This window comes from Pelophylax lessonae, assembly GCF_965119305.1.
Source record: "Pelophylax lessonae genome assembly, chromosome: 3".
NCBI classification, from domain to species: Eukaryota; Metazoa; Chordata; class Amphibia; order Anura; family Ranidae; genus Pelophylax; species Pelophylax lessonae.
The window spans coordinates 366,553,612-366,697,790 of NC_138770.1; the positions used below are offsets into that span (position 1 = coordinate 366,553,612).

Consider the following 144,179-nt stretch of genomic DNA (forward strand, 5'->3'; position numbering starts at 1 on the left):
TGACGCCGCTGCGGCGCTGCCTCGAACTTATAAAGACTTGGTCACATGCTTCAGACGGCCAATCACAGCTACTGATACATTTGCAGGCATGGCTGGGATGGCTTAGGCACACCAGTTAAACGCTTGTTGATTGGCTGTTGAAAGCCCGCCATGAAAAGCGCGCCAAAGCATGCAAAACCCGGAAATAAAACGAACGAACACGGATTTTTACCCGAATATACAGTAAAGTGTTCGTGTCCGTGTTCGGGTAACAAAAATCCAATTATTCGGTACGAACACGAATAATACAGTCCGTGTTCGCTCAACCCTACCCCCACACAATCAAATCAATGTAGATCGCTGTCTGATTAAAGAAGATTCTTCCTATGCTTTCCCTCAAAGCAATCTCCAGCCTGACCCTATAGTAATCTCCTATCTCTCCCTCCGGGCAAAAAGATTGTGCACTGCACCCCCACACAATCAAATCAATGTAGATCGCTGTCTGATTAAAGAAGATTCTTCCTATGCTTTCCCTCAAAGCAATCTCCAGCCTGACCCTACAGTAATCTCCTATCTCTCCCTCAGCAGCATCAGGAACCTCTCCCTAGTATAGTTATAGCAGAGTGACGCGTGGCGCTATGTGACTCCAGCTTATATAGACTCTGGGTCACATGCTGCACTAGCCAATCACAGCCAATCCATTAGTAGGCATGGCTGTGATGGCTTCTAGGGCACACTAGTTAAACTCTTGCTGATTGGCTGCCTTGCACCTGTTGAAACTGCGCCATTAAAACTGCGCCAAAGCACCAAATAACGTTACCGAACAAAGGACAGTACCCAAACATACAGTGAAATGTTCTGGTTCGGGTACCGAATACCCAAAAGTCCGGTATGAACCCAAACAATAGTCCAGGTTCGCTCAACCCTATATATGACTGGTGTTTTAGAAGTGTCTGGTATCAGGTATTTGCTCTCCTTCTTGTTTAATATGCCAATATCTTTCCCCTTCTTAACATAGGATTTTAAATTCTTCCTGTATTGTTTTGTAGGATTGCCTCTTAATTTACAATAAGTGTCTTCAGTTTGCAATAAATTTGCCATTTCTTGCTGATAATCAGATTTTTTTTAAATAACAAGTACTCCTCCTTTATCCACAGGGCGGTTCACTATATCTTTTTGTTTTTCCAATTTCCTAATTGTTTTCCAAACATTATTGTTGTTTATTGGTTGTATCTCTAGTTTTCTCAGATCTGTTTCAACCATTTCCTTAAATGCTCCTATACACTCACTTCCTGGAACTTTTGGGTTAAAAAGGGGAGTGATTTTTTAAATCTGTATTCGCTTTCTTCCTCCCTCCTCTCTTCCCTCTGGTGCGTTTCCTCCTTCCCAAGTGTTGCGTCTGTTGTAGTCTTCCTGTTGGTAATTCCTCCATGGTCCTAGAAATCCTCCTCCTCTGTACTGTGTGTGTTTTGTCTTGTGGGTGTTCTGGGAATACAATGAGTTTCTTTCTTTCCTATTTATGTATGTATATATATATATATATATATATATATATATATATATATATATATATATATATATTTTTTTATATGCATACATTTATATATATTCAATTTTTTATATATTTTCTATATACTATTTTTGTAATATGCCTAAGTGTAAAATATCCTTCTAACAATATCTTTAGAATTCAGTTTCCTCCTTTAATAACAAATCCATTCCTCCTTAAATACACTTTTTTTTATATAAAAGTATTTTTTATATAAAAGTATCTTTTATATACAAATATATTATTCCAATATAATTATTTAAACATTCGCTTTGATCTTGTTACCTATACTACACATGCCTAAATTTTAAACAGAATTTTTAACCAATACCAGCAGTTGTTCCTCCTTTAATAACAATCCATTCCTCTTAAAATATATTTTTTATATATAAATTAATATTATACAAAAGTAAATTTTACATATATATTTCTATATAATTAATTTCTTATTAATATGTTTAATTTAATTGATTTTAATGATATAATAAATTTGCGTTTTAATTGTTTTTTTTTATATACAGTGGGTACGGAAAGTATTCAGACCCCCTTAAATTTTTCACTCTTTGTTATATTGCAGCCATTTGCTAAAATCATTCTTCCTCATGAATGTACACAAATTTAATTTAAGGGGGTCTGAATACTTTCCGTACCCACTGTATACTGTTACTAGCTATGTATTATGTATTAAGAGTGTTTTTTTAATATTTCATATTTATGCACGCTGCGGCGAATCTTACTCTAATATTATACACTTGGGATTGAAATATATCTAAATTTATAATTGGCCACGATTGAACTATACCACACATCTGTGAATGCAAATGCAGTTCTGAGGATCAATGACTTCCGTATTCCATGGCTTTGTTGATCAGTTGCCAATTAACCACAGCGTACATATATCAGAAGATTGGGAAGTGTCGTAATTGCCACTGAAGACGTCGATGACGAAACGCGTATGGCATGATTACGTCACTTCCTATTCCGGATACTCCGTGGAACGCAGAGCGCTCCGGCACCTACGAGAGCCGCTGGCTTACTAGACGTTCCCTTTTACATGCTGTATACTGCCTAACTATATGTGAGTACCCTATGTTATCTACAAAATAAAGTTTACATAAACAGAATTATGCTATGTGTCCCCCTCTTGTTTATTCCCTGTATACCGTGGCTGGAGTTACACCTATCATACAACACTAAGGCAAGGATATACATTCACCTCCTTCCCTGGTTACCATTCATAAGAATACAGGGATTCAGGATCACTTGGGACCTCCTGGAGAACCATCCCATACTGTGGTTACAGTTATTTAACCCATGCCTAACACCCCTGTGTGGGGTTAGGCACTCTGGTGAGTGCACTCTTAATTAGAGCCACTTTGAGCACCCACCGTTTTTTGGCACGCCTATTGCACGCAATTAAGCTGGAGCACCATTTGAAGATTTCTCCACTTTTAAATACAGACTATTATTTCTGATACACATAATACCTGGGATTACATTGTGCAATATATTTATCAATACCTTTGTCATATGAAATCACTAATGGTCATTTGCACTGGTCACCTTTAATTTTTTACAGTTACTGTATACAAGTTTTTACACTCTTTAACCCCCACCTAGCACTGGTCACTTTATAATTATCTAGGTTTTCAACTTCCAACTGCACAGAGCACCAGCCACTATTCTATTATATATCACATTGATTTTTGGATTTATCCTTTATCAGCACAATTTATATTTATTTATATATATGTTATGTGATCAATATTTATTCGATTGCATTATTTATCACTCAGTCACCTTACTAGGCCAGCCACTGGGCCTAGATCACATCACTCAATCACTTTATCTATACATGTATGGAATGCTTAGAGTACATGTTTATATTTATTGTTTATATTTATTGATTTATATTGGTCAATTTTATATGTATGAATCAGAGTTTATGGTTTATAATTTTATTGATTTGTATTACATGTCTATTGATTTATACCATTAATAGAGTCGCACTATCAGTCAACACATATCTATTATATTTTCCCCCCTTTTTCCAGGCAGCGCCATTTCCCTTCCCCTTTAGTTTTTATTCTCTAGATATTGCATTAAATATTTTTTGGAAGACAATAGCCAAATTGCCAAAAGTGTTTGTCACAAAAAAGTAATATGTTTTTTTATTTTAATATTATAATACCAAATAAACAGGCCCACAGCAGAAATGTAAAACATGCTGCAACCCATGTAAGTTATACAGATATGAGAGCTGAAATTGTTAAAGAGCAATCTGCAAAATGGGTATATATCACAATTACAACATTTTTATTACTGTAACAAACGCCCTTCAATGCAACTACTCCACACCCCCAGGACCGTGGAAATCTCTGTGCTTCTCCACTTTGACTCTGCATTGACCCTTCTGGGCGAATTTCTGCACGCCTGCGGGCTTTTGCAAGCCCTGCCTTGGCACGAGCGGTGATGGTGATCCTGAGGGTCTGGAATGGCATCTAATCGCCCATTTTAACATTGTAATGGCTGTACAGTATACTGCTTATTTGAAGTCATAAATTGGTACACATACCTCTGTACACTTCCCCCTAATGAACTTTTGGAAACGCGTTCTGCTTCCCCACTGTATTTCATACAGCAAAATATGACTATCATAGTGGGACCAGGAGGATTGTGATGCAAACATTGCTATACACCATTGAACATTGTTTGTTGAACATGTGTACAAATACAGCCTTTTTGTAAATTTTATGTATATTTAACTATGTTGTAAATAAACTATTGTTATTTTAACATGCGCAGTTCACTTTTTAAGTTGCTTTTAAAGTCCCATCTACCTGGGGGTATTTTTGTTTCTACAACTATATGGGCAACTTTCATGATCTTTGCCTCTAGCCATCTATATACTTACTGTAACAGTAAGTGCTGGCTTAAATACTAACCAATTGGTGAGATACTACATTTAAATGTAATTGAATTTTTAAATAAAATTAGAGGCAATACTTAAATGTTCTGTGCAATGATATTACACAGAATGGTCCCTTTCCTCCTCTTCTGGCAGTCTCCAGCTGATGTTGTCAGCTTCTCCCTCCTTTGGGTGCTCTCTATAACAAGTTGGGTGCAAAGAAGGCCCCCCCATGTGTGTGCACTCCTGAGCTGGGCTATGGATGCACATAGCATTGATAAGTCATGCTCCCCTCTTTTATTCATTGCTGAAATTTCATTTGGAATGCTATAACTAGTTTTCAGGTATTTTGTTTTTTAATACCATTTATCATTATATAAGACATTTTTCACACATATCTTAATAAGGTTCACACTGCATAATTAAATATCCCTGTTATCACACTATCATTATTTAATGGCTTATTCAACTCAGCTAATAATCTATCTATATTATTTTTTTAATTTTGATTTAAACTCAACTTTTCAAACTCAAATGTAACTTCATGTACAAAGCATGCCAAATTTGAGTTAGTGTAGAAGGGTGGAAACATATTGATTTTTGGATAAACATTAAACATATATTGCTTTTCTAGTCCTATGTCTGCCTTTGAAGATGTGTCTGATTCTACTAGGATTCAAAAATTCTGTCTTGTAAAGTTATTGTAATCCTCAGATGCAGACAACTGTAATTGTGCATGTTGTTTTCTTTCATGAATACATTATAAATTAAGTTTCTTCACAAATAAATGGAAGTTTTTAAAAAGCTCAAACAATTAACATTTTGTTGAAGATAATAATTCAGCCCTGAATTGATCAGATTATGAACAACTGCATAAGATGAGAGAATGACAATGCCCAAAGAATCCTTTAATTTTCTTGACCACATATTGTTCTATCCCCCTTAACACTTTCTTTTTGTGTCTCTGTGATGTACATTTGTTTTGTATCTTTGTGTATTAAAAAGCAAGTGATTTTTTTGCGAACGGCACCCAATTAAGGGAGGGGAAACTCAGTATGATTTGTGCTGAGAGTGTGCATTTCTCAAATGCTTTTAGCATGGTTTCCCTATCTTCTATGTGCTCTCTGGTGATAGTACTTGCCTTTTAGTGGCTGTAGGGAAATGTGAACACACAGTCCCTTTACCTGACCTTGTGTTCTAAATTAATTTTTTGATCCCATGTGCAAACTTGTCAGTGACATAACCTAATATTTTGTGAATAAAGTGTTGCGTCCTCACTTCCCATTTATATGCTTCTTGTTTGAAAGGAAGTCCTGTTTGGTTTTTTTCTCTTTCTTAGTAACACTATTTTCATTGTATTTGACTATATATTCTTTGAGTTACATTTAGTAGAGCTCACTCTATATTGGACAATGGTAGCACAAGATAAGGCTTGCTAGCCAGGAGTAGAGGTCAAGGGTTCTGTTTTTAAGGGGTGCACTGGTTCTCCCCAGTGCTGATTATACATTGAGACAGAGGCGTAACTAGAACCTTCAGGGCCCCGATGCAAGAAACCATGAAGGGCCCCCCAGACCCCTGGCCGGGGCCCTTCCCTTCAAGCCCGGGGCTCTTCCCACTAATCCTGGGGCTCTTTAATCTCATTGCATGGCCTTTTATTATGGTCCCGCATCAGGATCCTTTCACAAGTTCTGCAGTGGGCCCCTTCCTGCAATCTTGGGGCCTCCCCACAGTGGTGAAATGCCAGGGCCAGGTCGCAAGTGTGACCTTTGAGATCCTAGAAGTTCACCCACTGGTTTGCTACCGGGCCCCCTGGAGCATGGGGCCCGGTAGCGATTGCAACCCCTGCAACCCCTGTAGTTACGCCCCTGCATTGAGAGGTTTGTAGGGAATCAGTGGTGGATTTTGCTAGTGGTAAATATTCTATCCCATTCTACATCCTTTTTATGTGAAACTTAGCCTGGGGGACACGTTCCATAACAGGGAATAAGAAATTTTCTTCTTGATGTTTTTAATGAAATTTGCAGGCCCTATGTTGTAATTTAACTAAACAAGTGATATGAAGTGAGATATGAACAACATATAGTTGTTGTGAACATTTTGCATACCCTTGGAGAATTGTGAATATACAGTATGTACCATTTTTAAAGAAAACATGAGCAGGCAAAACACATTTATTTTATTTCCTATGGAATTCATATTTAACTGTAGGTCATAAAAGAATCACATAATCATGAAAAAAAAACAAGGCAGCAATTAAGTAAATGAAATGACCCCTGTTCAAAAGTTTGCATACCCTCAGTTCTTGATACTGTATATTGCCCCCTTTAGCATCAATGACAGCGTGCAGTCTTTTGTAATAGTTGTCTATGAGGTCCCCGAATTCTTGCAGGTGGTATACCTTTCCATTCGTCTTGCCAAAATGCCTCCAGGTCATGCAAAGTCTTTGGTCTTCTTACATTAACTGCACATTTGATATCTCCCTAGAATCTCTCCTCAGTGATATTAAGGTAACTGTACTGCTGTAACCACTGGAGGGTCAACATGCCCTTGTACTTAGGGTAATTTTTATGCTAGAAAGTCCAAGAGCAAAGCTTTAATGCAGAATAATGCAAATTGTATGCCAGTATTTTCTGATACCATGCTACATTCATCGTACCATCAATTTTCACAAGATTCCCAGTGCTTTTAGAGCCCACACCCCCAAAACGTCAGTGAGCCACCACCATACTTCGCAGTGAGGATGGTATTTTTGTTGCTATAGGCCTTGTTGACAAACAGCAGCTGAACCTAATCCCATATGAGTCAGTTTAGCTGGGGTATAGTGTAAGTGATGGATAAACTTAAACTGAATAAATAGATCTTTAGTGCTATATTACATCTTGAAAGCAAACCTCAGTAGCTTTTTCCCAACCCTCCTCAGAAAGTTCAGGCAGTAACAGTAGCCATTTGCGATGAGAATTCTGGAAAGGGTCAGCCCAGCAAATTGAAGACGCTTAAAAAAAGTTGTTACCAGTTTGGTAAGTTCTGCATAAGATAGTAAGTCTTCTATTGGACACTCACAGAGCTCTAGGGTCAAGGTTCCAAACTGCGTCCGAATGGCGAGCCAAAGCAGAAGATATTTAGGTGCAGGGAGGACTTAGCAATACCTGGTTGAGTACCATTCCATAGGAAAGAAGCCAGGGTGGATTCAATAGTTAAAAAAAAGCTTTTTGGGGGAAAAAAAATGAAAGCTATTTTAAAACAATTTAAGAATTTTGGCAAAAAATAATCTTTAAAAATATTAATTCAATCTCAATTAGGTTCAAAGGCAATGCAGACAAAGTATGAAGTTTGTCCAGCATCTGCTTAACTATAAAAGTAATGTTTAGATTTTCGTATTTGGAAAGTTCACTATGAATTTGAATACCCAAATACCTAAAAGATTGGGTTGTTTGTATGTTAGATCACTGCAAATAGTCATCAGGCAAAGGGAGGCCAATAGGGAAGGCCTGAGATTTTTCCCAACCGAGCCGCAGACCCAAACTCTTCCACCACCTGCATTAGATTATTAAAGGAACTCTTCTTACCATTGATGTAAACAAGGGCATTGTCCACGTAGAGAGAGATCTTTTCCTTCAGTGGACTGTAACAGAGGCCCCCAATCTCAGACGTCTGATGCACTGCCAGAGCTAAGGGCTCGATAGCTAGTGCCAATAGAAGTAGAGAGAGGGGGCATCCCTGCCTTGTGCCTCTCTGTAAGGAAAATGGCAAGAGACATCCTCGTTGGTGCATAATCTGGCCCTTGGATCGGCGTATAGTAGACGAACCCATTGGACATAGTGCGGACCAAAGTCTATCTGCGACATATTTTTCCATAGGAAGGACCAACGAACAGTATCAAATGCTTTAAACACATCCAGTGAAAGTACTAGTCCTCTATGTTTCATAACAGATGCATTATGGATATGTAGAAATAACCTGCAAATATTGTCAAAAGTGCTCCTTCCAGGCATAGAACCTGATTGGTCAGATTGTACAAGTGATGGGATAACTTTCTGCAATCTGAGAGCAAGATTTTTTGCCAAAATGTTTGCATCCCCCTGGGGGAGAACTGTTATGGAATTTTAGCCGATTGGAAAGATCCTAGGCTCTCCTTTCATCTATGGTCTGGATCCCCCTATTCTATTGATCCTGTACCGATGCCCCTTGGAGCCAAATCGAGTATTACCATCTGATTGTGTTCTGGAATGATGTTTAAACCAGATGACCTGAAACACTGATCGTAGGGCTCTCTGCCTAAACAGGATTACACCCCAGGGGGGTACAACACCTTCCACCCCTGTAGGGGTACAGTGTTGTGGTGAGTGCAGTCTTTACTGAGAGGGGAGCAGATCCTGCACATCTGGAGAGGATCACCCCAAGATCTGCTCAATTCTTGAACCAACACCGATTATCACCCAATGGACTTTTAGCCATTATTGTATTCACCACCATAGTCACTCACTAATCCAGTTTTAACTATAGTGAAGTGCACTTGGTCCCTATAGCACTAGCCACTTTATTGGATTTTCAGCTAAATTGATATTGCACCTATTATTACCTGTGGAGATCACTTTGCACCCTTGATATAAATTCATATTACCAGTGGAAATCATGTTACACTTTGGATATAATTTTTATATATTTATTGATCTAATATTATTTATTTATTATTCCAATACCTCATTGCACATTGCACTTAAGTGCCCTCTGTCACTTTTTTATTCAGCTTTTATTGTACCTGTTTCACTTATCTATATTGGTACACTGCCCCCCCCCCCCCCCATATTCCATTATCTTTACATTATATCACTAATTTGCCCTATTTTGGCACTTTCACGTATTTATTTATTGAATATTTACCCTATGTTATGAATTAGTGTGATATTTGTATTTTTTTGCCTAAGTGCTTTGCTACACCTGACTTTGCTCAGATATACCACTGTTATTTATAAATTTTAGGCAGCGCCATCTACCTCATCCCCCTCCCTTTTTATTTTTCGTATACCTTTTTTAGGTATACTTTGGAGGTAGGCAGCAGCCTGTTAATTCTATCCTTAGCGCGGATTTACCCCCCCCCTTTTCTATACATAGTAGCAGATCAACCCAATTGTCCTGATGGTCAGAGAAATTGCTCCAGAGCTTGATGGAACTCTCAGCGGCACCATTGGACTGTGGATGGTAGGCTGAGGGGAAGAAGAATGCAATGCCCAACTGGGAGCAAAAGGTACACCAGAACCTGGAGACAAACTGGCTCCCACGGGCCGAGACAATCTCCTTAGACAACCCGTGTAAACAGAAGACCTCCCTGGCAAACACAGAGGCAAGCTCCTGAGTGGTAGGCAGTCGCTTAAACAGAACACAGTAGCACATTTTGGACAACCATAAGGATAACCATGTAGATGAGGGAAGTTCCACAATAAAATCCATGGCCAGGAGAGACCAGGAATTCTCCCCACCCATTGGGAATGGGATGCAGTAGGCTCAAGGGAAGGTGCCAAGGAGATTTGTTCTGGGCACAGACTAAACAAGCAGCCAAATATGCAGCAACGTCAGTGTGGAGAGATGGCCACCAGAACTGATGGGAAATAGCCCAGGACATCTGGTTCTTACCAGGATGACTGGCAGTCTTGGAATTGTGGTACGTGCACAACAGTCTGATGAAGAGGATAAAGAGGAGAGGTTAAGTTGGTGCGGATGGCAGCCAAGATATGATCTGAATGTATGACCAGTGTCGGCACGGAGTCCTCCCTGGACAACGCAGAATACTGACTAGACAAGGTATCAGCCCTTAAATTCTTGGAGCTGGGCAAATAGGAGACCACATAGTTAAAACGAGACAAGAATAAGGCCCATCTGGCCTGATGGGGTGTGAGCCTCTTGGCCTCTGAGAGATACGTCAGGTTCCTATGATTGGTGAGAATGAGAACTGGAACCAAAGGATAATGGCCAAGAGCTCTCTGTCTCAAATCTTGTAATTGCATTCAGCTGGAGACAGCTTTTTGGAGAAGAACACACAAGGAAGTAAGGGTCCATCAGGTGTCTGATGCTGACACAGGAGGACGCCTACTCCCGTCTCAGACGCATCCACCTCTAGGACAAAGGGCAAACCAGGATTGGGATGAGAAAGAATAGTAGCCGAAGCGAAAGCAGACTTGAGGGCCTCGAAAGCTTGGATGGCAGCAGGCGTCCAATTGTGGGAATCATTGACCTTCTTGGTCAGATCTGAGATAGGTTTGGCCAAAGAGGAAGAGTTCCTGATAAATTTCCAATAGTAGTTGGCAAACCCAAGCAAACGCTGAATGTAACAGAGACCACAAGGGCGAGGCCATTGTAGAACAGCCGGAACCTCCTGAGGGCCCATGGAGAAATCATGTAGCCCAAGAAGGTAGGTGAGACAAAAACAGAAACATTCCCAGCTTAATTCACCAACCAATTTGCTGACCAACAGAATTAACCTGTCTAACAGTATACACTAAAAACAGGGGTTTAGTTAGCACACATTTTCAAAATGCATGTGTAAGCTGCAGGGCCACTTCAGGGCACTCTGTATTACCTGCAGTCCTAACTCCTGTAAATTTAAATTTACAGGAGTAAGGACTGCAGGTAATACAGGGTGCCCTGAAGTGGCCCTGCAGCTTACACATGCGTTTGCAAACATGTGCTAACTAAACCCCTGTTTTTAATGCATACTGTTAGACAGGTTAATTTGGTTGGTCAGCAAACTGGTTGGTGAATTGAGCTGGGAATTTTCTGTTTTTGTTTCACATGCGTTGCCCTTCCATGTACTCTTTGCTATGTTGGCCAGTTATAGGTGGTGGCAGGGGCCATTTTTTTTGTAGCCCAGGAAGGTAACCTGAGACAGGTGGAATTCACATTTCTCAAGCATACAGAAAAGCCCATTCTCATGTAACCATTGCAGCACCCGTCTGACATCCAGGTAGTGTGATTCAATGGAGTCCGAGTAAGTCAAGATGTCGTCCAAATAGACTACCACGCATTGCTGCAACATATCACGAAAGACATGATTGATTAACTCCTGGAAGACAGCGGGCACATTGCATAAGCCAAAGTGCATCACCAGAGATTCATAATGACCAGTTCTGGTATTAAATGCCTTAAATTAAATGTCTTCCACTCGTCGCCCTTTTTGATCCTTACGAGGTTATACAGGGCCCTTAGGTCAAGCTTGGTAAAGACCGTTGCTCCCTTGAGGCGGTCCAACAATTCAGTAATCAACGGAATCGGGTATGCATTCCTGTCCGTGATGCGATTGAAGCCCCTATAATCAATGCAAGGTCTAGACTCACCCCCCTTTTTCTTTACGAAAAAAAACCCGGCACCCGCTGGAGAAGTGGAATTGTGAATGTGCCCCCAGGCAAGTGCATTCGCAACGTAATCCTCCATGGCCTTATTCTCCGCAACCGAGAGGAGATAAACCCTGTCACGAGGGGAAATGGCACAGGATTGCAAATCTATGGCACAATCGTACAGATGATGAGGAGGAAGAGTGCCAGCACGCACCTTGTCAAATACATCTTGATAATCATGATATTCAGTAGGCAACACTGAATCGGAGGAGGTACAAAGTACCTTAACAGGCCCACGGAAAAAAACAGTGCCACACTGTGGAGACCAAGAGAGGATCTCGACCGACTGCCAATCAAAGGTCGAATTGTGTTTCTGAAGCCAAGGGTACCCCAAAACAAAGGAGAAGTGCGGGGACGAAATAACTTGGAAACAGGTCGACTCCCTGTGAACAGCTCCTATCAACATATCAACCGCAATAGTGGGTAACCTGTGCCGGTTGCAGGGGTCTGCCATGAATCGCCTCGATAATTAGTCGAGAAATACGAGGCTGCAAGGGGGTGGAATTTTGCAGTAGCAAACGTACTGTCAATAAAAAAACCGCCAGCACCAGAGTCTACCAACATCTACCACTGAACCGCTGCCTAGGAGAGGACAACTGTGATTAGCAGTTTATCTTTACGGGAAACTGGGGACGAGGAAATTCCACCTAAGATCTTCCCCTGACAGGACCTTAGGTGTGAGTGTTTCCTGGACAGGTTGGACAAGATGTCAGGAAATGCCCACCAAGATCGCAGTACAGGCACCAGCCCTCCCTCCTCCTAAAGGTCTGCTCAGCCTTTGAAAGGTGAGTGAACACCAGCTGCATGGGTTCACAGCCAGACGCACCATCTTCAGGAGGATAGGAAACTGAGGAAGAAAGGAGTGGGAAAGAAAACGCACGGATTGGACAAGATTACAGGAAATGCCCACCAAGACCGCAGTACAGGCACCAGCCCTCCCTCCTCCTAAAGGTCTGCTCAGCTTTTGAAAGGCGAGTGAACACCAGCTGCATGGGTTCACAGCCAGATGCACCATCTTCAGGAGGAGTGGGAGGTGAGGGAGAAATGGGTGGGAAAGAAAACGTAGGAGCCAATCTGGTAGGAGGGCTCTCCAGACGCTCCTTAAACTATGGTTTCTCCCTGAGCCTGGCATCGATCAAAATCAGGAAGGAAATGAGAGCCTCGAGCTCGTCAGGAAGTTCCTTGGCCGCAATCTCGTCCTTCAATGCATCTGAGAGATCATGAGAGAAGACAGCCACCAGAGCATCATTATTCCAGCCCACCTCTGCTACCCGGGTACGGAATTTGATGGCATACTCGGCAATGGTTTGTATACCCTGCTGAATGGACAGGAGCAGCTTAGCAACAGAGGCAGGGTGAGCAGGCACATCGAATACCCTATAAAAAGGAGGCAACAGACCTAGTGGCAGCAGGCGGGGCTCCGAAATGGCTGCTTAGACTGGGAGCTCTGCACTGATTCGGCTGCATCCTGCCCCATCCAGCAGCATCCGCAGCCATCCTGCTCCGCAAAGTGGACCGGCACCTCGTCCTCATCCCCGGACAACTCCCGGACCCCGCAGGCATCAGTATTTCCGCCCGGATCGGCCCGGAAAGCTCTTTCAGTTTTGAGGCCTACCCGCCCTGATCCGACAGCATCGTGTTTAGCACACCATCCAGCGGGATCAGCAGCCATCCTGAGCAGCAACGTATCCCTGCACCTCTCTCTCATCCCCGGACACCTCCCGGACCCCGCAGGTACCATTATTACAGCCCGGATCGGCCCGGACAGTACTTTCTAGTTTGAGGCCTACCTGCCCAAGATGGCGGCCGCTCCACAGCCCCCTCGGCCATCCGATTCTCAGCAGGGCTCCCCCCCACATATCTTGGACCCACAGCTGTTCCCTACTGCCCAGGGACCCCCAGGGGACACTTTCTCCTCACCCCATCCGTCCCCAGCATCCACGGAATCCCTAATAGGGCACACACTGGATGATCTCCTGCTATCCCCTATGGAGGCCTGCAATCCCCATGGCTCCCTCAGGGATCTTGTCACCTCAGCTCAACTTGACATAGCCACTCTATTTGTAAAATTCTCTGAGCTGCTGGATAGGGGGCTTTCTGTCACTGCTGCAAAAATTACAGGAGAGATAAAGGCTGATTTACATAATCTAGGATCCAGGATTGAAGCAATTGAATCCAAACTTGATCAAACGGTCGCCAGGACCACCCAAAATACTGATCTTATTCAAACTCTGCATGATCAGCTGGACTCTGCAATGTCAAAGATTGATGACCTGGAGAACAGAACACGTCGCTATAACTTTCGGATAAGGGGGATCCCTGAAAAATTCACTGATACCACAGAGATAGTGCATTCTCTCATCAAAAACCTGATTCCAGAATTACCTCAGCATAAGCTGGAACTGGATAGAGCTCACAGGGCCCTAGGTCCCCCCAGATCTGACGGACTTCCCAGAGACATAGTGGTCAAACCTCATTATTTTTCTGTGAAAGAGGAAGTAATGAAACGTGCCAGAGCCTCATCCAATCTTACATTCCAGGAACAACCAATCCAAATATTTGCAGACCTCTCATCATATACGATTCAGAAACGCAGAGCTTTAAACCCCCTTCTCTCTGTTCTGACCCAGAAAGAAATCAAATACTGGTGGCTGTTTCCATTTAAACTGAAATTCGCCTTCAAGAATAAGACTTATGCCTTTGCTACCCTCCCAGAGGGGGAACGATTGCTTCTATACTTGGGACTCATATCCAGGACCCCCTCCTCACGACCACCAGAATCACCCAATACGACAGCGAAACGCCAGATGCCGACCAGCCCGCTGACACCCCTCTGGCAGAAGCCAAAGACCAAGCGATCCAAAGATTCCAACCATCCCAGTTGAAAGACTCTCCTGGCCCATGTGATGGTTTCTCACATCCTTTAGACTTTTGGTTTTTGCTGAATCCCAAAGTTGCCAAGATTTCAACTTTTATTGATTGGAGGTCCTCCTCCAGACTCTGCCCTGAACTTTGATTTGCAAACTGTTTTTTTTTTTTTCTTGTGGGCTTTGATTCCATGATTGCCCACCATGCTAATCCCCTCCCCAGGGTTGTAAACCCCCTTCCCGCCCTCCTGACCCCCCCCCCCCAATTTTGCCGTTTTTCTTATGATATTGATGGCGGTTGTAATTTTTCAGATTACACATCTGAAATGTTGTTTATAATGATTATTGTTATGGGGCGCTTCAGCCGGAGCTGATGCCTTTTCCTACCTCGGAGTCTAGGTTTGTTCCGTCTCCCTGGGTGGAACCCCTCCCCTTGCTGGGAGGATTTTTTTTGGGTACATTCTTCCCTAGGGTGGCAATGGAATCATCCCCCTTGCCCCCCTGGAGGCGTAATTTTTTTTGTTTTTTTCTCTATCTATCTTTCTTCGCTCTTCTTTTCTCTCATGTCTCTCTTTTTTTCAGTTTTCCTGACAGGTCACAACCACGAGATGCTGCAATAAGCCCCGACTCTCCTGTGGAACTTCGCGGGATGCCTGACATTCAATTGTTTCAAGTAGGTGACTTATGGTCGCGTGGGTTCCTCACCCCTCTGCTCCATGGCTGACTCCCTTACACTACCCCCTATCTTAAAGATAGGGACACATAATGTTCAGGGCCTTAACTCTCCTGTAAAGCGCAGAAAAGCGTTTCAATATTATCATAACCAAAAACTTGATGTAATTCTCCTCCAAGAAACTCACTTTCCTAGCTCGTACAACCCCAAATTTATCCACTCTAAATTTCCCTTGTTTTTTCTGGCCAATGCAGAAGGCAAGACTAAGGGAGTGGCTATCGCCTTCTCCCATAGGTGCAAATTTTCCCCCATAATGGAACACAGAGACCCAGAGGGACGGTTTATTCTAGTAAAGGGTGCCATTGATGATCACGTCTTCACCTTGATATCATACTATGCTCCTAACAAAGCACAGGGCTTGTTTTTCTCGCAGCTTTTCCACACATTGCAACCTATGCTTGAGGGCTCTGTGATTTGGGGGGGGCGACTCCAATGTCGCTTTTGACACTGGAGTAGATAAAAAGAGGCCACTGGGATCCCAAGCGGTTCGTCCCACTAAATGTAGTACTCTGGTGGCCAAGCTCATACATGACCAAGGCTTGATCGATATTTGGTGAGAACTAAACCCCACCCACAAAGACTACACTTTTTATTCAACACCACATCATTCCTTTTCCAGAATTGATCATATTTTACTCCCTGCACACCTCACGCCTTTGGCTTTGAAATCCTTCATTAGGGACTCCGTTTGGTCTGACCACGCATTGGTCACATTACTTCTGCAGAGCCCTCATACCCATCCATTACATAATAATTGGAAGCTAAACGAATCCCTCCTTAAAGACCCAACCAGTAAATCACAAATTGAAAAAGAGATCAGGGAATACTTCTCCATTAATGACATGGGGGACACATCTCCGGGCATTCTATGGGCGGCCCACAAGGCCACCATTAGGGGAGCCATTATCCGCATTTCCTCTCAGATACACAAGGAGAGACGCCTCGACCTGACACGTCTAGAATTAGAATTCCTGGCACTTAAACGGCGTCATAAAAGCAATCCTACCTCAGTTCCCATAGCGGAGCTGGACTCGGTTAGAACTCAACTTAATTTGGCGTTGACGGGCAAAGCTGATAAACACCTCCGTTGGTCGGGAGCGCGTTTCTATTTCCAAAGAGATAAAATTGGTTCACGTTTGGCTTCCACCCTCTCGCCCAAACCGCGGCTGCAAGCTCCCCCTCTAGTGAAACTCCCGAATGGTACTGGTACTCGCAATCCCCAGAATATAACGAAGGCCTTTAAAGACTTTTACACTGATCTTTACAGCAAGGCTCCTGACCCACCCCACTCTCAACTCCACTCGTTTCTAGCCTCTATTCCTCTCCCTAAACTAACTGATGGCCATCGTGCACTATTGGATGATCCTATATCGGCAGAAGAAATAGAACTAGTCATTAAAGACCTTAAGAGTAGCTCCGCACCTGGCCCAGATGGCTTTTCGATCCCGTACTATAAATCCTTCGGTTCGATCCTGGCCCCCTACCTAGCAAGGCTATTCAATGATCTTCGCACAAACCCACAACTAGATTCCTCCCTCAATGCGGCATTTATTACGGTAATACCCAAGCCTGGCAAAGATTCTAGCGAGGTTAGTAATTATAGACCGATTTCGCTTATAAATAATGACCTCAAAATACTGACAAAGATACTGGCTAACAGACTTTCCTCCTTCATTACCCAATATATCCATAAAGACCAGGTAGGATTTATCCCGGGCAGGCAAGGACCCGATCAAATTCGACGCGCTATTGATGTTATCTCATTGTTGCAATCAGGATGGGACGGGGGTCTGCCCCAGGAGGGTATTCTCCTTTCTATTGATCTGCAGAAAGCCTTTGACTCCATTTCTTGGTCGTACTTGTTCTCTATCTTGGACACTTGGGGTTTTGGAACACATTTTGTTAATATTTTGAAAGCGCTATACTCCAACCCCAACGCTAAAGTCAAATTCCAAGGCTGTTATTCAGACTCTTTCCAGATATCAAGAGGTACCCGCCAGGGCTGTCCCCTCTCCCCCCTCCTCTTTGCAATTGCAATTTAAACACTAGCCGTAGCTATCAGAAATGACACTAACATTCATGGAGTTCACTGCGCCCAGGGCACTCACAAATGCGCTTTGTTCGCAGATGATTTACTCTTATTTATCACGTCCCCGCTGATTTCCCTCCCCAATGTTGGTAGGCTTTTAACATTGTTCGGAACTATTTCCGGACTACAAGTGAATATGGCCAAATCGATGGCTCTGAACATAAACATGCCCCCCTCGGTGATAGCTAACCTGAAAGATCATTTTCCATTCACATGGAGCGAACAGTCTATACCTTACTTGGGAATCACCCTAACAAAGAAAACAGACCAACTATATAAGGCCAACTATCCCCCACTCTACTCTAAACTAGAATCAGACCTCCGCACCTGGTCACACTTACCTATCTCTTGGATAGGTAGGGTGCATGCGGTCAAGATGACTCTTTTACCCCGTATCCTGTATTACTTTAGATCACTCCCTGTTCCCGTCAATGGCACTCATCTTCGTAAGTTCCAGTCTCAAATTCTCAGGTTAGTTTGGGGCTCAAAAAGCTACAGATTTTCTAAGGATATCTTATTCAGAACTAGAACACAGGGAGGACTAGGACTTCCTAATCTGAGGTGGTACTACCAAGCAGCACAGTTGACGCAGTTATCAGTTATATATTCTCGTGGGGTAAAACCTGACTGGGTCAATATGGAAGGCCAAGCGGTCCCTCTCCATACGCTAGACTACCTGATGTGGTGTCAAGCAAAGTATCGTCCAGCAATTCTAGCACCTACTCTCTCACATTCGTTCTCTCTCTGGGATAGGCTCCGGGGTAAACCTGAAATCACCTCCCCCATACGACCCCTGGCTCTCTTGTTCCAAAACCACAATTTCCCTCCAGGCCAGAATATTACCGCATTTAAATGGTGGCTGGATAAGGGGTTGTACAGAATAGGACACTTCTTTACAGGATCGGGCCCGATCTCCCTTTCGTACTGCAAATCTAAACTCAAAATGCCAGATACTGAACTCTTCCGCTTTCAACAAATTTCCCATTTCCTTTCTTACATCTGGAAATCCAACGTCATTCCTCCTAGGGTAACACCATATGAGGCATGGTGTGGTAATGTCATGGAGCAGAGGGGTGGCATCTCTGCGATCTATGGGTCCCTTGCCGATAACAACCAAAAACCTAGTTACGCCAGAGCATGGGAGGGTGACCTCTCGCAGGAATGGGGGGAACAGTCGTGGTATTCTGCCATGTCTGCGGCTTATAAAGGTGTACTGAATGTCTCCCTTATTGAGGCAAGTGTCAAAGTCCTCACCAGATTGTATATGGTTCCTGAGAGGATTCATAAATTCTACCCAGCTTCTTCCCCGCTCTGCTTCAGGGGTTGCTCCCTCCTGGGCTCTGTCGTTCATATATGGTGGGACTGCCCCAAAATAAGGGGCTTCTGGAATAAAGTATTCAGCATCATCAGGAAAGTCACAGGTTTATCAATTGTGCAATCACCACAGATTGCTCTGCTTAACATGCCTACCCCGGGCGCATCCAAACATTAAAAACGTCTCATTCACTTCATCCTTCTGGGAGCCAAAATGACCATAGCCGGCGCTTGGAAGCGACCTTCTGTTTCCATATTGCGCGCTAAAAGAAAAATTTCCTGGATCATGTCGCAAGAATTGTTAGCTAGCAAACTCCTGGATACTCACCATCTCTTCGAGGTGGTGTGGGAACCATGGGCTGAGTTTACTAAAACCCCATTACATGCTTTACTGCACTAGTTTGCACTTTCTTGCTCTTAGGGACCTGTCAGGAACACTTCTTCCTCTCACTTTCTCTCTCTAAGATCTCATTCCTCAGTGCTAGTATCACACCCTCTTTATCATGAACTGATCTTTCCCCTGTGCTTTCTTTTAATATTCTCTTTAACTCTCCTTTCGATTCCTTTCCCACCTTGTGTCTCTTCTTTCTCTTCTCCACACCATTTTCTTTTCAGCATGCCATGCTTGATGCAAAGATTTTGAGACGCTAGTTGCTCCCTACCTTCACGGTTTTGGCAGCCTTCTGGGCTCTTAGGGCTGCATATTACTCAATAGCTTTTGAGCTAAAATTATAACTTTACTGCACTCTTTTATGAGGGTGATTCATTCTTACCTCAGAGCTGAGTTATGGGGGAGCCGGGGATGCCCTATCCACCCTGAGGGGACAGTCTTAGCCCCTAGTAGGGGTCTCCTTGGGATTGGGCGGGTCTCTCCGGATCTCTATTTCAAGGCGTATAACTTTTCCTCTGCGCCCTTGGCATTGTGTAACATGTGCAGATCGCCTGTTTACTTAATCGTTGAAGTTTTCGAGAGTTGTATGTATACTGTTCAGTATGGCTCAATATGTCAAATATTTGCTTTTTGTGCATGGTTCATAATGCTTGTAATGTATCTGTTCCTTTATGTTACAAATAAAAATCTTTTGAAAGTAAAAAGGAGGCAACAAAACTCGGGTAATCGAGTATCACAGGATACTCTCCCATAAGGGATTTGCCCAGGCCAAGGCCCTGCTTGAGAGCAACGAGATTAGGAAGCCTACCTTGGACCTGTCAGAAGGAAACGCCTGGGGAACCATTTCAAAATAAATGCCCACTTGGTTTAGGAAGCCACAACACTGACTCGGTTCACCCCCATAGTGCTGCAGGAAGGGGGCTGAACCAGTCATCCCCCTGGTAACAGCGATTTCAGCTGCAACTGCAGGAGCAGCAACAGGAGCAGCAGCAGGTGCAACAACAGGAACCACCGGCTCAGCAGCACCAGGATCGAGGTGTGCTGTGCGTGCAAGCAACATCTGCAATGCCTTGGAGAACTGACCCAAAAGGTGATCTTGTTGATCGAGCCTGGTAACCAGGATTGAGAAATTAGGAGCACCTGCATCGTCAGGATTCATGCTCCTTGTGTACTGTCAGGGTGCCAGGAAACCAAACTACATGATGATGCAGGTAAAATAAAGCAGTTTATTGGAGCAAACAAGAAAAAAACGCACAGCTAGAGTGAGGAAGTGGGAGCAGGAACAAGCCAGGGTCAAGTCCAGAAGCAGGTAGTCACCCAAGCCGAGTAATTTGTAATAATTTGTCCTTACCAGGTTTGGGCAGAACAATTATGAGGGTTTCATTCATAGAGTCTGGGAGTGTTCCTTGCTCTAGAGATGCACAGAAAATCTTAAGGAGTCTAGAGGCTAATTCCTCTGTATAGGCCTGACACCAATCAAAGGGGAGGCTGTCCAAGCCTGGAGTTTTGTTTGATGGTAAGGAGCGAATGGCAGTCTCCACCTCCTCCACCTTTAGAGGCTTATATTAGAGGGGTCGCTGGGAATTACTAAGTGTGGGGAAGTTTATTGAGGTGAAAAACCCTGTAAAGTTGGTTTCCAAAGGATCTACCTTGTCTTCATAAAGCTGAACATAGAAGGATGGAAATGCCTGGCTGATAATCAGTGTGGATCTAACGTGACTGACCCATCTGGGAGTTGGATTTCTGAAATCGAACTATCCTTAAAGTCTGTGTGAGCAAGGAACACAAAAAGCCTTCCATCCCCCCACCCCCACCCCTGCTCATGTATACGAGCAGATAGGCTTAGTTGTTGTTTTTTAGTTAGATCAATCATATGAAGTTGCAGCGCTCTATAAACCAGCAGCATTCCTAAACCAGCAGCATTCCTAAACCAGTCAGCATTCCTCAGGATTCAGAGGATAGATTTGCCGTGTGGCGAGGGCGAGCGTCTACTAAAATTTTTTCAAGTCCTTCTTCCGTGGCTCGCCCAGTATATATATAATGTTTGATATGGGATAAGTAGGAGCCCCGTACTACTGCCTTAAAGGGATCCCATACTTTTTCAGTAGCTGCAGAGTCAGAGTTGGAGGACCAATAAATAGTCATGTCAGTCAGGATGGAGTCATGAATTTCTTGCAAGAAGATTCAGAGAGAACTGAGTCTCCAAACCAGAAACGAGGGCCTATGACCTAAAGTCAGAGTTACCTGTACTATGAAGTGGTCAGACACTGTTTGGGATAGATAGGCTTTTGATTGAATAAATGGTAGAAGATCTTTTGTGGCCAACGCATAGTCCAACCTAGAGACAGCACCATAAGATTTTGATTGTCAAGAAAAGGTTTTCACGGTAGGAAATTCCATCGCCAGAGATCTACATATCCACGTATTTTACACTATGTATGAAACAATTTAGATTCCAATAGTAAAGGATTCAGCCTATCCAGAGATGGTTGCAACAATCATCAACAATCATAGGGCATGTTGGCAGAGAGAAGAGATTTGTACCTAATTCAGTACAGCATGTAAAATAATATATTGACCCTTAGGGTCAGAGATTACCTGTAGACAGGAAAAGGGTAGTCCCTTACAAATCAAGACCGACACCCCATGGGCTTAATTTTAATACGTAGGAATGGTAGCTATGAGAGACCCAATGCTTTTTTATCACTAGAATTTTGGAACCCATTAAATGGGTTTCTTGAAGGCACAAGGAATGTGGCTTATGGTGTTTGATCAGGTCAAAGACTGAAGCCCTTTTAAACTTTGAGTTCAGCTCGTGTACATTTCATGAGCAAATAGTTATCGCAGACATAATGTATGTATTACGACCCATAGGGCAGGAGAAAAAAGGGCCATCAAAGGTCCATAGAGGCAACCTCAGAACCGGACATGTCTACAGTGTTATAATGGGGACATATACAGTAGGCGCACAATCAACCAGCCATACACACTTCACACATACAACAGCAAAACTATATACAAAAAAAACATAAGCCACCCAAAAAGGGTAGCAACACCCCTGTCCAACTCCTGAAAAATAGAGCAGGCTTAGACCCTAAACATAAACCATGCATGGGGCACATGGCCCTTTTCTACAAAGTGAAAAAAGAACTGTCAATGTTCAACAAGTAGGGGATTAACATTTTACCCTATGGCAGCTCAGGCCAACTCAGTCTTGTACTCACTTGTACTTTTTCTTTGTGGGCCGACACCCATCAGGCAGGTGCCCGGGGAGGTTGTGGCAGTGATTCCCACCAGGACCTGGCATTTTGAGGAGACTGGAAGAAGTGAACCTGCCCATAATAAGTAACATGGAGGATGACAGGGAAAAGCATGGAGTATTGGATGGAATGCTCCCGCAACTTCTGCTTGACATGCTGTTATTTGGCTCTCAGGTTGCGAACAGTAGTGGAGTAATCAGAAAAAAGTGACATCACTGCATTGTTTCTCTGGAGACTTCCCTTCAGACGGGCAGAACAGAGAATGGAGTCCCGATCACTGTAGTTCAGGAGGTGAATTACCATTGTGCGGGAAGGATGCCCCTCTGGGAGAGGTCGACCAGGGACTCAATGTGCCCTCTTGATCACAAAGCATGGGGATAGTTGATTGTGGCCAAATTCTTGCTCAAGCCAGCTTTCCAGGAAGGTCAGACCCTACACCCGTTCAGGGAGGCCTAACAGCGACAAGTTATTTCTGCAAAGGCAATTCTCCAGGTCATCCACTTTATCCTTTAAGGGCTGTAATAGTCCCACCACAAGTGTTGATTTTAGGCAGTAGTTGGTTAATAGTGTCCTCAATGTCACTGATGCGCCAGTCAGTTTCAGTGACCCGGCTACATATCTTTTGCATGTCCTGCCTCATGATAGCAAGATCGATTTTAAGTTCATCCACCTTTCTGATTAGATCTGAATTGTTTACCCTATTGGTATCCAGTACATTGACAGCGTGGGCTCTGTCCCGTCGTCTGCACCATCTGCACTCAGGGATGTTTGGGAAATTAAAGGTGGAGGGTGCAGGACACCCAAAGAAGATGGCAGAGAGGCGTCTGGGACTTCCCCAAAAAGATCAGCGGTAGCGGGGGAAGAGGCAGGGCCCAGTGTTGTTGCAGCGGCCATCTTGGCAGGTGCGGGTGGCAATGCTCATCTTGGACGGAGGCTGTTTCCTCCGCCTGCCCATCCACCAAAATGACTTACAATAGCTCGGGAGCCTTCTCCGATGAGGTAGGTAGTGAAAAATATTTGTTTTAGTCGTGGTTGACCCAGGATGGAGCAGAATTGTATAAGGAGAGACCGGAGCTGCCCAGGGACATGTCTGATCACATGCCATGCTATTAGTAAACAAACAGCATCATGAAGGCCAAAGAGCACACCATACAGGTCAGGGATAAAGTTGTGGAGAATTTTAAAGCAGGGTTAGGTTGTAAAATAATATCCTCAGCTTTGAACGTCTCATGGAGTACTGTTCAATCCATCATTCAAAAATGGAAAGTATATGGCACAACTGCAAACCTACCAAGACATGGCCGTCCACCTAAACTGACAGGCCAGGCAAGGAGAGCATTAATAAGAGAAGCAGCCAAGAGGCCAGGTAACTCTGAATGAGCTTCAGAGATCCGCAGCTAAGGTGGGAGAATCTGTCCACAGGACAACTATTAGTCGTGCACTCCACAAATCTGGCCTTTATGGAAGAGTGGCAAAAAGAAAGTCATTGTTGGAAGAAGCCATACAAATTCCCATTTGCAGCTTGCGAGAAGCAATGTGGGTGACACAGCAAACATGTAGAAGAAGGTGCTCTGGTCAGATGAGACCAAAATTGAACTTTTTGGCCTAAAAGCTAAATGATATGTGTGTTGGAAAACTGCACATCACCCTGAACACACCATCCCCACTGTGAAACATGGTGGTGGCAGCATCAGGTTGTGATGATGCTTTTCTTCAACAGGGACAGGAAAGCTGGTCAGAGTTGATAGGAAGAGGGATGGAGCCAAATACAGGCCAATCTTAGAAGAAAACCTGTTAGAGTCTGCAAAAGACTTAAGACTGGGGTGGAAATTAACCTTCCAGCAGAACAATGACCCTAAATATACAACTAGAGCTACAATGGAATGGTTTAGATCAAAGCATAAATATGTTTTAGAATGACCCAGTCAAAATCCAGACCTAAATCCAATTGAGAATCTGTGGCAAGACTTGATAATTGCTGTTCACAGATGCTCTCAATCCAATCTGACAGAGCTTGAGGTATTTTGCAAAGAAGAATGGGCAAAAATGTCACTCTCTAGATGTGGAAATCCGGTAGAGACATACCAAAAAAAGACTTGCAGCGGTAATTGCAGCGAAAGGTGGATCTACATAGTTAGTCAGGTTGAAAAAATACACAAGTCCATCCGATTCAACCAAAAAAAAACAAAAAATAGTATTAAAAACCCAACCATACAATCCCATATACACAATCCTATACCTGCTGTTGATCCAGAGGAAGGCGAAAATAAACCCCAGCAAAGCATGATCCAATTTGCTACAGCAGGGGAAAAAAATTCCTTCCTGATCCCCCGAGAGGCAATCGGATATTCCCTGGATCAACTTTACCTAAATACATTTTTAATACCCAATTATATTACGTACACCTAGGAAAGAATCCAGACCTTTTTTAAAGCAATCTAGTGAGCTAGCCAGAACAACCTCTGGAGGGAGTCTATTTCACATTTTCATAGCTCTTACGGTGAAGAAACCTTTTCGTATTTGGAGACGATATCTTTTTTCCTCTAGACGTAAAGAGTGCCCCCTTGTCCTCTGTGTTGACCTTAAAGTGAACAACTCAACACCAAGTTCACTATATGGACCCCTTATGTATTTATACATGTTGATCATATCCCCCCTTAATATCCTCTTCTCAAGAGAGAATAAATTCAGTTCCTCTAATCTTTGCTCATAGCTGAGGTCCTCCATGCCTCTTATCAGTTTGGTTGCCCTTCTCTGCACTTTCTCCAGTTCCCCGATATCCTTTTTAAGAACTGGTGCCCAAAACTGAACTGCATATTCCAGATGAGGTCTTACTAATGATTTGTACAGGGGCAAAATTATATCTCCCTCTCTGGAGTCCATGCCTCTGTTAATACAAGAAAGGACTTTGCTTGCTGTGGAAACAGCAGCTTGGCATTGCATGCTATTATTAAGCTTATGATCTACCAGAACACCCAGATCCTTCTCCGCTATGGATTTCCCCAGTTCTACTCCACCTAGTATGTATGATGCATGCATATTCTTAGCCCCCAAGTGCATAACTTTACATTTATCAACATTAAACCTCATTTGCAACATAGTTGCCCAATGAAACAGTGCATTGAGGTCAGCTTGTAAGTTGGAGACATCCTGTAAAGAAGTTATTCCATTGCAACGCTTGGTGTCTTCTGCAAATACTGAAATGGTAATTTTAATCCCAGACCCTATATCATTTATAAAGATATTAAAAAGTAAGGGTCCCAACACTTAAACTTGGGGTACACCACTGATAACTTTAGACCATTCAGAATAACAATCATTAACCACTACTCTCTGAATTCTATCCTTTAGCCAATTTTCTATCCAATTACAAACTGATCTTTCCAAGCCAGTAGACTTTACCTTACACATTAGCCGTGTGTGGGGAACTGTGTCAAACGCCTTTGCAAAATCCAAGTATACTACGTCCACAGCCACCCCTCTGTCCAAGGTTTTATTTACCTCCTCATAAAAAGAAATCAGGTTTGTTTGCCAACTTCTGTCTCTCATGAATCCATGCTGCCTGTTGCTTAAAATATTTTTTTCCAGCAAGAACTCATCTATGTGGTCTTTTATTAAACTCTCCAATATCTTCCTGACTATAGAAGTTAAACTAACAAGTCTATAGTTACTTTGCAAAGACTTTGATCCCTTTTTAAATATAGGCACCACATTGGCTCTACGCCAATCCAGTGGTACTATACCAGTCCTTAACGAGTCCCTAAGAATTAGAAACAAAGGCTTAGAAATTACAGCGCTCAGTTCTTTTAGGATGCGTGGGTGGATGCCATCTGGTCCAGGTGCTTTATCCACCCTTATTCTGTCTAAATATTTCTGGACCATATCACTTTTGAGCCATTGTGGATCATTTGGGGCTGTGTCAATACCGTCTTCATTATGGTCATGAGCTCCCCCATGCTCCTTTGTATACACAGAGCTGAAGAAAGTATTTAATAAATTTGCCTTCTCTTTGTCCCCAGTCACCCACTCCTGATTATTTTGTAAAGGGCCTACATGCTCAGACCTAACCTTTTTACTGTTAATATATTTGAAGAATTTTTTGGGGTTTGTCCTACTATCTTTTGCAATCTGTCCTTCATTTAGAATTTTTGCATCCCTGATTACCTTTTTACATATTCCGTTATATTCTTTGTAACAATTAAACAATGATAGTGTTCCCTCATCTTTATTTTTTTTAAAAGCTCCTCTTTTTATCTATAGCTTTTTTAACTTTTGCCGTGAGCCACATAGGTTTTATTTTTAGCCTTTTAAACTTATTACCCATGGGAATATACTTTGCAGTGAGTTTGCATAAAGTCTTTGTGAAAAATTCCCATTTCTGTTCTGTGCTCATCGATGCCAATATTCCCTCCCAATCTAAATCCTGGAGAGCAGCCCTCATCCTTGAAAATTTGCTCTCTTAAAGTTAAGTGTTTTTGTATTTCCTGTATGCATTTTTTGCTTACAGCTAACATTAAATGAAATCGTGTTATGGTCACTGGTACCCAGATGTTCTTTTATATGAACATTGTTAATAAGCTCTGCATGGTTTGAGATTACCAGGTCCAACAGAGCATCATTTGTAGTGGGGGCCTCAATAAACTGCACCATAAAATTGCCTTGTAATAGGTTTATAAATGTGTGCCCTTTAACTGTTCCAGCAGTGCCATTACTCCAGTCAGGGTCTGGGTAGTTAAAATCCCCCATTAATAACACTCTCTCAGCCCTTGCAGCCCTTTCTATCTGTCCCAGGAGCTGAGTCTCCACCTCCTCATTAATACTGGGAGGTCTATAAAAAACTCCAATTATAATCTTTGTTTTGCGCACACCCATGTACATTTCAACCCATACTGCTTCAGATTCAGCACATCTCCATCAACTAGGTCATCTTTAACACTCACTTTTAGATCACTTCTCACATAGAGACAAACACCACCACTCCTCCGTTTTACTCTGTCTTTCCGAAAGAGAGCATAGCCAGGAATATTAATAGCCCAGTCATGTGAAGAATGAAGCCAAAATTCAGCAATACCAATTAAGTCATAGTTCTCTTCGTGCACCAGAGCTTCCAACTCACCTATTTTGCTTTGCAGACTTCTGGCATTGGTGAACAAACACTTTAAATCATTGTCCCATTTTGCACACTTATGTTGCATGTTTTTAACCACTTAAGCCCCGGAGGATTTTCCTGCTCAAAGACCAGACCCCTTTTTTCAACTTGGCACTGCGTGAATTTTACTGACAATTGCGCGGTCATGCTGTACCCAAACAAAATTTATGTTCTTTTTTCCCCACAAACAGAGCTTTCTTTTTGTGGTATTTGATCACCTCTGCGCTTTTTATTTTTTGCGATATTAATAAAAAAGCGCGAAAATTTTGAGAAAAAATTACATTTTCAACTTTGTCTTTTAAAAAAACTATCCAATATACTCAATTTATGTCATATATTTTGGCCAAAATGTGTTTAGCTACATGTCTTTGACAAAAAAAATCTCAATGGTTTGCGCAAAAGTTATAGCGTCTACAAACTATGGTGTAAATACTGGAATTTACGCAGCTTTAATTTCTGACTGCCTATCTCATTTCATGAAGTGCTAAAATGGCAGGGCAGTACAAACCCCCCCAAATTACCACTTTTTGCAAAGTAGACAACCTAAGGAATGTCCTGAGAGGCATGTTGAGCTCATTGAATATTTCATTTTTTTGTCACAGGTGTTTGAAAAATGACAAAAAAAATTTTTTTTTTTACACAAAGTTGACATTGAAATGATATATTGCTCACACATGCCATGGGTATATGTGTAATTACACCCCAAAACATATTCTGCAGCTTCTCCCGAGTACAGGTATACCACATATGTGAGACTTTTTGGTAGCCTAGCTTCATACGGGACCCCGAAAACCAATCCCCACCATCAGAATTTCAAAGGGCGTACATTTTTCATTGCATTTTCTCACTACCTATAACGGTTTAGGAGGCCCTGAACTGTCAAGATACCACAAAACCCCCCCAAATGACCCCATTTTGGAAAGAAGACACCCCAAGCTATTTGCTGAGAGGCATGGTGAGTCCATGGAATATTTTTTATTTTGCCACAAGTTTTTTTCATAGCTCCCGAGGTAGAAAAAGGGGCAATCCAGGAGCAAGCCAAGGTGCCCCACAAAGTGGGATTTGCCGCAAAAGAATGATGTAACATCAGCAATAATGATAATACTATTGTATAAAAGGAAATGAGTTAACCGTGACAATAATTATAAAAATAAAAGTAACACCCAACTAAGGTGGGAGGGAATGACTGACCTAGCATAATGGATTAAGGGGTACAGATCACCATATGCGATCAGTTGTAAAAAATATACCTTCCTGTCGCCTCAAAATATGTCTCTCCATCCCTGTTCATTTAGAAAGAAGGGGGGAGTGGTGGGACTTTACATGAGGCGCACGGTGGGATTTGCCATGCGTCTCCATCCCTAATATTTGTTGCAAAGAAAAAGAGGTTGGGACTTTACATGAGAGACATAAATGGGTCGGCAGGGAAAATGTCAGCAGCATTTATTGATACATGTAAATAAAACATACATGGCAGATCAAAAATGATAACATCAAATAATACAATACAGATGAACACTCCCCAAATACAATGAATGATGTCCAATATTTGCACACCTCATCTTTTCAACCACAATACCTCTTTACTCGTATACACCTGTACTACTATATATATACTTAATTTTTACATATATACTCATTATACTCCTCTTACAAATATATGTATACGGCGCTATACTTATGGCTCTTGTCATCTCCACTACTCAGCCCACATGTGCCATGTGTGCGACATGTTCCACCTGGCTTACCTGCCTATGTGCCCTCAGCTCCCATGGGAGGCATTTGGGGCCAGTTCCAGTCCCCATGCCATTCTGCATGCCGCTATGTAAGTCTCTTTTCTCCTCCCCATTTTTAATTTTTTTTATATTTTTCATCTCTTGCATTATCCTCATATATGCCTAATTTTCCCATTTTTATAGATTACTAAAATACACACATCTACTCCTGACGAAGTGGCGATTTGGGTCCACGAAACGCGTTGAGTCAATGATGTTTGTAAAATATTGAATTACTCCATTACTTGGAACTTCAAGTTCTGTTATATCCTGCATATGTTTATTACTCTATATTATTGGAAATTAGCTTTGTCGGACATCATTCATTGTATTTGGGGAGTGTTCATCTGTATTGTATTATTTGATGTTATCATTTTTGATCTGCCATGTATGTTTTATTTACATGTATAAATAAATGCTGCTGACATTTTCCCTGCCGACCCATTTATGTCTCTTTTGTAAAGTCCCAACCTCTTTTTCTTTGCAACAAATATTAGGGATGGAGACGCACGTCAAATCCCGCCATGCGCCTCATGTAAAGTCCCACCACTCCCCCCTTCTTTCAGAAAATAAATTGTACACTATAAAAGTGACACTGTGACAGGGCAATGAAGTGGTTAACTGGGGGTGATCAGGGGGTTAAATCTTTATGGGGGGTGTGGCGAGGACCCTAAACCTCCTTGGGACAGAAACTAACTCGCTAGCACTAACTCAAGTCATAATCACACTAATACAAAATACAATAAAACACTATATTACCTGTGTATTAGTGTGTAATGTGACAGGGGGGAAGGGGTTAACTGGGGGTGATCAGGGGGGAATCAGGAGGGATCAGGGGGTTAAATCTTTAATTAGGAAAATGCTATATACTGTATACAGTGTGTGCTGTGACAGGGGGTGTAGGGGTGATCAGGGGGGGATCAGGGGGTTTAATCCTTATTGGGGGAGTGGCAGGTATTTTAAGTGTAAAAGGAAGGGCCGCAAACGCTAAACCTGGTCACAAGTCACACTTATACGGGTAAATAGGAAAATGCTATATACTGTATACAGTGTGTGTTGTGACAGGGGGTGTAGGGGTGATCAGGGGGTTAAATCTTTATGGGGGGAGGGTGGCGGGGGACCCTAAACCTCCTTGGGACAGAAACTAACTCGCTAGCACTAACTCAAGTCATAATCACACTAATACAAAATACAATAAAACACTATATTACCTGTGTATTAGTGTGCAATGTGACAGGGGGGAAGGGGTTAACTGGGGGTGATCAGGGGGGAATCAGGAGGGATCAGGGGGTTAAATCTTTAATTAGGAAAATGCTATATACTGTATACAGTGTGTGCTGTGACAGGGGGTGTAGGGGTGATCAGGGGGTTAAATCCTTATTGGGGGAGTGGCAGGTATTTTAAGTGTAAAAGGAAGGGCCGCAAACGCTAAACCTGGTCACAAGTCACACTTATACGGGTAAATAGGAAAATGCTATATACTGTATACAGTGTGTGTTGTGACAGGGGGTGTAGGGGTGATCAGGGGGTTAAATCTTTATGGGGGGGAGGGTGGCGGGGGACCCTAAACCTCCTTGGGACAGAAACTAACTCGCTAGCGCTAACTCAAGTCACAATCGCACTAATACAAATTACAGAAAAACAATATATTACGTGTGTATTAGTGTGCAATGTAACAGGGGGGAAGGGGTTAACTGGGGGTGATCAGGGGGTTAAATCTTTATTGGTGGGTGGCGGGTATTTTAAGTGTAAATGGAAGGGCCGCAAATGCTAAACCTGGTCACAAGTCACACTTATACAGTATACAGTGTGTGTTGTGACAGGGGGTGTAGGGGTTAACTGGGGGGGGGGGGCGATCAGGGGGGAAATGTGCCTATCTAAGTGTGTATGTATGTGCTTGGTGCAGTACTCACAGTTAGATGTGCTCTCTCCTCTCGATGAATCCAAAAAGGATCATGGGAGGAGAGATTGGGTCTTTTCTGAGCCTGTGTTTACATTACACAGGCTCAGCATAGAATCTGATTGGGCAGGACCGATCAACAGATCCAGGCCAAAAATCATTGGCCTGGACCTGATGACTGATCGGTTCTGAACCCAATCAGGTTATCAGCAGGACCGTGCCCCTTTGCCTGCATGGGGCTGTCTGCCGCAGTAAATATACTGTGGGCAGTCGGCAAGTGGTTAATTTTGGTACAAATAGTACCATTTCCAATGGTTGTTTGTAACATGGGAAGCTTCTTATCCTCTGCCATAACTCTCCCCCAATCTTTCACCATTCCACCCACCAATAGGGGCTGACTCCTGTCTGACCTGTCTGCCCCATTATAATCTAATTCACCCTCCCCCCTCAAACCTAGTTTAAAAACTCCTCCAGCCTTCCCATAAACCTCTCCCCGAGCACAACAGACCCCCTTCCATTTAGGTGCAAACCATCTTTAGCATATAGGTTGCACCCCAATGAAAAGTGAGCCCAGTGCTCTAAAAACCCAAATCCTCAAATCCCTCCTCCTTACACCAGGTCTTTAGCCATGCATTCAGCTCTCTAATCTCCCCCTGCCTTTCCCGTGTTGCACATGGAACAGACAATATTTCAGAGAATATCACCTTGGAGGTCCTTACCTTCAACTTGCAGCCTAGTTCATTAAATTGGTTCTTAAGGAGCCTCCACCTTCCATATATTCTGTCATTGGTTCCAATGTGGACCAAGACAGCTGGGTCATGCCCAGCCCCTCCCAGTAATTTATCAACTCGGTCCACCACATGCCGAACCCTGGCACCAGGAAGACAGCAAACCATTCGGTTGAGGCGATCCTGGCGACAAATTATTCTATCAGTCCTTCTGATTATAGAATCCCCAAATTACCACCAACTGTCTAGGCCTACGTACAGTCCCCTCACCACCTCTACTAGACGGACTGCTCTCCCGGCTGTTAGGGATAGCAGTGACTTCTAGGGCTGCCACCTCTGAGTTTGCCACCCCCACATCTTCACCCAACATGGCAAATCTGTTAGGTCGCTCAAACCCAGGTCTGGCCTTCCTTTTCTGTGAGCCCCTACCACTCCCTCTGACTGTATTAACCCATCTTCCTACCTGATAAACCTGACTTACCCCTCCACCCTCCCCATATACCCCACTAGCCACCTGCTCAGTTAGCAGAGGACCCAGTTCTGCCCAGTGTGCCAATTTGCTCCTCCAGATCTCTAATGCAAGTTTCCAGAAGGACAACCTGCTCACATCTGTCGCAGTGGTATCCATCCTGGAGCGGTTGCTCCGTTATTGTATACATGTGGTGCACTGTGCACTGCACAAAACATCTACAAAGTATTGACTCAGGGGGACTGAATACAAATGCACATCACACTTTTCAGATATTTATTTGTAAAAATATTAAAAACCATTAATCATTTTCCTTTCTAATTCACAATTATGTGGCTTTTTGTGCTGGCCTATAACATAAAGTCCCATTCAAATACATTTACGTTTTTGGTTGTCACATGACAAAATGTGGAAAATTTCAAGGACTATGAATACTTTTTCAAGGAACTGTTTTCTTTCTTTAGGTGTACGTAGCGCAGCAATTGATTTTATTATTATTTTTTTTAACTTACTAAGATTACCCCTAATTTACGTCACTTTCTTAAAACTAGCATGTAGACAGGAATGGGAAAGTGTCAACTGCTCTCAGAAGATGGAAACTGGTTCTAAAGTTATTTTCTTTCATAACAGCATCCTTTGATGTTTTACATTCTGAAACACTGAGTCTTTTTGCTTTGCAAACAGCTACATAAGGGTGTGCTGTATTAAGCTGCAAAATCATATTTGTATGCAAACATGGAAAGATTAAAATGATGTAATCATATCAACAGCTGCTATGTAAGTACATAATGTAAACACTTCAGATTGTAAAGTGTATTGTTTGTTGACCAAATCCAAGCCTGCTAGTTACAAGACTGAGTGGTGGAATACACATACTTATATTGGTAGGAGAATAATTCATAAATAGAGGTTGATTATGGTTTTCATCAAGTGCTTAGTTTCAGGGCATGCAAAAAATTGTTAAGCTCTTAAACTATTATATTTTCCCTTTTGATAATATCATTGCGTGTTCTTTTATTTAGAAATAAAAGCATCTTAGTAGTGGAAAAATACATTACCAAGTACCATTGATGGAACAAAATAAACAGGTAAATAAAATGTACCTGTAAAGCATTTCAAAATAGATTAAATGAAAAAGCCAAGTGGATAAGAACAGAAAGCAACAACATTGAAAAAATTGACCAATTACAATGAATTTACATGTTGATAAACAGATATTCATTGGTAATTAGAATTTCTAACTACATTTTCGCATTTTTCTCTAAAAACATGGAATTGGTAGATGTTTATGAATTAATATTTTTTTCTGAACAAAATCTTAAACTTTCACATGTTGGCGTCTGTTTAAAGTAACACTAAACCCTGGTAAAAATAAAAATTATTTTCAAGTGTGTGTTCTTGAAGTGTCAATAAAAGCAATTTTCTTTACTTTTAGAGAAAGATTAGAGTAGAGAAAGATTAGAACTCGTGCCAGGTCTTTATTGCTGTCTGTGCCCCCCCGAAGATTCACTCTCTCTATTTGTCCTGTTTTTAAAGTAAAAGAAATCCCACATTTGGGTCGTGGCATCAGAACAGGAGTAAGGTAAATCTTCCAGTGGGGACATTGATTCTTCTTTGGTTCATTCCTCTCCAATGGGATACAGATGGCCACCCCCCCCCCCAACAAAAAAAAAAAAAGAAAAAAAAACAACAGGGATTTTAGCCCACTCTTACTCTAGCCAAAATGTAAAAAAAAACAAAATTGCCTTTAGTGACACTTTGGGGTTGATTTACTAAAGGCAAATAGACGGGGCTTATTGAAAAGTGCAGTTGTACTCTGCAAGAGCAGTTGCTCCAGAACAGTAAATAAGCAGAAGCTCTGCTGAGTTCCATCATCCAATCATGTTCAAGCAAAAATGCTGTTCTTTTTTTTTCCTTGCACGTAGTTGGGTATTCTTTGTAAAGTGAAGTCTTACCTTATTTGCTAAGCTCTGTGCAACTGCACTTTGCAAAGTGCACATTCTATTTGACTTTAGTAAATCAACCCCTTTAACTCAAAAAAGTACCTCCATTGCCTCCTCCAATATTCAAGTTCCTTTTTTTTTTTTTTTTTTTTTTGGTGTTATGATTCGACTACATTAGAGGGTGGAATCATTTATTCTCCATGATTCAACCTTTGGAGAAGCGATATGACAGTTGTTTCTCACATCTTCCTCTCCTGTCTCTAATAAGCTCTCCCGGGAGTATTGCTCCCTGTGGTGGCTGTGACATCACTGCGGTGGGTGGTACTCCGAGAAAAGCTTGTGAGAGACAGGAGAGGAAGATGTGAGAAACCTTTGTCATATAATTTGCTGATAAGCCGATACATGCTCTCTGTCAGGTGAGTGTAACCCTTTATGTGCTGCCAATAAATGTTTACATGTTAGACCAGGGCATTTGCATTTATCGTGAGCAAATATTACCGTGGGGAAGTGGAGGAGAAGATTGAGTGTTTGAGAGGAGGAATCTAGGTACACTGCAGCTGGGGAGGAGTAAGGTTTTATTGCCCTCAACCTCACATGTGAGCGAGCCCTAATAGTGCAGTCAGTCCTCAATCACCACCATGACAATCACAGTGTGCTCACCATAAGGCCACGTTTACATGTGTAGTGCTCTCTCAATCACTACCACACCAGCCACAGTGTCACCAGACTAATGTATCCCTGCAACAATGTTCCTTATGTGCCACACCAGTGCAGTGTTGCAACTGCCTGCTGCCTGTACTGACCCTGGCCTATTCATTGACCACATTTCTGCCTGCTCTCTGGATGATCCTTTGCCTGTTTCTTGACCATGTCTCAGCCTGCCACCAGAACTGACCTATTTGCATGTCCCACTGATTACATTCATGTGAGACAATATTCCCAACCATCCCTTGTGGACAACCCCACTTCTAGAACCACAGGAACTAGTTTGCTCACCGTTTGTGATAGGTAGTCAGGAAATTAGATGCCTAATTTATGCCCCTGGAAAGCTTGAAGGTGCTCCTTAGATTTTGGGCCTGTCTATGTGCCTAGGCTGTGAAAAAGTCTCACACACACATACTTGGAAGACGTAGCAGAATGGGTTTTGGGATGAAATTCTAAGTATGCCTATGCTGTGTGTTAGAAATATCTTATTGACTGACAACTTTGTGAAAAAGAATACTTTTTAATTTTCATTCTGCATTTTACAAAAATGTGGCAAAAAAATAAATTTCCAAAAGACCCACTATGTGTTTCAGAAAATACCGTGGGGTATTTGCTTTCCAAAACATGGTAATTTTGTCTGTGTTTCCCCTGTCCTGGCACTTCATGGAATTAATATACAAAATAGATCATCAGGAAGTTGGATGCATCTTTTATGCTCCTTGAAAGTCCAAAGGTCCTTGGACTTTGGGACCCTCTATGCCTCTAGGCTGTGAAAAAAGTATTGCACATGTGCTATACCCAAACTCATACAGTGTGTGAGAAATACCTTGTTAAATGGCAATGTTTTGGGAAAAATGTATTGAATTTTTTCATTTTTTTAAAAATGTGACAAATTATTACAACTTCAAAAACCTCACCATGCATCTCGCTTTGGACTGTCTAAAGGGGTCATTATAGGGATATCTGTACTGTCCTGGCATTTTTAGAGCTTAAAGAATTTAGATAGTGAGGCAGTTAGTACATCAGGATTGATCAATTTGTAAACATACTGTATATACCATGGTTTGTAGACTATAACTTTCTGACAGAATAATTATATACACCTATCTTCTGCTACCAAGGAAATGTGGCAGAATACATTTTGACCTACATTTATGAAAAAAGATTATTTTGCAAAACATTTTTTTTTGTTTTTCCTAAATTTTCAGTCTCTTTATATAGCAAAGCATGAAAAAACCCAGAGGTGATTAGGTCTATATGTCTCAAAAAAGTGATATAAAAATCAATTGGGTAGTGTTGCTTGACTGAGTAATTGTCATTCAAATTGTGACAGTTCAGAAAACTGAAAATGGCCTGGGCAGGAAGGGGGTGAAACAGTCAGATTTTGAAGTGGTTAAATTAGGTTGTAAATAAGCACAATTTAAGAGAAAATGTTTCCAAATGCAGAGAAGAGCAGAGCAGAGCAGAGGGCTGCCCTCCACAAATTAGACTGGGAGGGAATATTGTCATCATAGAACACAGAACAGAAATGGAAATGTTTCAAATCACTTGTAAGTAGACACTGCAAAATATTTACTGTATGTTTAAAAGGCTAAATGTAAAACCTATATGGCTCACACTCAATGCAATAAAGCCATAAACAACAACAAAAGGGCCTAAGGGATTGTTCACACTGCCTGTTGAGCTGCATTTTTCTGCATACACACATGTTTTATGTGAAAAGGGCACATAGAAAACAATTATTCGAAAGATACAAGAAATAACAAAATATGTATAAAAGAGATCAAGATTGCAAAAAATAAAAATGACTTACAGGTTGTAAAAGAGGGTAAGAAAAAAGATATACCCCCCCCCCCCCCCATAAAAAAAGTATTTACAGTATCTCACAAAAGTGAGTACACCCCTCATATTTTTGTAAATATTTTCTTATGTCTTTTCATGTGACAACACCGAAGAAACAACACTTTGCTACAATGTAAAGTAGTGAGTGTACAGCTTGTATAACAGTGTAAATTGCTGTCCCCTCAAAATAACTCAACACACAGCCATTAATGTCTAAACCGCTTGCAACAAAAGTGAGTACACCCCTAAGTCAAAATGTCCAAATTGGGCCCAAAGTGTAAATATTTTGTGTGGCAACCATTATTTTCCAGCACTGCCTTAACCCTCTTGGGCATGGAGTTCACCAGAGCTTCACAGGTTGCCAACGGAGTCCTCTTCCACTCCTCCATTAGGACATCATGGAGCTGGTGAATGTTAGAGACCTTGAGCTTCTCCACATTCCGTTTGAGGATGCCCCACAGATGTTCAATCGGGTTTAGGTCTGGGGACATGCATGGCCAGTCCATCACCTTTACCCTCAGCTTCTCTAGAAAGGCAGTGGTCGTCTTGGAGGTGTGTTTGTGGTCATTATCATGTTGGAATACTGCCCTGTGGCCCAGGAGGGGATCATGCTCTGCTTCAGTATGTCACAGTACATGTTGGCATTCATGGTTCCCTCAATGAACTGTTGCTCCCCAGGGCCGGCAGCACTCATGCAGCCCCAGACTATGACACTCCCACTACCATGCTTGACTGTAGGTAAGACACACTTGTCTTTGTACTCCTCACCTGGTTGCTGCCACACACGCTTGACACCATCTGATCCAAGTAAGTTTATCTTGGTCTCATCAGACCACAGGACATGGCTCCAGTAATCCATGACCTTAGTCTGCTTGTATTCAGAAAACTGTTTGCGGGCTTTCTTGTGCATCACCTTTAAAAGAGGCTTCCTTCTGGGAGGACAGCCATGCAGACCAATTTTATGCAGTGTGCGGCATATGGTCTGAGCACTGACAGGCTGACCACCCACTTCTAAAGACAACCTCTGGATATGATGCTGAGCATGTGCACTCAACTTCTTTGGTAAACCATGGCGAGGCCTGTTCTGAGTGGAACCTGTCCTATTAAACCGCTGTATGGTCTTGGCTACTGTGCTGCAACTCCGTTTCAGGGTCTTGGCAATCTTCCTAGCTAAGGCCATGGGTGTCCAACCTTTTGGCTTCTCTGGGCCACATTGAGTGTAGAGAAATTTTCTCAGGCCGCATATAAAATATATACTATAGTTAAGGTATATAAGTAATAAAACGCCGCCATGCACTAATTTAACACAACTAGAGGATGATCCCTTCCGAGGCAGCCTCTGCCTACAGTTAGTTGGAAGCTGTGGCCGTGCCCCCGACCCAACTTCCTTCCTCCCCAGCAAAAAAAATATATAAATTGTCAGGGGACAGTGGGCCGCATTGCCTGCGGTTCTGGGCCGCATGCGCCCCCCGGGCCGCAGGTTGGACATGCCTGGCCTAGGCCATCTTTATGTAGCTGAAATTGAATAAAAGTGCGCTGATAATGTGTGAATTTAGTAACGCTGCAACCAAGAAACTGTGCCTAGTGAAATATGTAAAAGATGATTGGTGCGCTAAACAAGAAAAAGTGACTATAATACTCAACTAAATTGTTGACAAATAAAGTGACTCTTCATAAGTGAGGTATATATGAATAACAACAATTCATAAATAATTCCAAAATAACAACAAAATTATCTTTGGAGTGGTTCAAAACAAATTAAAAGTCCATCAAGTGATAACAAAATGGTGTTCTGAATTGATGTGGTGACGGTGCTTGAAGTATTATTCCAAAAAAAGTGACTTCCACGTGAATTAAGATCCCAACACCAGCTGCTAATCCCGCTTACCAGATATATGTATCTCTTAGGCAATATAACACCGCAAAAGGCATGCAGATCCACCCTGGTGTGACCACACAAATGAGCCTCTTACCAGATATAGCAATATATATGCTCATAGGATGTCTCCTCTAATTCAATCAGGAAGTGGTGTTGGTTGTCTGCTAGGCTATACCCAGATCACCGGAATATGTACTCCTCTAGGCCCCATTGTGATTAGGAGACAGCTACTCCTGTGTGTTCAGCAGCTGGAGGCACAGCACCAGGGCTCTGCTCCCAACGGCTCTCTCTCTCTCTCTCTGTCTCCACTCTCCAGGAAGGCACAACAAGCCCTGCCTCAGCGGTGTCTCCTATCCAGGCTGTCAGTGTCACTCTCTGACATGACACACCACTTCAGGACAGCAGATTAGAATATTACCAAAGTTTGTCGCCATTCCACCAGCGTGTGCAATCTTGAAGCATGACATGTTAGGAGTCAACTAGAGGAGTATTTAACAAGAGGAGTACATATTCCGGTGATCTGGGTATAGCCTAGCAGACAACCAACACCACTTCCTGATTGAATTAGAGGAGACATCCTATGAGCATATATATTGCTATATTTGGTAAGAGGCTCATTTGTTTGGTCACACCAGGGTGGATCTGCATGCCTTTTGCGGTGTTATATTGCCTAAGAGATACATATATCTGGTAAGCAGGATTAGCAGCTGGTGTTGGGATCTCAATTCACGTGGAAGTCACTTTTTTTGGAATAATACTTCAAGCACCGTCACCACATCACTTCAGAACACCATTTTGTTATCACTTGATGGACTTTTAATTTGTTTTGAACCACTCCAAAAGATAATTTTGTTGTTATTTTGGAATTATTTATGAATTGTTGTTATTCATATATACCTCACTTATGAAGAGTCACTTTATTTGTCAACAATTTAGTTGAGCATTATAGTCACTTTTTCTTGTTTAGCGCACCAATCATCTTTTACATCTTTATGTAGCGTAACAATTCCTTTTTTCAGATCCTCAGAGAGTTCTTTGCCATGAGGTGCCATGTTGTACTTCCAGTGACCAGTATGACAGAGTAAGAAGGATAACACCAAATTTAACACACCTGCTCCCCATTCACAACTTAGACCTTGTAACACTAACAAGTCACATGACACCGGGGAGGGAAAATGGCTAATTGGGCCCAATTTGGACCATGTCCCTTAGGGGTGTACTCACTTTTGTTGCCAGCGGTTTAGATATTAATGGCATGTGTTGAGTTATTTTGAGGGGACAGCAAATTTACACTGTTATACAAACTGGGCACTCACTACTTTACTTTGTAGAAAAGTGTAATATCTTTAGTGTTGTCACATGAAAAGATATAATAAAATATTTACAAAAATGTGAGCGGAGTACTCACTTTTGTGAGATACTGCATATATGTATTAAATCTGGTCTTAACATTTAGGCCCCTATATGAGTGTTGGTGAACAGGAACTAAAACAAGACAAATATAATAAATACCTATTTTAGCTCTAGCTCAAGTAATGGGGGCAATTTTGCTACAGCCTAAATGAACAACAGGGGCTCAAGTGTGATATGGTTCAAAAACATTTCGATAAAATAAAGTGTCTGACCATCCTCCCCCTCCCACAGTTCTATCACAAATGACACAATCCTAGCTGGGTGGTAAATTTAGACAACAGGCTGGGAATTCTGGACAATGACATCATTTAACATCCCCAGTCTGCTTGTTTACATTAAGCAGCTGGCCTGGGATCTGTCTTTAGCGGCAGGTGCAGTGGTGGGTTTACATCTGTAGGCGCACATGAGTCATCATGGTTAGTGGGTCTACATTGTTGTAGACCCAATGAAAATAAAAAAAAAAAAACGTGTCCCCCAAAGTAAAATCGAGTGTCCATCATGATGAACGCTGACCCGCACGAAACCCCCCCCAAAAAAAACCTGTCGCCTACCGAACATGACACTTGCTAAATGACAGGCAAACATAGCGGCGTGGTAACCTGGCTGCCTGGTCCTTAACAACCAGCTATTCACAATTACTGTAGTTCAGATCATTTGTTATGTTATTGAATGAATTAAAAAATGTGATGTCATACGAATGAAACTAATTAACAAATGCATTCATTATTTTTCGTTATAACTTTTTTTCGGATTTGTCGCCATTCATTTCTATGTCCATTCAGAAATGCGGCTGCCCCTGTAACAAACATTTTCTATTGAGGTCTGCTTTAACCACTTGCTGACCACTAGCAGTACATTTACTGCGGCGAGTTGGCTCTGTCCCACGAAAAGATGTAGCTGTATTGGCTACAGGGGGAGCTACAGGGGGAGCCAATCAGTGGGTCCAGCGGGTGCGATTGCCGCTGGGCACCCATGATCGCTCCCCGTGGAGACAGAACATTCTGTCAGTAATGAACACAGGGATCCTGTGTTCCTCCTATTTAGGAACACAGGTCTCTGTGTTCATGCAGCAAGCCCATCCCCCACACAGTTAGAAAGCACCCCCTAGGGACACATTTAACCCTTTGATCACCCCTGGTGTTAACCCCTTCCCTGCCAGTCTCATTAGCACAGTAACTGTGCGTATTTTTAGCACTGATTACTGTAGTAATGTCACTGGTCCCCCTCAAAAGTGTCAAATATGTCAGTTAGGTGTCTGATCTGACCTCCGCAATGTCGCAGTCCCGCTAAAAATCGCAGATCTCTGCCATTACTTGTAAAAAAAAATTAAATGAATAAAAATGACTTAAATCTTTCCCCTAGTTTGTAGCCACGATAACTTTTGTGCAAACCAATCAATATACACTTATTGGGATTTTTTTTTACTAAAAATATATAGGAGAATACATATTGGCCTAAAATGATAAAAAAAAAATAGATTTTTACATTTTTTTGGGAATGTTTTATAACAGAAAGTAAAAAATATTGTTTTGTTTTTTTTTTTCAAAATTGTCACTATTTTTTTTTGTTTATAGCATAAAAAAATAAAAATCACAGAGGTGATCAAATACCACCAAAAGAAAGCTCTATTTGTGGGAAAAAAAGGACATCAATTTTATTTGGATACAGCACTGCACGACCGTGCAATTGTCAGTTAAAATAACGCAGTGCCAAATTGCAAAAAACGACCCGGTCATTAACCACTTACTGACCGCTCACATGGAGCATACTGCGGCAAAGTGGCTCGTTATCGTCCAGCGACGTAGGTCTACGTCGCTGGACTCCTCCCCTTGTGGGCGGCATGCGCGCACCGCCGGAGGCTCGCTCCCGCTGTATTGAGACACAGCGGGAGTCGGGCCAGGGGAGGAGAGGCGGTGATCACCGCTGCTCTTCCCCAATCGTCGGCGATCAAGTGAGGAGGTCCGCCCGCTTGTGTAAACAAAGCGGGCGGATCTCCTAAGTGACAGGCAGGGACAAATTACAGGATTCAGCATAGCTGAACCTGCGATCTGTGCCTGTGTCACACAGTCCTCTCCCCCCACACACGTCAGTAAGCACCAGGCATACATTAATCCCTTGATCACCAATAAAAGTTAACCCCTTCCCTGCCAGTGTCATTTTTACAGTAACAGTGCATATGTATAGCACTGATTACTGTAGTAATGTCACTGGTACCCCCAAAAGTGTCAAAAATGTCAGTTAGGGTTCCGATCTGTCCACCGCAATGTCGCAGTCCCGCAAAAAAAATCGCAGATCGCCGCCAGATCGCCACCATTACTAGTTTAAAAAAAAAAACAATAAAAATGACATAAATTTCCAGTAGTTAGTAGCTGCGATAACTTTTGCGCAAACCAATCAAAATACGCTTATTGCAATTTTTTTTTATACCAAACATACAGTATGTAGCAGAAAACAAATTGGCCTAAAATGTTAAAAAATTTAGATTTTTACATTTTTTTTTGGGGGGGGGGGGGGAATTTCATATAAAAAAATGTGAAAAATATTGTTATTTTTTCAAAATTGTCGTACTTTTTTTGTTTATAGCGCAAAAAGTAAAAATCGCACAGGTGATTACATACCACCAAAAGAAAGCTCTATTTGTGGGAAAAAAAGGACATACATTTAATTTGGGTACAGCGTCGCACGACCGCGCAATTGTCTGTTAAAAAACGCAGTGCCGAATCGCAAAATATGGCCTGGTCAGGAATGGGGTAAAATCTTCCGGTCTTAAAGCGATTAAAAATACGCTCATTGTGAATTGTTTTGACAAAGACATGTAGCTAAAAACATTTTGGCCTAAATATATGACAAAAATTTAATATATTGGATATTTTTTAACTTTCAAAGTAGAAAAATATTGTTATTTGTTCAAAATTGTCGCTTTTTTTATTAATATCGCAAAAAATTAAAAGGGCAGAGATGATCAAATACCATCAAAAGAAATCTCTGTTTGTGGGAAAAAAAGGACATAAATTTCGTTTGGGTACGGCGTTGCATGACCGCGCAATTGTCAGTTAAAATCGCACAGTGCCGAATCGCAAAAAGTGGCCTGGACGTAAAGCAGGAAAATCCTCCGGTCCTAAAGTGGTTAAGGGGGTAAACCTTCCGGTCCAGAAGTGGTTAAGAAAGCAGTGATATTTTAAGCAGGTTCATAGTATATACTGAATAAGCTCTTCTAACACAATCCATTGCCTATACCCAGGAAAAAATGTTGGCAGCATCTTAATAGGATAACATTTCTACAGCTTGTGGCTGTTGCAAATCGTTTTTAAAAATAATTTTTCAGTCAGAAATGAATGCTTTCTGTTACAAGCTGGATTGTGTGGTATTATAAAATGGGCACATGAACGTATCCACCCTAGGGATAAACAATGCCCTTTTAGAATTAATTCAAGTAATTTAATACAAATTTCTGAGACTTTGGCTCAGGTCACAGATAATGCACATATATGGTGATGGGAACATGTCATTTTCTAACATGACAGCATTTGGCATTCAATTCTGTGTGCTCAAGATCATGAAATTATTACATATGACATTTAGAGACCTTCTGTCCATTGCAAATAATCTTCATAACTAGCTCAGTCCGGCCGATAGACATAAGGTCTATATTATAAATTATAATCACCTCTTTAAAACTTGCCAGTCTTGGAATTTTAGTATTTCCACCTGGAAAAACAAACTATGACTGACCCTCTGAAATAAAATAATGAGGCTGAAAAAGTTTTACCAGGGGTGTGATTAAAATGTTTTGTGATGTAGCTGTATCAAAGCCTCAGAATAGGAAACTGAATGGGCCATTAACCTATTCAACTTTTGATTAAAATATTTAAGAACCAGTGATATATATGCAAAATATGCAATCATTTAATGTTGATTATGCAGCACAGTAATTGCCAGTGAACCTAACAGGAAATATTTCTTGATCTTTAAATATCTCTCTTGTAAATCTCTAAGAGGGTTACAAAAAAGCTATATTTTATGAGATTGATAACAAGAGGAGATTAAACAAAATTCTGGGTGATATGCTTAAAAAGAAAGTGTTCCTTTTGTACTGTATTATGATTTCTAAGCAATGGAATTACAATAGCAGACATCAGTTTACCCAAAGAACCAACTTTTAAAACAAGTGTGTGAGGTATACTGCATGGTTTATATCAGTTTTTAGATAATTTTTATGTTTAGGAAATTCTTTTTTTCTCTATAAAAGGTATTCACTGTCTTTGAAGTTTTCATGTTTGATTGTTTTAGAACATTAAATCATAAGCACATTAGATTTTGTTTTACAATAGTCTACACAACCAAAATATACTTTTTTAATTCTGCCTTTTGTCAGTGTAGGGAGAGGTTGCTGTGTTGCTGTGTGGAGCAGGGACAGGCTGTCAGTGACACAAATCGCTCGGTAATAGGTCCACAAAAGTCCTTTAAAGGACTGGCATAGGTGTACTATTGTTTGGTCTATATTCTGTCTTTTGTCAGTGTAGGGAGAGGTTGCTGTGTGGAGCAGGGACAGGCTGTCAGTGACACAAATCGCTAGGTAATAGGTCCACAAAAGTCCTTTTAAGGATTGGTATAGGCATACTATTGTTTGGTGTGCAGTATATAGGGGTGTAATACACTTATAATATACTTTCTAATATAGAAAGCATATTATAGTGGATTTGGGTACTGCAGAAATGTTTTCCTCTCTCGCTGCGTTAACTCTGCTACACACAGTGACAAAAGTTACTATAAAATATTTTTTATAACTGGTGTGATAAACCAGTGGCCCCCCAAAACGACAGATTGAAGAGGGGTGTTATATAACAATATACTTTCATACTAGTGTATTTGGGTACTGCAGAAATTTTGCCTCTTTCACTGCATAAACTCTGCTACACACAGTGACAAAAGTTACTATAAAATATTTTTTATAACTGGTGTGATAAACCAGTGGCCCCCCAAAACGACAGATTGAAGAGGGGTGTTATATAACAATATACTTTCATACTAGTGTATTTGGGTACTGCAGAAATTTTGCCTCTTTCACTGCATAAACTCTGCTACACACAGTGACAAAAGTTACTAGAAAATATTTTTCTTAACTGGTGTGATAAACCAGTGGCCCCCCAAAACGACAGATTGAAGTGGGGTGTTATATAACAATATACTTTCCTAATAGTGTATTTGGGTACTGCAGACATGTTGCCCCTTTTGCTGTGTTAACTCTGCTACACACAGTGCCAAAAGATACTAGAAAATATTTTTTTGCATACCTGCTGTGATAAACCAGTGGCCCCCCAAAACGACAGATTGAAGCAGGGTGTTATATAACAATATACTTTCATAATAGTGTATTTGGGTACTGCATAAATTTTGCCTCTTTCACTGCGTTAACTCTGCTACACACAGTGACAAAAGTTACTAGAAAATATTTTTCATTACTGCTGTGATAAACCAGTGGCCCCCCAAAACGACAGATTGAAGCGGGGTGTTATATAACAATATACTTTCATAATAGTGTATTTGGGTACTGCAGACATTGTGCCTCTTTCACTGCGTTAACTCTGCTACACACAGTGACAAAAGTTACTAGAAAATATTTTTCATGACTGCTGTGATAAACCAGTGACCCCCCCAAAACGAAAGATTGAAGCGGGGTGTTATATACCTTCTTCCACATATACTGTGCTTCTCTAGAGACTTTTGTCACAGGGTCATTTAAAAAATGACAGGCAGAGGAAGAGGCAGGCCCTTCCACAGGGGTGGTAGGGGTAGGGCAGGAGCGCCAGGCTGGAGCCAAAGTGGGAAGTTGCAGATGGTGCGTTCGATTACGTCAAATGGCGCACCAGACTTGGTTGAGTGGCTCACTCAGCCTTCCTCTTATGCACCCTCCTCATCCTCTCTATCTGCAACCTCTTCACTCTCTGCTGTGTGCACCCCCAAAGACACCATCATCAACACCACCACCATATACCCTCCGCTTGAGTCACAGGAATTATTTTCCGATCCATCAGAAGACATTTACGATGTGCAGCCATTCTTGGCATCGGATCAGGAAGAGGAGGTAGCAACAGTCGCCACTCAGGAGTCTGACGACAGTACCCAGTTCAGCCCAAGGAGGTTGGTCCCCGCTGTTGCTGCCTACTTTGAGATCTCTAATGTTAGTGGTGGGGAAGGTGACGTTGATGATGCAGAGGAAAAATTTCTGCAGTACCCAAATACACTATTATGAAAGTATATTGTTATATAACACCCCCGCTTCAATGTGTCATTTTGGGGGGCCACTGGTCTATCACACCAGTTATAATAATTTTTTCTAATTGCGTTTGTCACTCTTTGTAGTTGTAGCATCACTGCAGAACCGCTCACCAGTCGCAATGCTGCACAATACAAATCCACTATAATATGCTTTCTATATTCATCCAGCATTGCGACTTCCTCATCTTTCTGCTCCTGCTCCTCGAAGGGGGTTGATCAATGACACGACGCAATGCACACTCCAGAAAGAAGGTGTAAAGTATGATGTCACTGATGGCGCCCTGGCTGCGACTGACCAGTTTGGTGATCTCATCAAATGGCCGCAGAAGTCTGCATGCGTCACGCATGAGCAGCCACTGGCGCGGTGGAAAAAACTCAAGCTTCCCAGAACCTGTCCTGCCACAGAGTTTTTACAGGTAGTCGTTAACTGCACGTTTCTGCTGGAGCAGCCTATCAAGAATATACAAGGTTGAGTTCCATCGTGTCGGGCAGTCACAAATAAGACGTCTGATGGGCAGGTTGTGTCGCCGCTGAATGTCAGCAAGGCGAGACATGGCTGTGTAAGATCTTCTGAAATGGCCCGAGATTTTCGTGGCCTGCCGCAAGACGTCCTGGACCCCAGGGTATTTGACAACGAATTGCTGCATGACTAAGTTCAGGACATGTGTAATTTTGCCCTGTTTCAGCGCGCTCAGCAGATTGGCACCATTGTCGCACACCACTTTACCAACTGTCAAATTGAGCGGTGTTAGCCACTGATCTGCCTGTGAATGCAAAGCTGAAGGAGTGCAGGACCAGTGTGACTCTTGGCTTCCAGGCACAACAGACGCAGCACAGCATGGCAACGTCTCACCTGGCATGCCGAATAGGTTCTGTGGATCTTGGGCGGCGCAGCGGAAGAGACGGTAGCAGCGGAAAAGGAGGAGTAAGCCGGAGAGGAGAGGGAAGATGGAATAGGAGGAGAAGAAGAGGCAGGCCTGCATGCAATCTGTGGCGGTAAAACCAAATCTACACGGGTGCCACGGGTTACATGCTTGTCGGCCGTCAGAAGGTTCACCCAGTGGGCAGTAAAAGTTATATACCTTCCCTGCCCGTGTTTGCTAGACCACGTGTCTGTGGTCAGATATATCTTGGCACCGACACTGTGTGCCAGAGATACATTCACTTGCCGCTGAACATGGCCATATAGCTCTGGGATGCCCTTCTGCGAGAAATATTTCCTTCCTGGGACCTTCCATAGTGGAGTTCCAATGGCCACAAATTTTCAAAAGGCCTCTAAATCCACCAGTTTATATGGCAGTAGTTGGCGAGCTATCAGTTCCGACAAGCCAGTGGTCAACCGTTGGGCAAGAGGGTTATCCGGCGTCATGATTTTTATACGCTCGAACATTTGGGACACGGAAGCCTGCCATTTTTTAGAAAAACTTGAGGATGGCATGATGGAAGGTGAAGTGGAGGACAATTGTGAGGAGAGAGGAGAAGGAGAACAGGCTGGATGGTGAGAGCCTGGAGTGTGGCTTTGTGGGTTCTGACGGCGTTGCTCCCACTGGGCTCTGTGATGGGAGTCCAGGTGCCTTCTTAGGCCCCTTTCACACAGGCGGACCATTCAGATCCGCCTGTCGTTTTTTTTTTTGGCGGATCTGAATGGCCCCCCCCATGCATGTCTATGGGGCATCGGATATTAGTGGAGACATGTCCGCTGACATCTGATCCGATACGTCAAATCTGGACGGATGGAAACCCTAGCGGCTCATCCCCAGGTGAGTGTTGGGCTTACTGTGACTTATGCATTGACTGCAAAGGCTCCAGCATCAGGGAACGCATAGACCGACAGGTGTCCGACTACATCGGGTTAACAGCCAATGTGGACTCTCTGAGAAGTGATGAACCCCTGGACTACTGGGTGGGCAGGCTTGACCTCTGGCCAGAGCTTGCACAATTTGCAATGGAACTGTTGGCTTTCCCCTCGTCCAGTGTCCTGTCCAAAAGGAGGTTCAGCACAGCAGGGGGGATTGTGACCGATAAGCTTACTCGCCTAGCTCACGACAGTGTTGACTACCTCACATTTCTAAAAATGAATGAGGCATGGATCTCAGAGGAATTCAACACATGTGACCAGTAGACCATGTTTGATTCAAATTCCTCATGACAGGCCACAAATATCCGCCACCACCCATAACAATTCATGGTCCCTGTCTTAGGTAAATACAGCGGCATAAAAGGCCTTTATGTCGGTTGAATGCCTAATTGCTACAGTCTGTCCCTGCTCCACACAGCAACCTCTCCCTACACTGACAAAAGACTTTTGTGGACCTATTAGCTAGTGACTTGTGTCCCTATACAGTCTGTCCATGCTCCACACAGCAACCTTCAGCCACAGAATACAAAGTTCTTTGCAGTCAGGTGAACCCCTGTGGGCTAATTTTTGGGGCCTGTACTGGCCGACACTTACTTCTGTATCCTGTGAATGCCTAATGTACCTCCAGGCACAGAATAAAAAGTTCTTTGCTGTTAGGTGAACCCCTGTTGGCTAATTTTTGGGGCCTGTACTGGCCGACACTTCTTTATCCTGTGAATGCCTAATTTTTCAGACTGGCATTGAAAATCAATGGGTCTGTAAATGTTCCGCTAAATTGTGGAACGGATGCGGATCCATTTTACAGACGTGTGAATGGACCCTATATATATTTGACATGTATTTACCGGCTGCTGTCAGTTCTGGCTGATTTCGAAAAAAAATAAATACATTTTTATGGTAACTTTTCCAATAGCAATACTTCTGATATGTCAGTGTCCATGTTGTGGGACTATGTGTGCACAGCTAGTAAGTATTTTGTGGCTGCAAATATGACCTGGAGGTTTTTCATGTTCTCCTGCCATTAAAATGAATGGGATCTGCCATTGGAGTGAGTTCACCGATCACGTTCGCGAACCGCCCCGGCAGATGTTCGTCCATCACTACTGCTGAGCCTGCACACTATTTACCAGTCCAGTGTACCTCTGTTATTTCACTCCCAGTAACAGAATGGGGTCCCACCGTGCACCTAGAGTGGACCTCATGCATGCACTTGTTAACTCCTTCTTTTCTGCACCATGTAACCATGCTAAGAGTCTTCATAACATGGGTTCGGTCCCAGTTGCTACAGGAGATGGGGAGGGAGCCAGAACACCGACTCCCTCGCTACTGAAGTACCCCTCACCTGTCCCAGGTACCACACTTTATGACCGGCTGTGAAGTTAACCTTTGTAGTAGCGTTGCTTCATACTCATATCTTTTGATACGCAAGAGCCAATATGCACCCCTTGAATAACTTCAGATTAGGCTTAGAACAGTTGATGCAACTTTACCTAAAATTCTTTGGCAATACAGTTCAACATGAACATTGTCCATCGACTGACCCTAACTACAGCTGATTGGCTGCTCAGGCATACCTCTATTGGTTTCACTCCATAGTAGGGATCGACCGATATCAGTTTTTCATTGCCGATACTGATATTTTGGCCATTGCATATCGGTATCGGCCGATATGGGCCGATATTTTGTACATTTAAGGTTTTGAAAAATAAACACAAATTTCGACACAAATCTGTTATTGAAGATGTTAATGTTTATTTATTGACTTTTTTTTAACATTAAGGGCTCGTTCTTCACACCTTAACTGCGTGAAAACTGATAGGAAAACTGCACTTGCAGGCACATCAGTTTCACATCATCTGATTGTCAATGATGCGTAAACTGCAGTAGTGCACTCACTCATTGCAATAATTTTAAATCACTACTGCAGCAGTGCAGTCAGTGGCAGCAAAACTGCTAGAAACAAGCTAGACAACAGATAGACAGTGAATTGGAGTCAGTGAGTGAACTACTGCTGCAATAGTGCACTCGCTGCAATGACTTTAAATCACTATTGCAGTCAGTGCAAAACTGCTAGAAAAAAAGCTAGACAACAGCTAGACAGTGGATTGGACTGTAGTCAGTGGACTACTGCTGCAGTAGTGCACTCACTGCAATGATTTTAATCACTACTGCAGTCAGTGCAAAACTGCTAGAAAAAAAGCTAGACAAAAGCTACACTGTGGATTGGAGTGGACACTAGTACTACTACACTTTTCAATACTCCCAGTTAAGTAGATGAATATTATACTGCAGAAAGCAGAACATTTCAGCATGATCATGTTCACCTGCTAAACGGCTTCTGTTTTTTTCATATAATGCTGACACTTCATGAACATGCTCACTTGGTACAGGAGGAGAGGAGGATAGAGGAGCAGAGAGAGAGAGGTATCTTCTAGCATGGGAAGCAAGTCGTTTGAACAGTGCCTCATTTTCTTTCCACCACTCAAGAGGATCACTACTTCTTCTGTCAATTACTGGTTCCTTCAAATAGAGATGAAGTTCATCATCCAGGCTCATTATTGAAGATTCAGAAGAATGCTCCGCATGAGGCCCCAATAAAACACTGAAAATGTCATTATCAATTCGACCATGTTGAAGAAGATTCTCTTCTGTTCGTTGTTGTCTTTTTGGACATTTTTCTGTTTTTGCAGCATGCTGCTCTTTCAGATTATAAAAACGCTGTTCTGGACTTGTCTTTTCGGCAGGAACCTCCTGCACCTCCTGTTGAATATCTTCTGTCAGCCATTATTTTGCCTTGGTCAATACATCATCAGAAGAGAAAGCATGGTTCTTGTATCGAGGATTCAAAAGACTTGCCAGCACAACATTTTTAATCTCTTCATACTTCTCAAAACATATATCAATAAAAGCTCTCTGACTTGACAGACCATCACTTGAAAGTTGGAGGGTGTTGTGTGCCATGACACTGAGGTCTGACATATCAGCAAGCCTCATTCCTTTCCAAATGTTTGCTCCGCTGTCTCAAAGGAGCACAAGCATCACTCGGTCTTTGGTGATTCCCCATTCTTCAAGCATGCCTAGAAACATTTCTCTACTGTACTCTCCAGTGTGGGATCTTTACATCACTTTTGTATTCAAGACCAATTGCCTTTTTGTCCATCCGCTGTCAATGAAGTGGCATGTAAGATTGATTAGTGACTCTGTCCTCCTCTTGACCAGCAGTCAGTCATGAATGAGAGTGAGTTGCCAGCATTCTCTGGTTGCAGCATAGCCTTTTCTTTCTCAATGACCTTTTGGTGAATTTTTCCCAGCATTTTGGTTCGATAATACTTCTCACTCTTCAGTGTGTACCTTGGCTCAAGTATGGACATCAACCGCTTGAATCCTGAGTCAGATACCATTGTAAATGGCTGGTTATCAGTGACCATCATCTCTGTGATTACTCTGTCCAGCAGTTGGGATTTTCTATCTGAATCTAGACTGTGACACCTGTTTTTTTTTCTGAAACATATCTGTTATTGTTACCTGGGATAGTGGAGGAGGTATTTCAAAACACATTGATAATCATTTTGTTTTTTCTGTGCTGCATGATATAATTTAATATGATGGACTCAAAGATTTGATGTATTTTTTGTTTTAAGCAGTTACTGATCCCATGCTTATATTGTTTATGCATGTGTTGCACACTGATGCTTTTCGTGGAGATGGTTGAGACGAGAAATAGTCCCAGACCACACTTTTACTTTTTCTGTCTTCATCCATCTCCATTGCAATTTGAAAGAGAGACAATAAGGTTAAAGAAATGGCTGGCTTCTGGCACCCTGCCCTGCTGTGGGTGGCTTCTTGGCACCCTGTTGTGGGTCGGTGGCTGACGCCTGGCAGTGTGGGTGGCTTGCTGGCACCCTGTTGTGGGTGGCTGGCTTGGTGTCACCCTGTTGTGGGTGGCTGGCTTGCTGGAACACTGTGGTTGTTGGCTGGCTTGGTGTCACCCTGTTGTTGGTGGCTAGCTTGGTGTCACCCTGTTGTGGGTGGCTGTCTTGGTGTCACTCACCCTGGCCTGTTGTGGGTGGCTGGCATGCTGGAACACTGTGGTGGGTGGGTGGTTGGCTTGGTGTCATCCTGTGGGTGACTGGCTTGCTGGAACCCTGTTGTGGGGTGGGTGGCTGGCTGCTGGAACCCTGTTGTGGGGTGGGTGGCTGGATGCTCGCCTGGCACCCTGTTGTGGGTCAATGGCTGCCGGATGGCACCCTACTGTGGCTGGCTGGCACCCTGTGGTGGGTGGCTGGCACCCTGGGGTGGGTGGCTGTGGCCAGGGCTTGTGTGTGGCTGTCTGGCACCGTGACCGGACTGCAGCTGCACACACTGTCCGAGGCTGTCCGAGGCAGGGGAGGCGGTCTTAGAAGGCAGAACATGTCAAATTAGAGGTCCAGGGTGCGGAGACACGTGAAGCAACACATGCAATGATGTCACGTGTGCGCAGTGCACAATATCGGCAATATCGGTAACTTCCGGGGCCAATTCCGATATATCGGGGAAAGTGCATATCGGCCCTCGATATATCGGCCTTGCCGATAATCGGTCAATCCCTAGTCCATAGCTGGCATGTTCCATGTACTGGCTGTCCTCTGGATCTCCGGCGCCTCCATTGGACTGCAAGGCACAGCAGACCTACAGCATGTCTCTACAGAGTAAAAAATCAGCTAAGTAAACCCCTGAACCCCAGCCTTCCCCCTCTTTATACCACAGATAAGCAGACTGTAACAAAAAGCTCAAAAAAGCATCACACATATTAACCCTTTTCCCCAGGATAACTAAAATACCTGCCTAAAGTCACCTTTATCTCATATTTTGAAAATGAAAGGTCAATCTTCAGGTGTAAGGTCAGCTTTAGCACTTAAACTTCTTTCAGACAGCAGGTCACCCTCCAGGATTTTCCTGTATTTTGTGGCTTTCATTCTACCCTCACAAGCCTTCCAGGACCTGCTGAAAATAAACATAAAAATCATATCGGATATCTGCCCTAAAACATATAAATTACAAATGAGCAGCCGCTTAACCACTTTCCCACCGGAGGATTTTGCAGCTTAAAGACCAAACCCCTTTTTTCAACTTGGCACTTCGTAACTTTAACTGATAATTGCTCGGTCATGCAATGCTGTACCTAAACGAAATTTACGTCCTTTTTTTCCCACAAACAGAGCTTTCTTTTGGTGGTATTTGATCGCCTCTGTGCTTTTTATTTTTTGCGATATTAGTAAAAAAAGAGCGAAAATTTTGCAAAAAAATGACATTTTCAACTTTGTCTTTTAAAAAATATCCAATATACTCAATTTATGTCATTTATTTTGCCAAAATATATTTAGCTACATGTCTTTGACAAAAAAAAAATCAATGAGCGTATTTTTATTGGTTTGCGCAAAAGTTATAGCGTCTACAAACTATGGTGTAAAAAGTGAAATTTACGCAGCTTTAATTTCTGCCTGCCAATCTCATTTCATGAAGTGCTAAAATGGCGGGGCAGTACAAAACCCCCCCCAAACTACCACTTTTTGGAAAGTAGACATCCTAAGGAATGTCCTGACAGGCATGTTGAGCTCATTGAATATTTCATTTTTTTGTCACAGGTGTTTGAAAAATGACTAAAAAAAAAAATTTTTTTTTTTTTTTTTTTTTACACAAAGTTGTCATTGAAATGATATATTGCTCACACATGCCATGGGTATATGTGTAATTACACCCCAAAATATATTCTGCTAAAAAAAAAAAAAAAAAAAAAAAAAAAAAATATATTCTGCTGCTTCTCCTGAGTACAAGGATACCACATATGTGGGACTTTTTGGGAGCCTAGCTGTGTAGGGGTCCCCAAAAACAAATCACCACCATCAGAATTTCAAAGGGCGTACATTTTTCATTGCATTTTCTCACTACCTCTAACTGTTTAGGAGGCCCTGAAATGTCAAGATACCACAAAACCCCCCCAAATGACCCCATTTTGGAAAGTAGACACCCCAAGCTGTTTGCTGAGAGGCATGGTGAGTCCATGTAATATTTTATATTTTGCCACAAGTTTTGGGAAAATTACAATTTTTTTTTTTAATTTTTTTTTTTACACAACGTTGTCACTAAAAGATACATTTCTCACACATGACATGGGTATATGTGGAATGACACCCCAAAATACATTCTGCTGCTTCTCCTGAGTATGGGGATACCCCATGTGTGAGACTTTTTGGGAGCCTAGCTGTGTACAGGACCGCAAAAGCCAATCAACACTCTCAGGTTTTCTAATGGCGTAAATTGTTCATGTCATCTCTGCACTACCTGTCACAGTTTCGGAGGCCCTAAAATTCAAAGATAGCACAAAACCCCCCCAAATGACCCCATTTTGGAAAGTAGACACCCCAAGCTATTTGCTGAGAGGCATGGTGAGTCCATGGAATATTTTATATTTTGCCACAAGTTCCGGGAAATATATATATATATATATATTTTTTTTTTTTACACAAAGTTGTCAGTAAATGATATATTGCTCACACATGCCATGGGTATATGTGAACTGACACCCCAAAATACATTCTGCTGCTTCTCCTGAGTACAGGGATACCCCATGTGTGAGACTTTTTTGCAGTCTAGCCGAGTACAGGTCCCCGAAAACCAGTCCCCGCTTTCAGGCTTTCCAAGGGCGTAAATTGTTGATTTCACTCCTGACTACCTATCACAGTTTCGGAGGCCCTAAAATTCCAAGATAGCACAAACCCCCCCCAAATGACCCAATTTTGGAAAGTAGACACCCCAAGCTATTTTCTGAGAGGCATGGTGAGTCCATGGAATATTTTATATTTTGCCACAAGTTCCGGGAAATATATATATATATATATATTTTTTTTTTTACACAAAGTTGTCAGTAAATGATATATTGCTCACACATGCCATGGGTATATGTGAACTGACACCCCAAAATACATTCTGCTGCTTCTCCTGAGTACAGGGATACCCCATGTGTGAGACTTTTTTGCAGTCTAGCCGAGTACAGGACCCCGAAAACCAACCTCCACTTTCAGGCTTTCCAAGGGCGTAAATTGTTGATTTCACTCCTGACTACCTATCACAGTTTTGGAGGCCATGAAATGCCAAGACAGCACAACCCCCCCCCCCCCCCCCAAATGACCCCTTTTCGGAAAGTAGACACCCTGAGCTATTTGCAGAGAGGCATGTTGAGTATTTTGCAGATCTCACTTTTTGTCACAAAGCTTTGGAAATTGAAAAAAGAGGAAAAAAAATGCATTTTCCTGTTTTTTCTTCATTTTCCAAAAAAAATGAGAGCTGCAAAATACTCACCATGCCTCTCAGCAAATAGATTGGAGTGTCTACTTTGCAAAATGGGGTAATCTGGGGGGGGGGGTTGTGCCATCTTGGCTTTTTATGGACTTCAAAAGTGTGATAGGTAGTAAGGAGTGAGATCAACAATTTACGCCCTTGGAAAACCTGAAGATGTGGACTGGTTGTCGGGGTCGCGTACACAGCTAGGCTCCCAAAAAGTCTCACACATGGGGTATCATTGTACTCAGGAGAAGCAGCAGAATGTATTTTGGGGTGTCATTTCACATAAACCCATGGCATGTGGGAGCAATATATCATTGAGAGCCGGTTCACACTTATGCGCTTGCGCTTGCAATGCGAATTTGCAGTGCGATGTTTACCTTGCGTTTCTAAATAGTACAGCGCGATTGCAATGCGAATTGTACTTGCATAATCATGTTAATTAAGCTCAGATGCGATTTCTGCTCCGGCCAATCAAAATAAAATGGGTGTAAACTTCCTGTGGACTTCCTGGTTTTTGTGGGGAGAGTTCGTTGTGGCGTGTCAGCTGTGTTTTTGTGTGTTCTTTTTGGCAGTATGTTTCATTTGCCCTTGGTCATGGCAGCAGTTGCTACTGTCACTGCTGCAGTCCTGATCGATATGGACAAAGAGAGGAGGAGGAGGAGGAGGAGGAGGGTGAGGATGATGAGAAAACAAAGATATTGGGTTCATCCCATAATTTCAAATAGGGAAGACAGAGGTCAGTTCAGTGTCCTCTATAATCATCTCCGTCAACATGAAGAGAAGTTCTTCAACTATACTCGGATGTCAGTTAATAGGTTAGTATGTGAGAGGGAGTCTCTCCTTCTCCTTCTCTCTTTTTTGCTGCTTCCCTATTTCTCTCTTTTCCCCCTCTCTCTTTTCACCTATATCTACCCCCAAATCATTCCAGAAGCTCCACACGCGCCCCTTTTGCTTGCCACTTACATGTGTTGTGTTTTTTATTTCTTAGTTTTGACGAATTACTTGGACTACTCTTTTCCCGTTTGGAGCGTCAGAACAGCACCTTCCGGAACAGTGTTGTCCCTGCTGAAAGATTGCTTGTTACATTACGGTAAGTGTGATATATTTTGTGAAATGTCATGTATTTTTTTCTCCATATTATGCAGACAGATATGATGGCAAAGTCGCTTCCAAAAAAAGTTTTTCTTTATTTTTTATTTTGTTGCATATAATAACAAGAACAAAAACAGAAACATGATGTCATAAAAGACAAATTTGGACAACATGGCGGTAGAGTGGCAAGTGTCCTATCCTATAGATCCAAAAAATTAGGTGAACTCTCATCCGGATCAAGTGGTGTTGAAGAGCTATCCAAGGTGTTGGGATATAGCCTAAATGGCACAAGCGGGGATGGATTTCTTGATGGTCCACTTGTGGGCCTATATTGTGGATAGGGTGGAGGTAAGTTTGATGCCAATGCACTTGATTGTGGTGTCGGTGGTGGTCTGCGGGAGGGGGGGAAATGGGAAGAAGTGGAGACATCCGATGTTCTCCTGTGGGGGGGGATTACAGAGGGAATTGGAGAAGGAATAGGATATGGGATTTGGGATCTTGGGGTTTCATGAATGCTCCGGTATTGTTCAAAACTGGATGGATAAGGGTTTGGTGGAATGGCAGATTGAATGGGTGTTAAATTTGGGGTCCATGTATTCTCTTGCGGGAACTGTCGTGGTACAGAGAATGAATGGATACAGTTTTGTACTGCCATTCTCATCTCAAAATATCTTTCCGGCGGGACCTCTTTGAGAAGAGGCACTAAACTGTGGGCAAATAGTGTGTGTGGGCATCGCTGTGCATCTATTTGCTGGCTGATGCCAGACATAATGTCTAATAAATAGGGTTGAGCGGACACCTAGATGTCAGTGTTCGACGGGTTCGGCCGAACTTTAAAAAAAAGTCCGGGTCCGTGTCCCGGACTTTTACCGAACTTTTCCCGGACACCGAACACCATTGAAGTCAATGGGGACCCGAACTTTAAGGCACTAAAATGGCTCTAAAACACCAAAGGAAAGGGCTAGAGTGCTGCAAATGGCAGCAAAACGTAATTAAGAGCATGGCAAGTGCTCTGCAAACAAATGTGGATAGGGAAATAACTTAAAACAACAAAAAAAAACAGAAAAATAAAACATACAAAAAGTTTTAGATGATGTGCAACGGGGTACCATGGCCAACCATTAACACCACATCCCTCATATATTAAGACCAAAAAGAAAAAGGGGCTTGTTCACTGAACTGACTGGCAATTCGTGAGACACCCAATTTGGGACTTTAAAGGTGAATAGGGTTGGCACAGACAGATAAGACTCAATTGTATAAAAACATATTTATTGTAGTAAAAATAAAATTGGTGCAAACATGTACATTGTAAAGTTGAATGCATACATAATACATTGGAGAGATGATGTCTCGTGAACAGAAGAGGAATATATCAACAGTGGGGTCCTACATGTTTCGCCAGATAACTAGCTTCTTCAGGGACCACATGTTTCACCTCTTATCACAATTCTATGCATTAACAGAAAAAAAGGGAATATTAGTTTGCGACCATAACATACATATAAACAGATTAATTTCGGTTTGAATTCAACGTATGTATGTATTAAAGTGCTTAACACTTACCAACATACAAAAGTTGGGAGTAAACATTCAGCTGTATTGCACCATAGGTCATGTATACCCAGGAGGTGCTAAGCCATCCTTGGGGTCTCCGGGGGACACTGAGCAAGAAATGTCATGGAAAGCCAAGCCAATACTGGATCGGACCAAGACCGAAGGTAATTAGGCAGATATAACTGATCCAGGTATTTAACAAAGAAAGCGTCCCAGCCTCTAAAAAGAGAACATGGAGGAATGCTGCTAAATCTGGGTAATATAATCACTAGTAAGAGCAGGTGAGGGAGTGAAATAACCATGTAAAACCCAAGAAAAGTGAGTGGGTGTTTGACCAGTGGAGACCATTTGGCCATAATAGATAACCTGTGCCCAAGAAAAAAGAATAGAAAAGGTAGTGTGACGTAGATTAAGGCTCAGAAAAAAGAAAAAAGGTCAAAATGCACCAATTAAGGAAATGGGTTAATGAGTGAATGTGAGCGCCGAAAAGAAGAAAATATATAGTGCCAGGTCCTATAAAGAGAAGGACATACCCATCAAGTGAATGAGTACACGAATATGTACCACCGGCAGCTCAATAATAAAAAAAAAAAAAAAAATATTGGTCATGCAAAGTGAAAAAGAAAAATAGTGTTGACCATTATGAGAGTGAGGGTAAAGAAAGTGATGAGTGAAGCAGGTATATTGAGATATAGAGGGCCCAGAATAGCAGGCATAAAGGTAAGTATTTTTAGATACGTATATGCTTGCTATTCTGGGCCCTCTATATCTCAATATACCTGCTTCACTCATCACTTTCTTTACCCTCACTCTCATAATGGTCAACACTATTTTTCTTTTTCACTTTGCATGACCAATATTTTTTTTTTTTTTTTTATTATTGAGCTGCCGGTGGTACATATTCGTGTACTCATTCACTTGATGGGTATGTCCTTCTCTTTATAGGACCTGGCACTATATATTTTCTTCTTTTCGGCGCTCACATTCACTCATTAACCCATTTCCTTAATTGGTGCATTTTGACCTTTTTTCTTTTTTCTGAGCCTTAATCTACGTCACACTACCTTTTCTATTCTTTTTTCTTGGGCACAGGTTATCTATTATGGCCAAATGGTCTCCACTGGTCAAACACCCACTCACTTTTCTTGGGTTTTACATGGTTATTTCACTCCCTCACCTGCTCTTACTAGTGATTATATTACCCAGATTTAGCAGCATTCCTCCATGTTCTCTTTTTAGAGGCTGGGACGCTTTCTTTGTTAAATACCTGGATCAGTTATATCTGCCTAATTACCTTCGGTCTTGGTCCGATCCAGTATTGGCTTGGCTTTCCATGACATTTCTTGCTCAGTGTCCCCCGGAGACCCCAAGGATGGCTTAGCACCTCCTGGGTATACATGACCTATGGTGCAATACAGCTGAATGTTTACTCCCAACTTTTGTATGTTGGTAAGTGTTAAGCACTTTAATACATACATACGTTGAATTCAAACCGAAATTAATCTGTTTATATGTATGTTATGGTCGCAAACTAATATTCCCTTTTTTTCTGTTAATGCATAGAATTGTGATAAGAGGTGAAACATGTGGTCCCTGAAGAAGCTAGTTATCTGGCGAAACATGTAGGACCCCACTGTTGATATATTCCTCTTCTGTTCACGAGACATCATCTCTCCAATGTATTATGTATGCATTCAACTTTACAATGTACATGTTTGCACCAATTTTATTTTTACTACAATAAATATGTTTTTATACAATTGAGTCTTATCTGTCTGTGCCAACCCTATTCACCTTTAAAGTCCCAAATTGGGTGTCTCACGAATTGCCAGTCAGTTCAGTGAACAAGCCCCTTTTTCTTTTTGGTCAGAAAAATAAAACAATGTTCTTCTTCATCTCTGAAGGACGAGGCCCATATGGAGTAGGAGGGAGGTTGAGGTGGTGGTGGATGTGGCGGTGACATAGGCATGCGCACAGGGTGTGCCGGGTGTGCCTGGGCACACCCTAATCCCCTAGGGCACATAGCATTGCCAGTGAGGAGATGGGAAAGATCTCCCTCGGACCTGCTCTGCTCTATTTCTCTTTGCCTACAGGTACATGGCCCGATACATTACTCTCCCTGCTGGCAAACACATGCATGTGTATTTCAACTTTGGGGTGCACACCTTAATGCAATAGGCTGCGCACACCTATGGGCGGTGTAGGTGGAAGCGGCGGTGGAGGAGGACCAGGGCCGGATTAAGAGCATCATGGGCTTGGTGCTGAGGATTTTGAAGGGCCTTAAGGGCCGTGCCTTGCCATGCACCCAGAGGAGGAAGGGTGCAGCCATGCATGCCTAATTCAACATGGGATGCTGTCTCTGAAGCCCATAAACACATCCATGCATCGGCAACTGTCCCTCCTTGTCCGGCCTTCACGCTGTGTGGGGAGGTTCTAAGGGTGCTGCCTGGGGAAGCGAGCATAAAAGCCAGACTTCTGTGTTTACAAGTGACAGAAGAGCTGTAACAGTGAATATGGCCAACCCGGGGCCTATATAAAAGGTAGGGGCCTGGAGCTGCAGCTCCAATAGCCCCTACATTAATCTGGCCCTGAGGAGGAGGACGAGGTAGCCAACACTGCTTCTTTTCACAAATTTTAAATGAGGGTACACCCCAAAAGAGTGAGAAAGAGCAAAAATGGAACAATGGGTGGGTAAGGTCGGTATCCATTGCTATTCTGCATAAGGTACGGAAAAGTCCCGTGGGATCCATGCCTGGTTCATTTTAATGAACGTGAGCTTGTCCACATTGTCTCTGGACAGGCGGCTGCGCTTGTCTGTTATAACGCCCCCAGCCGTGCTAAATACCTGTTCAGATAATACACTGGCTGCAGGGCACGCCAGCACCTCCAAGGCGTAAAGGGCAAGCTCAGGCCATGTGCCCAATTTGGAGACCCAGAAGTTGAAGGGGGCAGACCCCTCATTCACTACATGTAGGCGTGTGCACACATACTGCTCCACCATGTTGGTAAAATGCTGCCTCCTGCTAAGACGTTCCATCTGAGCTGCTGGTGCTGCTGTTTGTTGTGGCGTGCTGACAAAGCTTTTCCACATTTCGGCCATGCTAACCCTGCCTTCTGAGGTGCTGGCGGTGCCCTGGTTGCGTTGGCGACCTCCTCCTCCTCCTCCTCTGCCTTGTGCTTCCACTGTGGCCCCGCTGTCAGATGGGAATGCCAGCAGCATGGCGTCTACCAGCGTGCGCTTGTACTCGCGCATCTTGCGATCGCGCTCCAGTGAGTGAATTAAGGACGGTACGTTGTCCTTGTAACGGGGATCCAGCAGCGTGGCCACCCAGTAATCAGCACAAGTTAGAATGTGGGCAACTCGGTGGTCGTTGTGGAGACACTGCAGCATGTAATCGCTAATGTGTGCCAGGCTGCCCAGAGGCAACGAAAGGCTGTCCTCTGTGGGAGGTGTATCGTCCGTGTCCTCTGTATCCCCCCAGCCACGCACCAGTGATGGCCATGAGCTGGCCTGGGTGCCACCCTGCTGTGAACATGGTTCCATCTCCTCCTCCAGCTCCTCCTCCTCATCCTCCTCATCCTCCAGAACTGTGCCCCTGCTGGACAATTGTGTCCCTGGCGTTTGTGTGTGCAGGAAACCACCCTCGGAGCCCCTTGCGAATGACTGCCCTGAAAGCCTTGGAAATGTTACCTCTTCATCCTCCTCCTCCTCCTCATCCTGTGCCACATCCTCTTCCATCATCGCCCGAATTGTTTTTTCAAGGAGGCATAGAAGTGGGATAGTTAAGCTGAGAACGGCGTCATTGCCACTGGCCATGTTGGTGGAGTACTCAAAACAGCGCAACAAGGCACACAGGTCTCGCATGGAGGCCCAGTTATTGGTGGTGAAGTGGTGCTGTTCCGCAGAGCGACTCACGCGTGCGTGCTGCAGCTGAAACTCCACTATGGCCTGCTGCTGCTCGCACAGTCTTTCCAGCATGTGCAAGGTGGAGTTCCACCTTGTGGGCACGTCACATATGAGGCGGTGAGCGGGAAGGCCGAAGTTACGCTGCAGCGCTGCCAGGCGAGCAGCAGCAGGGTGAGAACGCCGAAAGTGCGCACAAACGGCCCGCACTTTCTGCAGCAGCTCTGACATATCGGGGTAGTTTTTAAGGAACCTCTGCACCACCAAATTCAGCACATGCGCCAGGCAAGGGATGTGCATCAAACCGGCTAGGCCCAGAGCTGCTATGAGATTTCGCCCCTTATCGCACACCACCAGGCCGGGCTTGAGGCTCGCTGGCAGCAACCACTCATTTGTCTGCTGTTCCATGCTCCTCCACAACTCCTGCGCGGTGTGTGGTTTGTCCCCCAAACAGGCAAGTTGTAAAACTGCCTGCTGTCGTTTACCCCTGGCCGTGCTGAAGTTGGTGGTGAAGGTGTTACGCTGTCCGGATGAGGAGGCGGTAGAGGATGAGGAAGCGGAGTAGGAGGAGTTAGGAACAGGAGGCAAACTGAAGCGCCCTGCAATCCTCGGTGGTGGAAGGACATGCGCCAAATTGCCATCCGCCTCAGGCCCATCCACCACTGCATTTACCCAGAGTGCCGTTAGGGAGATATAACGCCCCTGACCGTGCTTACTGGTCCACGTATCGGTAGTTAGGTGGACCTTGGCACAGATGGCGTTGCGCAGTGCACACCTGATTTTTTCCCCCACTTGGTTGTGCAGGGAAGGGATGGCTTGCCTGGAAAAGTAGTGGCGGCTGGGCACGACGTACTGTGGGACAGCCACCGACATAAGGTTTTTAAAACTGTGCGTCTCCACCAGACGGAATGACAGCATTTCAAAGGCCAATAATTTTGAAATGCTGGCATTCAGGGCCAGGGATCGCGGGTGGGTAGGGGGGTACTTCCTCTTCCTCTCAAGTGTTTGGGAGATGGAAAGCTGAACGCTTCCACGGGACATTGTGGAGATGGTTGTTGGTGACCCAGGTGGTGGTGTTGCTGACAGATCGTCTGTTTGCGGGGTGGCAGGTGCCGGTATCACTACAGATGTGGCTGGAGCGGCCGAGACTGCAGCAGAAGAGGAAGCAGGATGAGCCAGAGACGTTTCTTGGTTTTGAAGGTATGTACTCCACTGCAGCTCGTGCACTTAGATGCCTGATCATGCAGGTTGTGCTCAGGTTGAGAAGGTTTATGCCTCGCTTCAAGCTCTGATTGCACAGGGTGCAAACCACTCGTGTCCTGTCATCAGCACATTTTCTAAAGAACTTCCACGCTAGAGAACTCCTTTGAGCTGACTTTGGTGTGCTCGTTCCCTTGCTGCGTTGGGCAGTAGCGGGCGTAGTGTCTAGGGCACGGCCGCTCCGCTTCTGCACCCTGCTCCCTCTTCTGCTGTGCTGGTGGCTCTGTGCGACCACCGCCTCTTCCTCCAAACTACTCAGGTCACCTGCATGACGTTCATTCCATGTGGGGTCGAGGACCTCATCGTCCTCCACATCATCTTCCACCCAGTCTTCACCCCTGCCCTCCTTGTCGGTCCTCACAATGCTGAACGCCGCAGCAGTTGGCACCTGCGTTTCGTCATCATCGGAGACGTGCTGCGATGATCCTTGCATGTACTCATCTTGAGAAATAAGTGGTTGGGCATCGCTGCACTCAATCTCTTCCACTTCTGGGGCAGGGCTAGGTGGATGGCCCTGGGAAACCCTGCTGACAGAGTCATCAAAAAGAAGAAGAGACTGCTGTATGGCTTGGGGCTCAGACTGCTTGCCTGATTTGCAAGGGGGTGAGGTGAAAGACGGTTGGACATCGGCTGCAGGTGCCAACTGTGACCTTTCTGCAGTAGACTGGGTGGGAGACAATGTGAAGGAACTGGAGGCACTGTCAGCAGCAAACCAATCTACTATCGCCTCCACTTGTTCTGGCCTCATCACTTCTAGGGGCGTATGATGCCCTACCAAATACTGATGCAGGTTCTGTCGCCTACTCACACTTGAGGAAGGTGTTTCACTTGTGCGTGTAGCTGGCACAGATCGACCACGTCCTCTCCTTGCAACAGGAGCTCTACCAGTAGCACCACGACCCAGGCCACGGCCCTTATTTGACGGTCTCCTCATATTTCTGTAATTTAAGATCTTGCCCTAGAAAGGTTTTTATTGAATAGCGGAATAGGAAATATGATCCAAAAAAGTGTATGTATCTCGCACGTACAAAACCACACTAGGCCCCAATTACTATTGTTTCTACCCCTAAAAGGATGGATGAGGAGTAGGAGGAGTATGGAACAGACAGCACCCTCAAATCTTCAGAAGTATGAGATGAACCTCAAAAACTTGGAAAGGTGGATCTCACACGTACCGACACAGACTATCCCGCAATTCAATTGATCCTCAAAGGTTTTTATTGAATAGCGGAATAGGAAATATGATCAAAAAAAGTGTATGTATCTCGCACGTACACCACCACACTAGGCCCCAATTACTATTGTTTGTACCCCTAAAAGGATGGTTGAGCAGTAGGAGGAGGAGTATGGAACAGGCAGCACCCTCAAATCTTCAGAAGTATGAGATGAACCCCAAAAACTTGGAAAGGTGGATCTCACATGTACCGACACAGACTATCATGCAATTTAATTGATCCCCAAAGGTTTTAATTGAATAGCGGAATAGAAAATATGATCAAAAAGAAAGTGTATGTATCTCACACGTACACCACCACACTAGGCCCCAATTACTATTGTTTGTACCCCTAAAAGGATGGTTGAGCAGTAGGAGGAGGAGTATGGAACAGGCAGCACCCTCAAATTTTCAGAAGTATGAGATGAACCCCAAAAACTTGGAAAGGTGGATCTCACACGTACCGACACAGACTATCACACAATTTAATTGATCCCCAAAGGTTTTAATTGAATAGCGGAATAGAAAATATGATCAAAAAGAAAGTGTATGTATCTCACACGTACACCACCACACTAGGCCCCAATTACTATTGTTTGTACCCCTAAAAGGATGGTTGAGGAGTAGGAGGAGGAGTATGGAACAGGCAGCACCCTCAAATCTTCAGAAGTATGAGATGAACCCCAAAAACTTGGAAAGGTGGATCTCACACGTACCACCACAGACTATCACGCAATTTAATTGATCCCCAAAGGTTTTAATTGAATAGCGGAATAGAAAATATGATCAAAAAGAAAGTGTATGTATCTCACACGTACACCACCACACTAGGCCCCAATTACTATTGTTTGTACCCCTAAAAGGATGGTTGAGCAGTAGGAGGAGGAGTATGGAACAGGCAGCACCCTCAAATCTTCAGAAGTATGAGATGAACCCCAAAAACTTGGAAAGGTGGATCTCACACGTACCGACACAGACTATCACGCAATTTAATTGATCCCCAAAGGTTTTAATTGAATAGCGGATTAGAAAATATGATCAAAAAGAAAGTGTATGTATCTCACACGTACACCACCACACTAGGCCCCAATTACTATTGTTTGTACCCCTAAAAGGATGGTTGAGGAGTAGGAGGAGGAGTATGGAACAGGCAGCACCCTCAAATCTTCAGAAGTATGAGATGAACCCCAAAAACTTGGAAAGGTGGATGTCACACGTACCGACACAGACTATCACGCAATTTAATTGATCCCCAAAGGTTTTAATTGAATAGCGGAATAGAAAATATGATCAAAAAGAAAGTGTATGTATCTCACACGTACACCACCACACTAGGCCCCAATTACTATTGTTTGTACCCCTAAAAGGATGGTTGAGCAGTAGGAGGAGGAGTATGGAACAGGCAGCACCCTCAAATCTTCAGAAGTATGAGATGAACCCCAAAAACTTGGAAAGGTGGATCTCACACGTACCGACACAGACTATCACGCAATTTAATTGATCCCCAAAGGTTTTAATTGAATAGCGGAATAGAAAATATGATCAAAAAGAAAGTGTATGTATCTCACACGTACACCACCACACTAGGCCCCAATTACTATTGTTTGTACCCCTAAAAGGATGGTTGAGCAGTAGGAGTATGGAACAGGCAGCACCCTCAAATCTTCAGAAGTATGAGATGAACCCCAAAAACTTGGAAAGGTGGATCTCACACGTACCGACACAGACTATCACGCAATTTAATTGATCCCCAAAGGATTTAATTGAATAGCGGAATAGAAAATATGATCAAAAAGAAAGTGTATGTATCTCACACGTACACCACCACACTAGGCCCCAATTACTATTGTTTGTACCCCTAAAAGGATGGTTGAGCAGTAGGAGGAGGAGTATGGAACAGGCAGCACCCTCAAATGTTCAGAAGTATGAGATTGTGTTCACTGTACCCCACAAAGATTGTGTTCACTGCACCCCACAAAGATTGTGTTCACTGCACCTCAAAAAGGATTTTGTTCACTGCACCCCACAAAGATTGTGTTCACTGCACCCTAAAAGGATTTTGTTCACTGCACCCCAAAAAGATTGTGTTCACTGTACCCCCCAAAGATTGTGTTCACTGCACCCCACAAAGATTCTGTTCCCTGTACCCCACAAAGATTGTGTTCACTGCACCCTACAAAGGATTTTGTTCACTGCACCCCAAAAAGATTGTGTTCACTGCACCCCAAAAAGGATTTTGTTCACTGCACCCCAAAAAGGATTTTGTTCACTGCACCCCAAAAAGATTGTGTTCACTGCACCCCACAAAGATTGTGTTCACTGCACCCCACAAAGGATTTTGTTCACTGCACCCCAAAAAGATTGTGTTCACTGTACCCCCCAAAAATTGTGTTCACTGCACCCCACAAAGATTCTGTTCACTGTACCCCACAAAGATTGTGTTCACTGCACCCCAAAAAGGATGTTGTTCACTGCACCCCAAAAAGGATTTTGTTCACTGCACCCCAAAAAGATTGTGTTCACTGCACCCCACAAAGATTGTGTTCACTGCACCCCACAAAGGATTTTGTTCACTGCACCCCAAAAAGATTGTGTTCACTGTACCCCCCAAAGATTGTGTTCACTGCACCCCACAAAGGATTTTGTTCACTGCACCCCAAAAAGATTGTGTTCAATGTACCCCCCAAAGATTGTGTTCACTGCACCCCACAAAGATTCTGTTCACTGTACCCCACAAAGATTGTGTTCACTGCACCCTACAAAGGATTTTGTTCACTGCACCCCAAAAAGATTGTGTTCACTGCACCCCAAAAAGGATTTTGTTCACTGCACCCCAAAAAGGATGTTGTTCACTGCACCCCAAAAAGGATTTTGTTCACTGCACCCCAAAAAGATTGTGTTCACTGCACCCCACAAAGATTGTGTTCACTGCACCCCACAAAGGATTTTGTTCACTGCACCCCAAAAAGATTGTGTTCACTGCACCCCAAAAATGATTTTGTTCACTGCACCCCAAAAAGGATGTTGTTCACTGCACCCCAAAAAGGATTTTGTTCACTCCACCCCAAAAAGATTGTGTTCACTGCACCCCACAAAGATTGTGTTCACTGCACCCCAAAAAGGATTTTGTTCACTGCACCCCAAAAAGATTGTGTTCACTGCACCCCACAAAGATTGTGTTCACTGCACCCCACAAAGGATTTTGTTCACTGCACCCCAAAAAGATTGTGTTCACTGCACCCCACAAAGATTGTGTTCACTGCACCCCACAAAGGATTTTGTTCACTGCACCCCAAAAAGATTGTGTTCACTGTACCCCCCAAAGATTCTGTTCACTGCACCCCACAAAGATTCTGTTCACTGTACCCCACAAAGATTGTGTTCACTGCACCCTAAAAGGATTTTGTTCACTGCACCCCAAAAAGGATGTTGTTCACTGCACCCCTAAAAGGATTTTGTTCACTGCACCCCAAAAAGGATGTTGTTCACTGCACCCCAAAAAGGATTTTGTTCACTGCACCCCAAAAAGATTGTGTTCACTGCACCCCACAAAGATTGTGTTCACTGCACCCCACAAAGGATTTTGTTCACTGCACCCCAAAAAGATTGTGTTCACTGCACCCCAAAAAGGATTTTGTTCACTGCACCCCAAAAAGGATGTTGTTCACTGCACCCCAAAAAGATTGTGTTCACTGCACCCCACAAAGATTGTGTTCACTGCACCCCACAAAGATTGTGTTCACTGCACCCCACAAAGGATTTTGTTCACTGCACCCCAAAAAGATTGTGTTCACTGCACCCCAAAAAGGATGTTGTTCACTGCACCCCAAAAAGGATTTTGTTCACTGCACCCCAAAAAGATTTTGTTCACTGCACCCCAAAAAGGACGTTGTTCACTGCACCCCAAAAAGATTGTGTTCACTGCAGCCCAAAAAGATTGTGTTCACTGCAGCTCACACACAGAAAAATGGATGTGGATCACTGACACCTGCCTATCTCCTATCCCACACCACACAGCAATATCGATTGTAGTTTGTAGAACACAGTTTCCCTAAAATTCAGCAGCAGCCTCTCTCTAACAGGATTGAGAAGAGATTGTAGATCAGGATTGAGTGCAGAGTCACCCCACCCCCCACACAGCAATATCGATTGTACTTTGTAGAAGACACTGACCCTATAATTCAGCAGACTCTATCCCTAAAATGCCTACAACTCGCCCTGCCTAAACACTCCGACCTGTCCCTCAATTCTATCCGGACACAAATGGTTTTTTCCTGCCTGTCTTTCCCTAATCAGCAGCCAGCACGTTGATGTGTGCTCTGTCCCTGATCTAAGCAGCAGAATGAAGACGCTGCGGCTGCCTGGAACTTATAAAGACTTGGTCACATGCTTCAGACGGCCAATCACAGCTACTGAGACATTTGCAGGCATGGCTGGGATGGCTTAAGGCACACCAGTTAAACGATTGTTGATTGGCTGTTGAAAGCCCGCCATGAAAAGAGCGCCAAAGCATGCAAAACCCGGAAATAAAACGACCGAACACGGATTTTTACCCGAACATACAGTAAAGTGTCCGTGTCCGTGTCCGTGTTCGGGTACAAAAAATCCAATTATTCGGTACGAACACAAATAATACAGTCCGTGTTCGCTCAACACTACTAATAAATGTTTTGTCTGCTCATTATCTTCCGCCTGAGCAGTTGCCCTGCTGCCTCGCCTCCTGTGGGACGTAGAGCCTCGACTGCCTTGACTTAGTGGCCTGGTGGAAGGCGTGGAAGCGTCAGTTTCATTGTACTCCACTTCCAGTTCCTGAGCGGATATGGACTCATCCAAGCCCTGTGCCTCAATTGCTATGTTATCTACATTTGATGAACATGCAAATGCAATGCCTTCCTCTTCATCAACTGCTGCATGCTCCTCCTCCTCCCGTTCCTCCTGCTCATTCTCCACCTCCTCCCAACTTGCTTGTGTGCTGCAATTACAAATATGTAACTACTTTTCATTATCCGCTCCAAATACAATTTAGATGATAGGTGGGGATTGGAAGGTGAGGGGGGGGGCAAGAGGGAGGGGGAAGGATGGGTTAATAATTGAAAGAGGGAATTTGACAATAACTTACTTCCGCATTTCTAGAACTGGTACCAGAAAATCCAGACATCTGGCAAAGGCATAGGGACGCTTAGGGGGGGCACCGGATCCACTTCTCGCCTCACGTTCTAGTCTCTTATACCTCTGCATGGTGTCCTTGAGGCTACGCCATCTTGTTCGTATTAGTGATTCTGTAAGCGATAAACATGACTAATAATAATTTTCTATTTTTTTATTTCAGGTACCTTGGAACTGGAAATTCATTTGCGAGCTTGCATTACGAATTCAAATTGGGGAAATCCACTGTGAGCACAATTGTGCGTGATACCTGTATTGCCATTTGGGAGGTCCTAAGAGATGTGGTGATGAGAAAACCAACCGAAGAGGAGTGGATCTCTGTAGCTGATCTTTTTTGGGAGCGCTGCAACTTCCCTAACTGTGTCGGTGCAATAGATGGCAAGCACATCAGGATTGTGAGACCAGTTGGTAGCGGTACCAAATATTTTAATTACAAAAAATATTTTTCAGTGGTTTTGCTGGCAGTGGCGGATGCAAATTACTCATTCACCTACATAGATGTTGGTTCGTACGGGAGCAGTTCCGACTCAGCATTTTTTCCCACTCCAGTTTTGGAAAAATGCTACGTGCCAAAAGCCTGGACCTCCCACATGAACGACCACTGCCTGGAACATCTCAACCCAGTCTACCATTTGTTTTTGTTGGGGACGAGGCTTTTGCACTTTCAGAACACCTGCTACGCCCGTATGCAAATCGCTCACTGACTATCGAAAAGAGAGTTTTCAACTACAGGCTCACAAGAGCGCGCAGAGTTGTGGAGTGTAGTTTTGGAATTCTAGCAAATAAGTGGCGATTTCTTCACACACCAATGACTCTAACCATAGATAATGCCATAATTGCTGTCAAAGCTGCCTGTGCACTCCACAATTTTGTTAGATCAAGAGATGGATACCTCTTCGAGGACTCGTTGATGGATGATATGGAAGGTGCAGAGTGGATCCACACCAGGGGAAACTACAGAGGGGCCAACATCAGGGAGGATTTTACAGACTTCTTTATGAGTCCTGCCGGTCAAGTGCCATGGCAGCTTGATGCCATTCAATAAAGAGTGTTCATCATTCTCTGTACTTTGTTTAAATAAATACACTATTGTTAAAATGTTCAACATTGCGTAATTCAATTCTTTTCGTTTGTGGTTACCTACTGAGCATGCATGGTCTTCCACTTGCTCCGTCCTTTGGAGCAGGGCCCACCATAGATCCCCTTCAAATCAGGGCCCCCCATAGATCCCCTTCACATCAGGTTCCCCCCATAGATCCCCTTCACATCAGGGCCCCCCATAGATCCCCTTCACATCAGGGCCCCCCATAGATCCCCTTCAAATCAGGGCCCCCATAGATCCCCTTCAAATCAGGGCCCCCCATAGATCCCCTTCAAATCAGGGCCCCCCATAGATCCCCTTCAAATCAGGGCCCCCATAGATCCCCTTCACATCAGGGCCCCCATAGATCCCCTTCAAATCAGGGCCCCCATAGATCCCCTTCAAATCAGGGCCCCCCATAGATCCCCTTCAAATCAGGGCCCCCCATAGATCCCCTTCACATCAGGGCCCTCATAGATCCCCTTCAAATCAGGGCCCCCATAGATCCCCTTCAAATCAGGGCCCCCCATAGATCCCCTTCAAATCAGGGCCCCCCATAGATCCCCTTCAAATCAGGGCCCCCCATAGATCCCCTTCACATCAGGGCCCTCATAGATCCCCTTCAAATCAGGGCCCCCATAGATCCCCTTCAAATCAGGGCCCCCCATAGATCCCCTTCAAATCAGGGCCCCCCATAGATCCCCTTCACATCAGGGCCCCCATAGATCCCCTTCAAATCAGGGCCCCGATAGATCCCCTTCACATCAGGTTCCCCCCATAGATCCCCTTCACATCAGGTTCCCCCCATAGATCCCCTTCACATCAGGGCCCCCCATAGATTCCCCTTTCTGTGATAAATATATACACAGGAACCATAGAACATATCTTCTTACCTTTATGTTTCCGCACTTGGGGTGTGAATCCATTCCAGTCCTGATACAGGCTTACACAAATCTCTTCCCACCCTCTTTTCTTCAGAGCATTATTCTTGTACTCTGCTGTACGGCTGTCCCATAGATATGGCCTGGCACGGACAAGCCTGATCAGCTCCTCGTTGTCGATCCCAATAAGTTTGGGTGCCATGTTTGTGGATGTCCAAGATGTTTGTGATTTTTGTGGATGTCACATGGAGGCTCGGGACAGGAAATAGAGGGGTGGAGCTGAAGGGACAAACTGTACACATATTCGCACATATCTGAATTGTACATGCGAGTTCAGACCGATTTACATTCATGTCTATGGAGACTAAATTCGCAACGCAGCGCTGTAAACTCGCACAAGACCCTTTTTATGATCGCATCACATTCGCATCTGGATCGCAACGCATAGATGTGAACGGCCGTCACGAATTCAATGTATTTTGTAAATGCATGCGATTGGAGACTATTTAGAACGCATCATATTCGCAGTACAGCGCATAAGTGTGAACCGGCACTTACTGACAACTTTCTGTAAAAAAACAACAACAAAAAAATAATAATAATTTTCCTGAAACTTGTGGCAAAATATAAAATACTCCATGGACTCACCATGCCTCTCAGAAAAAAAGCTTTGGTTGTCTACTTTTCAAAAAGGGGTCATTTGGGGGGTGTTTGAACTGTCCCGGCATTTTACGCTCAATCTTAGCCACACATCACCCACTCTTCTAACCACTTGAAAACCAAGCCTATTTTTTTTTTACTAGAAAATTACTTTGAACCCCCAAACATTATATATTTTTTTAAAGCAGAGCCCCTATAGAATAAAATGTTGGATGTTGCAAATTTTTTTGTCACACGGTATTTGCGCACAGATTTTCCAAACGCAATTTTTGCGAAAAAAATACATTTTTTTTTAATTTATTGCACAAATACACTATATAATTCCAATTTTTTGGGTAAAATTTAAAAGATGATGTTATGCCGAGTTCATAAACACCTAACATGACATGCTTTAAAAATTGCGCATGCCTGCGCAGCGGCAAAAGCATACGTAAATTTTTAAAAACCTTTAAAAGTCTCTACAGGTTACCACTTTAGACTTACAGAGGAGGTCTACTGCAAGAATTACTGCACTCGATCTGGCGATCGCGGCGATACCTCACATGCATGCTGCAATTGCGGTTTACATATGACACTAGACCACCGCTTGCGTGCGCCATTGCGCGCAAGCACCGGGGAAAGGGGGGGGGCTCAATTTTTTTTTTCTTCTTTTTTCTTTTGCTTTTTTATGTTATTTTGACACCTTTCCTTTTTTTTTTTTAAATAATTTTTATTGTTATCACAGTGAATATAAATATCCCCTATGATAGCAATCTGTGGTGACAGGTACTCTTTTTTAAAAAAATTGGGGTCTTTTAGACTCTAGATCTCTCCTCTGACCTTAACGCATCTGACCACACCAAAATTGATGTGATAAAATACTTTCCCAATTTCCCAATGGCCCTGCTTATTTCTGGCGAAACAGAAGTCATGAAATGCTCGTAGCCTCCGGCATCTTAGGCCATAGAGATGATTGGAGCCATTCTCATCTCCAATTAGCTCTATGGTTAGACAATTGAACCACCGGCTGCACTCTCGGGTTAACCGGTGGGACAGGAGAGCCCGAGAAAAACCACGGAAGGCTGCGGAAGGCGGCGGTGGGGGGGGAGGCCCCTCCCACTGCATGTAAAAGCAGTCTAGCAGCCAATTACCTGCTAGGATTGCTTTTACATGTAAGCTGACCGCTGGCTGTAAAAAACGATACCAAGATGATGCCTAAATCTGCAGGCATCATCCTGGTATATACCAGTACATTGCTGGTCCTTGTTTGGCATATAGGTTTTTTTTTTTTTTCATGCAGCCTGTGGGCTGAACGGAAAAAAAGAGAACCTATCAGAAATCAGCACAGGAATAATGCGTAGTATTACTCATCATTAACCGCCCAAACAACCACCCACTGAATTTAATGATGGGTATACACGGTGTCCTGTCCTCCCTATGTGTGAGGGTACATAGATTGACAGGCAGTATAACCCTGATTTCCTTCAATGCATTGACAAAGGAGCAAGGTCCAACTTCAACTTTTATTGCAAGGAAATACGTGAAGTGAGAGTGGTAAAACTGTGGAACAGAAAAGAGAATACACTTACTAATGTATACTGACATGTGGCAATGCATATAAGACATTACTGTACATAGCAATGCAAATACAAGAAATGTGCACAAGATGTAAGTTACACAAGACATAGATACAGGATGATAATGTTAAGCATCCATAAGAGTATACACACCAGCGATGCCGCCATAAACTAAGATGAGGGAGGATGCAACTAGCTGTGTTTCCTCTAGCTGAGTTTCCTGTAGAAAACAAGATATGGAGGGAAGATGATGTCACCAAAGTTCATAGGTGAAAGCTATGGTAGCTGGACTGGGACAAAAATTGTTCCAATATGTAATATGTGAATGGCCACAAGATGGCGCTGGTACAACATGAACAGTAGGTTACACAGTAAATTACACATTGTGAAAACTCTCATAAGAATAACATGACAATATAATGATGGAGACATGACACTCCCCGCTTGGTATCCCAAGGATACCACATTAACTATTCTCTGGAGAGAGTAACAAAATCAGTTCAGTAACAGGTCTCTGGAAGAGTTTAGGCTCATTTTGCCTGCAGACTTTCACTTCCACCTTCCTGACTCTTCCATCTTCACTTGGAAATACTTTGGTTATCAGTCCCAAAGGCCAGTCATTTCTTTTTGACTGAGAGTCTTTTACAAGAACAACATTACCAACCTTCATGTTGGGTTTACTGGTTTGCCATTTATTCCGGGACTGTAGAGTAGGGATGTATTGTTTTCTCCATTTATCCCAGAAGGCATCCGCTAGAGTTTGCACACGTCTCCACTGACACTTGTACAAATCTTTAGTGCTAAACTCACCAGGGGGAGCTGTAACCGGACCAACCTTTTGGGTGAGGATAATAGAAGGAGTGAGTAAAAGAGGATCTTCTGGATCACTGGATATTGAAGTCAAAGGTCTGGCATTCATGATCGTCACTACTTCGGCCATAAAGGTTGTAAGAGACTCATGGGTAAGCTTCAAAGTCCCCAGCTGTAGAAAGATAGAATCAAGGATCCTGCGGGCTATACCAATCATACGCTCCCAAGAGCCTCCCATGTGAGAGGAGTGTGGGGAATTGAATGTCCATTTACAGTCTTGGTCAGCAAGATATCTCTCTACATGGTCACTGTCGATGTTTGAGGGGATCTGCAGTTCCTTACAGGCTCCCACAAAATGAGTGCCTCTGTCAGAGCGGATTTGTTTGACCGGGCCTCGAATAGAAATGAAACGTCTGAGAGCATTTATGAAGCTGGATGTGTCCAAAGACTCAATGACTTCTATATGCACAGCCCTAATACTCATGCAGGTGAATATGACTGCCCAGCGTTTGCTGTTTGCACGACCTCCTCTGGTGTGTCGTGTAGTGACAGACCAAGGGCCAAACACATCAAGACCAACATTTGTAAAGGGAGGGTCTGTACTGAGTCGGTCGGCAGGAAGATTAGCCATTTTCTGTGACTGAAATATACCACGTAGTCTTTTGCAAGTGATACATTTGAAAATTAGACTACTCACAAGTCTTTTTGCTCCCACTATCCAGAATCCAGCTGTCCGTAAAGCTCCTTCAGTGAACAAACGTCCCTGGTGCTTGGTCTTTTCATGGTAGTGTTGCACAAGTAACGATGCAATATGACTGTTTGGAAGTATTATTGGGTTACATTCCTTACTCTCAAGTTTTGCCTTAGAAATACGTCCCCCAACTCTCAACAGTCCATTATCATCTATAAATGGGTCAAGTCTCTTAAGGGAACTGTCTTTAGGAACGCATTTTTGCTTTTGGAAGTGTTCAAAATCTTAAACATAAACTTCTTGTTGGATACACCGGATGATAACGTCTCTAGACTGTGTGAGTTCATCCAATGTATAGGCTTTATGACAGTAATGCCAACCTTTACAATGTTCTGATCTTGTAGATGTGGCTCTAAAAGATCTGGCTATGTGGATCAAACCAGCTAATGCTCTGTTTAACGATTTCCATGTGGAAAACTTGTTGAATCGTTCAGATCCAAGATGTCTGTTAGAAACTGTTGTGGTGAGTACAGAAACGTGAGGACGAATCTCTGCATCAGAATTCGGCTCTGACAACTCAAATGTATCTTCCTCAAGAGTGTCCACTACTGGTCTGTAGAGGAATGTTGGCCCTGTGAGCCAGGTAGAGTCTTTGAGGTGGGCTGCAGGAACAGCTCTTGTGGCATGATCTGCCGGGTTTTGGTGAGTTGGTACATAGCGCCACTGGGTAGGCTGTGTTGACCTCCTAATTCTTTGCACTCTGTTGTGTACATAGACGTAGAATCTCCTAGTCTCATTGTAAATGTAGCCCAACACTACTTTGCTGTCTGTATGAAACACTGTATTGTCAAGTTGTATGTCTATTTCTGACACGATAAGCTCTGCTAGTTCTACTGCCAGAACAGCAGCACAAAGTTCCAACCTTGGTATGGTGATCTCAGGACATGGTGCCAGCTTCGCCTTGCCCATTACAAAGCCAATTTGAACTTGACCTTTATTGACTATTGTTTTGAGGTAAGCGACAGCAGCAATTGCTTTTACTGAAGCATCACAAAAGATGAACAGTTGCCTAGACCGAACCTCTGCTGGAGAGAGGTGGGTATATGACCTAGGTATATGTAGGTTAGATAATGACTTTAAAGAGTCTCTCCATGTTATCCATAGTGCCTCTTTCTCTGAGGAAAGTGGAGAATCCCAATCACATGTATCTGTGGTTAACTCTCTGAGCAGAGTCTTACCTTGGATGATCACGGGTGCTGCAAACCCAAGTGGGTCATATAGACTGTTGATTGTAGATAAGACACCACGTTGTGAGAAGGGCTTTTCCTCTTGGTTGACCTGAAAGGTAAAGGTGTCAGACTTGAGATCCCAGCTGAGCCCCAGGCTGCGCTGCATGGGTATTGTGTCTGTAGCCAAGTCTAGGTCTTTCAAGTCGCTGGTGTGATCTTGAGTAGGAAAAGCTTCCATAACAACTTTACTGTTTGAAGCTATCTTATGCAATCTGAGGTTTGAACATGAAAGCATAGTCTGAGTCCTCTTGAGTAGGCTGATTGCAGCTTCTGGTGAGGGAAGTGACTTTAGACCATCATCCACATAAAAGTCTCTTTCAACAAACTTCTTAACATCCTGTCCATAGTCTGGAAGTGGTGCAACCCAGGTGTTTGTTTCATCCTTGAAAATTCCTTGTTCCATCATTTTTAAAAAGGTCTCATCTTCAAAGGAGGGAGCTATCTTGTGATCTTCTTTTGTCCCCTGGAACACTGTGCATCCTAAGTGGTCTAGGTCTTCACCACAAGAAGGGTTCTGGATTTCAGTAAAGTCCGGATATAGCATACCTGCAGGTTTCTCTCTTAAAAGGAATTTATTAGGGCAAGGCTGAAAGAGGGATGGACGTCCATTTTCCAATGTATGCGTGTAAAAGGAATTTACAGTGGTTGGCTTGTGGACATTTCCTAAGCAGACATCACCTATAATGACCCACCCTAGGTCCAGCTTCTGAGCATATGGAGAATTGTGAGGACCGTTTATCTGTTCTCTCACCTTGTGGACTCTTATGATGTCTCTTCCTAGCAGGAGTATTATTTGAGCCTCTGGATCAAGTGCAGGAATGAGATGTGCTATGGGTTTCAGATGCCAATGATGCGATGCAGCCTCAGGTGTAGGAATCTCTTCTCTATTGTTTGGAATCTGGTTACATTCGATCAGGGTAGGCAGAGGCAAGGATGCTTCCCCATTTACGGATTCGATTTGGTAACCAGTAGCTCTTCTGCCTTTTTCTTCACTCACACCTGTGCAAGTTTTAAGTGAGTATGAAGAGTTATGTCCTTTAATACTGAAGATATCAAAGAAAGCTGAGCTAGCAAGAGATCTATTGCTTTGATCATCAAGGATGGCATACAACCTTATGGCTTTCTCTTTGTGACCAATGGGGTACACTGTAACCAGACAAATCTTAGAGCATGATTTGTTACTAAGACCTTCTCCACAGACTTGGGTGCACTGGGGTGTCACTTCAGGAGGTTTTGTATCTCTCTCCTCCCCGCCGTGCTCTGCAGCCTGGTCTGAAGGTGTGGGAGTCCATGGAGGTGGCCCAGGGTGTAAAGCTGTAATATGCTCTTCACTATCACATTCTGAGCATTTAATGTTCTCTGTACAGTCTTTTGCGAGATGAGAGGCTGATGCACAACACTTGTAGCAAATATGATTTTCCCTGAGGAAGGTTTTGCGTTCCTTGAGAGGTTTTCCTCTAAATCCTCTGCATTTCAGCAATGAGTGTGGTTTCTTATGTAGAGGGCACTCTCTGTGCAGGTCTTTTGTTGGGACCTTCTCAGTCTCTGTAGTACTGTAAGTTTTGATTGAGGAGTCTTTAAGAGATACACTGGTTTTGTGTACTGCAACAGGTGTACCTTTCAGGTTGCGAGGTGAGACAGGTTTACCTAGTTTGGGGTATGCGGTGTCAAACATTGAGAAGTCAAAGCTAGGATCATTTCTGGTCTTTGCTTGTTGGTGCACAAAGTCCACAAAGAATGAAAATGGAGGAAATTGGACATTGTACTGCTGTTTGTACTTGGAGCCTTGAGCGATCCACTTCTCTTGTAGACTAATAGTAGTTTTTGTACAATGGGGTTGACACCACGCGCCGTATCTAAGTATGCTAGACCTTGCAAGTCTCCTTCGTCCTTGGCAACTTGGAGTTCCATCAGCAGATCGTTTAGTTCTCTAAGCTTTTGATAACCTTTGTTATGAATTTTTGGAAAATCTTGAATTCTTTGGAATAGTGCGTTCTCTATTACTTCTGGTGAGCCATAACACTCTTCAAGTCTCTCCCATATGGCGTTCAGCCCTCTGGCTGGATAGTTAATGTTAATGTCTCTAATCCGCTTTGCATGTTCTGCTGACTCATTTCCTAGCCACCTGACTAGAAGATCAACTTCTTCACTTGCAGACAGATCTAGATCTCTGATCGTATTCTTTAATGATGATCGCCATGATCTATAGCCTTCAGGTCTGTCATTAAACTTGGAGAGCCCCTTGGTTATTAGCTCACGTCGGGCAAAGAATTTAAGGAAGTCTGACATACCTTCATTTCTGTTTGATGGACCTGGAGATAAGTTGTGGTGTAAAGGTCCCGGCGGGCTGGTATAGCTTTTTGGTGTCAACTTGTTGCTGTAATAGTCACCATCTACTTCAGGTTGCACTGAGGGATGATGGTATGCAAAACTGCTCTCTTGCTTAACATGAGGAGAATGGTTAGCAGAAGTTGCTTGTCGTGTGTCAGGATTCTGCTGCTCTTTAGCAGGGGTTGACTCTGCTCCTGGTCCTAAATGCAGACTGTCACCTGACTTAGAGTGCTGCAGTATGTAGTCTGTAGTGCGTTTCATGTTATCAGGATGGCCAGGTTCAGGCCCAAGCATGTTGCTGAGTCTATCACTTGTGGAGTTTGCTGCTTCTTCTAAAGCTTCTGCTTCTGCGATAGCGGCTGCAGCTTCCTTCTCCACTTCTAGCTTTTCCAATGTTGCCCGTTGTTCAGCTAGGGCTGCTTCCATGCGTGCTTTCTCTATTTTCAATTGTCTCTCTTTTTCAGCAAATGTTGCTCGCATTTTGGCGGCTTCAGCCTTTGCGCGGGCTATGGCAATAGTGGAGCTGCTCACTGACCTCTTTGAGCTTCTGGAACTGGCTGAGGTGTGGGACCTTGTCTCCAATGGATCAGACTTGCTTGTTGACATGGTAGCAGGTTTGCACACTTGCACTGTGTGGGGTTCAGTATCACGTGGTCCAACCTGTACTCGGTTGCTGTTTCACTGCAGCTTGTGAGAGGTCACAGCGTCTTGCATCAGCTTGTGCAGAATCTGCAGCTTCACTGTGTCTCTAGCTTGTTAGGAGGTCGCTGTTTTACTGTCCTGTCCTCCCTATGTGTGAGGGTACATAGATTGACAGGCAGTATAACCCTGATTTCCTTCAATGCATTGACAAAGGAGCAAGGTCCAACTTCAACTTTTATTGCAAGGAAATACGTGAAGTGAGAGTGGTAAAACTGTGGAACAGAAAAGAGAATACACTTACTAATGTATACTGACATGTGGCAATGCATATAAGACATTACTGTACATAGCAATGCAAATACAAGAAATGTGCACAAGATGTAAGTTACACAAGACATAGATACAGGATGATAATGTTAAGCATCCATAAGAGTATACACACCAGCGATGCCGCCATAAACTAAGATGAGGGAGGATGCAACTAGCTGTGTTTCCTCTAGCTGAGTTTCCTGTAGAAAACAAGATATGGAGGGAAGATGATGTCACCAAAGTTCATAGGTGAAAGCTATGGTAGCTGGACTGGGACAAAAATTGTTCCAATATGTAATATGTGAATGGCCACAAGATGGCGCTGGTACAACATGAACAGTAGGTTACACAGTAAATTACACATTGTGAAAACTCTCATAAGAATAACATGACAATATAATGATGGAGACATGACACACGGCACTATCCACGTATACCAAAATAGGATTTTAACTGCAGTGCTGAAATCAGAAAATCACCACAGCTGCTATCAGCAAAGGTATCCATATATGCTGAACGCAAACACTGTTTGTGTCAGAATATATAAAATCAATGCGTGGTAGCCGATGAGTACCTGCAAGAGAAACAGGTCACAAAAGAATGACAAAACAAAGGACATTAAAAAAAAGTACAGTAGGAAGAGTAGGACATATAAAATGACTGACACAACAAAAGTTTTTGGATTCTTATCATTAACCGCCCAAACAACCACCCACTGAATTTAATGATGGGTATACACGGCACTATCCACGTATACCAAAATAGGATTTTAACTGCAGTGCTGAAATCAGAAAATCACCACAGCTGCTATCAGCAAAGGTATCCATATATGCTGAGCGCAAACACTGTTTGTGTCAGAATATATAAAATCAATGCGTGGTAGCCGACGAGTACCTGCAAGAGAAACAGGTCACAAAAGAATGAAAAAACAAACAAAGGACATTGAAAAAAGTATAGTAGGAAGGAGTAGAAGGACATATAAAATGACTGACACAACAACAGTTTTTGGATCATTTTATTTTTCTTTCTAACTGTTTCTTGATTTGGTACTGCGATCTTCTGCGATCTTCTCTTCCAGCTTGGGTCTCTCAAAATGTCGATGGACATCCAACATCTTTCGAGACCCTGTGTTTGTGTGCCCTACACTGTGTCGTGCTGTACCCTACGCTAATACTCCACTAGTGTATGGTAGCGCTCGAAACATTCCCCGATGCAGAGACCAGGTTGGTCAGGACATTTGGGACAATAATAACGGGTGTCACGCCTACATCCGCGCCTGCTACAGACACAACATCTTTTTTGGGGGTATCTTTGGGTAGGGGTACTCGGGAGGACATAAGAAAAATGCCTCTCATGCAGCCGGCTCACTGCATCTGGAAGGGGAAGTTGGACAGGCATGCCTCCTGGGTACAGGTAGGCAAGGATGATCTCTTCCTGGAATTCCCAGAAAGATCCAGTTTGTCCTGACGCCCTGTATAGGACAAAGGCGTTCAGCATAGCCAATTGGTAAAGGTAAACAGACACTTTTTTGTACCAGCGTCTGGCTTTACGGGCAACTAAATACGGCGCCAAAAGCTGGTCGTTAAGGTCCACCCCTCCCATGTTAAGGTTATATTCGTGGACACAGAGGGCTTTCTCCACAACGCCAGTTGCCGTAGTGATTTGGATTGTCGTGTCTGCGTGAAGGGAGGACAGAACATAAACATCCCGTGTATCCTTCCACTTCACCGCAAGCAATTTGTCCGTTTTCAAGCAGGCTCTCGCCCCCCGACTAAGACGGGAATTTATAAGCCGTTGGGGGAAGCCCCGGCGATTAGGTCGCACGGTGCCACATGCGCCAATTTGTAAATTGAGAAGGTGACTAAATAGTGGCACGCTTGTATAAAAGTTGTCCATGTACAAATGGTACCCCTTTCCGGATAAGGGTGACACCAAGTCCCAAATGATCTTACCACTGCTCCCTATGTAGTCTGGGCAGTTGGGGGGCTCCACACAGCTATCTTTTCCCTCATAGACCCGGAAACTAACTGTATAGCCTGTGGCCCTGTCACACAATTTATACAGTTTGACCTCGTACTTGGCACGCTTGCTAGGGAGGTACTGTTTCATAGCAAGGCGGCCAGTAAATTTAATCAGGGACTCGTCAACGCAGACAACTTGTTCGGGGGTAAACAAGGCTGCAAACCGCTGATTGAAGTGGTCTATGAGGGGCCGAATTTTGTGGAGCCGATCGTATTCAGGGTCTCCCCGAGGACGACAGATTTCATTGTCGCTGAAATGCATAAATCGCAGAATTTGCTCGTATCTCCCCCTGGACATGGAGGCAGAGTACATGCGCATATGGTGAAGTGGGCTAGTGGACCAATATAGCCGCAATTCACTCTGTTTAGTTATGCCCATGTGGAGGGAAAGGCCCAGAAAGATCTTAAATTCGGAAACCGTTATAGGTTTCCAGCCGAATTGTCTGGCAAGGTGTGAATTTGGGTTGGCGGCGATGAACTGTTGTGCATATAAATTTGATTGATCCACAATCGATCTGTAAAGATCTTCCGTGAAGAACAGCTCATAAAAGTTCAACCAGCTGTCTCCACGTGGATTCCAGGTTGGGCGGTGAATGGGGGAAGTACTGGCGCTGTAGTATCAGTGGGTTGCCAATTAGGATATGCCAGCGCATCAGGGAGGGCACTATGGGCTCTACGGGCCTGTCTACGAATACGCGGTGGCTGCGGGCCACTACTTGTGCTAGCCACCGCACCAGCTTCTACTGCACTTAGGGGACTCGCCACGTCACCAGGTGTTACTGCAGTGCTGGTTGTACTAGGTCCAGGGTGTACTAGGCCGCTGGCGCTTGCCAGGTCGCCAGAAAAATGAGCGGCACTAGTAACCACACTCTGCTCCATACGAGCACCCTGCGATTCCTGCATCTCAACAACTTCAGAATGGGGTCGGGTATGCCTGGGTCTAACAGGGACCCATCTGTCGTCGGAGCTATCTGTCAGGGAGCCGCTGCCGTCATCAGGTTCATATACTGACACTAATTCGGTCATTGTAGCTTCCCCTTCGCTATCAGATGACTCGGTCAGCATATAACTGAGAACCTCTTCATCATTGTACGAACGTTTAGACATTTTGGTAACTAAATTTACCCGTACAGTGATGCGACTCACAGGTAATAAAAGCACCTGGTTGTCGAAGATTATTTCAAGCGCTACCAAAAAAACTGCTAATGCTAGAAGGGATCAGGCCTGACTCTGCTAACACAGCGGTTTTGTGTTTAGTGTTTTTTTGCAAGTGACAGTAATCTATTGATTACTACACTTGCCTGGGTGAAAGGGTTAAACGCAGGTGCTGGCCGGAATCAGTGCTGATCGTGCAAACACCGCGTTTTGGGAACCCTAAACTATGGGGGCGATAGTATAGTTCTGATCAGATCAGATATTGATCTGTTCAAACACTATACTAGAAATGGAAGTGTATGTGCGTGCGTGAGTGCGTGTGTGGTAATCAAGGGGTTACTTCTAAACTATGCGCCGGGGATCTGGGGGGGGTGGCGGGGACCCTAAACCTCCTTTGGGAAAGAAACTAGCTCGCTAGCGCAACCTCAAGTCACAATGACACCAATACAAAATACAGTAAAAACAGTATATTATGTGTGTATTAGTGCTAATGTGACAGAGGGTGTAGGGGTTAACGGGATGTGATCAGGGGGGGATCAGGGGTTTAAATCTTTATTGGAAGGGGCTGGCGGGTATCCTAAGGATAAAAGGAACGGTGGCAAGCGCTAAACCTGGTCACAAGTCACACTTATACGGGTATATAGAAAATGCTATATACAGTATACAGTGTGCGTTGTGGCAGGGGGTGTAGGGGTGATCAGGGGGGGATCAGGGGATTAAATCTTTATTGGTCGGGTGGCGGGGACCCTAAACCTCCTTGGGACACAAACTTAGTCGCCTGCGCTAATTGTGATCACAATCACACTAATACAAAAATACAAAAACACTGTATATTATGTTTGTATTAGTGCTGATGTGACAGAGGGTTTAGGGGTTAACTAGCGGTGATCAGGAGGGGATCAGGGGGGATCAGGGGCTTAAATCTTTATTAGGGGGGGTGGCGGGTAATTCAAGGGGAAAAAGGGGGGTCGCAAGCGCTAGACCTGACCACAAATCACACTTATACGGGTATATAGCAAAATGCTATATACTGTATACGGTGTGTGTTATGGCAGGGGGTGTAGGGGTGATCAGGGGGGGGTCAGGGGCTTAAATCTTTATTGGGCGGGTGGCGGGGACCCTGAACCTTCTTGGGACACAAACTTAGTCGCCTGCGCTAATTCTGATCACAATGACACTAATACAAAAATACAAAAACACTGTATATTACGTTTGTATTAGTGCTGATGTGACAGAGGGTGTAGGGGTTAACTAGCGGTGATCAGGGGGGGGGGCAGGGGAGATCAGGGGCTCAAATCTTTATTAGGGGGGGTGGCGGGTAATTCAAGTGGAAAAGGGGGGGTCGCAAGTGCTACACCTGTTCACAAATCACACTTATACAGGTATATAGGTAACTGCTATATGCTGTATATAGTGTGTGTTGTGTCAGGTGCTGTAGGGGTTAATCGGGGGGGGGCGATTGGGGGGTAAATGTGCCTATCTAGCTGTGTGTGACTGTGTTTGGTGCAGTACTTACAGTTAGAAGTGCTCTCTTCTCCAGATGAATCCAAAAGGGATCATGGGAGAAGAGGGCACGTCTTTTCTGAGTCTGTGTTTACATTTCACAGACTTAGAACAAGATCTGATTGGGCAGGACCGATCTACAGGTCCAGGCCAAAAATCATTGGCCTGGACATGATGACTGATCGGTTCTGAACCCAATCGAGCCATCGGTGTCGGTGGGCACGCGCGGGAGCGCGCACAGGACCGGCGGCAAGTAGCGACGTAGACCTACGTCACTCTGCCTGGCCGGGGCTGACTGCCGCAGTAAATATACTGTGCGCAGTCGGCAAGTGGTTAAGCAATCTGTGACACTAGATGCGAGAATTGTGATAAATATATGAAGCAGTGCTAAAAAATTGAACTCAATATTGTGAAAACACAAAAATGAATCAATATAATGACATCAAACTTATTAGGTGAAAAAATGTGTATAAAGAAATCACACCAAATATATAATTACTGTCCATAAGAGCCCATACACAAGGACTGAAAAGGAAAAATATATGTAAAACAAGAAAGTCTAAGGGAAACAAATTGTCCACGATTCACTTGCTTCACCAATGTCCCCAAAATCACAATTCGTAATGCTTCCACCACCAGGTGACAACAAGTATTAAAGCCTCTTACCGGATCTTATTACCCATCATATAAGATGGTCAAATGTGCACGTTACATCTCCTTATGAAGGGAAACTGCATGACGTGATTCAGTCAGAGTTGGTTCATCCAAACCCCAACGTGTTTCAAATCAATTGATCTTCATCAGGGTGAAAAATGTGGGTGATATAGCCTGAAACATAGATAAATACATATCAAAATATTTAAGCAGAGAAGTATGCAAACGTACAGTACATAACATGTAATAACTAAAGCTTTTTTTTCTTCCAAAGACAAATACCAACAAGGAGCTAAAGAACATCTTGTGTTTTTGTAAAGATTCACTTCACATTCAGAGAACATTTATCTAAAATTGCTCCTCCTGTACACTTAAATGTATCTAATTCCAAAATTGAATTTTCAATATGCTTAGCATCAGATCTCACTGTATAACATTTTCTAAATGAAATTTGGGCTACCCATTGGGTCTGTGCATATAAATGAATTGGCTCACAGAAAAGGCTGAAAATGCTACTGCTTATTGCGAGGCTGTGATTTTGATCCATGTATAGGCAGGGAAGTTGTACAGAAGTTAAATCAACTTTTGTTCAACCACCCTGTTAGATCTCCCCAATCGATCAATGCTGCCGGCTGTAGTTTTTGGCAACACCGATCAGTGTATTCTGGTGGCAAGGGAGTCTCCCCCCCTGTCAGCATACAACAGCTCAGTGGGAAGGATTCAAGTGTGTGAATGGGGGAATTAGACTAAAGACTAATCTATGGGCTGCTTTAGTATGGTCAGCCTGAAACAGAAACTGTTGTTACTGGCAGTATTTCTAGGCATGGGCATCTGCAGGGGGGGGGGGGGGCAAAGTGGAGCAAGTGCCCCCTGGAATCTCAACTTCCCCTTTAAAGTGGTTGTTAAGCCACTATATACCATACTGTCCGGTCTGTTTAATAATCCTGTGTGCCCGTGCCCCTTTGTATGTGTTTTAAAAAAATAAGCCGTTTTTACCAGTTTTCAGTGCGCTGATCGCCCACTGGCTCTCTCCTCTCCCCCTGTCTGCCTGAAGCGAGCGGGGCTGAGGATTCCCCTTTGACATCAGTCAGGAGGGAAGGAGGAGGGAAGGAGGAGAGGCTGAGAGAAGGAGAGAGGGGGCGAGTCACGTGAGCTGCGCTCTGAAAACTGGTTAAGAACGCCTTATTTTTATAAAACACATAGACAGGGGCACACGGCGTTATTAAACATACTGTAGACAAGATATGCACCTGACCACGGTGTCAGGGCTCAGCAGCCATGGTATACTGTGGTATAAACAAAAAAGTCCTGGCGCTGTGGTTGCGATAATTAGACGGCGGGGCTGGGATAATGGGGTCGGACAATGTCCCAAGGGGGTCCACCTTCAATGTCACGTCCAAGTCTGGGCTGCTGCCTACCCTAACCCAGATTCCAACTGGGTGGAGAGAATAGCAACACAAAAAATCGGGTATGATGGCGCTCCCGGACAAAATGACATGAAAAAGAAAGAAAAAACTTTTGTGCTGCTCAGGATCTGGATAATAAACTTATTTATTAAAATCAATAAAAATGGCTCCCGGTCAAGGAAAAAACAATGGTGTGCCAGGGAAGTAATGCTGAGCATGTAGACTCAAACAGCAAGGAGGACCCAGAGGCAGGGAAACAACGCCTTACCACCAGTAAGGTCTGGACAGTGTGTCACCTGTGGATGGGCTGACCGACAGCCTCGATCGGATCGGGAGCCTTCGCTGCGGGTGAGTCTCCAGATGGGGCGATGCCTGGGGTGAGGAGAGGTTGATGGAGGGATGATATCCTCAAACCCCGACCTGCAGCTCCGGTGGTGGTGCGCGCCCGAGGTGGCAGCGGCCGCTGCTCGTCAGTCCCTGCTGACGCGGCGCCGGGAGATGACGTCACCAGGCGCCTAGCGCCGATGTGCGCACCAGGGGCTGAGCCCACGATGTAGCCGGAAGTGTGGAGGTGGCTCAACAACGACCCGGCTCTTGCATCACCAAAGAGTCACCTGGCGGAGCTATTGGAAAATGCCACAATTGGAGGGAAATGACATGTTTCGGGCCAAGCCCTTCTTCAGATCTGAAGAAGGGCTTGGCCCGAAACATGTCATTTCCCTCCAATTGTGGCATTTTCCAATAGCTCCGCCAGGTGACTCTTTGGTGATGCAAGAGCCGGGTCGTTGTTGAGCCACCTCCACACTTCCGGCTACATCGTGGGCTCAGCCCCTGGTGCGCACATCGGCGCTAGGCGCCTGGTGACGTCATCTCCCGGCGCCGCGTCAGCAGGGACTGACGAGCAGCGGCCGCTGCCACCTCGGGCGCGCACCACCACCGGAGCTGCAGGTCGGGGTTTGAGGATATCATCCCTCCATCAACCTCTCCTCACCCCAGGCATCGCCCCATCTGGAGACTCACCCGCAGCGAAGGCTCCCGATCCGATCGAGGCTGTCGGTCAGCCCATCCACAGGTGACACACTGTCCAGACCTTACTGGTGGTAAGGCGTTGTTTCCCTGCCTCTGGGTCCTCCTTGCTGTTTGAGTCTACATGCTCAGCATTACTTCCCTGGCACACCATTGTTTTTTCCTTGACCGGGAGCCATTTTTATTGATTTTAATAAATAAGTTTATTATCCAGATCCTGAGCAGCACAAAAGTTTTTTCTTTCTTTTTCATGTCATTTTGTCCGGGAGCGCCATCATACCCGATTTTTTGTGTTGCTATGGTATACTGTGGTCAGTTTACAGAGGGGAGAACATAGCAAGGCAGGATCAGCCAAGTATTTTAGGTTATAGAAGGGGTCAAATTACATTTTTTTAGGTTAACAACCACTTTAAAAATAAATTTTGCCATTCCCCCTTTAAAAATAAATACTTGTGAGTCATGGCTCACGTTTCATGACATTGTTGAAAAGGGGTGGAGCATGGGTGACCTTAAAATGATGCCCCCCCCCCCCAAAAAAAAAAGTTCTTCTGACGCCCATGTTTCTAGGTAAGACATTGTGCAATAGATTTATAAAAAAATGCCTAACACAACTGTATACAGTGAAGCATGATGGCAAACCTGCTAAAAATAGATTTTGGGTTTGCATGCATTTTAAACATTCACTGCATATCTAGACATCACATTTATGATTTTATAAACATAGGAAAAGTACTTTGTGCCTGAATAAACCAGAGTTGTATAAATATTTATTTAGTACTGAAAACTTTCCCTATCACATAAAATATGAAGCATTTAAAAAATTGAATAAAATAAGTACCATTTGATTCAAGTAAATTGGGGTTGTTCCTTGCAAGCAATATATGATGCAATTTGTACTGATATATACAAAGCACATACATTGTTTTCAAGCAGAGGAGAAGAGGTCGATGTGTTCTAATGCATTTCAAATACTTACAGTATGTGCATGGACTTGCTGCCAAGAAGCTTTATCAAGACCCAACCCAGTGGCAGAGGTTAACTCCCATGTGAATGCTGCTACAGGGACGAAGCTGTATTCTGTTCTGATATCATCAGCCAGCAAATAAGCCTTAGGATGAATAATGGTGCTGTGCTCAAAAGGACTTTATCTCACTGTACTTGACTATGTGAGGGGAAAGCATAGTACTTTTGAGAAAGTGAAGGCCAAGTTCCCTAAGACACAAGTATAAAATCCATTTGTTCTGCATGGATCTTCAATGCAGTGTTGTGATTGCTGTATTTACAATTAAGAACATTTTGAAAGACACAGAAAATGGAGCAAGTAAATGTTGATATTAAATCACATTTCTATTTATTCTGTTACATATTGAAATTAAAAAAAAAAAAAAATCAGTAAACATTCATTTAACATTGGTTTATATCCTAAATGTAGTAAAAGTATTCCATATTTATTTGAAGGTTAAGCCATAAATTAGCTAAACACTTATGGTTAATCTGAAAATGAGATGACAGTTGCCCGATTGGGTTGTGCTATGTCTGTTGGCTCTGCTAATGACTGCGTGCTGATCATCATAAAGAATAAATGAATAATTAGGTTTAAAACCTGTTAAAGTAACTATTGTTGCCCCTGTGATAGGCAGTAGGGATGAGGTTCACATTCGCAGCTATGCAGGTTTTGCACCAAAGTACAGTATGCATTGTCCCCATAAGGACATGGAGACTATGGGGAGAGGAAGGAGAGTTCCTTAAATTTGGGCCCCCTAGATATCTATCCTATCCCATACATATATAAGTAAGGGTTATTCAGACACAAAAAGTACACTGTAAATAAGCACACCCCAAAAGCTTAGTAAAAAAAAAAAACTTATCCCACATTGTAAATCCATTGTTAGTCACATTGTTCAGGGATGTACAGGTAAATATCATTGGCCAAATAACAGTGTACTACTTTTTTGTGAATGAGTAGCCCCGTGTTTTATGTATTTCTTGCTCACTTACTGTGACCAAAAGAGGAATGCACAAGGACCTGGTACTTTTGCCAATTTCCAATATGGCTGCACTCGTCTGTGCAGAAATGTGCGCAGATGTTTTGGAAAAGTTCCCGGGCACGCTTTTGTTCATCGACACACGCTTGTGCGCGTTGACGCATGCCATACATACTGGCACCCAGTGGCCTTGATAAGGACAGCAGGTATGCTCAGAAGTTGCTGGTTGTTTATCAGCTTCCTGTAACCCATTTTCCTGTGTGTTTTGTACTCTTGGATTTCCCGTTACTGATCAGGGTTGCCAACTGTAAGTAAATTCACAGACAGTTTGTGAAATACATGATTTTTACATCTGTCAGTGAATGTTCAGTACGGACATGAAGACATGCAGACTTTTTTGGAAAGTGGACACCCCAAGGTGACCTAATTTTTGCAACAATTTTTGGAAATTAGGTAACATACTTGTTTTAAGGTAAACAGTAAATGATGGTGTTTTTAACCTTTAAAAGCCACCCACTGAAGTGTTAGTGGAAGAAAGTGTCCTGTAAAATGAGATTGCCTTGCTCTGAAGTTGCATTGTGTGCAAAGTCTAGATGTCATTGATAAAACCCAAAACACTATTAATTCACCCCCAAATGATCGCACAATTATTAGTGGTCAGTGGCATTTTAAAACCCTCCACCCCCCCCCCCCCATACCCCATCATTAGTGGTCTCTGACATTTTAACACCCATCAAAACAATTACACAACATTGGTGGTCATTGGTTAAAAAAACCCCACCTATGATCAATTCTTCCTCCACTGCAGCCAAGGGTGTGCACAAAGTGCAACTAAAAGGTTGTACAGGTGCTTCCACCCACCCTAGTAAGGGCGCTGTCTGACTATGGCCCAACATAAAGTGGTCAAGTAACAAGTTCCCTTTTTTGTTCACTTCCCTTTCCATGGGTGCATCTTGCCATGTAATATACTTACATTCTTTAACCAGAAAGAACATCTGGCTTTGTATAATTTTTGAGTGATGCCTAAACTCCTATGCTTTTACATATCATGTAATCTGGAACCTAAACCAGACCACTGACTATTGGAATGCTTAGTTATTTCTTCTTTAAGAGAGTGTTATTTGCATACAAATGTAATATTTGACTAAACATTTCTAGTCTTACCAGAATCACTAGACCGTGTACTAAGAAGTAGGAGTAAGCAAACTATTTCATGTGAGTCAGAGTTTGCAATTAATTGGGTCACATTGCCACAGCTGAATGCTTATGGGCAGGGATTTTTTAGAGCTGGAACTTGGTGGAATTCAGTTCCACCACCTCTGACTCAGGCCCTCTGCTCCCTGCTCACCACTAATACTTGTAAACACAGAAGTCTGTCTTCTGTGTTTACAGGTGACAGCTTGTCTTCCAACGGCTCCCACTGAGTGCAGAATGGGGACATGGGGGGGGGGGGGGGGGTTGCATTTAGAGGTGAGAGCTGAAGAGGGGTGGAAGTGAGATGTGGATAGGGGTTGCAGAAGAGGGCTGAACTCTGTACTATGCATGCAGCGCACCCCTGAACTCTGCACCATGTATGTAACGCACCCCCAAACTCTTCACTCTGTACGTAATGCACTCCTGGTATTTAATGCGTCTTTAAAACCCTCCCACTGTTAGTGAAATTAGACCACGCCCAATATTTGATGATGTTTGGAGTGTGTGGGGGAGGGTCGTGGTTGAGTTCCTGTACCTATTTTGGGAGAAAAAAAAGCCCTGCTTATGGGTAACGAGTGTTCTTGACTGTTTGGTTGTAGCTGTCTGTGTTAGATACAGTACAATATACTTAACAAGCTGGCAACAGAATATATGCTCAGGTCACATTTTTTGGGCTAATTTGGCATCAACAATGACAATTGTTATTTGATCACTAAGAAACACCATAAAACATTAAGATGTTCCTATACAGTACATGCAGCTCTGTGTACTAAAAAGCAAAAACGAAACCGCTAGTGATTCTCATGGTCAAAACATACAGTATATCAAAAATTCAAGTGTCCTCTTAAAGTGCAATAATCATGCATTCTTGAATCTTATTATGGAAAATGGCAACAGCCATTTTGGTTACTGGAGGAAGGGATTACTTCGGTCCTCTGGCGTTTTACATGCTGTTTGCAAGACCTTACTATGTAAGTGCATTACTTTCTTAATAAATGATTGCTTTTTATGGTATCAAACTATGCTGAGCCCTTATTTTACATACATTCTGGTCTGCTGAGAGCAAACAGGAGATTATCTGAACATCAGATAACACTTATATTGCCACCGGGACTTCCGTGTGCTGGTGTTCGTTTTTTCCTCTTTGTGATCCATCTCTGGTTATAGAAGCGACCAACCTGCATAGAGGGGTCACTGGCTTTCCAGTAAGTCTCCCGGGTTGGACTTTCTTTTGAGTGTCACTTTGGCTGCTTTTGGATTCCTTTTCAAGCACATGAGGAACTATATTTGGGACTTTTTACTTTTTACTTTTAACTCACTTTCTTTTTTAATCATTTGGAGGTGCACCCATTAATGCTTATCACAGGGTGTGTTTATTTTGTATAATGTTATTTTATGTCACTGATTCATTCAAATTATTCATTTATGTGTTGCACTTTTTTGTTTATGAGATTTTTATGTATCTGGTATCAGATATATTAGTGTTCAGCTGCATCACTTATAAAGAATCACTAGCGCAGATTTAAGCTTCTTTTATTCATGGAAAATGAAGTGCTAATCCACCAAAATGCCACCTTTTAAACGTGCTCCACAACTCCCATTTTATGAAACACTCACCCCAATTTATTGCCCCTCATAGCCAAAGAAAGGCATAAACAGCTTTTTAAATATGGATATGTTTATTTTAGGCACATATTTATAGTTCGAAGGGTATTTATTCATTTTTTTTACACATATATAATCTTTTCTTTCCAGTGCGGAGGTGGGGAATATTGAAAAGAGTTGATAAAATATGTAAAAAAAAAAAAAAAGTGCATTTTTTTTATAGCTTCTAATCTTTAACCACACTGCAAATGCCAAAACCTAAATAGAATAAGCTCTCATGCAGTATTCTTTTTATTGTTCTTATAAGCAAAAATTTTGTGCACCAAACACCTATTCTATGACAACTTCAAGCTCCAAGTGTTCTCGAAAACCCATTATTCCCCTATTCCAGTGTCCCCTTGATTCATAACTATACTTGCTAGGTTATAGGCCCATATATAACTTTTCACTGTGTTTTTTTAAAACTGTGTTTCAAAACGATATTTCTATCATTTTACATGTGTAATAGCTGCACATTTGCTATGGCCAGTTGCAGACCAACATGTGGGTAGTGTGAATGGACCCTTAGGGAGCAAAGCCCATGTCAACCTTTTGTTGAAGTGACTTTGACATTCACAATATAACAGAAATTGATAATAAAAAGTGAAAATGTTTTAAACATAGTTAATTTATAGAATAAAACCTTTAATGAATGGAAAGAAATACATTTTTGCACATAACACTTAGAACATAATTTAAAGCAGTGAAAATACTGTATCTATTATGGCTTAGTAAATTGACCCTAGTCAGTTTGGCAAGTTTAACACCTTTTCTTTGAAGCCTTGTAAAAAAAAACAAAAAAACAAAAAAAAAAACAACATTCTTCAGAGATCCAAAAATTGGTATACTGCCTTTCTACTCTGCTCTAGGCTTAATATTTATCGTTGACATTTTCATGATGTGGTTTTGCTAGTTCATCTTGCAATATTAAAGCTGAGGTTTAGCTATGCAGTACCAGGGATATACCTTACCTTTAAGTGTGTCCCATGTCCTGCTGGCTCGTACATAACATAGAGTTCATCTTTCCACTACTGACAGGTCAACCCTACAGCGATGATCTGCCAGCTCTGCTTGGGTTAACATCAGACTCTGTGCAAATTAAAAAGTTGCACCGCTCGCCCACCCCTTCAGTTTGCCTGCTACATTTATGGAACTCATACTATTCTTTTCCAGACAGCAAAGCATTCTGTGAATAGATGAAGAGCATATGAATGATAGAATTCACCGCCTCCAACCACAGAAGACTATGGGGTTGATTTACAAAAGCCAAATAGAATGTGTACTTCGTGCAAAACATCTGAACTTCCGGTCTCGACGTAGACCAGAAGTGACGTCACCTGGCTCCTCCCGACATGTTGCGAAGCCCTTGAGAAAGTCACGTGATTGTGACACAACGCTTCAGAAGGAGCTGGGTGACATCACTTCCGGCCTACAGCTGAGACCAGAAGTTCGGAATTTCCACGATGCTATCATCCTCGGACCCCTTAGGCAAGTTTCTTTCCTACACTTGCATGAGTCTACTTGGCTTTAGGTTACTACTATTTTTAAATAAAGTTGAATTTTATATATTACACTATGGAGACCCCTATTTTATTTTATATGAGCTGAGATTTACCTGCAATGGAATGAACCTCTTCAGCCAACGACTGATTTCCATAAAAACGCAATATTGTTTGCCCTAAGGTGAGCAGCCACTGCACTTAGTGTTGGATATCGGTTGTGGATCACAGTATTCACGGATTAATAGACTTTTTTGCTGGTTATTTATCACCATTGCACATTGCATTTGGACATGTCCTTTTTTATTTTTTGTTTATCTGAGTATTTTACATTTATATTTATTTTTGGGACTTGGATTCGGCATTTATTTGTTGAATGGGGTGCATTACTTATTTATGTATATTTTTTTGGCACATTTTACTTTTTATATTGTTTTATAATCAGGATTTTTTTTTCAGATGCATTTATATGTGTTGAAGCATTAGTGCATTTATATACATATTGTCATATATGTCATTTTACTGTTGTCTAAATAATTGATAAAGCACCGCTCCATAGCATTTTATTAATACTACACAGCATTGGAGGCTATGTAACAGCACAATGCAAGCAATGTCAATCGATTGTTTGTCAGTGCTGGCAATGTGGTCATACTGACCGCCTCCGAAAGTAGCCTATGCTCACCAATATCTTCTGCACAGCTTCCCGGGAAGCAATTGACACCACAGCTGAGCTAACACAGTGGATTTCCACAGCTATCCCTGACCTTCAGTGCCGAGAGAAAGAATGCATGGCATTCACCTTGTTCATGCCAGTGAGTGATGCTCTCCTTTGAACTGCAGTGACTCAAAGAAGAGTACTTGCAAGTTCAGCTCTAACAAAATTCTTTATCTCTGCACATTTATCTCTGAAGGTGGAGGGTACAGTGTCTACACACAAGGCACTGCCACTATCTGCCCATTGCCCTTTCTTCCACTCATCAGCTAGTAATCCTGGAAATTCTATTCTGGCTGTCTCTTCCTTTTGGTGTGTGGGAAGATTAGGAACCAATGTCTTGCTCCTTCTGCAGACGTGAGCAATAATGAAAGTTTAACTTTAGTAGTACAGAGAGTGAGCAGTATGCAGGGTACAGGGGTGAGAAGTTGCAGGGTACAGGAGTGAGCAGTAGGCAGGGTACAGGAGTGAGTTGTATAAAGGATACAGGGGTAAGCTGTTTACAGGGTACAGGGGTGAGCTGTATGCAGGGTACAGGGCTCATCTGTAGACAGAGTACAGGGGTGAACTGGGGGCAGGGTACAGGGGTGAACTGCGAGCAGGGTATGGGGATGAACTGTGGACAGGCTACATGGGTGCACTGCGGACAGGATACAGGAGTGAACTGTGGGCAGGGTACAGAGGTAAGTTGTGAGCAGGGTACAGGGGTGAACTGTGGGCAGGGTACAGGGGTGACCTGTGGCCAGGGTGCAGGGGTGAACTGTGGGCAGGGTACAGGGGTGAGTTTTGAATTTTGGGGTGCTGAGGTGAGCTTTGAACAGAGATTCAGGTGCTGAGGTGAGCTTTGGAGAGGAGTACAGAGGCTGGCTTTGGACAGGGACACAGAGGTGAGCCATAGGCAGGGATTCAGAGGTGAGCATTGGAGAAGGGTACACAGGTGAGCTGTGGGTAGGTTGTAGAGGTGAGCTGTGGGTAGGATACAGGGTGTCACGTATCTGGTAGGTAGAGCCTGAATGTGTGGAGGAAGGCCTCTCTTACACCTCTGACTCAGAGCCCCTGATAGAGTAAACAGGAAGCACAGAGTGCAGAGTCTCACGAGTGCCGGTGAACATGCAGGCTGCAGGACTGCTGGTAGCGTAGAGTTCCAGAAGGAGGAGTAGTCCGGGGAGTAGTTGGATCAATACAGCAACTAGGGATCCTCGGGGAATACTGGAAGGTAAGCAGAGTCAGACAAGCCGGGTCATACACAGAGAGGTCAGATCAGGTACAAGTGGAGAGACTGGAGAATGGTCAAAAAACAATCTGGGGTCGGTGCAGGCAGAGAACTGGAGTAGTAAGAGGCAAGCCGGGTCAAGATTTCAGGAACAACACAGGTAACAGGAAGCAGGACTGGCACGGAACGCTGTAGATGAGACAGCACTGATCCTTTCACATTTGCCAATTAGCCAATTAGCTTTGGGAAATTCGAGGGGCAGGACCTTGCCTGCGGTTGCCAACTTGTCTTCTGGCAGGACCTTCCTGACATGGCCCCCTCCCAATGGGCAGCCTCCGGATGCCCAACTGGGCCATCTTATCCGGATGGGACTGTTTAAGTGTCTGAAGGAGTCTTCTAGCGTGGATGTTGTTTTTGGGTTCCCAAGAATTGTCCCAGGGGCCATATCCCTTCCATTTGATTAGGAACTGGATTTGGTTATCTCTTTTCCTGCAGTCCATAATTGCCTCAATTTCATATTCCTCTTCTCCCCCTACTATTGTTGGCTCAGGTGGGCCAGAGTTTCGTTCCGGGAAGGGGTTGGGAGAGGCAGGTTTCAGAAGGGTCACATGAAAGACCGGGTGGATCCTAAAGGAGGCTGGTAATTCCAATTCGTAAGCCACATTATTGATCCTTCTCTTTACAGGGAATGGCCCCACAAACTTAGGTCCCAGTTTCCTTGATGGACATGATAATTTTAAGTTGGTGGTGGATAACCACACTTGATCGCCAGGCTCCAGAATCAATTCCCCACGCTTTTTCCTATCAAACATTCTTTTGTTGTACTCCTGTGCCTTGGTTATTGTTTCCTGTAGTAGCTTGTTGTTGGTTTTCAGGAAGGTTACTGTTTCTAGCACAGGTAAAGGGGTGGTCTCTTGAGAAACAAGTCCAGATTTGATGGTGGATCCATCTGCCAGATGAACAGGCAGGCCTTGGACTGTAAGGGTATCCGGTGTACAGCAGCAAAGGGTAAGTCTATGAAGCAGCTGCAGGCCCCAGAATCAATTATAGCTGGAACTTGAATAGTTCCTCCTGGAAGCTGTAACAGAACAGAGAGAACCAGATGAGAAGAACCATTTGGCAGGGCTGGGGACTTGGGTGTCACGGCACTGCCGCGTACTCACCTGCGTCTGGGCGCCTGCGGCGTTCTCGCAACAGAGTCTCGGTGCTTGCCGGTCGCAGAGACACCCCCTCTGGGTCTGCGGTGGCTCCTTCTCCTCCCCTCACCTCTGAGGCCTGCAGCGGCACACTGTCATGGCAAGATGGCGGCCGCCATGCGGTTACAGTGTTTTACACAGAGGGAGAGAGGAGAGTTGAAGATCTGGTAAGATCAGGTTCTATGAAGCAAACCAAGATGGCACTGGGTCTCTGACCTCCCTTTATAGCCCCTGGCAGCCCCACCTACTGGTGGGAGGTGGTCGGGTCATGTGATCCTGGCTCCCTATATAAACCAAGCACACCTTCCAGTCAGTGCTTGGTTATTTTCCTTGCTCCTGTGTGTCTGCTAATTGCATTGCCTGTGTTCCTGGTTCCTGATCCTTTCTCCCTCAGGTGGATACTCCTTGATTGCCTGCCAGACCTGACTCCAGAGTTGTCGACCTTACCTCCTTCTCTTAATTAAAGGCCTCCGTGCCACCACAGACCCTACGGGGCCCTGTTCCCACTTCCAGGGACTCCTGAGGGTCGTGATTGTAAGGGAGTGCTGTTCCACTGCAACTGGGTTCCCTCTCCACTGCAAGACCCCAGGTGGGTTGTGACATAATAACCAAGCCGCAAAAATGGAACCCGCAGGAACAGCCGAAGCTATTACTGCTCTCACCCAACAGATGACAGCCTTGGCTCAAGCCGTCCAAGATCTACAAGCCAGTAACGCTATGCTTCTTCAACATGAACAAAGAAGGGCTCAGTCTGTACCCCTTCCAGACTCACCCCCAGCCACTGGTCCAGTACCAGAGATGTATAGTAACGAAGTAGAACTACTTAAGTACTGTACTTAAGTACCGAAATGCGGTATCTGTACTTTCCTAGAGTAGAATTTTTTTCTCCTACTTCTACTTTTACTTCACTACATTTTTTCGATGATTTCGATACTTCTACTCAAGTATTTTTTTTTTTGTGCTGCATAGTTACTCGTTTCTTTTAAAAAAAATTACCACTGCCAGAACAGTAGATGGCAGGTTGCATAAAGCTCAAAAAAATGTGTATAATGTCATTTGTAAATCAGCGCATACGAAAATAAAGGCTGTGTATAATAAAAGCTGCTATACCAAATCTTTCCAATAAAAAGAAAATATGAAACAAACAAATAAATGGTGCTACAGCGCTTAAAGTGCATCAAGAAACTACTAACAAACACAGGTTAATCATTTGAATAAATCATTTGAAATAATAAAAACAATATGATGTTCATACTTTTGACTTCTTTCTTTAATAACTACATAACACAGTACTTGTACTTCTACTTTCAGTACTTGAGTAGAATTTTTTTTTCAAAACTACTGGTACTTTTTACTTTTAGTACTTAAGTAGCAAATTTTTTGAAAAAACTACTTGCAATACTTAAGTAAAAAAAACGTTGAATACTTTAGTACTTCTACTTAAGTAACTTTTTCTGCGAGCACTTCCACTTCTACTCAAGTAATTTTTTGATCGAGCACTTGTACTTTTACTCAAGTAGAAATTTCGAGTACTTTATACAAGTCTGTCCAGTACTAACTGCATTCCCAGAACCAGCCATTCCTATGCCTGACAAGTTTACTGGAAAGAAGTCTGAACTGCGATCATTCATCAAAGCTTGTGAACTACTCTTCGTCCTAAAACCACGCACCTACCCCAATGATTACGTGAAGGTCCGCACAACCATTGCCTTGCTGTCAGGTCAACCACAAACCTGGGCACACCAACTCCTGCACTCAAAGAGTCCAATACTGGAGACCTGGGACTCTTTTGCCGCAGCTATGCGTACATTATATGATGACCCTTTGAGACCCTCCGCTGCTCGCTCAGCCCTCCGTTCCCTCCGGCAAGGAAGAAGACCTGTGGAGGATTACACCACGGATTTCCGGGAGTTGGCGTCTGACACTGGTTATAATGAAACTGGCCTGATAGAACAGTACCGACTAGGACTATCCGAGGCCTTAAAAGATGAATTAGCCAGAGTTGGGGTACCCCCTTCCTTGGAGGATCTGATCCTCCTAGTCACCCAATTAGACCGACGCTTCCGTGAACGAAGAAGTGAGAGACAGGCTCCAGCTAATCTCCGGTCCTTGGATTCCCCAGGCCCTATGCCTTCTGCTTCTCCGTCCTCTTCCTCATCCGAGGAACCTATGCAAATAGGCATGGTTCGCCGTCCACTAACGGAAGAAGAACGCAAGAGACGCCGTTCTCAAGGACTTTGTCTCTATTGTGGGAAAGCCGATCACCAACTCCGGTCATGCCCCGTCCGACCCACAACCTCACCTGGTAAGGGTTCCTTAGCCCCTTCTTCCTGGACTTCTACTGTTCCAGCCACCTCTTCTTACTTGTCTGTTTCTCTTTCTCTCCAGTGGGGAAGTAGAGATCTCCAGATTACGGCCATCATCGACTCCGGAGCCAGCGGGTGTTTCATAGACCAGACCTTGGTCCGATCACATCATCTGCCTATGCAACTTAAGTCACGGCCGTTATCCCTATTCGTGGTAGATGGGACTCCTATCAAAACTGGACCCGTACTACATGAAACCGGTCCCATCTGTCTCCTACTTGGTCACCATAAAGAGACTATCAATTTGGATATTGTACCCTCACCAATATTCCCACTCATCCTCGGCCTTCCCTGGCTTCGCGCCCACAATCCAGCGATAGACTGGATTAAGGGTACTCTCACCTTCTCTTCCACCTTTTGCACCACCACTTGCTTAAAAGAGGCACCCACGCATCTACTCACGATAAACCTTGACCCTCCAGTTATCTTGCCAGACAAATACAAAGAATTCCAGGATGTCTTCAACAAACAGAATGCAGATCAGTTGCCCCCAAGACGTCCATATGATTGTCCAATCGATTTGCTCCCAGGTGCCCCTATCCCCTATGGACGTGTATTCCCTCTGTCGGAAACTGAACTCGCGCACCTCAAAGGGTACATTTCTGACAGCCTCGCCAAAGGTTTCATCAGACCTTCCACGTCACCAGCAGGAGCAGGTATATTTTTTGTTGGTAAGAAAGATGGAGGTCTTCGCCCATGTATTGACTACCGTGCCTTGAATAACATCACTATTAAAAATCGATATCCTTTACCTCTGATACCTGAGCTCCTAGATCGATTAAGGAAAGCAAAGATTTTCTCGAAACTAGACCTAAGAGGGGCATATAACCTGGTCCGCATACGCAAGGGGGATGAGTGGAAGACAGCATTCAGGACACGCTACGGACATTTTGAATATCTCGTCATGCCCTTCGGGCTCTGCAATGCCCCGGCCACATTCCAGCACTTTCTGAATGATGTCTTCCGTGATATACTGGATTCTTTTGTCGTAATATATCTAGACGACATCCTGATCTTCTCCTCTTCTTCTGCTGAACATAATGAGCATATGAGAAGGGTACTTCTCCGTCTCCGTGAGCACAGACTCTATGCCAAGTTGGAGAAATGTGTTTTTGATACAGAATCTGTGGAATTCCTGGGGTACTTGATCTCTCCGGGGCAAATACAAATGGACCCTCGTAAGATCACAGCTATCCTGGAGTGGCCTATCCCTAAGGACAAGAAGTCTGTACAGCGCTTCATTGGGTTTGCCAATTTCTATAGACGTTTTATCAGAGGTTTTTCCCAGGTATGCTCCCCCATTACAGCCCTGACAAAAAGCCACAACCTGTTCACATGGACCAACCAAGCTCAAGAGGCCTTTGAGAAACTAAAAGAACTGTTTACCCAGGCTCCTATTCTCATCCAGCCCGATTCTACAAAGGCCTTCTTCCTTGAAGTTGATGCCTCCGATATTGCCATTGGGGGTATCCTGTCCCAAAGAGGTGAGAGGGATGATCGACTTCACCCCGTGGCATTCTACTCACGAAAACTCCTGCCCGCTGAAATAAACTACGACGTGGGCGAAAGGGAACTTCTTGCTGTCAAAAACACTCTAGAGGAATGGCGCCATCTCCTTGAAGGAGCACCCTTACCTGTAACTGTATATACAGACCACCGTAATCTAGAGTACCTACGTACTGATAAGAGACTGCGCCCCCGTCAAGCCCGCTGGGCTTTATTCTTTTCCAGATTTAATTTGCAGATCACCTACCGCCCTGGGTCAAAAAATCAAAAGGCAGATGCTCTATCACGCATGTATGAAAAGACAAACCCAACAGGTCAAACCCAAGACACCATCCTACCTCCAAACCAATTCCTAGCAATACAGGTATCACTCCTAGACCGTATACGCAATTCATCGGTCCAACCACCGGTGATGATACCTCCTCTGATCCAGAAACAAGGATTATGGTACCATGGTGAACAACTGTATATACCACCTTCACTCCAGTCTGAGGTAATTGGCCAGTTCCATGATACCCTTTCAGCAGGTCACGGAGGAATTACCCAGACATTTGAAAACATTAGCCGTTATTATTGGTGGCCTTCTATTAAATCGGACGTCAGGGATTATGTCCTTTCTTGTGATATATGTGCTCGATCAAAGACCCCAAAGATAAAACCTGTGGGTCTTCTCCAACCTCCTGCAGTTCCTTGAGGACCATGGACCGACATAGCCATGGACTTTATTGTGGATCTACCCTTATCACACAAACACAACACCATCATGGTGGTAGTGGATAGATTCACAAAAATGGCACATTTCATTCCTTCTGTAGGACTTCCATCTGCTTCAAAGACTGCCTCCTTGTTCCTGCAAAACATCTTTCGGATACATGGATTACCCCAAACCATCACCGTGGGTCCCAGTTCACCTCCCATTTCTGGTCCCATTTTTGTCGTCATCTAAGGATCCAACGATGTTTATCCTCGGCTTACCATCCTCAGACCAACGGCCAAACAGAACGTACCAACCAGATTCTGGAACAATATCTTCGTTGTTTCACTACACATCTGCAAGACGACTGGTTATCTCTGCTTCCCACAGCAGAGTTCTCCTACAACAACCACATGCACCACTCCAGCAAGATGACACCTTTTTATGCCAACTATGGTTTCCATCCATGTGCCCTTCCAGAGCTACCTTGTCCAAACACAGTGCCCGATGTAGCCTCACAACTGAACAAACTTAGACATCTTAAGCCTATGTTGTACCAGACCCTGAAAATAGCACAACAACGCTACAAAGGATATGCAGACAAGAAAAGGTCCCCAGCACCCACCTATGTGCCAGGGGACAAAGTCTGGCTGTCCACGCAACATATGCATTTGTCTTGCCCCTCACGGAAGTTGGGACCACGTTACATAGGACCTTTCACTATCACCGAGATCCTATCTGCTGTGGCCGTCCGCCTGGATCTCCCTTCCACCTACAGGTTACATCCGGTTTTTCATGTATCCCTCCTAAAACCTTGGAAACCCAACAGATTTCCTTCCCGTATTGTGGCTCCACCCTCTCCAGTGGTTGTGGATGGCTCTGAAGAGTTTGAAGTCCAAGAGATTCTTGATTCCAGACGTCGTAGGGGAAATCTGGAGTATCTCATCCACTGGAAAGGGTATGGCCCAGAGGAAAGATCCTGGGAGCCAGCTAAGAATGTTCATGCACCTGCCAAGGTTAGAGCTTTCCACAGAAGACACCCTGGCCGACCAACCCTATTTCGCGCCCTGAGGTCGCGTTTAGGAAGGGGGCTCTGTCACGGCACTGCCGCGTACTCACCTGCGTCTGGGCGCCTGCGGCGTTCTCGCAACAGAGTCTCGGTGCTTGCCGGTCGCAGAGACACCCCCTCTGGGTCTGCGGTGGCTCCTTCTCCTCCCCTCACCTCTGAGGCCTGCAGCGGCACACTGTCATGGCAAGATGGCGGCCGCCATGCGGTTACAGTGTTTTACACAGAGGGAGAGAGGAGAGTTGAAGATCTGGTAAGATCAGGTTCTATGAAGCAAACCAAGATGGCGCTGGGTCTCTGACCTCCCTTTATAGCCCCTGGCAGCCCCACCTACTGGTGGGAGGTGGTCGGGTCATGTGATCCTGGCTCCCTATATAAACCAAGCACACCTTCCAGTCAGTGCTTGGTTATTTTCCTTGCTCCTGTGTGTCTGCTAATTGCATTGCCTGTGTTCCTGGTTCCTGATCCTTTCTCCCTCAGGTGGATACTCCTTGATTGCCTGCCAGACCTGACTCCAGAGTTGTCGACCTTACCTCCTTCTCTTAATTAAAGGCCTCCGTGCCACCACAGACCCTACGGGGCCCTGTTCCCACTTCCAGGGACTCCTGAGGGTCGTGATTGTAAGGGAGTGCTGTTCCACTGCAACTGGGTTCCCTCTCCACTGCAAGACCCCAGGTGGGTTGTGACATTGGGAGAAGAGATAGACAACCATTTACAGAGTTTGGCTGGGCAATTTCTCACATAGTGGCCTGGTTCCCCGCAGTAAAGGCACATATTGTTCTGCTGCCTGCGTTGTCATTCCTCATTGGTAAGCGAAGGACGGAGTTGGCCAAGCTGCATGGGTTGAGGCACATCCTGAGCAGGTGCTGAGGGTTCAAAACAAGCCGGGCTGGTGAGTTAGCTACTCGAGGCAACATCCACACAGGGTGATATGATCCGGCAGATCTCTCCACCCTGCGTTCTCTCAATCTCCGATCAATCTGAATGGATAACTTTATGAGATTGTCCAGCGAGTGTGGGACCATAACTCGGGCTAGCTCATCCTTTAGGGCTTCTGAAAGGCCCATGCAGAACTGGTAGCGGAGTGCCGCATCATTCCAATTTGTGTCTGTACTCCAACGCCTGAAATCGGAAACATATTCCTTGACCGCTCTGCGGCCTTGCTGGAGGGAATGGAGTGCGGCTTCTGCAGTGGTAGTTCGCTGAGGGTCTTCATAGATCTGGGCCATGTCGCTGAAGTAAGAGGACAGAGTGTCCAGTGAAGAGGTTTTCTGCTCTAGAAGACGATGAGCCAATGCTTGGGGTTCCTCCTGCAGCAGGGAGATGACAAACCTGACTTTCGTGGTCTCCAAAGATAAGGTGCGGGGCTGTAAGGCAAAATAAAGTTCGCAAGCGGTGCAGAAAGCCCTGAACTTGCTGCGATCACCCGAGAATCTTTCAGGGGTAGGTACTCTGGGTTCCGGGGGGAGCATCACAACTGTGGATGGTGCAGAATTCCCAGCAGAAGGTGAGGACGCAGCATTAGAAGCTGTGGTTGGTGTTGACAGCATCTGAACACGTTCCTCCAACTGTGTATAACCTTCCTGCAGGTTCTTGACGGCCTGTGTGAGACCGGCCAGGTGTTGGCATTATTCATCCAGGGGAGAGGTTCCTCGCTCAGGATCAGACATGGCTGTCTCGTACTGTCACGTACCTAGTAGGTAGAGCCTGAATGTGTGGAGGAAGGCCTTTCTTACACCTCTGACTCAGAGCCCCTGATAGAGTAAACAGGAAGCGCAGAGTGCAGAGTCGCACAAGTGCCGATGGACGTGCAGGCTGCAGGACTGCTGGTAGCATAGTTTGCAGGTGTAGTTGGATCAATACAGCAACTAGGGAGCCTCGGGGAATACTGGAAGGTAAGCAGAGTCAGACAAGGCGGGGTCATACACAGAGAGGTCAGATCAAGTACAAGTGGAGAGACTGGAGAATGGTCAAAGAACAAGCTAGGGTCGGTGCAGGCAGAGAACTGGAGTAGTCAGAGGCAAGCCGGGTCAAGATTTCAGGAACAACACAGGTAACAGGAAGCAGGACTGGCACGGAATGCTGTAGACGAGACAGCACTGATCCTGGGAGCAAATCCAGCTTAAATAGCCCTTTGATGCTTAAACTTTCATCAGTTGTGCAGCGCACATTAGTGTGCGCATGCGCACTCAAATTCACATGCTGGCGCTTTCACGTTTACCAATTAGCCAATTAGCCAATTAGCCTTGGGAAATTCGAGGGGCAGGACCTTGCCTGCAGTTGCCAACTTCTCTTCTGACAGGACCTTCCTGACACAGGGGTGAAATATGGGCAGGGTACAGAGGTGAGCTTTAGAGAAGAGTACAGAGGCTAGCTCTGGAGTGGAAGTGGAGTGGACTGGAGTGGGTAGGACTGGAGCGGGTAGGACTGGAGTGGGTAGGACTGGAACAAGTGGAAGATTTTTGCCCAATGGGGGGGGGGGGGGAGGTGAAGACAGCAGCATCTGGTGTGAGTGGGTCTGCTGGAAGTAGTAGTGCCACGGATGGGAAAATGAATGTAAATGATAAAGCTGTTTGTAATGCTGGAAAGAGGAATGTGTGTTGGTGGATGGAGTGACAGCCGCTGCTGCTGCCTCTGGTGGTGATTTACAGAGCAGGGGTTCTGATGCTCTTGTAACCAATGGTGCAGCTTTGAGATCTGGAGTGTCTAATCCTGCTAATAAAACTAATGCTGGGGCTCTGGCTGGGATGAGGGGGTCAAATCAGGCAGGCAGCTCGGGGGGGGGGGAGGGGGAGTCTGCTGCAGGTCTTTCATCTGCACCCTTGTCTTTCAGGCGGAGGAATGTAGTGCTGCACAGGTGGGAAGGTGGGGGTGCCCCCCCTATAAGGAGGTTGGCTGGGCACATCTTTGCTCTGATCAGTCCGGTAGGCTCGTATGAGTATGATATCTCTTTTGTTCGCCCCAAGTCTCTCAGTATGTTTTAGGAGAAGTATGAGCATATGTATAGAGGTCTGCCAGAGTGGGAGGGACTCATCCCAAAACTTGTCTCATGCCAACCTCTTGTGAAGAATGTCATTATCCTGGTAAGGAACGAATCCATTCCTTCTGCTGACCTGTCTGTCTGGCTGAGGAGATTTGGGGAGCTTCTGAAGATTGTGGATGAGAGGGGCATTTGGACAGGCGGGTGGTTGGTGCAGAGGAGGTTGCATGGGTGTGGGAATGTGGTTCAGCATCTGCCCTCCTCAGCCTTCATTGGGAAGGATAGGATTGTTGTGTTTTACCCTGGGCAGCCCAAGCTCTGTAATAAGTGCAGTTCTTGAGGACATTTCACCTCCTCATGTCCAGAGATGAAGTGCTCTCTGTGTCAGGGCCTGGGGCATTTGGCTAAGGATTGCAATAAGATCAAATGCAATATTTGTGATAAGTTTGGGCATGTGTACAGCCAGTGCCCTGAGGCCTTGCATAACCTGATTTGGTGGAAGAGTTTTTCCCCTGGACATGGAGGAGGCAGAGGAGAAGGGGGCTGTTCCAGGGGTCCCCGATGTCTCTGTCCCTGTTGTCTCTGTGGAAGCTGTGGAAGCAGTGTCTGATGGTCCATCCGATCTTCTGTCATTCCCTTGTGTTTTGCCCCCCTAGTCAGTGTCTGTGGATGTTGACTGGTGACCGTCCGGCCGGCGGCTTACATTTTCATGCTCCACATTCCCTTCGATATTGTAAGTTTTATTCCTTTCTTTTTTTTAATAAACAATGCGGTTTTACACTATGGAAGCCTTTCTTTTTATTTGGTGGTGATCTCCCTGGCCCGTTTGGAGTTACTTGATCAGGATTCCACTGCAGGTCCCCTTGAGGTCCATCATTCCACAGGCGATTTGATTACTCCCATTGGGTAAGAGGCAAATCTCACTGGAGAAGGCTGGCAGCTCATCTTGCTTGACTTTGGTTTTCTGTCATTTGGCTTAATCTATTTATTATCTGGTAAGAGGCAAGCTTCATTGGTGGAGGTTTTTACACAGAGGATACCTGTATAGGATTTTCCATTCACTTTGGCGTTTTTTCTTTCTTTCTCTGGTAAGAGGCAACACCTGCTGATTCAGGATTGCACTTCACTCATTTGATTTGCACATATTTCACTTAATTCTGGTAAGGGGTACCCATAGGTGTCCCACTTAAGAGGAATTTTTTACCTTTCTTTTGACTGTTTTTGAGTTTTATGGGTGGAGATTCACATATTCACATCCAGTTCATCACTCACTTTGGTGTTTAAGATTCATTCATTTGTGTTGAGTTTTACGCTATTGCGTTTTTATTTTCTATCCAATACCGCTGAATCAACTCGAGAATATTGGTTCCAGTCTGCTATCAAGGGGACGTGATTAATCTAGAGAACCTGCCTTTTGTTTTACCATTTCTGGTAAGCGCATGTCCATAGGGAGTCTGTCTGAATACTGTGATCCTAACATTTATGGACTTTATGGACTTTATTTTCCATTATTCAAATTAGCGCGACTTATTATATAGATTCTTCTCAGGGTGTGGTCACACTTGAAGTCGCTGCTGTTCTTCATTTCCACTAGCGCGGTTAATATTTTGTTTATCCATTACATTACTTTGTGAAACCATTTCACCTCAGTTTTGTCCCTAGTGATTTGTCCAGTGCCCTGCCTACACTTTTAGTGTTCTTTCTGTCTGGAAACCTGACAACGTCCATGGCGTCCAAAAAGCATTCCTTTAGGGTCAGAGCGGTTTTTGACCAGCTGGAAAACAGCTATAGTGAAATGGAATTACTTGAAGAATTGAGCGATAGTGATTAGTGGGGAAATTCGTCATCGAACACTGAAAGTAACGACAGCGACGATTCTGCAACTGAGCTCAGTGATGTGCGAACTTGGTGGTCTATTGACTGCGGTATGGATCAGGCAGCTCCCCCAAGATTCCCATTTACTGTAGCACCTTGTATGAAAGTAGACGTTGAACGTGACAACCCCTTTGCATACTTACAGTTGTTTCTGACTGATGAGGTTATTGAAAAATAGTTACTGAGACAAAATGGTACAAAGAGCAACAATTAGCTACTCTGCATCGGAAGTTTTCAAGAAGCAGAAAGTAGGAACCAGTGACCAAAGAGGACATTTGGACATTTTTGAGCCTAATAATACTTCAGGGAGTGGTGGGGAAACCCCTGCAGAAGTGGTATTGGACAAGTAATACATTACTTGTGTCAGGGTGCCAGGAAACCAGACCACACAAAGATGTAAGTAAAATAAAGTGATTTTATTTATGCAACAATAATAATTGCACAGCAAGAGAGAGGAGCAAAATCAAGAACAGCCAGGGTCAAGTTCGGAAGCGGGTAGCCATCCAAGCTGGGATCGAGTCCAGGAACAGGCAGTCATCTAAGCCGAGATAGAGTCCAGAAGGGGGTAGTCTGCTGAAGCCGGGTCGTCGTCTGATGCGGGGTCGTCTGCTGATGTGGAATCCAGAGCCAGGAAGGTCATTAGCCAAGCCAAGTCATGCATGGAGAAACCACAGAGACCAGAGGACTGCTAGCAGTGATGCACCTTGGAGCACAAACGCAAGGGAAAGGTCTGAAAGCCATCAGGTGATATATATATAGTCAGGTGTGCAACATCATCACTGAGCGACGCCCAGGCAGCAGACAAGTGATGATGCAGAGTTTATAAGAACCAGCAGTCTGCACATGTCCAAGATGGCTGCCAACAGGAAGGCAATGTAAGACCTTGACAACTTGCCACTCCATTCTTTGGCATGGTTATGTCAGAGTACAGATTTTCCCTGATCATGAAATATTTACACTTCGAAAACAATGAAGAATTTGATGAAACTACTGAAGAACTTGATGAAAATTGGGGAAATATCTCAAATGATTCTAAAGAATTTCCAACATAGCTATGTGCCAGAAAGAGATATCAGCATAGATGAAAGACCAATGGCCTACAAGGGAAGGCTCAGCTGGGTACAATACATTGAATCAAAGAGGGCATGATTTGGTGTTAAATCCTTCATGCTATGCGAATCGTCAACTGGCTAAATTTGGAATTCAGTCATATACACTGGAAAAGGAACAAAATTCAATCCAAAATACAGCAACTATGGAGTGACAACATTTTCCGTTCTTTCACTCATTGAACCATTGCTAAATCAGGGCTATTGTGTAACAACCGACAACTTTTATATGTCTCCTGAACTTTATGAGTTTCTTCTGCAAAACAAAACAGATGCATATTTAACCATTAGGGCTAACTGGCATGACATGCCGCCAACGTTTGGCAATAAGAAGCTGAAGACTGGAGAAATGGTTGCCTGGCAGAAAGGCAAAGTGATGGCACTGCAATGGCGTGACAAGAAAGATGTGTGCCTGATGAGTACAGTTCATAATACCTCCACTGTTATGGTACGCACAAAAGGTGGGAAAGAAATTGTGAAGCCACAAGTAGTGATAGACTACAATAACACCATGGGAGGTGTCGACAGAGGAGAGCAAGCAATGATGTTCTACCCAGCAATGAGGAAACAGCAAAAGAAGTACTACAAGAAGATCTCCAGACATCTTCTTGAGCAATGCTTGTGGAGTGCCTACATCTGCACAAGTGACAAGCCTGTGATTCATTCTGACTTCATTTGGAAAGTTGCCGAACGTATCTTTGTGAACCACCAAACACCATCAATGGCCGTGAATAGAGCTGGACGTTGTGCTGTTGGCAATGTCAACCCAGAACGCCTGACTGGTCGTCACTTCATGGACTACATCCCAGCAATCAAGAAAAAGTCAGTACCGACAAGGATGTGGGTGATTTGTTGCTCAAATCATGATGACAGTGGAAGGAAAATCCAAAAAGAAACAAGGTTCTATTGTCCCGACTGTGACGTCGGACTTTGTGCAGTCCCATGTTTCAAAACTTTTCATACCCGGGATGTTTACTAAACCAATATGCAGTGTCTAGTATGACAGTGATAAGTAATATTGCACCCTTGTTTGGACAAATTTCAGTGTTTTTGGTTTGATTACATTATTGAATAAAATGTATTATTATATTATAATTTATGATTTCTTTTTTTCAAACTTTATTATACCTGGGATGTCTACTAGACTCTTGTTTGGACAGATTTAAGTGAGTTATTCCTAAGAATTATAGGCCTACAATATAAAACAACAGACTTCCATGCAAAACAATGTAGTGCTTTGACATTCAAAAATACTGACATAACGGCTGTCTGAGAGAGGGTTCACTCTCTCCCTCCATGTCCCAATCTGCAGTGATTCTTCTGTCAAAGGTTAAAGATTCTTCAAGAATTGAGAATTTGCGGTACATTAGCCTTCTCAATGTTGATAGGAAGATACTGGCAAAAAATCATATTCTGGCGTTTATCGTCTCTAGCGGGCAATCTACTTTCTCGCCACCAGCACTGTTTGGTTCAGGGAAGAAGCACTTTTTCAGCAGTGTTAGCTGTCTGGGAGGCCCTGGAAAGGTGCAGGGCTGTAGGCTGGGGAAAGTACCTGCTGGCATTGGATCAGGCAAAAGCTTTTGATCGGGTCAATCATGAGTACCTATGGCTGCTTCCTGGCAAGTATGGCCTGGAGGGGGGCTTTATCAATTGGCTAAAGACTTTGTACAGAGGGGCTGAAAGCTTCATGCTTGTGAATGGTTGGATCGAACTGCCTTTTGAGGTTGGCTTGGGTGTGCGTCATGGGTGTCCTTTGAGTTATACGCGTTCGCAATCGATCCCTTCATCAGGAGAAGGGAGAGCGGACCATTGTACGGAGTGCTTTTGGGCATTCCTGGTTAGCCTCCTTTGAGTGTTATGGCCTATGCTGATGATGTATCTGTTTTCATCTCCGGGACAGGGGAGGCGGAGGAGGTGGTCGCTGTGATGGAGTAGTATGCTGAGGCATCCGGCTAAAAGATCAATCAGGATAAGAGTGAAATTTTCTGGATGGGAGAAGAAGGCGATGGCTTCGAACTTTGGGACACCTTCCCAGAGCCCTGGCAGGAAATTAAAGTTTTAGGCATCAAATTTGGTCCTAGTGATTACGGCCTTGCAAATTGGGAAAGCAGGCTACAAGATGCTGATGCCAAGGTTGCCAGCTGGAAGGAATGGAAACTCTCCTACAGGGAAGGATTGATCTGATTAAGACTTACCTGATCCTGATATTTCTGTATGTCAGTTTGTCTGTGTTTTGCCAGTGTCTCTCTATCTATGCAAAAATCTACAGCTGTTTCTTCCAGCTGTTATGGGGGGAACAAACTGAACCTCTTTAAGAGGTATGTAACCTACCTTCCCAGGTGGATGGGTGGCCTAGGTATGGTCAGCATGGTGGTATTTCTTTCTCTGATGTTTTTGAAACATAATTTTGGTAATATGCTGGCAGAGGAACTGCCTGGATTAGTTGTTTTTTTTTCAGTCCTGGTTAAGCCTTTTCTGTGAAGCTGGGAGAATGGTGAGCCAGTGAAAAGCCTGAGGGTCCGATGTGATAAGCTCTTGGCTTACGTTGCCCCATGCCTGAAAATGCTTTGGCAGTGGCGAGTGAGGGCGAAGGAAATTAAGTCTCTTCCTAGGAAGGCCCTGGTTGTTGAATCTGCCTTTAACGAGTAACTGGACTTGAGGGATTGCCCAGACCCTGTTATGAGGGAGGGTCTGCGTTTGATTAATCTGGAGAGAATCCCTTTAATGTTTTGGGATTTGGCCTGGCTCTTGTTCCATGGCAGACTCAATCTGAAGAGTAACTTCAAGAAAGGCTCTGCAGAGAACCGTGTTTGTCCAAGAGTGGAGTGTGGCGATGTGGAGGAGACGATGGACCATTTCTTGTTTCAGTGCCCCTTCATAATAGAAATCTATAAGCGGGTGAGTGGGGCTCTGGGTATCCCTTTCCTTTCCCACTTGAGTTATGCAGAGTGGTTGTACAGGTTGTTTTTGAACTAATCGGAAATTTAATTTTGAGACAATTTTTCTAGTTAGCTTAGTAGTCCATTACTTCACATGGAATGCACGGTGTCCGGTTTCCACTCGGAGAAAAGTCCTTCCTGTCAAGGTGGTGGTGCACAACATTCTGGGTGAGGTTGGGCAGATTTGGGGTCTTGAGAAGGACAGGTGGCGGCCGGGAGCCTGGACAAAGCCGTGGAGGAATGTCAGGTCCCTGTAGCTGTTGTCTGTCAGTCTCTGGGTGTGTGGATTTCTTTCTGTTCTTTCACATCCCCTAGATTTTTATAAGATCAGATTTTTGGAAAAAGGCTGCATGCATGGGATAAGTGTGTAATCATTTCTTAGCCTGAGGGGGTGTTTAGGTGGAGGTTAGGGCTTTGCTGAGTTGAATCATGATAATAATAATATGAAAATGTGTCTTGGTTGGTATATTTAGTTATTTTAATGTTTTTTTCTGGCAAAATTTTTTTTTCTGTTTCTATGCTTTTGTTTATGTATATATTTATTTATTTTGTGTGTGTGTATATATATATATATATATATATATATATATATATATATATATATATATATATATATATATATATAAATAATATGTGTGTGTGTATATATATATATATATATATATATATATTAATAAAGGAGTGAAAAAATTGCCCTAGCGCCACACTTGCAATGAAAACACTCACCCTGCGCTCAACTCAAGACAAACTTAGAAAGAGGGATAATAATACACAAATAAACCTAAACGGTCTCAGCAGCTGTTATCATCAAAATAAATGTCTAAATCAAGGTGTAATAGATAGTCCAAATAATGAGAAACGACCCACCACACTAACAGCGCTAATGAATGGATAAACCTATAACAAGGTATAATATTAAGGTATAATGGAAATGATAACAGGCAAATAATACGTTTTTTTCAAACAAGCCAGTTGTCATGGATAACAGTCCAAATATAAAGGTAAGGGTGTGAAGAATTCTTATACACCAACACTTCAACCAATCACCGGTGCTCCCCCCTCTCTCCTGAAACTCACCAGATGAATGGTCAAAAAAGCTCCCTCAAAATATGATGAAATCACCATATGGACTTCTCCAGCCACCGATCACTCGGAACTCCATATACACCTTATATGCCTTCTTATGTCACTCCACTCGTGATGACATGTAAATAAAGAGTGGGGGCCACATAGTGTAATTCCGCAAATTTATTGATAAAAGAAACACACTCATAAAACCCCACTCCCTCCAGATGTCTACTTACAGCAAAACATCAGAATGTAGGCATTCAATCATACATGGACGCTTGGTGGTCCATCACCCGGTCTATTGGACTCCTTAGAACCGTATCGTGGCCAAGCGTAAAACGGGTGTCAGGCGACCGCGCACACACACCCTGACGTTTCGTCACTAAGACTTCTTAAGAGACACTCTCGGAAGAAGTCTTAGTGACGAAACGTCAGGGCGTGTGTGCGCGGTCGCCTGACACCCGTTTTACGCTTGGCCACGCTACGGTTCTAAGGAGTCCAATAGACCGGGTGAATGACCACCAAGCGTCCATGTATGATTGAATGCCTACATTCTGATGTTTTGCTGTAAGTAGACATCTGGAGGGAGTGGGGTTTTATGAGTGTGTTTCTTTTATCAATAAATTTGCGGAATTACACTATGTGGCCCCCACTCTTTATTTACATGTCATCAGGAGTGGAGTGACATAAGAAGGCATATAAGGTGTATATGGAGTTCCGATTGATCGGTGGCTGGAGAAGTCCATATGGTGATTTCATCATATTTTGAGGGAACTTTTTTGACCATTCATCTGGTGAGTTCCAGGAGAGAGGGGGGAGCACCGGTGATTGGTTGAAGTGTTGGTGTATAAGAATTCTTCACACCCTTACCTTTATATTTGGACTGTTATCCATGACAACTGGCTTGTTTGACAAAAACGTATTATTTGCCTGTTATCATTTCCATTATACCTTAATATTATACCTTGTTATAGGTTTATCCATTCATTAGCGCTGTTAGTGTGGTGGGTCGTTTCTCATTATTTGGACTCCTCTCCTGCATGTTTTCTGAGCTTCCGGGAGGCGGAGGATGGCTTTATAGGGGCGGCAACTTCCTCAACATTGCCGTCCCTATGGAAACCAGTACTATGCCGATCGCATAGTACTGGGCATGCGCGAGATTTCGCGCTGGACTCACAGGCCTCCGCCCACTAGAACAAGGAAGAAGGGAAGACATTTCCCCACAATGGACTCGGCGATCCAGAACAAAGATGGCGGCGCTCGTCATACATTTTATAAAGTAAGATTTTATACATGCAAACCGATTATTTCATTGTGAGAAACAGGATTAGCGGATGTATAGAGGTGTAAGGGTCACTGTTTGGGGGACATTAAAGAAAAAAAAATGATTCTGTGCCCGGAACTCGGGCTTTAATAAACCAAAAATTTGCAGAGGATAGCTTTGGACAGGGGCACAGGGAGTAGCTGTGGGCAGGGTATAGAGATGAGCTTTGGAGAAGGGTAGAGAGGTAAGCTGTGGGCAGGGGTACAGGGATGATCTTTGAATTTTGGGGTGCAGAGGTGAGCTTTGGACAGAGGTACTGAGTTGAGCTTTGGAGAGGGATACAGGGATTAGCTGTGGACAGAGGTGAGCTTTGGACATGGAGAAGAGGTGGGCAGTGGATAGGAAGTACAGAGGTGAGTTATGGGTGCTGCTTTTTTAGGTGTGTGTGTGGGGGGGGGGATTGTAAATTTTTAAATAGGGAGGATGTTTACTTGGTAGGGAGGGACAGCACAGCATACATACAGAATAGCATATAGAGATCATTGGTTTAACAATGTTATTTTAACTCCCACTGTAAAATTGGGCCACTCTCACTCAACATAGCACACATCACTACTTCTCCTCCACCCCTCCCTCCTGGGTTTGAGTTCCTGTACCTATTCTCTGAGAAAAAAAAGTCCTGTCTATTTCCCCCAATTCTAAATTCACAAAGCTGCCATTACATCATACAGATCGCATGGCACAGTAAACTTTCTTAATTTAATCTCTCTTATATTGTTTTGGTACAAAATGTCAGTTAGAATTAAAGTGCCATATACAGTATTTGTTCCATATAGTTTGAGAAAGCAAAAATGTTTAAATTACTGAGAACATCTTTCCCTGTAGTGCTGTTTTGTCTTTTCATTTTTTTTTTTTTTGACCCCAGTTATAGCAAAGGCAGCCCAGCCAATCCCCTGGAGACATCTACTGAGTATTGTATGTCTCTGACTGAGAATGTTTGATATTTCTACATTTTGGTATGACGCTGACATCCACATCAAAGAGTGCTGATGCCCTATTACTTACCTATTCTTTAAGAAGATTGCGGAATGCAAGACACAGAAATTGCATTGCTCTGGGATTTCTTTTTTTACTGCAATTTCTTTTCTCGGCTGCAATAGTCTAACATTATGACAGAGGCACCGAATGTGATTATACCCATGGGAACTGCTTGATAGCGTTTTAGTTCTACTTTGCAATTTTTTTTTAATTCCTTGATCATAAGGAAATGTTTTATATAAAGAAGCAATACAAAGCTCTTCCTTATTAAATATAATCTTTTTCTTAATCTGATTTCTACAAGAAGTTGTATCAACACATAATTAACTAAGATGAATAAAGGCAAATCCATCAAGAACAAGCTTTCACAAATTATAACAGTGTGGATACAGACAAAAGAGAATAGAAATGCTCTGCCACCCATGCAAATATTGCCAGTTTTTCTTACAATGGAAAGTGCTTGCTGACCTTAAGAGTGATAATTCATACTGAGAACAGCTCAAAACATTCCCACGCTGTTTATTAATTACTATAGCTACAGATATCATAAGGTCTCATGCAAACTGAATGTTTTTTTCTGCTGCTTCCAGGGTTGTTTGCCATTTTATTTTTTGCCTTAAGTGCCCTGCATGTCAGCCTATGTGTCCATGCACACATAGATGTTTATATGAGTTTAGAGGCAGAAAAAAAAAAACCTGCCAGTGCATCCAGAAGCAGTAGAGTTTTGGCAGAAATAGTGCTTGACGCATCTAAAGTGATAGGCACATTTAGCGCTTCAGCATTAAAGTGGTTGTAAATTCAGAAGGTTTTGTTATCTTAATGCATTCTATGCTTTAAGATAAAAAGCTTTCTATGTGCAGCAGCCCCCCCCCCTCACCTCCCCTAATACTTACCTGAGCCCATCTCTATCCAGCAATGTTGCAGGAGTGTCTCGGCTGCCCAGTGATGGGCTGAGACAGCAGCACAGCGCCATTGGCTCCTGCTGCTGTTAATCAAATTAAGTGAGGCAATCAGGAGAGAGAGAGGGGGTGGGGCCAGGCCACGGGTCTGTGTCTGAATGGACAGAGGGAGTTGGGGCTCCGGTGCCCCCATAGCAAGCTGCTTGCTGTTTGGGCTGTCTACAGGAGGGAGGGGCCAGAAGAGCCGAAGAGGAATCCGAGAAGAGGAGGATCTGGGCCACTCTGTGCAAAACCACTGCACAGAGCAGGTAAGTATAACATGTTTGCTATTTTGAACCAAAAATTAGGCTTTACAATCACTTTAATTCATAAATTGTTATTTTGGTCAATTAAATGAATTAACGCCCAAGTGTCTGACTCACCTAAACATGTTTACAAGTCTACAGCATTTTTTTCTGCAAAAACTCTCCTACTAGGAGGAGAATTAGCAAATAGTCCAGTGTGCATGAGTTGTTAATGTTTTTCATTGTAATATTGGTTTCCTTTTATAACATGAAGGAAGACCTCCATGCCTATTAAAAAGGGACTTTTTCATTAAAAATGTTTCATATCTGTAAATGTATTATACTATGGCTATGTTAAATTATGTAGAACACCATAATATGACTACACCATAAAAATATTTGCTCCACAATTTGACTGCACCAAAAACATTAGTTGCTGTGGAAATACATAACCATTAAACTTTTAATTACATTGATTTAATGACAAATTATTTATCTATTTTTCTGTGGCCATACGTTTATTGAGTGATGTCATTAAAAAGGTTGTGAAATTGCATCCTCTTTTGGAGGGCAATGGATAAAACTTTTGCCTAGTGGTTTCTACAATATGAGGTTTCATTAGTGCAAGATAGAGAACAATAATGTTGTGCTAGTAGCAGACCATTTGTAAGTTAAAATTAAATCATTAAAAAAACTTTCTCTGTAAATACTGCAGATTATAATCTTGTTAATGATAGAATGTGCAATCGCTTCCTCATAACTCCATCAAGTAAAACATATATTTTGCTTTAAAAAGCTTATTAATGGAAGTATGTATGTCATAGGAAAATCACTATAACAATAACATTCCTTTTTTTAAATGCCACTTTACAACCTATAATTTAAGTAATCATTAAGTAATCTCTGAGAGACTTTTTGGCCACTAGCATTTTACGCTAAGAACCTAAAAGCTGCAGGGTAGATGATTATTAGTGTGGAACTGATAGAGTTGTTAACAATATAGAAGTATAATGGAGACTCAGTTGAGTGGAGAGAAAAAAGTTGATTCACAAACTGGTTTAAATAAAATGGAAAATGTTTCCTAGACCCACCATTCATAGCAAATATGTAATTTCCCTGGAGCACATCAGAAATAAAGGCAGAGCATGACTACTTGCTACAGGCAACAGCACTTGATTTCAAATTGGTAAAAACAATAGATTATGTCCATTATGTTTGTGCCTTTTAATGCAAAATGATTTATATAGTGTAGCACCCTCCTAGATAGGAGCTAGTGTAGGTGTATATAGTTTTTGGTTTCTCTGCTTAACAGGGAGACAGCCAGGTAAATCTAGGAGCTGTCTGCTTAACAGGGAGCTATGATCGTTAGATAGGAGAAGCCCTATACCCGGAAGTGACGTATCGGATGGGACTCAATCTCCACAGCGTTCGTGTATCTCTGTATATGCTGAATACAAGCAAACCAACTGTAAGTGTAATTCTGAATGTGTGGGAATAAAAACACATAATACTGCACCATGATAGCCCTATTTTTTCTGAGTTAAAAGAAAGGAGGATAGTCTGAGGAGATCGTACCTAAAGGTAATTATCGGATAAGACTCCAGGAGACCCCTATACACCAGGAACCTGCGCTGGATATCTGGAGATAGAGCGGACATCGATAAAGGAAAGGAGCAACAGCCAGTACCCCAGAGACCCTGGAGATATACCACAGGCGCAATATCCCTGATATAAAGGTGAGAGTTTAGCACACCTAGAAGTGGCACAAGGTGGAGGAAATAAAGTCACTATATCTACGTTAAGAGCGTCTACAATAAGAAAAAGGATTGGAATATAATTTTAAAGAAGTTTTGGACTTTTTTTATACAGACTTTTTTAAGATTGTACTAGCGCTCATTTATGCTGATTGAAGACAGTTTTTCTACAGATTGTTTCATGAAGAAGGTGATTTTAGGAAGCACTCAGCACTTTTATGAGCACTACTATGTGTGTGACACAATAGAAATCGCATATTTATTTTGATGAAATATTTTTATACTAGCGCACATTTATATTGATTGAATACAGCTTTTCTACAGATTGTTTTATGAATAAGGTGATTTTAGGAAGCACTTAGCACTTTTATAAGCACGACTATGTGTGTGTCACAATAGAAATCGCATATTTATTTTGATGAAATAATTTTCTATTGGATTTATGTATTCATAGTTTGGATTAGGAAATTGGAGCACTTAGCACTCTTTTCAACAGGAATCACTTTTACATACACCCTCTAAAGAGACACCACAGATATATATAATTTTTGTCCAGTCAGATCCATTACTAACATCGGACACTGATTTGATTTAATTTAAATTGTTTATACACACTTTTCTCATCTATTCTTACACCTTAAAGCGCACCACTACCCCCACTATAGAATTTGTTTAACTGTTGAGTATCAGTATCAGTGGTGCAGCATTAAGGACATTCCAATACCCCTGACAGCGCAGGAACCACACACACCTTTATGTTAGATAGGACCAGCCCAGTGTGCTCTGATGCTGCTCATCCTGGCTTGGTGTTTTGCACTGATCCAATAGTGCTACAGTGTATAAGATAGTGGGAGGAAACCATGCAGACGAGAGCATGGGATATGTGTACAGCCCTGGCCCAAAGGCATGGGAGATGATCCGGTGCATGCTGGGTGACTGTAATTATATCTGAAGTGCACATGTGGCTCCTGGTCTTCGGCTGCAAAGCGGGGTCCAGGCGAGGAGGGGGGCTGTCGCTTCTCCCTAGCACAGGCTGCCATGTGGCCTCAGGTGGTCGACCTGAAGGCCAGAAACAGAGATGCTGAAACCCAGGGACTCTTCTGGGGCTGACTGAGGGAGGATGTCCATGGATTTTGTCTGTTATAATGGAGGAAGGTGACCTGCGAACAGGGCCTTGTGAGTACAGACTTCCCACAGGGATCCTAGAGACTGTTGCTGTTAAAATCCCCCTCTTGGTGCTAGAAAGTCAGCAGGCTGGGTGTAAGCTAAAGGGGACACTGGCTAGTGTCCTGAAGATACAGAGTTCACTGAGTCCACTGCTAACACAAGCAAAGGACTTATTATTCCAATGCAAGTGCTGTATGGTTCAGCAGAAAATCTGCTATTCAGTTCCTCTAAGTGAGTCCAAGTGAGTGTTGTCCTCACCTGTACATAGTTGAATTTGGAGTATCCGACTAATCCTTTCTCTTATCAAGGTTTTTCAAATGAAACACCAAAAACAAATCTCCTAGACTGGTCATTGGAGACAATGAGCAAAAGTGTGTGTGTGCACCTGGCAGTGTGTGAAAGTACCTGGTATCTGGCAACAGGATAATCAGAGGGAGACCCAAGATAGATCAATACTCGGCAGCTCCTAGGAGGGTAGTGCTACAATAATAAGTAGAAAGAGTTGGGGATCTAGATAAGCACATCTGCTGACTTAATATCTATCTACCTCCTACCTCACCATTAGCCCATTAGCCTAATTTTCGATATCCATGACTTCAATAGTCAAAGCAGAGACATGGCAGGACAGAACTGATGACCACAAAATCTGATTTCTGTTTGTATATAAGGGTGTCCCAGTCTTTTGGGCTTCCAGGAAGCTACACAAGAGAACAGAAAGATGTGCAGAAAACTCTTAACGTTTCTCATCCCAAACGAGGTTGGATTTGGCTCTGTGGTAATTCATAGGTTGTGGCCCACTGGTCCATTTCATTGGTGAACACAAGATAAGTGCAGGTGAATTATTAGAGCACTCTGGAGTAGAATTAAAAAATAGAGGTATGCATGCAAACAAATGTTGAGTCACGTCAGGTAACAAGGACAGATCTGGGGAATTTTCTGGTGGCATAAATGAAAGCAGGTCTAAATCTGGATTAGGTGATGCAACTGGATGAACAAAAAACTGAGCAAGGGGATTTATGAATCTATCACATTATTACTACCTTTAAGGAGATTTCCTCTAACTTCCTGTCCTGGTGACTACACTAATAGAAACTTAGGATAAAGAATGTGCCAAATCAGAATATACAGTTCTGGATGACACATACTTATCTCAATTTCCTAAGAGGCTGGTTGCTTGGAACACTGGAGAGACTTCATATTGCTAAATACCATGATAGCAGATAAAATATAAGCACTCTATTCTATTATCAGTCATATTTTCATAGTTGTCAATACACATTAAGATGCTGTAAAATTGTAAATTTCACAATAGAATACATAATAAAACATCCACGCCACTATATAAAATTTTGTTGTATTGAATACTAATTTATTTCTAAAAAAGTAAGAGAAGACAGTGTGGTTGATCTACTAATACTGGAGAGTGCAAAAACTGGTGCGGCTTTGCATGGTAGACAATTGTTTTCTATGCAGAGTTGCACCAGATTTTGCACTCCTTCGTTTTGGTAAATCAACCCCAGTGTGTTTGAGGGTTTTTCTATTCCTTTTTTCTTTTGGTTATTTTATTACAAAATGTGTATTACTGATTTATTTATTTTCTGGATTTTTATTGCCATCTGGATTATTGTTTATAAACCCTGTCACAGACCAGCTGTCCTACAGACATGTGAACTGCTTGTTGCTATGGCCGTAAAATTGTACTATAATCTCTGGTCCCGTTGACTGATGGTCTATTCTTAACTGACTCTTGAGTCAAGGGAGTCAAGCCCTATACCTTGTGAATTCTTGTCTCCGGAAGTTTTGCTTAGCATTCCACTGACTTGTTCTTAGAAATCATGTACACTGAGCAATAGCCTGTCTTTGGAATTTCCATTGTGCACCTGTCCCTGAAAAACCTTCACTCTGAGCAGGACCTTTTCCCTGGAAGTTATGCTGTGCGCTCTGTTCACCTGTCCCTAGAAATTCGTCATGCTGAGCAGTACCCTGTCCTTGGAAGTTTTGTTGTACACTCTGTCTCCAAAAATCCTTTGAGGTGTAACCCACCCTGGAAATCTTGCATGCTGTACTGTACAGTATTTAGGCCTTTGGGACTCCTATATACAGTGCTTTATTCAGTCCCTTGTAGCCTGTGTACTGATCCAACTCTCCTCATTCCGGTGGATGGCACCTCACAGGAGCCTCTTGCTCACCTTACCTTGGCTGTTAATAACTGGGTTAGCAATCAAGGAGTGGGAAGCAGCCATCCCAATGCCACCATTAGGATCTCTGGAAAAGACTGCCTGTTTCTTGTACTTCTCTCCTTTGTGAACCTAGCTGTGGTCAGGGCGGGCATGTTCCTGCTTTGGCCAGTAGGTCCATGACAAGCCGCGTGGAAGAGGGAACATGTATCATCAATTCTGAAATCTTTCAACTAGTATAACTTGAACAAAATCACATCAATATGCCTATTTACCTTTTCTGAAATAGTGCTCTTCTGTGTCAAATTTTCTGTTATCCATATAGCAGCTCAGAAGGTTTCTTCATCTTTGTCTGAAGGACATGTGAGTCTTAGGCTACATTCACACCTGAGCGTAGCGTTTTCGCGCGTTTTTTTACCGCAATTTTACTGCAATTTTTACCGCGATTTTACCGCGATTTTTACCGCGATTTTTACCGCGATTTACAGGCGTTTTTACAGGCGTTTTTTGTGCAGGCGTTTTTAGATTGAATAGAAACCAATGGAAAACGCCTGTAATCTGCCCAAAAAGAAGCTCATGTACTTTTTTGAGCGTTGGGCTTTTTGCTTACAGCGTCAAAACGCTCAGATGTGAACAGGGGCCATTGAAATGAATAGGATTTGTCTTGTTGGGCATTTTGAGAGCTGATCCTAGAGCAGAAAAACTCCCCAAAAACGCCCCAAAACGCCTACATGTGAACGGAGCCTTAATTAGGGCAAAAAGACTTGTGGGAGATTGCTGCAGTGTTTGCACTTAAATAAATAAACAGAGTGTTATTGTATTCATTTATGATGGACACACTTACAAATGTATAAAAAACAATCTAGTAATTAAGAATTGTTATCCCTATGTATGTCTAGGCAAATAAAAATAAATATTTAGAATATCTCTAGAGTAGATACTCACTGTTGTATAATTAATGTAGTATATTATATATCAATATACATACACACAGTTTTTTTTAATGGGAACATAGATGTGGACTAGGCTTACCACAGCTGGCACAAAGCACCATTGGAGAGTTTGGTTAAAGGGACAGTTACTAACTTATGAACAAATGCGCTATTGAAGATTTGGATGGACTGTTCATGTTATACACTTTCTATGAACCACTTTATGGTTGTGCACATTTGTGATTGCACTGTGAATGCACTTTTTGGATGGTGAGGTATGGCCAAGACAAGAATCGAATGCCTTGCTAATGTCTAGGGAGAGAAAGAGGGAATTCAGCGTTTCCTGGCAATGTGTGTCAGCAGGGTGGCCCGACTAATATTATCGCCAGCCTGGCAGGATGGGATGAAACCCGTCTGGTCAGCATGGACCAAAGTGCCTATGACCACATTGAGGCGAGAGGACAGGACTTTGGCGAGCAGTTTAATGTCAATGTTGAGTATAGAGATGGGTCTATAATTGGACCAGGAGGTGTCATCTGAATTGGGTTTGGGAATCATGGAAATGGCAGCCATGAGCGAATCCGTGTGAAAGGAGTGACCGTCCAGCAGGGAATTAAGTGCCCCAGCCAACGGGGGGATAAGAACAGAGGCAAAGCGTTTATAGTATGTAGCAGAAAAGCCGTCAGGGCCCGGACGCTTACGTGGTTTCAAAGTCTTAATTGCCTCTAAGAGTTCCTCAGCAGTTATGGGTTTATCAAGATTCTCCCTGTGGGAGGCGGACAGTGCAGGGAGGTGGACAGAAGACAGGAGGGCGTCTAAGTGAGTGCGGTCAAATGTGGAGGGGTCCTTATAGAGCGTGGAGAGTTTATCACGGAAGGTGCGGAGAATTTTAAGGGGATTACAGGTGTATGTGTCCTTAGCCTGCTTAGGGCGTATAGGTTTGGGAGTATAATCGGCTTTGCGAAGCGTCAAGGCAAGGAAGGTGTCAGGTTTGTTAGCTTTCATATATAAAGTATGTTTCGACTTTCGGAGTATTTGTTCCGCCGATTCCGAAAGAAGAAGATCCAGCTCAAGTCGAGCTTTATCGAGGGCTTGTTTCCTGGAGGGCGAGGGGGTGGCTTGGAAGCAGACTTGTATAAAGTACTCGAAATTTCTACTTGAGTAAAAGTACAAGTGCTCGATCAAAAAGTGACTTGAGTAGAAGTGGAAGTGCTCGCAGAAAAAGTTACTTAAGTAGAAGTACTAAAGTATTCAACATTTTTTTTACTTAAGTATTGCAAGTAGTTTTTTCAAAAAATTTGCTACTTAAGTACTAAAAGTAAAAAGTACAAGTAGTTTTGAAAAAAAATTTCTACTCAAGTACTGAAAGTAGAAGTACAAGTACTGTGTTATGTAGTTATTAAAGAAAGAAGTCAAAAGTGTGAACATCATATTGTTTTTTATTATTTCAAATGATTTATTCAAATGATTAACCTGTGTTTGTTAGTAGTTTCTTGATGCACTGTGCACCATTTATTTGTTTGTTTCATATTTTCTTTTTATTGGAAAGATTTGGTATAGCAGCTTTTATTACACACAGCCTTTATTTTCGTATGCGCTGATATACAAATGACATTATACACATTTTTTTTGAGCTTTATGCAACCTGCCATCTACTGTTCTGGCAGTGGTAATTTTTTTAAAAGTAACTAGTAACTATGCAGCACAAAAAAAAAATATCGGAGTAGAAGTATCGAAATCATCGAAAAAATGTAGTGAAGTAAAAGTAGAAGTAGGAGAAAAAAATTCTACTCTAGGAAAGTACAGATACCGCATTTCGGTACTTAAGTACAGTACTTAAGTAGTTCTACTTCGTTACTATACATCTCTGCTTGGAAGTCTGTGGAGACCTTATAGAAGGCAGCTTCTAAATTTTGTAGTAAGGGGCGACGTTCCTTACGGAAGTGAGAGGTTCGGCTAATGCAAACCCCCCGTATAACTGGTTTGTGGGCTTCCCACAACATGAGTGGGGACGTGTCCGGATGAGTGTTGATGGACAGATAGTCAGAAATTGCGTGCTTCAATTCGAGACGGTGGGTCGGGTTAGCCAGCATACCGTCATTGATCTGCCAAGAGCGAAGGTTGGGTTTAGGTACCAAGGAAGAGAAGGAGGAGATGACCGCATCATGATCAGACCTAACCTAAGTAATATATCATGGAGTAACGATTGTGGGGTGGAGAAAAGAAGGTATAGTCCTTTGGGTTTAAGGTATGCCAGAAGTCATGTAAAAGTAGATCTTATCGTTGTAGCTTTATTTGATGGAGGGCTCTGTAAGGTAGGGAGGATGTTCCTGAGGAAGTGTCTTCGATTGGGTTTAAGGTTACATTAAAGTCACCCATAAGGATTAGGATACCAGACTGGAAGGATGAAAGGAGCAATGAGATGTTGTGGAAAAAGTTAACTTGGGCAGTATTAGGACTGTATATATTTACGACCGTGATTGGTCTTCCCCCATGCTGAGCCTTTAATGAATACATAACACCCTTCTTCATCTAATAGAGAATCTGTGATTTCTATGGGAAGGCATTTAGATATTAGGATAGATACACCTTTCGTTTTGGCCAGCATGTTAGTAGCATGGAAGACTGTATGGTAATCTCTGTTCGCCAAGTTAGGAATATTGTTAGACCCAAAGTGGGTTTCTTCGAGGAGGATTATGTCCGTGTTAATTTTACGCATATATAACAGGAGTTGAGATCTCTTTTGAGGTAAATTTAAAACTTTAGCATTAAGAGAAACTAGTTTGATGTTTGCCAGTTTCGATTTCAGCTGTGGGGGTGTTATTGTAAGTATGTAAGTTTAGTTTATTGCAAAAGAGGAAATTAGGGAGGCTGGAGTATGGGGAGTGGGAAATAATCCGACAGCTAGGGTAGACCAGCTATCCTGCCCCACTTGAAATAAAATGTCGGAAAGGGTCAGCACAGAAAACAAATCTGCGCTGAGTTAGGAAGTGCTAGGATTGGAGAATGTCTTTTGAATATTGTGGGTAAGAGAAGGATTTGAATGTCAAAAAGCAACAATACACTTTGGGTCCTGAAAGAGTGTGTGAGTGTATGTGATAGAGAAGAATGAGGGAGAAATTAGGGTTGTAAAGATGAAATTGTGCTGGTGGCTAAAGTGTTCGGTGTGGATAGGTTGAGATGTAGGTGATGATCATATTATCTCTGTAAATTTAGAGAGGGAAGGGGGTGAGATCACCAGCAGAATAGTATATGGGAGGATAGACTGGTCTATGAGATATACTGTAAATATCATATTGAGTCTCTGTTTGATGTTAATGTGGAAGTATGAAGGCTAAAGTGGTCTTATGATAAGTTTTCATGGGAATTAAGATCATATACAGTATAGATATTAGCTAGCTATAGTTAATGGATTGTGTTAGAGTGTAAAGAGCTATGTACATAGAATTAAAGATTTTTTCTTTGTTCCCCAAACTAGGTATATAGAAAATTTCTGAAATCAGATGCTTGAATCCAAAGTGTAGCAAGCCCTAGGATGCTCACCAAGCGTTAAATGTTTAACATAAGTATCTTATTGTAATGAAAAATATTACCCCTTTGTCTAATGGAGTGTAGGGGTTAGGTTTGTTTAGGTCTAAAAGATTTGTAGGCTACTCAGGGGACACATAAGGCCCAATCTAGGGTATATGAACGAATAGGAAAAATAAAAACAATAAAAAAAATAGCAAGCAATATAGAAAAAACCAAGAGTAAAGAAGAACTGTATAGATTTTGCAAATAAATCCAAAGAGCTATACCCCGTCTCTCCTCCATCTCGGTGTAAGATGGTGTTTCTCAGCACGCGTCATTACCTTTTCAGATTGTCGGAAATTTATCACTGTTCGACCGGAATAAATGGATGGATGAGATTTTTATTGTCTAGAGAAGCAAGTTAGGGTTAAGACTTAGATGGCTTGACTTAAAAAATATATCATGCAACCGATGTAGGTGATGTTGGAAGATAAGCGGTTAGCAGATGTGCATAGTGATAGGTAAATGCCTATTTCTACACGATATTAGGCTATAGTATCTTTTGGGGAAGATCAAAAATGTAGCTTTTGTACATATACATGCCCATTCTGAACAAATGAAGGGTATGTATAAAATGGGGGAAAACATATATATTGATAAAGGAGAGATGAAGGCACAGCAATCGGTCAATTTTCTATGTTCACATAAATCACTATAAAGAATGCATTGGGGTTCAAGATACTATATGTTCTGATCCAGATGCTTTGTTTTAGCAACATTACAAATATACCTATAGATAGTTGTTAACCAAATCTTTTAAGTATATAGGTTCTCGCTAGAGATGGTATAATACCCTTACAGTGAACATTTTCATTGTGGTTCAGTCAGACGTCATCCCATCTGTTAGGGTTAAGAAAAGTAGAGAAAAGGCAAACAACAATCAATGTATAGAGTCTTTATTGTTGGCGTCGGCAGATATCTGAAGGTAGTTGTTTGGTCAGTCTGCTCCATTATCGATGTAAATCTTGAAGAGGTTTAATAGACTAAGCTTTGGCTTAGTCTATTAAACCCATCTTCTTTGTAAGCCTTGAGTGTCTTTCAGCGGTCAGAGGCTTTGTAAGGATATCTGCTGTCATATCCTCGGTTGGCCAATAAAGTAACTCAAGAAGATCTTGCTCTTGAAGATTCCAAAGAAAGTGGAACTTCACGTCAATGTGCTGGGTTCAAGGTACAAGGCATCCTTGATTGTCCTCATAGATTTCTGTTGGTCCCGACTGTGGTTGACCCAAGTCTGTTAATAGCTGTCTCAGCCATATAACTTCTTGGCTTGCCTGCACTGCAGCAACGTATTCTGCTTCAGTAGACGACAGTAAAACAGAGAGTTGCTTTTTACTAGTCCAACTGATGGCACCTCCTGACAGAAAAAATAAGTAGCCACTGGTAGATTTCCTGTCGCTGGTGTCTCCTGCCCAGTCAGCATCCACATATCATGTTAAGGTGCTTTCATTGCTTGCTGGTAACTTTAACTTGTAGTGTGAAGTCCCTTTAAGATAGTGAATGATTCGCTTTACAGTCCTTTTGACTTGGCATCAAAACCTTTCTGCATAGGATTCCAACACATGCTGCAATGTCCGGCCTTGTAGCAGGGGTAAGATACAGCAATTTCCCTATCGCCTTCCTGTATTGAGTATTAGTAGGTAATGGGTTATCTTGGCAATTCCTCTCCTTTAGGTAGTTGGTTTCCATAGGAGACTTTACTGGTTTGGCGTCTTCCATTCCAAATGTTTCAATTATTTCTTGTATTTTGTGTATTTGGTTCAGAAGAAAGCTGCCATCTTCCTCTCTCTCGATCTGGATGCTGAGGTAATTCTTTATGTTGCCAAGATCTTTGGTGTTCGAAGTTCTGATTACATTTTTCTAGTATTTCTGCTTTATCCCCTTCTTGCTCAAAGCAAATCAGGATATCATCCACATAAATAAGCATATAGACCCATCTGTCTGCCAATTTCTTTGTGTATAAGCAGGGGTCTGTTTTACCCCTCAGAAAGTTTTGATGTGTAAGCACTTCATTTATTTTCATATTCCACGCTCTGGCTGCTTGCTTTAGACCATATACTATATACTGCTGCGAAGTTTGCACACTAGGTCTGGCCATTGTTCATCTTTGAACCCTGGCGGCTGTTCCATGTAAATTTCTTCTGTTAGCTCGCCATGTAGAAACGCGGTTTTCACATCAAAATGTTTCACTTGCATTTTTCTTGGGATGGCTACTGTCAGTAAAGTCCGTAATGTAATGTGCTTCTCTACTGGTGCAAAAGTCTCGTCATAGTCCTCTCCGTGGAGAATAGCCCTTGGCTACTAGCCTTTCTTTGTATCGCTCAATTGTGCCATCTGCATTGTATTTCACTTTAAAAGTCCATTTACAGCCTATGGCTTTCCTTCTGGGTGTTAGTTCTGTAAGTGTCCATGTTTTAGTGTCATGCATGGCTTTTATCTCTTCATCAGCAGCCTTTATCCATTTACTTGCTTCTTCTTCTTAAAGCTGAGATATTTCTTCCCAGGTTGCAGGTTCGTTGATACTGGCAGCACTTGCTTTACCTGAGAGACGTATAGGTGGTTTACCTTTGTTTTCTCTTGTTGAAGGTCTCGGTTTTGTGTCTGAGCCTTCTTGTGTCTGCTCTTCAGTACTGGTAGAGTTTGCACTCACTTCAACTGTTTGTTCAGAAGTTACAGAGATGGGCTGGTCAATGGGAATTTTCCCTTCTATTCTTGCCTCTACTGTTGTCATTACATTGTCTCTTAAATCTTCAACAAACGTTATGCTGTTGCCAATGGTAATCTTGTCTGTTTTGGGATTAAGGATTTTGTAAGCCTTGACATTGTCACTGCATCCAAAAAAGGTACCTTCAAATGCTCTGTTTTGGAGTTTTGTGCGTTTTTCTTCAGGTATGTAGATGAATGCTTTGCATCCAAAAACTCTTAGGTGTTTTACATTTGGCTTCTGATTGTGCCAAAGTTCATATGGAGTTTTCTCTATTGTTCTGGAAAGAAGTCTGGTCTGCAAATATGTAGCTGTCATAGCTGCTTCACCCCAGTATTTTTGTGGTAGTCCAGAGTCTGTCAGCATACATCTGATCATTTTAGTCAGAGTTCTGTTCTTTCTTTCAGCTACTCCATTTTGTTCTAGTGTATATGGGACTGTCTTTTGAAGTTCTATTCCATTCTGTTTTAAGTACTCTTGTATCTTATATGCTGTAAATTCACCTCCATTATCACTCCGAAGTATGAGAGGCTTCCTCTGAAACGTGTTACTGGTCTTTATTATATAGTCTTGTAATTTGTCAAAAACTTCACTCTTGTGTTGCATTAGGTAGGTGACTGTGTATCTTGAATAGTCGTCTATGAAAGTCACTTTTTGCCTCCAGGTGTAGGTGGGTTTAGGGGACCACACACATCACTGTGAACTAAGTCAAGTGGTCTTGAAGCTCTCTTCTGACTGACTTTGGGAAGTGTTGCTCTTGTAGCTTTGGATTTAATGCAACATTCACACTTAACAGTAACTGGACAAGGGGATATTGTTAGATCCCTTGTCAGATTCCTCCTCTGTAGTTCCTGTATGCATTCTGAGTGTCTGTGACCTAGACGTCTGTGCCATATATGTATACAGTCATTGTGCTTGTGTGTACATAGTCTCACCTTTTCCTTCACTGTGTTGAGGTGATATAGATGATCATCCAGCTTGGCACTTGCTATTGTCTGTTTGCCGTTTAGAATAGAACACTTGTCACCTTGGAATTTTACAGTGAGTCCTCTGGCTGTTAGACGCTTCACAGATAAGAGTCCTCCTTCTAGATTAGGAACATAAAGCACATCTTTCACTGGTATGGCTAGATTGTGTCCCACATCATCAGGGCATACAAGGGTTCCATACCCATATCCTTCTGCATGTATTTTGCTTCCATCTGCAAAATAAATAGTTTATTTGTTGTTCAGATCAAGTTCTGTGAAAACACTTCTATCAGTCGTCATTTGACTGGTTGCCCCCGAATCGATGCACCAACCCTGACATTTATGGTTGCCTGTCACTTTAAATGTGGCATTCCAGTTTCCTTCCCATGGATCATTGATTGTGGCTTTGACCTTGTTTAGCCGAAGAGGGATGCTGTCTTATTTGTTCTGCTTTCTGTAAAGTTTCCGCAGCAGAAACAGCTTGCTGTTTAAACTGGATCTTTCATGCTGTCTTTTCAGTATGTCCCACATGCCTTTTGCTGTGTCCTCATGGCTTATTTGTATGAGCTGATCATCCTCCACTAGTAAGCTCATGGTGGCCCGTGCCTGTCTGTTTTTCTTGTCCCAGCCCTGATTATTGTCCTGTGGCCTCTCTGTGGTGGTAACCTCCCACAAGTTGTCTCTAGATAATAGCATTTCCACTTTAAACTTCCATAGCTGATAATTGTCATTGTTCAGCTTGGCCACTGAGAGTTTAAGTCTGAGTTTCCGGACATTTTTTTTTTCCTTTATTTATGAACAGTCTTACTTGTCTATAGGAGATGTCACTGGAAACCTTCCTTATGACGATCTCCGCATCCGTCACACTGTCTCCCGTTCAAGGCTTTGTACTGCCTGGGCCGCACCCAGTCATAAGACTTTATCCGGATCCTGGGCCCATAACCTGTTGCAGAGTGCGATCAATGGGTGCAGCGGAGTCTATTCAGATCAGACATTGTGGAGTAACAGGAACTGGCTTCTTTATTGGAACATAACCACAGATAGCAAAGATGTCACCTTCTCATTGTAAGAAAAACACAGACTGGAAAAGGTAACCAATGAGTACAGTACAATGTACAGGAAATTACAAAACATCATAGAAAATGCATAGCATATCACTGAGCATTAGCAACATCTAGTGTCCTATTTGTGAACTGCAGTTAATAGGCTAAGCTTAAAGTTGTTGTATCTCCAACAAAGTCCGAGGTCAGATATAACTGCAGATGATGTTTTGTTTTTATATTTGCTGCCACGGTTTTGAGTTCCTTAAGGCTGAGGGATTTAGCTGCAGGTTCCGGAGGGTGCGGTGTCTGTGTGGTGTGGGATCGTACAGTGCTTGTACTCACTACTCTGGAGGCTCCGGTTTACCCATGTTAGTCGAGTTCTTCTCCCTCAGAAGATGAAAGACGGACCACGGAGTATCAGAGCAGAAGAGCTAAGCTGCCATCTTCTTCAGCGTCCAGGCCACACCCCGCGATGTTTTATAGCATTAATATAAAATAAGACCATGCATTGTTTTAGAAGCGAGGCCTCTCCTATTGATATGCTAACGAACCTGTTAGTTAGTTTGTGAAACTCTTTACAGGATATGTTGTAGCAGGAAATGGGGGAGTGGAATAGTACTTTAAACAGGCCAGGTGCTCAGACAAAGGACAGACTTGTTCTAAAGGCAAAGGAACAACACTTTAGCTGGAAGACTTTGGAGGAAATAGATGTTTTATGCAGGACTCTGAAGGAAGTGAGAATTAAGTAGCTGTTTAGTATACCTATGCCTATCCCATACATTGTACATGCTTATTTGTTAGGAAGGATAGATATTTTGCACAGTGTAGGCATATTTATTTCTACTTTGTATGCTTTGCATTATGTATTGTGTAATTGTATGTGCAGTTTTATTTTTTATTTATTAAAGAAAATAAATACACTACAGAGATTTAAGCTTCCGTGGCTGATACTGCAAAGTAACCGTACTAGACACAAGCATAACAAAGTTTGTTTCCTTCCATTTCACTTGGTCAGACACCACAAAATTACCTTTCAGGAAGGTTTCTATAGCCACTAACACCATTTTATCATTTTACCACCATGTTCAGTCTTTGTGAGGTACATTACAAAGCAACAAAGTTAAAGAGACTGGGTGAATAGTCTGACATGGTGATTTGGGCAATATTTGTGTCACACACTTCATACAAAAATAATTTATCCACAAAAAAGAAGATCTAATCTAAAATAAGTATTTTGGGAACTGGAGGACTAGCTATAATCTTTAGTGGTGGCATGCCTAGAACATCAGCTGTCCACTAGGTGTAGATTTTGAAGAAGTTTTTTAAAATGCTTCAGTATCCTAATTGAGAAGGAAGACTTTTCTGAAGAGGTGTCCAAAAAGGATCTGGAGGGAGGTTAAAGTCTCCTCCCAATATCAGGAGGTCTTCTCGAAAGTCAAACAATTTTTTCAATGTGGTGGAGAAAAAAATTGAATAGTACGGGTGTTAAGGGCATATAGATTTGCTAAGGTAAATATCTTTCCCTGGAAGTTACCTTTTGGAAAAATTAACCTACCCTTCCGGATCCAGTAGTTGAGATACCAATACAAAAGTACATTATAAAAATAGCAATCAACGTCGTTCACCCCACAGCAATTGCAAACAGCACTGCGTACGACTTTCACGGTAACCAGATGTGTGGGTCTGTGGGAACTAGCGCACAAAATAATGTTGTGCTGGTACCTCATACCATAACGCATCCCTAAATTTCGTGCTAGCAGCTCTCCGCATTGTTGGAGACTTTGCGGACAAGTCGGTAGCTTATATCATATGTTTTGGTCATGTAGCCGGGGTCTTTCATATGCTATCGCAAATCACGGGCCTCACCATTCACCCCTCACCGAGCCTGGCGGTATTAAATATTGGCCTGGAAGACATCCCTCCTACCTTTAGAACTACCGTCACTCATGTACTCCTAGCCACTAGATTATCTATCGCTAGAATGTGGAAGAAGGAGTCTGTACCTACACTGAAGGAAATCATAAACATGACCCAACTCCATTGTAACTATCAGACTCGCTTTGCACAAACACAAGGTAGGCTTGAATTCACTGAAAATCTGTGGAGCCCCTGGTCGGATTGGTACTCCAAACACAAGCTAGATCCTTAAGGTCCACACTCCTAGGCCAATTAACATGTAAAATTTAGTACCTGTGGTTTTTATTTCTTCACGGTTATTTCGTATTTTCTTGCTCTGTGTAATCCAACACGTTCTTTACACCTGATTTATACAGGTGTTGCACTCTCACCCCCAAGAGGCAGTTTTTTGACCCCATTGGGGCTTCCGGGGCTGGGGGTCGTCGCTTCGAATTCCTATGCAAATGTGTTATTATATCCCCTGTTGGGAAACCTGTATATATACCTGTCGCTACATTTTTCGTCATTATCCTTTGTACTGACTTATTAATGACGACTGTTCTGTTGCTGTTTCATATCTGTAAACACCCTTTTTGTTTGTTCTAAAAAACTCCAATAAAAAATATTGAAATTAAAAATAGCAATCGCCACCCCTCTTGCATTTAATACAGGAGATTGATATAGAAACCATTTGTCAAACACTGACATTTTGCAAATTGGTAGTAGACATGAAGTGGGTCTCCTGAAGCAACACCATATGTGGTTTAAAATGACAAAACTCCTGCCACAGTCGACCGCGTTTATGTGGCAAGCAGGGCTGTGGACATCATAAGAAATAATTTTCAGAGCAGAGGCTTTGGTTAGAGCAACAGAATGTTATTTAAGCTGTTCAAGTTCAGAATACAATCCTAGGTCTCAGCAATGTGGCATAAAGCTATATAAAGTATCTGACATTTAAAACTGCAAGATCTGTTCAAACAAATATACAAAGAAACTGATGACACACCTACTGTATATATATCATCTGCAGAACAATACAGAGGGCATTATAGATAGGATGGGAGGACCGGGTTTGTAATACAGGAATCGTGCACCAAAGCTCCTCTCAAGAACGTAAACTATAGTCAAGCCTCTGCACTTTGGAGTCCTTTTTGGGGGTTGAGGCTGGACATTACAAGAGAGACAGCTATCCCCAGGTCAACTCAATAGACCAACTACACTCATATAAGAGAAATGTTATCCAGCTGCCACAGGCAGAAAGAATGAATTAAAATCAACATTTCTTTAAGTAGTATCGGGAAGATCCCTTTCTGAGCCATCCTTAATAGAGGTCAGTCTGATGGGGAAGGGACGTTATAAAACACTAAGCAGTACAAAAAGCACACAGGCAAACACCTAATCAGTAAAACAGATTGACAAAGCAGCACACATTCTACTTCTTACAATGTACTGGGCTGACAAGTGTGGGAACAAGTATACAGAGCAGTCATGCTACCTGTTGATACGCTCCCTGGGCGCTGTCCTGTATTGGAAGCTGCCCTCAGGGGACTCTTTGAGGAGTAAGGCGCCATCTCTCCTGTCATCTTGCCAAGGGAATCTCATACATGAGGCACCAATCTTGAAACGTAGGTAGATCATCTTTATTATGTAGGGTATTATGTATTTTGTATGAGCAATAAGATGGAATCAGAACCCCCAGAGATATTCCACTCTCTTCTGGCTGAGGATATCCAGGACTGGTCAGAAAGACCTACACATCATCAAATCCCTCCTGGATAGGTTTGGAAAGAGGGAAAGCTTTGCTCCATCAAAATGAAGGTTCTGTTTTCCATACATAGCCTGCATGATGGACTCTTTGACTGCAGACATGTATATTGTAAAGATGACGTCTTTAGGTCTGCTGACGTCTTGCAGTGGGGGCATAAGGGCCCTATAAACGCTAATGTGACCTGCTGCTTCATTTCCCAGGATCTGCTGAAAGACACCCTAAATTGTTGTGATCAATAAAAAAATGAAATTAAATAGATGTTTTAATTAAACAATAAATAAAGTGAGACTCATTAAATTAAGAAAATTGCATGCAGTAAAAGTGGCAACACTTCTATTTTTCACATGCTTTTGTTTACATTACATGATCAATAGTCCTCTTGTTTGTGATAGTACAACTAATTATGAAATCCTCCACTGATATCCTGCTCCTCCACCTTCCCCACCAACTGCTAACCTAAGGATTAGAACTACTTTACAGAAAGGTCCATATGCACTTTGCCCTTTAAACTGGACTGCTGTTATACCAGGTGTTTTTTCCTTTAAACATTGCTTGTTACATGGGTACATGGACAAAGACAAACAAACATTGTATATTTGTGTATTTCTTTAGAATAAAAAAAGCCTGACGGAGCCCTAGTTACCCTAAAAACGCATCACCTTCTTCAACTGGTTAATGGTGCTGCTGCTTTGGTCAAATGGATTCTGCTGAATGGGCATAGAAAAGTAATGTCCATTCATAGCAAATCTATTACTAGCTCTGGCTTAAAGCGATAGCAAACTGCGGCATTAAAAAAAATCCCCTGCAAGGCATCGTATACTAGCACATTATGAGATACTTACCTTAAAACGAAGCCATCCAGTAGTGCACTGTAACTGCTGACAGGGCTTCCATCTTCCCCCGGTCTTCCTTCTGGTTTCACACAGGCTACGACTGTATGAGAGCTGAGGCCACAATGACGTCACTCCTGCACATGCATGCGGGAGCCCTTGACTCCAGCACAGAGCTCTGAAGATCCAGCAAGGTATGCTGTCCCTTCAGAGCGCATGCGCCAGTGATGTCAACGCAAGTTCAAGAGATATTCACTGTACCTACAGTTAAGCCTTATTATAGACTTACCGGTAGGTACAAGTTTAAAAATGTGCTTACTATCACTTTGACATTCAGCCTCCCCATTAGCTTAAAACCTCAAAGTGTCAAAGTGGGCCTTTATGCTGGGGATTATGGGGCAAACTTTTCAACACTTTTACTCACATATGAACATGTCTTACTTACTGTATTGACATTCATACACATCTTACCTCCAGGGTATTAACATAAAAACATAATTAGTTTAAGACTACTGATCCATTTTAAACAGAGGAAAATGGGGCTTGTATTATTACCAGAACAAAAGTAGGGGGTATTTTGCAGTAACATATGCACACGTTGTTAAAATATATGCAGTTGACCAGTTTTATTAAAAAAACAACAGCAAAGGAACATTCAGTCTTTAAGGAACATTCTGTCTTCTCTTACTGTTGCTATGGACTGTTCTGTTATTAAAATAGAAGATACTTTTCTAATTTTATGTAGAAACCTGACACAGACAGACACTTCTATCAGTGCACTTTGTATTATAAAAGACTTTAATTTGTTTAACAGGGATGCTAATAATGGCTGAAGGTAATGAGTGTTCGATTATTTTTTAGCAGGGAAGTATATCTTGTTTAGCATCTGTGTTCTCATTAGCTTGGTTCCACATTTTTGAACCTCACTTTACTTAATCTTGTATGTTCTGTAAGGTGTGTGTTACAGTGATTAGTGTTCTGAACATATTTGTTCTTTACCTGCATTTAGGAATAACATTATTTCTTTAATAAGTGAGGGCTTTGAATTTCTGAAAGACTTATGCTTCCTTTTGTCACACGACCCAATTTAATAGCAAGTGCACTCTGTGCTAAACTTATGAAAAAAGCTATTTTTCTAAAAGGTGAGCAAAGAAATAGTTTTGTCATAGTTGTCAATTTTTAGCATTTATTATATAACATTTCACTGCATTGTGATAATTTGACCATAACAACAATAACAAAGATGATACAAATGTATATTTTGATACCAGCAAAAAAAAAACAAAAAAAAAAACGATATCAAAGTCAGGGAAGAAAGAGAAAAGCAACTGGGTACCAGGCCCCTAAGAGAAAAGAAAGAAAAGAAAAGCCACTCAATGAGCCATAACCTAGGATGATTAGGGTGTGCTCCAAGTTGAGTACCTGTCCCAGGCATCCCATACAGCAGCATATCTAAGTTATAACATAGTCTAGCTGAGAGGAATTCCATAGATCTCAACTCGTTAACCTGCTGTAGTAAATCAGAGAGCGTTGGGGGAGATGTCTGTTTCCACTGGGCAGTGATTAAGCATCTAGCCGCCAGAAGAATGTTCATCATCAGCTTTTAAAAATGTTTCTCTTGGTCCCCCACAGGAATGCACAGAGATGCTTTAGAGCAGGGGTGTCAAACTAAATTCAGTTGTGGGCGGCATCAGCAGCAGGGTTGCCATCAAAGGTCTGGTTGTATCTGGGGTGCGCTATGTACAGAGTGCAAGATTCAGGAGTGCATTACTTGCAGATTTCAAGTCTAGGCTATGTACAGAGTGCAGAGTTTAGGAGTGCGCTATGTACAGAGTGCAGAGTTCAGGAGGGCATTACATACAGAGTGCAGGAATCCGGAGTGCATTATGTGCAGAATTCAGGACTATGCTATGAGCAGAAAACAAGGTTCAGGAGTGCGCTACGTACAAAGTGCAGGGTTCAGGAGGATGTTACATACAGAGTGCAGGGTCCAGGGGTGCGTAATGTAAAGAGTGCAGCATTCAGGGGCGTGTTGTGCAGGAAGTTCAGGGTTTAGGGGTGCACTGTTTGTAACCCCAACCCCCTATGAAGCTTCCTTGCATCTCTTTCACCTACCTGGCACAGCTCTAGTACCTCCCTTTGTAGGCTACTCTAGTACCTGTAAATTTGCAGGGTGATCGTTTTTTCTCTTAGATTCTGGAGATTTGTCCTCTATATACCCTACCATGAGTGGGTCCAAGAATCTGTTAGATCTGGAAGCCGCGGGGAGTGGGAGCAGAGGGAGAGAGCGGGAGGTGGCAGAATGGAGTACTGGCCATGTTTCGGCTGCAAAACTGGGTGTGAGGGCCACATGACAAGGTCTGGAGGGCTGCATTCGGCCCCTGGGCCTTGTGTTTGATATACTTGCTTTAGAGGATCAAGGGAAATGGGTGTGTCAAGCACCTTGGAAAGGAGTGTGTTGACTTCTTCCCAGAACGATATAATGCCAGTTCATGCCTATAAAATGTGGAACAGAGATCCCACCTCCAAGTTCCATCTTCAGCGCCTGTCAGGAACGAAAAAAACATTGGGGTGTTGGCGCTCGGAGGCTGTGAGGACAATAATACTACAGCAGCAAGTAATATATGTATATATATGTATATATATATATATATATATATATATATACAGTATATATACAGTACACCAACAGAAAAATAATGATGATGATGGTAAAAGGGACCGGGGGAGATTCCAAACACAGGGGGGATTAAGAGTCTATGTGCATATCACAGGGGATGGGGGGCATAAAGGGACTGTTTGAGAGTCCTACAGTGGGGTCCAAGATAGTTTCAGGGGCAGATGGTTGCTACCCAGGGCAGGCTTTCCGTAAGAGTGAAGTCTACTCTGGATTGTGTGAATAAAAGAGAAAGGGAGAGCACCTCTGAGTGCAATGGAAATTTTAATACAGCAATTAAAATGTAGTAACTCACATCAAGGTTAGAAGGAATGCGTTTGTCTGGAACGTCAGTAGCTTTAGTAGTGGTAATGCAGCGATCCGTGGTGCCCGGGATGTCATAGGAGACAAGGGGGAGAGCCGACTCTGTTGTCTTCCGGGTGGGCGAGGCGAAGGCTGGCAGCGTCTGACGTCAGGAGTGGAAGAAGGGCAAAAGGGATTCACTATACATTTCGGAGCATGCGCGAACATCCTAATCGGGCATGTGCACTCCTTTATCAAGTGTCAAGACACTTGATAAAGGAGTGCGCATGCCCGGTTAGGGTGTTCGTGCATGCTCCAAAACGTGTAGTGAAGCCCTTCTGCCCTTCTTCCGCTCCTGACGTCAGACGCTGCCAGCCTCCGCCTCGCGGTCTCCACATCCCGCCCGGAAGACAACAGAGCCGGCTCTCTCCCTTGTCTCCTATGACATCCTGGGCACCGTGGATCGCTGCATTACCATTACGGAGCTACTGACGTTCCAGACAAACGCATTCCTTCTAAGCTCGATGTGAGTTACTACATTTTAATTGCTGTATTAAAATTTCCATTGCACTCAGAGGCGCTCTCCCTTTCTGTTTTATGTCAGGAGCGGAAGGATAGATAGTATGCAGGAGATCAGGTGTATAGTACCACAAAACCAGAATCTTTTAGGCGTTTTCTTTATAAGTCTACACATAGCAACTATTCTGGGCCTGGAATCAAAGCACCTGACATATCTCTATTGAAAGTGCCTGGCCCAGAACTTCTTTCCACTTCAACATGTAAGGGTGTTTAGGAAACTGGCCCATTGTTATAGTAGCAAAGATCCAATATATACTGTATCAGAGATTAGGGCTTCTGCACAAGTTCTTTCAAAAGGAGTCAAGTGGGTAAAAGCAAGATCTTTCGTAGGAGACTGTGCATAATGTTGAATCTGCAAGTAACTATAAAATGAAGAGGTTGGGAGAGCATATTTATTCTCAAGATTGGAAAACAGTAACAGCCCTCAAATTAAAATAATGAATTAATTCTCTGGTATGTTACCATCGACGTAGATAAGCTGTCAGGGATATTGGGGTTGAAAAGGAAAAAAGTCAATAAGGACTTTGTAGAGCTCAGATGAAATTTATCTTGGCTGCATAACCAAATAGATCTAGTAATCTAGTAAACTGTATTGGTACAAGAAAAGTACTACCCAGATCGGCGCAGTGGGAACCCCACAAGAATAAGTTGGGGTGTATCGGGGGCCAGCCATAATTTTTCCAATTTCATCTAGTGGTTATAAGATTGTAGTCCAGAAGGCAAAATGTCAAAAGTGTGCAGCATATTATTATAATGTACATAGTTACATAGTTACATAGTTACATAGTTACATAGGTGAGGTTGAATAAAGACAATAGTCCATCCAGTTCAACCTGTGTAGGTGTGTGTGGCTGTAATCATCTCACATAGCCCTGAATGTTCTGATCCTTGAGATGCACGTCCAATAGTCTTTTGAAAGCCACCATACTACCCGCAGAAACCACCTCTTGTGGTAGAGAATTCCACAATCTTGTAGCCCTAACAGTAAAGAACCCCCCACGTTGCCTGAGGTTAAAACGCTTCTCCTCTAATCGCATTGTATGCCCCCGAGTCCTCATGCAATCCCTTCGACTGAACAGCTTTTTTTCTAAGCTGAGATCCCCATTGAGATATTTAAAAATTGCTATCATGTCCCCCCTCAGGCGTCTCTTCTCCAGTGAGAATAAATCAAGCGATTGCAGACGCTCTTCATAATCAAGGTCCTCCAATCCCCTAATTAGTTTAGTTGCCCTTCTCTGGACTTTCTCCAGCTCCAACACATCCCTTCTGAGGACTGGCGACCAGAACTGGACAGAATACTCCAGATGCGGTCGGACCAGAGTTTTATAAAGTGGAAGGATTATAGTCTTATCTCTGGAATACATCCCTTTCTTTATGCATGCTAATATTCTGCTAGCTTTGGCAGCTGCCGCTTGACATTGCATGCTGTTGCCTAGTCTATCATCAAGCAAGACTCCCAGATCCTTCTCCATTTTTGATTCCCCCAAGGGTTCCCCTCCTAACGTGTATTGTGCTTTTATGTTTCTAGTCCCCAAGTGCAAAGCCTTACACTTCTCTACGTTAAACCTCATTTGCCAAGTCGTTGCCCACTCCGTTATTTTGTCCAGGTCATCCTGTAGGATATCTGCTTCATGCTGTGCAGTTATTGCCCTGCCCAATTTTGTGTCATCTGCAAAAACTGCTATTGAACTACTGACCCCGACCTCAATGCTGTTTATGAATAAATTGAACAAGGTTGGTCCCAGGACTGAGCCTTGGGGGACCCCGCTTACTACCTCAGACCAGTCTGAGTATGCGCTGTTTATTACCACCCTTTGGACACGCCCTTTTAGCCATTTCCGTATCCAAAAGCAAACCCTGCTGTCGATACCTGCAGACCTTATTTTATAAATTAAGCGCTTATGGGGAACTGTATCAAACGCCTTAGCGAAATCTAGGTACACCACATCCACTGGTCTGCCCCTATCTAGCTCACAGCTCACCTCCTCGTAGAATGCTAATAGATTGATTTGACAAGAACGCCCATTTGTAAACCTGTGCTGGTTATTACTGATGATGCTGTTGTCTTTAGCAAACTCTATGATATAGTCCCTTATCATCCCCTCCAGAAGTTTACATACTATCGATGTCAAACTAACAGGCCTATAATTTCCCGGGACATGCCTCTGACCCTTTTTGAATATGGGAATCACGTTAGCTTTCCTCCAATCTCCTGGTACATCTCCTGTCCTAATACTGTCCTCAAAGATCAGGAACAGTGGTCTGGATATAACCTTACTGAGTTCCTTGAGTACTCTCGGATGTACGCCATCCGGGCCTGGTGATTTGTTTGTGTTAAGTTTATCCAGCCTTTCCCTGATTTCACCCTCTGTTAGCCATAGTGGCAAGTCCTGTGTATTACTACTAACCAAACAGTAATGGTTAGTGTACCCCTCCGTTTCCTGTGTAAATACTGACGAGAAAAAAGCATCCAGCACGGTTGCTTTTTCAGTGTCCTCTGTAACCATCCCCCCATCATCGCTAATTATGTGTGCAATATGCTCTGCCCTAGTTTTTTTGCTGTTGATATACTTAAAGAATTTCTTTGTTTTTTTTTTACTATCTTCCGCTATTTGTCTCTCAAAGTCTATTTTAGCCATCTTGATTTCGTGTTTACACTTCTTATTTGCCTCCTTGTATTGGTCGAAAGCCAATACTGTGCCTTCTGATTTATATTTCCTGAAGGCCAATTTTTTTCCCCTAATAAGGTTTTTAACACTACGGTTTAGCCAGCCAGGTTTGGCCTTGTCTCTTCTAAATTTATTTCCCATAGGAATGCACTGCAAGATGCCTTTGCTTAATATGTTTCTAAAGCATTCCCATTTTTCCTCTGTGGTCAGGGTCAGGGATCCTAGGGTTCGGTCCCAGTTTACCCTTTCCATCAATGAGTACAATTTTGGAAAGTCTGCCCTTCTGAAGTTAAGGGTTCTTATGTTCCCCACTTGCCTTGTTCTATTGTTATTTACACTAAATGTGATCATCCTGTGATCGCTAGAGCCCAGGTTGTCCTGGACTCCTACCTCCGAGATTATGTCTGGGTCATTAGTGATCAATAGATCCAGGATTGCATTTTCTCTAGTAGGAGAATCCACCAGCTGTGACATGTAATTATCCTGTAAGGTTTCCGTGAATAGACGGGCCTTATGTGAGTGTGTAATCCCCTCTCCCCAGTCAATGTCGGGATAATTGAAGTCCCCCAATATGATGACTGATCCCAGCTTTGCCACTTTACCCAAAAGTGCTAAAAATTCCAGCTCTACCTCCTCCCCTTGTTTAGGTGGCCTATAGCAAACCCCCACAATTACTTTTCCCTTTACTCCTTCCCTAAGAAGTTCTACCCACACAGATTCTAACTCCATACTCATCCCTTCCGTAATGTCACTCCTCTCTATCACCCTTACATTGTTCTTGACGTAGAGACATACCCCTCCCCCTCTTTTTCCTACCCTGTCCTTCCGGTACACAGAATACCCTTGGATATTTGCCAGCCAGTCATGTAAGGGGTCGAACCAAGTCTCCGCTATTCCCACAAGGTCTATGTCCTCCTCATGAACTAACATTTCCAACTCATCCATTTTATTAGCTAGGCTCCTGGCATTAGCATATATCCCTCTTAGTTTTACGGAAGTTAAACGTGATTGGTTATGTTTATTCCTGTTTGGTCTGAGGTTCTCCCGCACAGACCTACCGATTGACGTTGTGGACCTACTGTCGCTGCTGACCCTACAACTGCCTTCAGTCATTTGCTCCCTTCTAACTGACTCTACTTCTGAGCCCTCGCCCCCGTCTCCTAGTTTAAAAGACCCTCCAACTTGGTGGCCATTTTTCTCCCCAAAAGAGCTGTACCGTCCCCATTAAGGTGCAGCCCATCCTTACTAAAGAGCCGGTAGCCGACTGAGAAGTCAGCCCAGTTCTCCAGGATGTAAGATCAGGCACCCCCATACCTCCTTGAGATCTAAGTGTACACATTAGTTTCCTAGACAGTCTGTGGCTGTTATTATTCCATATGAAGTCAAGAAATGCAGATTTCAGCCTTTTAAGATCTAAAGCAAGTACCATGATCAGGAGGGTCTCAAACAGATAAAGAAGTTTAGGGACTATTATAATTTTTACTGTGGCTGTATGGCCCAAATAGGGTGGGTCATCCAAGAGTGGAGCAAGTTCAGAATGTTTTTATGCAATGGAGGGAAGTTTTGCTTAACAAAGAATGAGTACGTGGGTGTAAAATACACCTCAAGATAATGAGGTACATCAGTTTTCTAGCTATAATGACAGTTGACTTGTGGCTGGGCCTAGCCTAGGCAAGGTTGCAGTATGTTTGGCAGGGAGATCAGGGTATGTATGCAGTATGTTTGGCAGGGAGGGTTTGTGAAGGTTAACCCCTTTTTCTGACACTTGTTGTTTACAAGTTAAAATCATTTTTTTCCCTAGAAAATTACTTAGAACCCCCAAACATTATATATATTGTTTAGCAGAGACCCTAGAGAATGAAATGGAGATTGTTGCAATATTTTTTATCACACCGTATTTGAGCAGCGGTCTTACAAACGCAATTTTTTTGGAAAAAATACACTTTTTTAACGAAAAAATAGGAAAACAGTAAGGTTAGCCCATTTTTTCCCATAATGTGAAAGATAATGTTATGCCGAGTAAATAGATACCCAACATGTCATGCTGCAAAATTCCTCACGCTCGTGGAATGGCGACAAACATTGGTACTTAAAAATCCCCATAGGCGACACTTTAAACATTTCTACAGGTTACCAGTTTAGAGTTACAGAGGAGGTCTGAGCTCAAATTATTGCTCTCGCTGTAATAATTGTGGCAATACCTCACATGTGGGGTTTAAACACCATTTACATATGTGGGCGTGACTTGCGTGTGAGCTAACGGGGACGGGGCACTTACATTTTTATTTTCCTATTAATTTTATATTTTATTTTTTATTTTTACAGTTTTTTTTTTATCACTTTTATTTCTATTACAAGGAATGTAAGCATCCCTTGTAATAGAAATAAGCGTGACAAGACCTCTTTAATGTGAGATCTGATGTCAAAAAGTGATAAAACGAAAAAAGAAAAAGGTGCGCAAACAAAAAGAGGAGCTATCAGCTGCAACCGAAACTCTAACCTAGGTGGAGTGAAATGAATGAAAAGAGAAGTGTAAGTGCGCTTGATAAATCCTAAGTACTCACTTTGTAGGTAGTGAGAACCTATAGTGTACAATATTAAGTATTTACACAATATTGCAACAGAGGTGATACAAAAAATGTAACATACTGTAAGTATAACATGTGAGAAATTGAATCAAAACA

The 144,179-nt window shown here is 43.2% G+C and overlaps 1 pseudogene across 1 annotated transcript; it reads left to right on the top strand.

Annotated features, from left to right (window-relative positions):
• Nucleotides 1-17,889: 17,889 nt before the first annotated feature.
• Nucleotides 17,890-70,978, top strand: LOC309550542 (annotated as a pseudogene). Its single transcript has 2 exons — nt 17,890-17,984; nt 70,097-70,978. The product of its transcript is annotated as an uncharacterized misc_RNA (transcript).
• The last annotated feature ends 73,201 nt before the right edge of the window (nt 70,979-144,179 follow it).